At 47.3% G+C, this 142,857-nt stretch overlaps 1 protein-coding gene and 2 long non-coding RNA genes across 8 annotated transcripts; 2 read left to right on the forward strand and 1 right to left on the reverse strand.

The window, feature by feature from the left end:
- The first annotated feature begins 1,124 nt into the window (after positions 1–1,124).
- On the forward strand, positions 1,125–86,766 carry HORMAD2 (HORMA domain containing 2). 6 transcript variants are annotated; one of them, XM_051826687.2, is made up of 11 exons: positions 1,126–1,431; positions 11,465–11,550; positions 15,946–16,087; positions 18,774–18,837; positions 20,343–20,379; positions 24,359–24,379; positions 27,065–27,091; positions 34,558–34,625; positions 37,029–37,177; positions 37,348–37,601; positions 85,801–86,766. In XM_051826687.2, the coding sequence occupies exons 2-11, from the start codon at positions 11,500–11,502 to the stop codon at positions 85,903–85,905; spliced, it is 918 nt and encodes a 305-aa protein (XP_051682647.1). In that variant the 5' UTR covers positions 1,126–1,431; positions 11,465–11,499; the 3' UTR covers positions 85,906–86,766. The 6 variants fall into 6 exon arrangements, with proteins under 6 accessions (XP_051682648.1, XP_051682647.1, XP_008272925.1 ...); XM_002721183.4 differs by having other exon boundaries at positions 1,128–1,431; positions 37,026–37,177; XM_070065812.1 differs by lacking the exon at positions 1,126–1,431 and adding an exon at positions 5,660–6,949 and having other exon boundaries at positions 37,026–37,177.
- A 25,726-nt stretch (positions 86,767–112,492) lies between these two features.
- LOC138847369 (uncharacterized) lies at positions 112,493–115,472 on the reverse strand. Its single transcript, XR_011385121.1, has 2 exons — positions 115,118–115,472; positions 112,493–113,251 (listed from the first exon to the last, which is right to left on the reverse strand). It is a non-coding gene; the product is annotated as an uncharacterized lncRNA (long non-coding RNA).
- A 16,643-nt stretch (positions 115,473–132,115) lies between these two features.
- On the forward strand, positions 132,116–135,580 carry LOC127484731 (uncharacterized). Its single transcript, XR_007911932.2, has 4 exons — positions 132,116–132,300; positions 134,267–134,418; positions 134,684–134,781; positions 135,381–135,580. It is a non-coding gene; the product is annotated as an uncharacterized lncRNA (long non-coding RNA).
- Positions 135,581–142,857: the final 7,277 nt, after the last annotated feature.

Below are 142,857 nucleotides of genomic sequence, written 5' to 3' on the forward strand. Positions count from 1 at the left end.
TGGTGTAGCTCCGACCGTTGTGGCCTTTGGGGAGTGAACCAACAGAAGGAAGACCTTTCTCTCTGTCTCTCTCACTATCTGTCAAAAAAAAAAAAAAAGTAGTAGTTCTCAGCTGAGGATAATTTTGTTTCCCAAAGGGCATTTGGCAAAATCTGAAAACATTTTTGGTTGTCATGATTGGGGGTGTAGCATATAAGAGGGGGATATTTATTGCAGAAGCTGAAAAAAAAAAAAAGGACCTGCACTAAGGGAATATTTCAGTCCAAATTGTGCTTGTAGTCATTTTTAAGTCCTAAATCCATGTTCTCCCCAGCCTGAATCCTTTGTTTTTCCCCTTTTCTACAGAAAAAATAAAGATGAACAGGTGTCAAGTGGCTCAGTCATTGGTTAACTTTCTTAGGAAATTTCCGTTAGGGCCCAAGGAATCCTCTGAAAAGTTCCACAGGGTACTAAATACGAGAGTATTTTAAACAGTTCGTGGAAAAATAGTTTATTTTGGTTCAAAAATTTTTGAAATCCATGAATACGCAGAATCTTCAAAAAAACTCGTGGAAAATATGTACTACAAAAAAAAAAAAAAAAAAAAAACAAACTACGCGTGGATTCCAAGATTTATTGTACCAAAAAAATTTTTTTTTTCTATCCCAATTTCCAATTTCTTTTAGAAGCCCCTTGGCTGTTACTAAGCAGGTGGAAAAGACTCTGAAGAGGCAGGTCCCAACTACTCCCAGGAGTCACCCCTTGCGGAAACGCGGTGCCCAGAGTAGGGGCAGGTGTGTTCCATTTGTATAATTATTTGTATAGAAATTACAGCAAAAAAGACGGCCAAGTTGGGGCCAGGGAAGGGGTTGGCGACGCCCTCGCCCTGGGGACCTCTCTCTCTCACCCCTGATGTCGGGCTCCGGTCCCTCCAGGGTTGGGGCTCCCCTCCCCCTGGATCCCAGCGCCGACCTGAGGTTTCTCTGGGACCCCCGCCCTGGCCCACATTAGCTCCCAGGCCCCTCCGGCCCTACCCTTAAGCCAGGCCCTGCGCCTCACCTCGCAGGCCGTTTTCGGGTTCCCAGGGAGTCACGAGGTCACTCGCGTCCCTCAGGACTGGGAGCCGAGCGGTACCGGCCAGCAAAGAGCGCGAAGCGCGGCGAGAGACCGGGAGGCTGAAGCCGCCTGCGGGCCGGAGTCGAAACCTCCGGGAGCCCGCGCGTCCACGGGGCTGGGCCGGCTGGGGACACGCCCCGTCTTTTGCATATTCATGAAGCTGGCCGAGGCCTGTCGCTGGGACCAGCCGGGGAGAGATAATGAATTATTCATGAAGGCGTGCCTAGTCCCGCCCAGGATGGCACCGTTAATTATTCATGAGTGCAAAGAGCCGGTCTGGGCTGGAAATAGGCGGTTGAGTCCGGATCAGGGCGAGGTTGGCGTCGTCCAGCGAAGGTGAGCGTTTTGCGCCTTTGCGACGTCTCCCGAGGAATTGGGCGCTTGGGTGCTGTTAATTATGGCATTACGTAAAAATTTTTTTGTTGTTTTTGAAATTTTTTTTTTTAGTTACTTGAGGTTATCTGTATTGATTACTTAGAGGCTCTGATAGAGTATTTCGCTGGAGCTGAGAAGAAAGACGAAAGGGAGGCTCTCGATAGCATTTTACCCGCTACGGTGGCTTTTGGGGGGAAATGATTCGATTTGGAAATGAAGCGGCCGCCGCCGTCAGCCGCTCGGCAGTGGTCGCGGAGATGGCGTCTGCAGCCGGGGGAGTCCTGGGACAGCTTTGGGGCTTTCTGTGCCCTGGGTCGGGTCTTCTCCCTCCTTTGAGGCGTTTGGTCATCATGGATGCGTGGTTGAGACCAGGGGGCGAGGGATGAGCCCGCCCGCACCCCCCCACCCCCCGGGATTGACCTCAGTTTCTCTTTGGCTTTGTTTTTAAAGATTTATTTATGTGAAAACGTTGCAGAGACAGAGGGGAGAGAGAGAGAGAGATCTCCCGTCCGCTTGGTCGCTCCCCAGATGGCTGTAACATGGGCCAGGCCTGAGCCGGGGGCTTCATCCGGGTCTCCCAAGTCGGGGGTAGGGGCCAGGGGCAACCATTTCGGTCATCTGGGCCATTAGCAGGGAGCCGGGTCGGAGGTGGAGCCGCCGGCGGGCCGGGAACCGGTGTCCATATAGGATTGCTGGCATTGCAGGCCGCAAGGGCCGACCCCTCTGGGGCTTGGTTTTGCCATTTGACCTCTGTGGGCTTTAGGTCCCCGATCGGCTTAGGAGAGACAGCATCGTCCAAGGTTAGCGATCATCGCGATGCCTGCCGTACTCGGCTAGCAGAGAGGAAGTTCAAGTTTACCCCTTGGCCCTGAATGGGGTTTTTAACATTGCATGAGGGTTATAATCTAATTTCTTCCCCGCTGGACCAGAACTCTCTTGGGATGGGAAAAGTATTTTCCATTTTTGAGATCCTGCACCATGCCTGGCACGTTGTGGTTGTGGAGTCCCTGTTGAATGAATGAATTATTGAAGTAGCATGAGCAAGATATTATAAAATCAAAAGAGCATGCACAAATACCCAATTAATACAGTGGAGGTCATTTACTCCGGTTGAGCACTGAGCAGGGGAATTAGCAAGGCCAAGTGGAATTTGTGAAAATGGTGAATAATGATGTGTTGAAGGAAGCTCTGTTCTGAGTGAGCCTGTGAGCTTGGGCAAACCAGGCTCCCTGGCTGAGCGGCACTTAGTCTTGTGTCTTACTTTACATCTCTGATCCTTTTGAATTAATAGCTGTATATGATATGAGATTTAGATTGAGACTTTTTATTATCTTTTCCCCTCCTTCCTACCCTCTCTCCTCCCCCCTCCCTCCTTCCCTTCCCTGTCTGTAAGATGTCCTTTTGTTCCAGCACCACTGGTTGAAAACCCTATGCTTCCTCCACGGAACTGAATTTCCTCTTCTGTAACAGGAAGAGGTTGGATTAGCAGTACAGGCTGTCTCTGCCCATTCTAGCTTTATTGACTTATTTATGTTGACATGCACTCCTCTGACTGAGACCATCTTTCATAGCATGCATGTGTAAGGAAGATCGTCTAGTTGTATTTCAGAATCCAGCTACTGGATGTTGTGTTAGAAGTGGTATTTTCTTGTAAAAAAAAAGAAGGGGGGGGGGGGTTGAAAGATTGAGAAAGGTGGATAGAGAGCTTTAGTGAATCAGCTGTGGTTATCTTTGGACAAATATAATAAACTTTGGTTTTTGCTTCACTTGGAATGACAAAAAAGAACGTATAAAGTGTGGTTTAGGCCTTAAACACACAGCTGGTAATCTTTATCTGAACCCACACATAAAAGAAGTAAGATGGTAAATCATCGAGCTCTGTTTAAAATAGGGCAGTTGAAATGTGGGCCAAGAGGAAGTATAGTGTGATTATCAGAAAGAAAACAGAAGTCTCCGGTCTTTCTCCAGAAGATCATAATCCTTGTCACAGAGTGGACATACTGAATAATAAAGCAGTAGGGCCGGGGTGTTGGTGCAACCAGTTAAGCCACTGCTTGCAACTCCCACATCTCATGTGGGCGTGCCAGTTCATGTCCTGGCTATTCTGTTTCCAATCCAACTCCCAGCTAATGCACCTGGGAAGGCAACAGATGATGGCCCAGTGCTTGGACCACCCAAGTAGGAGACCAGGATGGAGGTCCTGACCTCAGGCTTCAGCGTGGGGCAGACCTGGCTGTTATGGCCATTTGGGGAATGAATGAGTAGGTGGAAGATCTCTCTCTCTCTCTCTCTCTCTCTCTCTCCCCCTCCCCCCCCCGTCTCTGTCACTCTTTCAAATAAATTAATTAATTACATCTTTTTTTAAAATATAGATTTTTTATAAAGTGGTTTTGGTGCTGTGTGGAGTTTCAGATGTTTGTGGATCCAATATGCAAGCAAATATATAAGCAAAAGACATTTGAAAGAGTTCTGTTAAGACGATTTTTTGAGACTTACTTATTTATTTTGAAAGGTAGAGTGACAGAGAAGGAGGGAAGGAGATTTTATGCGACTGTTTAACCTGCTGAGCCACAATGAGTTTTGTTCCTAAAATCTGTAGTTTATGGGACAGCGCTGTGGTGTAGAAGGCTAAGCCTCTGCCTGCAGTGCCAATTCTAGTCCCAGCTGCTCCACTTCCAGTCCGGCTCCCTGCTAATGTGCCTGGGAAAACAACTCAATGGCCCAAGTGCCTGAGCCCCTGCACCCACGTGGGAGACCCGGAAGAAGATCCTGGCTTCGGCCTGGCTCAGCCCTGGCCGTTGTGGCCATTTGGGGAGTGAACCAGTGGATGGAAGATCTCTCTCTGTTTCGCCTTCTATCTCTGCCTTTGAAATAAATAATTAAAAAAATTTTTTTAAAGATTTTATTTATTTATTCGAGAGATAGAGTTACAGACAGTGAGAAGGAGAGACAGAGAGAGAGGTCTTCCATCCATTGGTTCACTCTCCAAATGGCCACCATGGCTGGAGCCGTACCAATCCGAAGCCAGGAGCCGGGAGCTTCTTTTGGTCTCCCACACGGGTGCAGGGACCCAAGGACTTGTCCCATCCTCTGCTGTTCTCCCAGGCCACAGCAGAGAGCTAGATCAGAAGAGGAGCAGCCAGGACTAGAACTGGCAGCCATATGAGATGCTGGCGCCACAGGTGGAGGACTAACCTGCACCACTGCGCTGGTCCCATTTTTTTTTTTTTAAAGATTTATTTTATTGATTTGAGAGACGGAGTTACAGAGAGAGGTAGAGAGAGAGAGAGAGTGGTCTTCCATCCGCTGGTTCACTCCCCAGATGGCCGCGCCGGCCAGTGCTGCGCAGATCTGAAGGCAGGAGCCAGGAGCTTCTTCCAGGTCTCCCACATGGGTGCAGGGGCCCAAGGACTTGGGCCATCTTCTACTGCTTTCCCAGACCATAGCAGAGAGTTGGATCGGAAGAGGAGCAGCTGGGACTAGAACCGGCGCCCATTTGGGATGCCGGCATTTCAGACCAGGGCTTTAACCCTCTGCACCACAGTGCTGAGCCCCTCAATTTTTTTTTAAATTACAAGATCTCTCCTAGGTTTTTAGATAATGAGTCAGAACAAGGTGACTTAAAAAAGCCATTCTCTGAGAGTCCATGGTCTCTATAGTTACTTCTCCTGGATCTTCAGCTTGTGAGCTTTCAAAATTAAGCAGATTCTGTACTTGAATAGAACACCACCACAAAATACCTGTTCAGAGAAAAACAATAATAGCAACAGAATAGTAAGAGGTTGAAAGGAGTCTGGCCATTTTGAAAAATGATTTGGATGTTTTTACCTTCCTGAAGCAAACTCATTTTAGAATACTAGAAGGAGACTCTATCATGTTGAGAAATGAGCAAGCAAGCTCAACAGTTAGGGAGGCCCTAACAGTGCAGCATGTTAGATGGAATGAAAGAAAAGTGTTGGGCCAGTGCTGTGGCGCAGAGGGTTAAAACCTTGGCCTGAAGCCGGGCACCCCATACGGGTGCCGGTTCTAGTCCTGGCTGCTCCTCTTCCGATCCAGCTCTCTGCTGTGGCCTGGGAAAGTAGTGGAAGATGAGCCAAGTCCTTGGGCTCCTGCACCCGCGTGGGAAACCTGGAAGAAGCTCCTGGCTTGAGATAGGATTGGCTCTACTCAGCTCTGGCTGTCGTAGCCATTTGGGGAGTGAACCAGCGGGTGGAAGATCTCTCCCTCTTCCTCTCTCTCTGCCTCTCTCTATGCTTTTCAAATAAATAAATGAAAGAAAGAAAAGAGGGATTACATTTTTGAGAGTCATTCTATAAAAAAATCGCAAATTGTGAGTTAAACATGTTTTTGTTCCAGTTCTGCTACTACAAGGCTGTCTGACCCACGGTAATTCTGTTACTTCTCTGGCTCTTTCCTCATATAGAACATTGGATATTTGGACAGATGACATTTAAGTTGCTCCTACCTCTAAAATTTTGTGATTCTTTTTTTAGACTCTTAATTCTTTCTTATTCATATAGTGTAGAATTATCCATTGACTCAACAGATATTTATACAGCACCCACGTTGTTCAAATTCAGTACTGTGATGGTGCTGAAGATTTAAGAATGAGTTATACAAAATAGAGAAGGTCATGTTGTATGATTCCATTGATATGAAATGTCCATAACAAGCACAACCATAGAGATGAGAAGTAGATTAGCGGTTGCCAGGGAGGAAGAAAATGGGAGTGACTGCTAGTGAGCATGGGGTACCTTTCAGGGATTATGACAATGTTTTGGCATTTGATAGTGGTGATGGTTGTACAACTTTTTGTATATGCAAAAGAACACTAAATTGTACCTTTAAAAAAATAAAGAATGAACTAGATCAATACAGCTTTGTCCTCATGTTAGCTGACAGTAGGTGGTGGAATACAAAGAGGGAACTATGATATAGTATTTGTTACAATGAGTACATAACTTGGGTTTGGGAGTTGTGGAAGTAGGCATCAGGAAATCATTCCTGAAGAAAGTTATACTGAGCCATGTCTAAGAGATTCGTAGCTATTGGACATGGAAGATGTTTCAAACAGGTAATATTTCTAAAGTCTGAAAGCCATAGCGAATATAGGCCTTTTGGCTAATTGAAGTAGACAGAATGGCCGGTGCCTAAAGGGGTCAGGGGAAATGGTTAGAGTGAGGCTAGGGAGGTTTAAGCCACGGTAAGAAGTTTGGATTTTATCCAGAGGGTAATGTGAGACCACGGAAGTGTTTCAGTCTGGGAAATTACACATCAGGTTTGTAATTAAAAAGAAAACTCTCACAGCAATATAAAAAACAGACCAGAGCAGGGCAAGATCACTGACAGGCGGAGTGGTCGCGGCAATGCAGGCAGAAGACGAGGCTGCTTTGATGTGAAGTAGAGCTGACAGAACGTGGGTAAAGTGAGGAGTGGACATGTTTAAGATGACTGGACGTGGGAATGAGGAAGGAGCAGGGTGAGTCACGGGCTTCAGGCTGAGCAATTGAGTCTGATGATTCACTGAGCTAAGGAACAGAAGTAGGGTTGGGGGAAATAATTCACATATGGATGTGTTGAGGACATCAAAATGGAACTGTGTTTAGAGGTACAAATCAGCAACTCTGAATAGAAACCTATTCTAGACACGTACATATAGGAAACACTAGAAATAATAGTGGAGGGGACTGGGCCTTGTGGCACAGGGAGCTAAGCTGCTGCCCGTAATTCTGTATCAGGGCACCGATTTGAATCCAGGCTGTTCACTTGCGTTCCCGCTCCCTGCTAGGCACCTGGGCAAGCAGCAGACAATGACAAGTACTTGGGCCCCTGTTATTTAAGAACTGACTGTTATTTAAGACCTGGTTGGAGTTGTAGACTCCTGTCTTCAGTCTGGACCAGGCCCAGTCGGTTACAGCCACTTGAGGAATGAAGCAGTCGATAGAAAATCAATGCCTCCTCTCTCCTTCTCTCTTTCTCTCCCTCTCTCCCCCTTCCCCCTCCCTCCCTTATCCCTCCCCCTCCTGTCTCTCTCTCTCTCTATTCCCCTGCCTTTCAAATAAATAAATATTTTTTAAAAAAGAAATAATAGTTGAAACAATGGAAGTGTGCTCATTTATCCAGGGAGTGTGTTTGGAAGGAAAAATGAAGAGCTCCCAGGACAGAATCCCAAAGGACACCAAAATTGCAGGGAACGAAGGGGCAGAGAAGCAGTCTGAAGAGGACTGGGAGGAATGACTGGGAGCCTGGAGGAAAACCAGGAAACTGAGCACTAATATCAGATTTTTAAAAGACAAGCATGCTTTGTGACATAGAATGTGTGTCGGGAAGTACTCTAAGTGCTTTACAAATATTGACTAATGTAATCCTCAAAACAACTCCATATGAAGTATTATGTCTGTTTCACAGATGGGAAAACAGAGGCACACAGCTTCTCCAAGGTCACATGGCAAATGAGTTGCAGACTGAGATTAGATCCTTGGCAGTTTGGCTGCAGACAGTCTATGTGCTTAAACACTGTTCTGTGCTGCTGCTCCAGATAAAGACCAGCACTGACAGAGAGAGCCCTGAGAAGTTCATTTATTTGTTTTCCCAAAAGGAAACTAAAGCCCAGAGAGATGAAATAACTTCACCAGAGTCAGGTAGTTGCTAGGTATTAGTCAGAACTGGAATGCACTTTCCTTAACTCCAAAGCCTCTGTTAGAGTATACTGCTGGTTATTTTTCTTTGTAGACATACATATGTGTGTATAACATTTAACTTATTTTGCAAATGTTAATTCCTAGAGGATTTACCAAATGCTAACTAGTAACTAGTTTGAATTCTGTCTCAAAAGCAAGTGCCCTGGGTATCTCAGAGTTGTCAGTGATAATATCAATTTAATCCAGGCTATCCATACATTCCAAAAAATATATATAAAATATGTTATATGTTTTATATAGAATATACATGTGTGTTGTAATTAGCTAATGCTATTTTCAGGGATTGGTTGTCTGGAATGCTGTCAACAATGTCTGTGATCATAAAGACATAAAAAACTCCACCAATATGTACTGTGATTTTAAAAATCATTATTCTTCTTATTTATTGTCTCTAAAGTGAATACCCCAGTATGGGATATTTACGATAGCTTAATGGGTGAGAGCTAGAGCTTAAACTCATCCTACCAGTTCCATTTTATTCTTTGAAATTTAAAGGAGGCAATAGATACGTTGAGTCAGATGAAGGTTATATCCTGAAGTCCATAAAAGGTACCTTGGAATCTGTTAAGACCCAAAGGACTGTTAGGTGATATTCAGTCTCATATATAAAATACTGTGAAAGAGTGTCCCCTAGTGCTACTCTGAGAAAGTAATTCAAATATTACCGGTTTATAATCTCTGTCACCACCTTGTGGCAGAGTCCTCAAATAGTTCTGTACTCTTTTATTGGCAAAAATCTTCCAGAATCGCGCATTAATCAGTATACAAAAACAGTTCATGGGCTATCCTGAGTGATCCAGAAGGGAATCTCTTTAGATGGATTATTTTACAATTATTTTGGTTAGAACTCTATAAAACCTGGAAAAGAAGCCTCAGTTGAAATTAAGATCTTATTAGAAAAGAAAAGGGAAGGTGTACTCTTTTCTTTGTTGTTGTTAGTGAAACAACAGAAGTAAAAACTAGATGTGGTAAACATTAATTTTTTATTGTGGTAAACTATACGTAAAATTCTCTATCCCTGCCATTCTCAAGTATGCAATTCAGTGGCGCTAAACACTTCCCAGTGTTGTGCAGCTATCACCAGAAACCATTTCCAAAACATAAAAACTAAAACATTCTGAATAAAAATGCTGTCCCCATTAAACTTTCCATTTCTTCTATACCCTAGTCCCTGATAACCTCTCTTCTACTTTCTATCTATGAATTTGTCTACTGTTGATGCCTCATATGTGGAATCATACAGTGTTTGTTCTTTTGTGTCTCTTTTTACTTGGCATAATATTTTCAGGGTTCATTCTTTAGCAGGTATCAGAATTTATTTTCTTTTTTTTTTTTTTTTTTTTTTGACAGGCAGAGTGGACAGTGTGAGAGAGAGACAGAGAGAAAGGTCTTCTTTTGCCGTTGGTTCACCCTCCAATGGCCGCCGCGGCCAGCGCGATGTGGCCGGCGCACCGCGCTGATCCGATGGCAGGAGCCAGGAGCCAGGTGCTTTTCCTGGTCTCCCATGGGGTGCAGGGCCCAAGCACCTGGGCCATCCTCCACTGCACTCCCGGGCCACAGCAGAGGGCTGGCCTGGAAGAGGGGCAACCGGGACAGAATCCGGTGCCCCGACCGGGACTAGAACCCGGTGTGCCAGCGCCGCTAGGCGGAGGATTAGCCTAGTGAGCCGCGGCGCCGGCCAGAATTTATTTTCTATGATTGAATAATGTTCCGTTATATATACTACAGTGTGTTTATTAATTTTCTGTTGATAGACATTTGGATTGTTTCTATCTTTGGCTATCGTAAATAAGGCTGATGTGAACATTAACTACTTAGTAATTAACTACTTAGTCTGTGCTCTAAATTCTTTTGGGTATTTACCTAGAAATGGAATTGCTAGATAAAATGATGATTCTGTTTAACTTTTTGAAAAACTGCCATACTGTGTTTTTATTTTTATTTTATTTTTTAAAAGCAGTCTTTTTGTTAAGATTTATTTATTTTATTTGAAAGGCAGAGATGGGGGGGGGGAGGTCTTCCACCCACTGGTTCACTCTGCAAATGGCCACAATGGCCGGAGCTGAGCCAATCTGAAGCCAGAAACCAGGAGCCTCCTCCAGGTCTCCCATGCGAGTGCAGGGCTCAGGGACCTGGTTCATCCTCTACTACCCTCCAGGCCACAGCAGAGAGTTGGAACAGAAGTGGAACGGCCAGGACTCGAACCAGTGCCCATATGGGATGGCAGCATCACAGGCGGTGGCCTTACCTATACTGTGTTTTTAAAAAGATTAATTTATTTACTTGAAGACAGAGTGAAAGAGAGAGAGACAGAGAAAGGTCGATCTTCCATACACTGGTTTACTCCCCAAATGGCCACAACAGCTGGGGTGAGGCCAGGCTGAAGCCAGGAGCCAGGAATTCCATTCAGATCTCTTACATGGGTGGCAGCCGTTCAAGTACATGCACCATCAACCACTGCTTCCCAGACTTCCTTGCTTAAAGGGGAGCTGGAAGTAGAGTAGCTGGGAATCGATCTGCCATTCCCATACAGGGTGCCTATATCCCAAGTGACAGTTTAACCTGCTACACCACATTGCCTGTTCTGCCACACTGTTTTTCACAAAAGCCAGACCATTTTACATTCTGCAAGCAGGGCACAAGGATTTTAATTTCTTCGCATCCTCACCAAAACATCTTACTTTCCATTTTTTGAATAGTTGTCTTAATGAATATGAAGTATAAACATTTTTTGCATTGAATTTGCAAATAAGTTACACATGAAGTTCAATCAATAAACATATAGTCTCTGCTGTATATAATGCACTGTTACACTCTGAATGACATAGATGAGCAAGATACATTGTTGAGTCTTTAGATGATTTACAGTTTAATTTTTTCTTCTAAATGTGTTTGTGAATAAGCATAAGTTTCATTGAATGGTTGGAAATATTAATCCTTGTGCCAAATTTATAGAAAACTGGTAGTGGAGATCAAAATGTTTATTAAACTTATTTCCCCAAGAATATGATCAACTTATATAGTTCTCTGGAAAATTCACAATAAGGAATTTTATAACTGATATTCATTTTATGATTTAGAAGAGGCCTAATAAAACTATCAGTCGTTATTCCTTTGTGTTTTCAAAATTGAGCTTGATAAGTTTCTCTATGAACCGAGCATTCTGGGATATGATTTAAAGGAATTGTCTTTGGTTCTTGTTTGCTTTTAGAATGTTTCAGTTTCATCTTTGGGTACAGTAAGATAGGAAATAATATGTTAGGTAAGGTCTCTAATGATTTCTTTTTGAACAGGTCAGAGTCGTTGAGAATCCTGATACATTCCCACAATGGCTACTGCTCAGCTGCTTCACTCCAGCAGAGTTTGTAAAACATCTAAGGTATTTGTTAAGAATTAAAACAAAATCAATGACCATTTAGTGAGTTGTTGAGAATCATGACTTTAATCTTTTTTTTTTTTTTCTTTAAGCAGCAGGCTTATCGGTTAATTGGCACGTAATATTCTGGGAGAAAATGTGTCTACATTTTAACTGTCTAGTGGACTAAGGATATTCAGAAAATTAGACCCCTAGTAAGGAACTTAACTGGGTGCTTGTGTTATATCTATGGATTTAGATTTTCTAGAATAAAAGAAATCAGAAACAAAAAGACATTTAAAGAGAGTGGTTCTTTGTTAGACATTCACTTCCTGAAGAAATTAGGAAACTGTGTTGCACATGATGATAGAAGAACTGAAGTGGGCCGGCGCCGCGGCTCAAAAGGCTAATCCTCCGCCTAGAGGCGCCGGCACACCGGGTTCTAGTCCCGGTCGGGGTGCCAGATTCTGTCCCGGTTGCCCCTCTTCCAGCCCAGCTCTCTGCTGTGGCCCGGGAGTGCAGTGGAGGATGGCCCTAGTGCTTGGGCCCTGCACCCCATGGGAGACCAGGAGAAGCACCTGGCTCCTGCCTTTGGATCAGCGCGGTGTGCCGGCCCCAGCGTGCTGGCCGCGGCAGCCATTGGAGGGTGAACCAACGGCAAAGGAAGACCTTTCTCTCTGTCTCTCTCTCACTGTCCACTCTGCCTGTAAAAAAAAAAAAAAAAAGAACTGAAGGGGACAGGACTGAGAAACTTGGTTGCTGGGAGCCTGCGGGAGAATACCAGGGCCAGGCAATCCTGCTAGATTCCCCTGGGCGAGTTTAACTTGTCCCATGACTTTCATTTATGTATCATTCATTTATTTATTGCAATTCAGCATTATATAAAATGTAGGTAGTACTGTGTTCTCTGAAATAATTTTTTAAAAATCACCTTCTAGAGATTTATAACCCAGTTAGGGAAATTCATGGATTTACGGGACTAAATATGCAAGGCAGTAAATGATTTACATATATGTGAAGAAGAGTAAGGCAATTCAGATGCTAGGAGGTTAGAGATTTAGTGTGAACTGAAATGGTTTATATAATCCTCACGAAGGAGGTGGGACTTAAGGTGGACCTTGAATTATGAAAAGAATTTGAAAAGAGGAGAGAAAATTCTGTGAGGGGAAACTCAGCATATGCCTTAGCTCAGAATAAGAAATAAACATGGCATGTTTCAGAGAATAATAAAAACCTACCCTTACTGGAGTAGAGGGCTCATCATGTTGGACAGAAGGAGGAAACAAAATTGGAAAGGAGCTTGGGGACAAATTAATATGACCTTAAAAGCCAGCCCAAGGAATTTATGCTTTACTCTGTAGTCAATGAAGAAGTTAATGCATTTCATCAGAATAGTAAATAAAACAATTGTTTTAGGAATAGTAAGCTGTAGAAGGAGTAGAAAAGGTTAAAGGTGAAGGAGAATTAGAGCAGAGAAAGCTGACATCTTTCTGCTTGAAATCAGTGTGCTCATTTGATTTCTTAAGTGCACTTCCTTCCTGGAAAGAAAATGCTGAGCTGGGGATATGAATTACAGTCAGCTTGGTAGCTGTTTTTCTCAATGTAAATTTACAAATTGACCTTTTGATAACAAACAAATCTTTGTCATTTGAACTGCATAAACTACTTCTCCCTGTAAATTTTGAGTGTGTGATTTTTCTATTTAATACTAAAACAAAAGAAAATAATGACAGAGGCTAGCATTTATTCAGCACTTACCATGTTCTAGGCACTCTATCAAGGGCTTATTTATGTGATTATTTCAATAAGGAGGAGACCAAAACTCTAGAAATAAAGTAACCTGCCCAAGATCATGTGAAACATCTCTTATGGCATTAGAACACTAGCTATTAAATAATTTATAATGATATTTTGTTATCAAACCATAGCATTTTCATGTGTTAGACATGTATAAAAACATCAACAGGGACTAGCGTTGTAGCACAGTAGGTTAATCCTCTGCCTGCGATGCCAGCATCCCATATGGGCTCTGGTTCTAGTCCCGGCTGCTCCTCTTCTAGTCCAGCTCTCTGCTATGGCCTGGGAAAGCAGTAGAAGATGCCCAAGCACCTGGGCCCCTGCACTCGTGTGGGAGACCTGGAAGACGCTCCTGGCTCCTGGCTTCGGATAGACACAGCTCTGGCCGTTGTGGCCATTTGGGGAGGGAACCAGCAGATGGAAGATCTTTCTCTCTGTCCTTCTCACTGTCTATAACACTACTCAAATAAATAAAATCTTAAAAAAAAAAACAAAAAAACAAAAAAACAATAACCCTTAAAGTATTAGACCAACTGAACTAGGGAAAAATCTCTGGAGTACAGAGAAGTAAATAAGATTATAGAGGCCTTTTCCAACCATTGATTTTCATTACTACAAATTTTTTTTATATTCAAAATTTAAAATAAATGTCTTTGTACTTTCAAGTTGTTTAGTTTTACAAATGGGTTATTCAAGTATTGCCTCTAAGTTTTGGAATGTTTTCAATAAGTTACTATATGCATGCCATGCCTACCATAACCTAATTTACCCAAAAGAGCTGTCATTTCTCAGGATCTATGGTTATATAATACGGCTCTCTGAAGAATTTATATATACCCACACACACAAATACTCAAATGTATAATAATATGTGCAATAATTTTTTTTGTTTTTTGAGTTTTTTTTAAGATTTTATTTATTCATTTGAGAGGTAAAATTACAGAGAGGCAGAGGCAGAGAGAAAGAGGTCTTCCATCTGCTGGTTCACTCCCCAGAGAGCCTCAACAGCCAGAGCTGAGCTGATGTGAAGCCAGGAACCAGGAGCTTCTTCAGCGTCTCCTGGGGGGTGCAGGGGCCCAAACATTTGGGCCATCTTCTACTGCTTTCCCAGGCCACTGCAGAGAGCTAGACTGGAAGAGGAGCAGCCAGGATACGAACCAGTGCTCATGTGGGATTCTGGTGCCGCAGGCAGAGGCTTAGCCCACTACACCACAGCACTGGCCCCAATATTAATATTTTATTTTAAATTTTTTTGACAGGCAGAGTTAGACAGTGAAAGAAAGAGACAGAGAGAGAGTTATAGACAGTGAGAGAGAAACAGAGAGAAAGGTCTTCCTTCTGTTGGTTCACTCCCCTAATGGATGCCATGGCCAGCTCTGCGCCGATCCGAAGTCAGGAGCCAGGTGCTTCCTCCCGGTCTCCCATGTGGGTGCAGGGGCCCAAGCACCTGGGCCATCCTCCGCTGTCCTCCTGGGCCAGAGCAGAGAGCTGGACTGGAAGAGGAGCAACCGGGACTAGTACCTGGCGTGCCAGCCGGGACTAGAACCCAGGGTGTCGGCGCTGCAGGCGGAGGATTAGCCAAGTGAGCCATGGCACCGGCCAGTATTAATATTTTTAATATGCCTTTTAAACAATTGAATGGAGGCAGGCGTTGTGGTGCAATGGCTGGATCACATTCCATGTTGGAATGCTCAAGATTGAGTCTTGGCTGCTCCTCTTTCCATTCACCTTCCTGCCTATGAATCCTGGGAGGCAACATATGATGGCACAAGTGCTTGAGTCCCTGACTCCCATGTGGGAATCTCAGATGGAGTTCCTGCCTCCTGGTTTTGGCTTGGCCCAGCTCTGGCTTTTGCAGCCATTGTGGAGTGAACCAGTGGATGCAAGATCTTTCTGTGTCTTCCTCTCTCTGTGTGACTCTGCCTTTCAAATAAATAAATAAAACTTAAAAAAATAGAAATATAGAAATAGAACTCAGAAACAGGAGCTTGAAGGCTGTAACTGATTCTGTGAGACTATCCGAAAAGAGAGAGATGAAGAGAAAAAAGGACCAGTAACAGAATAGTGGGGGAGAAACAATATTTGAAGGGCAAAACAACTGGAAAAAATAAGAGTGTGATATCTATGTAGGGACAGGTAAAATAATGGAACTAGTGAAAGGGTAGTTTGAGGGAGAAGAGAGTGTGTATGCAGCAGTGTCATGCTGCAAAGAATTTATACATCATGAGGAATGAAAAGAGCTCAGTGAGAAAGTGTTCTTGGTGATTTGGGCAAGAACAGTGTAGAATGGAGAGAGACAAAAGCCAGATTACAGTGCGGGGCTCAGGAGTGTATGGGAGGGAAGGAGATTAGATAATCATAGTAAAACTTCAATTTTGCCTCAAATCCATAGATCACTGTGAAATAAATTGTTTTTGTCTGAATTACATAGATAATTGTTCCCCCTTCTGCTGTGCCTTGTCAGTGAAGATGAAATTTTATGCAATATTCAAAGTCCTGTTTCCATTTGATGACCTGTAAATATATCAGATTTGAAGTCTTTCCCATGATATCTGTGGTGATGATAGGATGGACTGAATTTATTAAAGAATTTAATCTTTTTCACCCTTTTTTTTTCCCCAGGAAACTATTTTCCCATCCCAGGTCACTAATGAGAATGAATCATTGATAATGGTGAAGAAACTGTTTGCAGCCTGTGTCTCATGTATAACCTATCTAAGGGGCCTGTTTCCTGAGAGCTCTTATGGAGAGCGCCATTTGGATGGTAAAATTTAACTACATGATTGCTTTGTCTGTTGTAGCCCTTTTCTCTGCTTAGCAGGAGTAAATCTTTGATTTTTCAGAGTGTGGTAAATCCAGCTTATAGGTCTGTTCTTCAAGACCAGGTTGCTAATCCATTTTCCATTTTAATTTCACTATGGTTAGTGGTACTTACATGAACCATTGTCTCCTGGCTAGATACCAAATGACAAACTGAAGAAAAAAGAAATCTGTACGGACAAGCCTAGTAATTCCAAACTAGACCTGTAAAAGCAATAGCTACATCAAAATCTTGATGAATGCTAGAGGATTTGCACTGTTGTGTGCCTCAGTGAGATTTGTTCTTTGGCATTGAGGAAGTTCAAAGGAAACAGGTGAAAACTCTCATTTCTGTTAACATATATAAATACGAGAGGTCTTCGAAAAGTTCCTGGAAATGTGTATTATGAAAAGACTATTCATGTATTTCAATTTTTCCCCCTCAAAATAAACTTATCTTTTAATTCTAGACTTTTTGAAATGCTTTCCTCTGCTGTGGGGAAAATGCCGAGCCCGTCTGTTGACTAGCAGGGAGGTTTAGACAACCAATATTCTGTTTAGCTTCATTCCTCTCTCAATCGCCAGGTCTTCTACGTTGATTCCTTGTGTTGCTTGTGCCCTTACATTTGTCGTCTCACTGCGACATATTACAGGCTGCTTTGGCTCCTTTCCTTTTTATGTCTTAAAAAAAATGTGCTCAGGCCGGCGCCGCGGCTCACTAGGCTAATCCTCCGCCTAGCGGCGCCGGCACACCGGGTTCTAGTCCCGGTCGGGGCGCCGGATTCTGTCCCGGTTGCCCCTCTTCCAGGCCAGCCCTCTGCTGTGGCCAGGGAGTGCAGTGGAGGATGGCCCAGGTGCTTGGGCCCTGCACCCCATGGGAGACCAGGAAAAGCACCTGGCTCCTGGCTCCTGCCATCGGATCAGCGCGGTGCGCCGGCCGCAGCGCGCCGGCCGCGGCGGCCATAGGAAGACCTTTCTCTCTGTCTCTCTCTCTCACTGTCCACTCTGCCTGTCCAAAAAAAAAAAAAAAAAAAAAAAAAAAAAAAAAAAATGTGCTCAAGGCTCCTCAATTTTTAAAAATTGTATAACTTGTTTAAAAAAGATCAAATGTGAACCTTGTTGATTGTCACTGAAATATCATTTTGAAAATATGTATCATTTGGAAAATTAATAGAGCCATGGGTTTCCTTGTAAGATTCTATTTTTCAAAATCTAATTTTAAATTTCTCATATCTGTATTGAATGATATACCTTGGCCTCATTCCAATTTAATTTTAAGCAATATTTGATTCTCTATATGCGTACCAGTGAAATGCATATGTGCTATAAATATATAAGCATGACAACCTCATTTGTATTATATGACCTCTTTTAGTCTGTGAGCTATAAGTCTGTAATAGTGAATATGTTTATATGTAGTATACAGTTGCAGTTTCCCCTCTTGTTAGGAACATAGAATTGAAAAAGACAGCTGTTGGTTAATAAAGCATTTATTGTATACCAGTCACTACCCTAAGCATAGGGAATCATATAATTCCCGATAGCTTTATTTTTTGTGATAGTTACAGTGGAAGATATATGTCTCCCTCTCAATATTTATAGTTAAAGTAACATACATTAAAAATTACCAATTTTTAGGCCGGCGCCGTGACTCACTAGGCTAATCTTCCGCCTAGCGGCGCCGGCACACCGGGTTCTAGTCCTGGTCGGGGCGCCGGGTTCTGTCCCGGTTGCCCCTCTTCCAGGCCAGCCCTCTGCTGTGGCCAGGGAGTGCAGTGGAGGATGGCCCAGGTGCTTGGGCCCTGCACCCCATGGGAGACCAGGAGAAGCACCTGGCTCCTGGCTCCTGCCATCGGATCAGCGCGGTGCGCCGGCCGCAGCGCGCCGGCCGCGGCGGCCATTGGAGGGTGAACCAACGGCAAAAGGAAGACCTTTCTCTCTGTCTCTCTCTCTCACTGTCCACTCTGCCTGTCAAAAAATAAAAAAAATGCCAATTTTTCTGGTAATCTCTAAATGTTACGCCAACATGGAACAATTTTCATATCCTTTAATAGAGGTAGTAGTTATAAGTAACACAAACTGATTTTTTTAAATTAATTTATTTGTTTGAGAAGTAGAGTTAGAGGAAGAGACAGAGAGAATGGTCTTCCATCTGCTGGTTCACTCCCAAAATGCCTACAACAGCTGGAACTGAGCCAATATGAAGCCAGGAGCCAGGAACTTCTTCTGGGTCTCCATACAGGTGCAGGGGTCCAAGGACTTGGGCCATCTTCTACTGCTTTCTCAGGCCATAGCAGAGAGCTGGATCAGAAGAGGAGCAACCAGGAATTAGAACTGGTGCCCATATGGGATGCTGGCACTGCAGGCAGAAGATTAACCTACTGTGCCACAGCGCCGGCCCCAACACAAACTGATTTTTGCAACCAACTAAATCATGCTACATTGTAGGAGATTGTAATCAAAATTGAAACTAAGCTAATTATCAATGTAGGATTATCTTTAAAGTAGATATTTAAAGTGTTTTTATGAACTATAAAACTAAATCAGTTTTGTAAATTAAAAAGTTACAGGAAATACCCTACTTAGCATGGACAGTTTCAGCATAACAGTGGTTTAATAGATGAAAATAGATTGTATTTCTGTTTTTGTAGATTTCATTTTAAAAATCCTCCGAGAAGACAAAAGATGTCCTGGGTCACTGCATATTATCAGATGGTAAGCAATTGAAATTCCATCAAAGTTTAAACAAAGAAAATTTTATCTTAGTTGAAACTACCTATAAGACTTTGCTACGATCATTCCTTAAAAGTATTTCTTTCCTACCCTCTTTCTTTTTTCTTATGATTTCCTTGAAATTTTTAAATTATTGAATATTAAGATTGATTTAGTTTTTTTTTTTTTTTTGGAAAGATTTACTTATTTATTTGAAAGGCAGAGTTACAGAGAGGCAGAGGCAGACAGAATCTTCCATCTGCTAATTCACTCCCCAAATGGCTGCAACAGCCAGAGCTGGGCCGATCTGCAGCTAGGAGCCAGGAACTTCTTCGAGGTCTCCCACGCTGGTGCAGGGACCCAAGCACTTGGGTCATCTTCTACTACTTTCCCAGGCCATAGCTGAGAGGTGGATCACAAGTGGAGCAGCCAGGTCATGAACCACCATCTATATGGGATGCCAGCACTGTATGTGGCAACTTTACCTCCTACGCCACAGCATTGACCCCAAATTAGTTTTGGTTTTGAAAGAAAATGGACTGTGTAAAGAAGAAAATCAGTTAAAACTTATGTCAGTGTACTAAAAATTATAGGAGCCCCCCTCAAAAAAATAGGATATGGCTCCCTACCTCAAATTGCTTACCTATTATTTATTTATTTATTTATTTGACAAGCAGAGTGGACAGTGAGAGAGAGAGACAGAAAGAAAGGTCTTCCTTTGCCCTTGGTTCACCCTCCAATGGCCGCTGTGGCTGGTGCACCATGCTGATCTGAAGGCAGGAGCCAGGTGCTTCTCCTGGTCTCCCATGTAGGTGCAGGGCCCAAGCACTTGGGCCATCCTCCACTGCACTCCCTGGCCACAGCAGAGAGCTGGCCTGGAAGAGGGGCAACCGGGACAGAATCCGGCGCCCCGACCGGGACTAGAACCCGGTGTGCCGGCGCCGCAAGGTGGAGGATTAGCCTATTGAGCCGCGGCGCCGGCCGCTTACCTATTATTTATAAAGTTCTATTAACATATTAAAAGATCCTGGTAATTTTTTAAAATACTTATTTTGTTTATTTGAAAGACAGTTATAGAGAGAGTTATAGACAGAGAGGTCTTCTATCCACTGGTTCACTCCCCAAATGGCTGCAACCGCTAGAGCTGAGCTGATCTGAAGCCAGGAGCTTCTTCCTGGCCTCTCACAAGGGTTCAGGGCCTGAAGGACTTTGGCCATCCTCCACTGCTTTCCCAGGCGCATTAGCTGGGAGCTGGATCAGAAGGGGAGCAGCCAGGACTTGAACTGGCACTCATATGGGATGCTGCTGTTGCAGACCAGGGCTTTAACCTGCTGTGCGACAGCTGGCCCCCAGATGCTGGTAATTTTTAAAAGTGACTAAATGGGAGAGATAAAATGCTTATTAATTTAATGTACTTAAGGCAAAAAAGGTAAATGAATTCTGTACTTGAATTTTCTTTTGGTTTTATGTGTGGTCCAAGTTGACATCAAACATTTATTTCTTGACAGGATTCAAGGTTGTTTTGATGCTTTGGAAAAGAGATACGTAAGAATGTTTTAAAATTTACACCAAGATTAAAGACTCATCTTTTGTCCCTTAAAGAAAGTTTAGAATTTTATTTTGTTGTGTTTAACAGTGTGCTAGTACTTAACAGTTGCATTCATGAACCAGTCTCCTTTCATTTTATATCTTTATTGTTTCATTGATATCTCCTTTACATCAGTTTGAAATGAACCTTTTGTTTTTCTGCTTTATGTACTCACATCTTTCTGACCACAGAATGTCCTCTGCAGTCACTGGAAGAGATCCACAGGATGTGGGACAGAGGAGACGAGAATCTGGCCTTTAGCACATTGAATGTGTATGAAACAGTGGCAGTTCAGTTTGCAGATAGGAGAGGAAAAGATTGACTTGAATACTTAGTTTTTATTCCATCTTAGTTATTTTGGTAACTGTGTTTATGTTTTGGTTTGTGTTTATAAGCTGTTCCCTCAAAATAGATAGAATTGTACCTTGAATGTTTCAGAAATAGAGCTTCAGTTTCAAGCATATCTGTTCTTTCTTGCTGCCTTAGACAGCTGTGAAGAGTGTCGAAAATGGAGACCTGGTTCTAGGTGAAGAAATAGGATGTATATAAATGAAATTTCTACTCCCGTTTCCCCCTACCCCTACCTTGCCTGTCTGCTTTTTACTGCTTCATGGTTCCTATTCTTTTAAGAAGTTTTAGGTGAGTAAGCCTTGCATTGGAATATTCAGTGCATTCATACATTTCTGTTTCCACTGAAGATTCACTACTTAGGATTTATTCACACTTACCTGGGAGACTGAGGGATACACAGATAAAAGAGATGTGGGAAAGGGCCTCTAGACCTTAGCAGAAGGTTGGAGATACTCATATGCAGGCCTGATGATATGATACTGGCCCAGCTGTATCTGTTAAAATATTCAAACAAGTAATCAAAAACAAAACCAATAACTGCTTTTCTGAGTTTCCATGTGTGTGTCCCCAGTATCCTCCCCTTAACCTTTAACCCCTAACCTCTCCTTCACCTGAAGAATTGTTAAAACACAGATTTCCAAGCCCCACTTCAAAATTTATGATGTGAGAATTTGTATTTCAGATAAATTCTGGGTGATTTTCTGACCATTGGTCTGAGGACCTTACTTAAAGAACCACATTTGGATCGAAAATGTTTAGAATGCCTGACACATAATAAAAACTGTAAATGTTGACTGTGCTTTCATTTATTTATACACTGGCTGTTTAATTTGTGCCACACATCGTGCCTAGGCACTAGATGAGGTAAAAATGAAAGTAAGAAGTGATTTTTCTTCCCAGGGAATAGTTGCAGTCTAATATAGTCAGTTCTGAAATAACTGCAGTATTACATGTGCTAAAATATCAGTGTAATGTACAAAGAATATTAACTTGCATGATTAATTTATTTTGCTGGATAAATATAAAACAAAAATTCAATTAACTTTTTGGGCATATCAAAAAACAGAACCTTATCGATGACTTAGGCTTCAAAGTAAATAGTATTTTTATTGTTTTCAGTTAGTATCTTATGACTTTTCTCGGTTGATCTCATTGCTAATAGGAAAAATGCTTTAAAATTAATTTCAGTAACTTCAAGTTTTAATATAGAGTGATCATAAAAATGTTTTTCTGGCGCTGGCGCTGTGGCTCACTTGGTTAATCCTCTGCCTGCGGCGCCGGCATCCTATATGGGTGCCAGGTTCTGGTTCCACAACTCTCTGCTGTGGCCCGGGAGGTGCTTCCTCCTGGTTTCCCATGCGGGTGCAGGGCCCAAGCACTTGGCCATCCTCCACTGTCTTCCTGGGCCACAGCAGAGAGCTGGATTGGAAGAGGAGCAACCGGGACTACTACCCGGCGCCCCAACTAGGACTAGAACCTGGGGTGCCGGCGCTGCAGGCGGAGGATTAGCCAAGTGAGCCACGGCGCTGGCCTAGGGTCCTTCTCATTATCTGCAAGACACCCTGTCTCCCTTCCACGGTCATGCTCATTCCCATGTTCAAGCTACATGAGGATTCTAGAACCATGCTACTTTTACTTTTATATATATTTTTCCTTTTGCCTGGAAGGTTCTCTCCCCTACCACATTCACTTATCCTGGCTAAATCCAAGTTATCTTTCAGGTCTCAGCTTACATATTTACTTCTCCATGAAAGCTTTTTCTGACACTCCCCCTTTCCCAGCCTAGATTGTCCTGTGCTTAGTGTGTTCTTGTTAGCACCCCATAGTGCTTCTTCATGACCACTAACACAATTGTGATGTAGAGATGTAGATATTGCTGCTGTGTTTTTGCTTACTGTTCAGCTAGTCTGCATGTCCACTTATATCAAGGGCCATGTCTGTTGTGTGTGTGTGTGTGTGTGTGTGTGTTAAAGTCAGAAAGGGGAGAGAGAGGTCTTCCACTGCTAATTCAGTACTCAGATGGCCACAATAGCTGGGGCTAGGTCAGGTTGAAGCCAGGAGACAGGAGTTTCTCCTACATGGCTGTAGGGACTCAAGCACTGGGGCATGTTCCATTGCTTTTCTCAGTCCATTAGCAGGGAGCTGGATCGGATGTGGTGTAGCCAGGACATGAACCGTGCCAATGCGGGATGCTGGTGTCGAAGGTGACAGCTTTATCTCCTCCACCACAACACCAACCTGGCCATGTCTATTTCTGAATAAATGAATGAACTGTTAGCTAAATAACTTACTATCTTAAAATCAGTTATATGCAGTAACCAAAATAACCACATGATGGCACTGAGGTTTTAGTCCTTCGATAGGAAATCAGTCCAGAATTTTCTGATTTATCTTCTAGTTTAAAAAAAAAATTATCATAGCCTTGAATAGATATCTGTATATTCTATTACTCTTTCAAAAAGAGAGAACCTTTTCACAGTACTTTTTATATGGAGGACAAGACTTTTATAGACATTAGACTTTCAGATTTTTACTATAGTAGATTAATTTCCAGAGTTGCTTCTTGGGGCTGGCGCTGTGGTGCAGTAGGCTAAGCCTCCGCCTGTGGCATTGGCATCCCATATGGCTATCAGTTCGAGTTCTGGCTGCTCCTGTTCCTATCCAGCTCTCTGCTTATGGCCTGGAAAAAACAGAAGATGGCCCAAGTGCTTGGGACTTGGCACACACATGGGAGACCCAGAAGAAGCTCCTGGCTCCTGGCTTTGGATCGTTGCAGCTCCAGCTGTTGCGGCCAATTGGAGAATGAACCAGCAGATGGAAGACCTCTCTCTCTGCCTCTCCTTCTCTGTGTGTAACTCTGACTTTCAAATAAATAAATAAATAAATCTTTAAAAAAAAAAAAGGAATTGCTTCTTTCAGATACTTGTGGCATATTTAATTTCTAGTAGCAATGAATTATTTTGTGAGTTTTTTGCTTTCTAAAATAAAAATATAATTTTTAAAAATATTTATTTATGTATTTGAAAGTCAGATTTATACAGAGAGAGAAGGAGAGACAGAGAAAGAGGTTTTCCATCTGCTGGTTCACTCCCCAATTGGCTGCAACAGCTGGAGTTGCGCTGATCTAAAGCCAGGAGCCAGGAGCTTCTTCCAGGTCTCCCACACTGATACAGGGGTTCAAGAACTTGGGCCATTTTCTGCCGCTTTCCCAAGCCATAGCAGAGTGCTGGATCAGAAGTGGAGCAGCCAGGTCTCAAACCGGTGCCCATATGGGATACCAACACTGCAGGTGGCAGCTTTACCTGCTTCGCAACAATGCTTGCCCCGTAAAAATATAATTTTTGAAAGTAGGGGTTGTTGTCTTCTTTTCTTGTATCCCTCTCCCTTCCAATAGAGCCCTATATTTGTAATAGGCATGCATTTGCATGAATAATAGTTAGTAATAAGTTTTCTGACCTTCTAAATAATATTATTTTCTACCCAAATCTTTGGAGCCTCTGTGAAATTATATTTTAACTAGCCTCTATTGAACATAATAATTATAGGTACAAGTATATAATAACAATAGTTTTTTTTCTCTTGTAGCTACAGATGGCAATACTTACGGTAAGTACACATTGAAGACCAAAGCTTTCTCTACTTTATTGTCTTTTGACAAATGAAACATTAAGACATTTTTATCTCCTTTCTCCCTGGCTCTCTTTAATCTGTCTTATGACATTTTATAATTTGAAAAAATAGTAACTATCAAGAACTTTTATAATAGATTACAAACAGTTTATATATCTTTGGCATGCAAAAGGACCTCAAAAGTTCATGGAAGTGTATATTATGAAACTATGCATAATTTCAGAAATATTTTATACCAAGACAAGTTTCTCTTAATTCTATATTCCACAAACTTTTTTTAAACAAGATTTATTTGAAAGGCAGAGTTACAGAGAGGCAGAGAGAGAGAGAGAGGTTTTTTTTGTTTTTGTTTTTGTTTTTTGACAGGCAGAGTGGACAGTGAGAGAGAGAGACAGAGAGAAAGGTCTTCCTTTACCGTTGGTTCACCCTCCAATGGCCACCGTGGCTGGCGCACCACGCTGATCCGAAGGCAGGAGCCAGGTGCTTCCTCCTGGTCTCCCATGTGGGTGCAGGGCTCAAGGACCTGGGCCATCCTCCACTGCACTCCCTGGCCAGATCAGAGAACTGGACAGGAAGAGGAGCAACCGGGACAGAATCCGGCACCCCGACCGGGACTAGAACGGAGGATTAGCCTAGTGAACCGCGGCACTGGGAGAGAGGTCTTTCATCTTCTGGTTCACTCCCCAAATGGCTGCAATGGCCAGAGTGGGGCCAATCCGAAGCCAGGAGCCAGGAGCTTCTTCTGGGTCTCCACACAGGTGCAGGGCCCCAAGGACCTGGTCCATCTTTTGCTGCTTTCCCAGGACATAGCAGAGAGCTGGATGGAAGTGGAGTAGCCAGGACTCGAGCTGGTGACCATATTGGATGCTAGCACTGCAGGCAGCAGCTTTACCTGCTGTGCATAACACCATCCCCTCCACGAACTTTTTGAAGAATCCTTGTATTACAGTACATGGAAAAACGTAGGATATTCTATCTCCTTCATCTGTTGGTTCCTAGAATTTCATTTTGATGTTACTTTACAGATACAAAGGTTTCTGAAGCTTGAAGACATTGTTAAAGTTTTGTATGCCTGAGTATGACATGGTAGACATAGTTAAAAATAGAGCATACCATTGAGACTCTTAGATATATGATTTGTTTATTTATTTATTTATTTATTTATTTTTTTTATTATTTTTTTTTTTGACAGGCAGAGTGGACAGTGAGAGAGAGAGACAGAGAGAGAAAGGTCTTCCTTTGCCGTTGGTTCACCCTCCAATGGCCGCCGCTGCAGCCGGCGCACCGCGCTGATCCGATGGCAGGAGCCAGGATCCAGGTGCTTTTTCCTGGTCTCCCATGGGGTGCAGGGCCCAAGCACCTGGGCCATCCTCCACTGCACTCCCTGGCCATAGCAGAGAGCTGGCCTGGAAGAGGGGCAACCGGGACAGAATCCGGCGCCCCAACCGGGACTAGAACCCGGTGTGCCGGCGCCGCAAGGTGGAGGATTAGCCTATTGAGCCACGGCGCCGGCCCTGTTTATTTATTTTTTGACAGAGTTAGACAGTAAGAGAGAGAGACAGAGAGAGAATTATAGACAATGCGAGAGAGAGAGAGAAAAAGGTCTTCCTTCTGTTGGTTCACTCCCCTAATGGCCACCACAGCTGGCATTGTGCCGAACCGAAGCCAGGAGCCGGGTGCTTCTTCCCGGTCTCCCATGTGGGTACAGGGGCCCAAGCACCTGGGCCATCCTCCACTGCCCTCCTGGGCCACAGCAGAGAGCTGGATTGGAAGAGGAGCAACTGGGACTAGTACCTGATGCCCCAACCAGGACTAGAACCTGGGGTGCCGGCACCACAGGCGGAGGATTAGCCTAATGAGCCACAGCACTGGCCTAGATATATGATTTATTAAAAAATTTAAATCCTTTATGGAACTACAGATCCTTATGCTAAATAAGCCAAACCCAGAAAGAAATATATGACATTTTCTCTTATTTGTGGAAGTTGCTATATATGGTATAAAAATCGAGTGGATGTTGTATCATTGGGTGTTTAGTTATAGATACTGCTTCCCTGAATCACGCCATGTAAGTGACGACGCACTCTTTTGACTGCATCATGATCATCATTGTGAATCCCTCTGTGATACCAATATCTCTGTTTCCAACAAAAAATTTAAACCATAGAAAATTACTTAGAATTGATTTATAACTCAGTCACAGGAATTATAAATACCTTATATAGAATGTCCTTATATTTATTGTTCATAGAATATTCTTCTTAAAAATTTATTTGAAAGGCAAAGAGACAGACAGTGCTGGCTCACTTCCCAAATACCCACAGTAGTGAATGCTAGGCAAGGCCTGAAGCTGTGAGTGAGGAACCCAGTGCACTGATAGGAGGCTACACTTGGGAGCTGGAGCTGGGAGTTGAACTCAGGGACTCCAATATGGGGCATGCATCTCTCAACCGGTCTCTTAACTGCTAAGCCAAATGCCTGTCCCCACAGAATCCTGAAGATTCCTCCATGCTTGTGAAATATGAGCTTATCTCCAATTTAAATATATGTCAATACTCAACCGATGGAGCATAAATTCAGTTCTTTATATAGAAAATGTATTCCATGAAAAGTAATCAGTAAGTTTCAGAAATTAAATGCTGTCTGTTTTCTGCTAAACAGCTTTACACAAATCCCAGGGAACCTGAGGTAAGAAAATACACACATAGTTGAATTGTGTATGTATATTATATTTAAATACGTTTAACTGTGGTGAGGCTATAGCTAATGTACTAGACTACCACAAATAGAATTAACTCATCATGAATTCTTTGAGAATTTTGCTATAAATGTCATCAATTCTTTGTCATCAGATTTTCAATATTTATCTAGAAGTATTAGAAGAAAAAAAAGGTACTGATTAGAACTGAACTTATTCCCTAACATGTTTATATGAAGAGATCCTTTATGTATAAATATATAGAAAACACATTTTATTTATTTTAATTGATTTTGAATTGTTTCTGTTTGTTGTCTTCCAGAAACTAAATAAGATATGTCTTAATTTTTTTTCCCCTTAAAGATTTATTTGAAAGGCTGAGTTAGAGAGAGGAGAGACAGAGAGAGAGCTCTCTCATCTGCTGGTTCAATCCCCAGATAGCTACAATGGCCTGGGTTGGACCAGGCCTGGGCCAGGAACCAGGAGCTTCTTCCAGGTCTCCCATGTGGATGCAGGGGCCCAAGCACTTGGGCCATCTTCTACTGCTTTCCCAGGTCATGAGCAGGGAGCTGGATTTGAAGTAGAGCAACTGGGACTGCAACCACGCAGCAGGCTGTGGCTTTAACCTGCTGTGCCACACATCGGCCTGAGATGTGACCTAATTCTAAACACTTTTTAAAAGATGTATGTATTTATTTATTTGAAAGGCAGAGACAGAGGCAAAAAGAAAGAGAGGGAGGTATTTTCCATCTGTTGGTTCACTATCCAAGTGGGCCACAACTGCAGGGACTGGGCTAGGCTGAAATCAGGATCTTGGAACTCCACCTGCATGTCCCACATGGGTGCAGGGGCCCAAGTACTTGGGCCATTGTCTGCTGCTTTCCTAGGTGTATCAGCAGAGAGCTGAATTGGAAACCGAACAGTTGGGACTAGAATCTGGTATCACAAATGGTAGCTTAACCTGCTGTGCCACAATGCTGGCCCCTTAAACATTTTTTTTGCCAGTTCTTTGCTCTTTGACGTTTTTGTAGATTTTTAGAGCTTTATTTCCTTGCTTCTCTTTGGATTTCTTTCCTCTGCTTAGGGAATCCTATGATTCCTCAAGACCAGCTGTTGTTCAATTCTTTAACAAAAGCCTCTCTGGCTACTCTGCCTGCACAGACTTCTTCCTTCTCTAAATTTGTTTTCTAGTGGAACCCCATAGTTTAACATTCTCAGTTGGTTCATGCAAAATAAATGCTTTATCTCTCCAACCAGACTGTGAATTCTAAAGGACAAAAGTCTTGTCATGTTTTCTGTGTCCTAGAGTGAATATCAGTCCTGGACACAGGACAGTTACTTGTGCCACTTTGTGTGGCTTCTGTGGCTATGCACAGGAATGGAGAGGGAAGCCTCTATTCTTCCTGTTTTCTTTGCCTTCCAGTTTTCTTCCTTTTTCAGTTTTTCTTTTTCAAGTCTGTGGATTTAACCTACCTGGTGCAAGGTTAAATTGCGGTTTTAGCCCTTAATATCCTTTCTTTGTATGATTACAAATACCCACTTAAGCAAGGGAGAGAAAACTATTGCGTTTAGATGGGTAACAATTCCTTAGTGCCTGAACTCTTATCTGCCTCTTTTTATTTTGTCTCTTGATTAGTTTCAAAGTGCTTTTTTTTTCTCCCTATAGGTTTTTGGGGAATTTTTCCAACTATAACTTCTTGACAAATTGTTAATAAATTAGTCATTTTCTTAGTGCAGTGTTTCATGTTTTCTTGCACCTGCAAGAACCAGTGGTTTTTAGGATAGTGAAATGCAGAGAAAATTGGACTTAACTACAGAAAAATCTTAGAATGGAAAGAACACTGTTAACTAATTTTGATACAGGTGTATGTAATAATTAAGTTGGGAAATGATACCGTGTATAACTCCTGAGCTATCATTTATGACCAAGAACAGATTTTTCCCTGTAAGTAGTTCCTTTAACTCTGTGATCATGGCGCACATTTGATTACTAAAAATTTGATGGCATGTTTGATTATATTAAAAGACTCAAAATAATAGCAAACAATAATTATAGTATAACTACTACTATGGTATAGCAATGTTCAGAGATCCTTAAAGCATGAAAGTTATAGTGTTTTATGGTTCCTGCTTAGATCAAGTCACGGGTACAACTGTTTACCTCCCTGATCTCATTCTCTTGTGTACTCACAAAACAACATTCTCACATAAACATAGTCCTTGGCATTTATCTGACATTGTGCCAAACACTTGAGTCATATCCCTAGAAGTATATCCTTCCCTAAACAAAGTTGCAAAACAATAACAATGTTAATATTTACCTGAAGCAAAAATACACTTTACATATGGCTTAAAATTTGCAGCCCTCTTGTGAAGAGCATGTCATGGCACAAAAGTTGAGAACCCCTGCCTTAAATCAGACAAGTTCATTCTCTAGCACAGAAGGCCAGCAGTTTTAGGCATTGCACCACGTGTGCAGCTTCGGCACTTAGAATTTTGTTCTGGTTGCTCCGTTTCTTGAAAAAGACGAACTGACAAAATAGTTCTTTTTCAAAGTAGAACTTCTCAAGTAGTGAAGAGCAATAATGCAGCTTTCCTACAGGTACACACTGAGTAATGTGCAGCGGCCATTAAGAAGATGTGGAAGCTGGCCAGCGCTGTGGCGCAGGAAGTTAAGCCTCTGCCTACGGCGCTGGCATCACAAATGGGTGCCAGTTCAAGTCCCAGCTGCTCTACTTCTGATCCCGCTCCCTGCTGATAGCCTGGGAAAGCAGTAGAGGATGGCCCAAGTCCTTGGGCTCCTGCACCCTGCCCCTGGCTGCTAGCAGGTCTCCCACATGGTGCAGGGACCCAAGGACATGGATCATCTGCTCCTGCTTTCCCAGACACATTGGCAGAGAGCTGGATCAGAAGCGGAGCAGCCGGGACTCAAACTGGTGCCCACATGGATGCCGGCACTACTGGCGGCGGCTTTACTCACTACGCCACAGTACTGGCTCCTTTTAGAGGCTTTTTTTTTTTTTTTTTTTGACAGGCAGAGTGGACAGTGAGAGAGAGAGACACAGAGAAAGGTCTTTTCCGTTGGTTCACCCCTCAATGGCCGCTGGGGCCGGCACACTGTGCTGATTCGAAGCCAGGAGCCAGATGCTTCTCCTGGTCTCCCATGTGGGTGCAGGGCCCAAGGACTTGGGCCATCCTCCACTGCCTTCCCCAGCCACAGCAGAGAGGTGGACTGGAAGAGGAGCAACTGGGACAGAATCTGGCACCCTGGCCGGGACTAGAACCCGGGGTGCCGGTGCCACAGGCAGAGGATTAGCCTAGTGAGCCGCGGCTCCAGCCCCACTTTTAGAGGCTTTAAAAAAAAATCCCTGTAGGGTGAAATCCTGATTAAGGTGAATTCTATCCTGGCTGAGTATTATATCAATTGGATTTCTTTATTGTGCTTAGCGCTGTACAAGGTATAAAAACACAGAGTGAATGGAATAGACAAGGTCCTTGCTTTCTAGAAGCATATATTCTTATTGGGATAGACAATAAATAAACAAAAATTGGCAAAAAAATGTTTCAGATAGTCATAATTTGTGAAGGAAATAAAAAGACAGTATGCTAGAGACTGGGATAGGAATGGAGAAGGAGGAATTGGATGGCTGTATTACATTGGGCAGTTCACAGAAGCCTCCCAGTGGGGCCACTATTTGAACTAAGACCCAATAACCGGAAGGAGTCATGCTGTGCAGGGCTGTGAAAAGCAGTGGTAGGTGATAGGTAGAATGACACAGTAGTTAACGCTATAGGCACTGCAGGGGAATCCTGGCTCTACCACTTTCTCACTTCCTCAATAATAATAATACCTACTTCAGAATGTTGGGTACAGAGGAGTGATGTAAAGCATTAGGCGTGCTCAAATATTACCATCAACTGGAAACAGCATGTCCCAGCGTATAGCTGCAGAAGAGCCCTAAGGCAGTAAGGAACTTTGCGTGTTGTGGACAGAGAAGGTGCCATGAGTCTGGCACTTAGTGAGTGGGAGGGAAAGTGGCAGGAGCTAGGTAAGAGAGGTAGATAGGAGTCAGATACATAGGGCTTTGGGGCCAAGATAACTTTTAGATTTTATTTTAAGGGCTGTGTAAAGTCATTTGGGGTAGAGGAAGGATTTAAGCAAAGGTTTAAGCAAAAGAGTGACATGGTCTAATTTGCGTTTTCAAAACATTTTTTAACTGTATCATAGAAAATGACTATCAGATGGATTTGCAGTTTGCCAGTGGATTGGAGAAAGAAGGGAAGGCTGCCTATTTAGCTGTAGCGTTGTCTGTGTGAATAAATTCACTGTGATGAACAGAAACCACTGGTGAGCAGCTTAAAGGCTCATCTTTGTTGGGTAACACAGTAGTCTGAAGCAGGAGAACATCCTATGAGGCCTAAGGAAGGGACCGTGCCTGCTGTAATATACCTTCAGATTGAAGTTGTTAAGGATTACCATCTTCTATAAAACAATTACAGACTTAACTTTTATTAGTTGCTTCAGGGAGCAGCTAATAAAATGTAAGTACAATTTCCAACTACTACAGGATATGCTCTTGATACAACTTAAAACATAAAAAAAAAAAAAAAAAAAAAAAAAAAAAAAAAACCAGTTAGCATTGACTGAGAAACATAGGCAGACAGGAAGAATAAGCATTGTTTGCTTGACAGGGCGATGATGCCCAGAATTGGGCAAGAGAGTGAGCCTGTGACTATTAAGGACCAGTAGACCCCTCTCACCTCACCCATCTCTCCTACTGTATTCACAAAACAACCTTCTGAACTTTTATTTCTCAAATAGGCTTCTTGCTATAAAAATACTTTTTTAAAAAGATTTATTTATTTACTTAAAAGAGTTACTCAGAACAGGAGAGGCAGAGAGAGAGAGAGAGGTCTTCCATCTGCTGGTTCATTCCCCAGATGGCCACAATGGCCAAAGCTGGGCCAATCTGAAGCCAGGAGCCAGGAGCTTCTTCTGGGTCTCCCACTTGGGTGCAGGGGCCCAAGGACTTGGGCCATCTTCTACTGCTTTTCCAGGCCACAGCAGAGAGCGGGATCAGAAGTGGAGCAGCTGGGACTCGAAGTGGTACCCATAGGGGATGCCGGCACTGCAGGCGGCGGCTTTACCCGTTATGCCACAGCGCTGGCCCCAAAAATACTTATCTTTTTGAGTTAACTCTAATACAAATTACTCCCCTTAGCATTTAAGTTGAATGAGACCATTTTCCCAGGACCTGATCACTTGTGATAGAGATGTAAGTTAAGGTTTAAGATTAGCAGAGGAATGGGCATTTGGTGCAGCAGTTAAAGTGCTCTTTTGGGACACCTGCGTCATCTGTTGGGGTGCCTGGCTTTGAGCCCTAGTCCCACTTCTGGGTCCAGATTGCTGTTATTGCACACACTGGGAGGCAGCAGATGATGGCTCGAGTACTTACATCCCTCTCGCCCATGTGTGAGAATCAAGTTGAATTTCTGGCTTCAAGCTCCAGCCTGGCCTAGCCCTGGCTGTTGCAGGCATTTGGGGGAGTGAAATGGAATATACAAGATCTCTCTCATTCTCTCTCTCCCTCTTACTCTGTCTGCCTTTCAAATGAAGATAAATCAATAAATAAAATGTACTAATTCTTATCTTTAAAAAAAAAATTAGCAGAGTTGGGAGACCAAATCTTTGAGTAAAGTAACAGGAACACACATTGTTAAGGATCCAAGGACTGAAGCAGATGAATAAGAAGCATTTTGTGTGTGTGTTTTCTGACTCATACCCTTGACCCATCTTCAGCACCTTCTCCTGCGCCGTGGACAAACTGAGAACATATCTAGGCCAAACGTTTCCTTCAGCCACTAAATGATGGTATTATTTTAAATGGAGGAAATCTTTCATGAGGAAATTTGTTTCTCTTCCTTTCTAGCTTTCTTAATAGTGAGGAGAGCAGATAGCAGTTGTTTCTAGTTTTTAGTGCAGAATTGAAAACATATGACTTAATGTCATAAATCCTGCTTCCTTTTCTAATTTTCCTGTTTCTATTCTCATCTTCTGCGAATCAGTGCACAGTATCATTTTTTTTTCTCATGGATCCCACTTCTTTCTCTCTTAAATTTTTGTTTCTTTGAGAAACAAAGAAGTGAGAGTGAATTCCTGTCTGCTGATTTACTCCCCCAAATGCCTGCAACAGCCAGAGCCAGTGCCAGGAATTGGGAATCAGTCCAGGTCTCCCATATGAGTTACAGGGACCCAGTTCCTTGAGGTAGCATCCCAAATGGATGCCGGTTCCAGTTCTGGCTGCACCACTTCCCATCTAGCACTTTCCTATGGCCTGGGAAAGCAGTAGAGGATGGCCCAAGTCCTTGGGCCCCTGCACCCTGCTCCTGGCTCCTAGCAGGTCTCCCACGTGGTGCAGGGGCCCAAGGACATAGGTCATCTGCTCCTAATACCCAGGCACATTAGCAGGGAAGCAGGAACCAGAGCCAGGGATTGAAGTCAGGTACTCTGATGTGGGGTGAGGCATCTTAACCTATAGCTTAATCCCTACACCAAATGCCCATGTCCCTCTCTGTGCTTTTAAACTAGCTATGGTGATCTTAAAAATATATATATAACTCAGTCCCCTACTTAAAACCCTTCAGATAGCCTTGATGTAGAAAATCCAAATCCCTTACCAAATCCCTTGTTTGCCTTACCATGGCAAGACAAGGCCCTACAACCCCCTCTATAATCTCATCTACATTCTCCCCTTGCTCTCTCATCTCCAGACACTTGATCTCCTCTGTGATCCTGAAAGAAGCATCCCTTCCCACTTTAGACCCTTTGTGTTTCTGTTCCCTTTGCCTGGGGTACCCTACCCCAAAGTTTGCACATGACTGGTCCCGCTTGAGGCTCAATTCAAGCATTATCTCTTTGGAGAGGCCTCTCTGGGCCCATCCATGTCAGAAAAGCACTTCTCCCCTTCATGTGCTCTCTGTTGCAACATCTGCTTCTTAATGTTCACAGAACCACCTGAAATTATTTTATTTGCTTACTTATTAACTGTTTCCTGGCCAAACTATATATTCCAGAAAACAATCTTTTCTGTCTCATCTATCATGGTGATTTCAGGGCCTGGTACAAAGTAGACATTCAGTGAAATATTTGTAACATGAACAAGTGGGTTTGCAGCTGTTTCCATTGTCATTTAGCTACTTGACTGTGAGCCTTAGTTTTTATATCTTTAAGATGGTACTGTAATATTTGCCATCTCATGCATTTTTAGCAAGGAGGAGAAAAATAAAGTTATCTTTGTATCTGGAAATATTATTTGTGAATAATGCAATGATGTCAAGCAAGTATATAGGAAATAGAGTAGGTATACAACAAAAATGCTTCTTATTTATTATCAGATAAGATTCTAGATTTCTTTTTGAAATTAATTTGTTTCTCTGTGTCCTTTGGTTTTTCTAGAAGGTGATTGAGATATACCAGTTCAAATTCAAATACACGAAAAAAGGAGTTACTATGGATTTTGACAGGTAAAATCTAATTGTTTAATGAACATGAGAAATATACAGGATTGAAGTAAACATAAAATTCTGAAGCCAGAGAAAAGGCCATAAACATCTTTGGTAATTTCCCTCAAAACTATACAAAAAAAACTACTGTTACAAAAAGAGGCTATGACTGTTTAGATTACCGAAATTCATGGATTAAACTTGTGAGAATAGAAGCAGTGGTAGGTAGTACAGTAGTAGAAATTGTAACCCAATGTTAATTGTAGCCATTAATCCAGAATTTCTTGATTGATATGCCTAGATACTAATTGATCCTCTCTACCCGAAATATAATTAGGATAGGCCTAGGGTAGATAAAACCCTGGACTGTTTGCCTGCATTTACAAATGTTCTCATCTGATTCTCCCACAGTTTCATATACTTATCAATTTCTATTGTGTCCCTATATGGAAAAGACTGGAAACCACTGTGTTTTTCACTAAAATTCTAGGTTTTAGTTATCCTAATGGATTAAATACCAAAAGCAAGGACATTTGCTTAAGTAGGTTCCCTGTTACAGATACAGCTATTTTGTTGAGGAGCAGAATTTATTCTACTTCCAGTAGCTTTTGCATTCAGATTAGTCAGGAGGCATACAGAGCTGGGTATTGTTGATGAGATGGAATAGAAGTGGAAAGTACGGATGATAGTGAAAAGCCCTGGGTAGAGGAGGGCTCTAGGTAAGGGAGATGGAATGACTCTGGAGAGAAATGTGGCTTACTTCTCATTCTTTCCTACTATTAGTTGGTTTGTCATTAACCCTGAGTTTGAACATTGCCCTCCAAGATTCACTTCCTTAATTATCTTCTCATTTGTAAAACTTACAGATAGCACTGGTATGTGAGGAGAAATCAATTACAGAAATAAGAATTAAAATATTAACTATCATGAGCTAACATTTTTATAGTGCTTTACGGATTATACAGCTCTTTCCATGCATATTTGTTACATAAATCAGTTAACATTTTACTTTTCAAAACTCAACTAAAATTACTACTGGCAGCCAGATTATTTTTTGTTTTGAAGGCACATGTCCCAGGAGGTAAGCCATAAAACAGAAATACCCAAATCTTTGATACAGAGGAAGCAGGAAGGTAATGCCTATTACTGATTTCCTAGGAACCAGAGGCCTTTGACTAAGTGAGGATCCTGAGTGTGTGTACCGATGTATCCTAGAGTCCCAGAAGCTACAAGGCTCTAGACTCTCTCTGTTTACCTGTGTTCAAATTGGTTAAATCATGGTAGACAAAACCTTAAGTGGTTTAAGATTGTAAAAGGAGGTACTTAACTCACTCACTTTATGAATTCATATTTCCTCCCATGATATGTTAGATAAAAACCCAAAAGCGCAATTACTTGGGATTTTTCAGTATTGAACACTCACTCTGTGGAAAGCACTATGCAAACATATGGCAGTCATAGTGTTTCCTGGAAACTGCTCAAATGTGAAACTGGGCAAGAAAACTTTGGAGATTAATTAAAAAAAAGTCATTTGGTACAGTTTGCTCATTTATTCATTAATTCCATAAAATATTTATTGAGTAGCTGTACACCAAAGTCAATACTGTGGATATGAAATAGAAATCTACTCACAGGCTCAAGGGGGACAGACAGTTATCCTGATGGGGTAAAGTATGGGGATTATCAGGGAAGACTTCCTGGAAGAAGTGGCACTTGAACTAGGTATTAAAGGATGATTTGGGAGAGTCATAAAGAGAAGAATAAAAGCACAAAATAAGCAAGGTGGAGAGCATATGCAGATAGACATGGGTAAGAGGTGACTGGGTAGTAGCTGCAGATGAGGGTGGACTGATGATCTGGCCGGTTAGGAAAGGTATTGGACACATATCACTCTTCTGTTTGACTGGAAAGTGATGAATGTAATAGAGGAATTTTAAGCAAGACGGTGACATGAGCAGATTTTCCTGTTAGGAATATGATTTGGCAGAGGTATGTAGAATGTTCTGCAGTGTGAACAAGAACAGTTAGGTAGCCACAGTGATAATGCGTGCAAGGGTGAGGAGAGAATGCTTTTGAGGTAGTCGATAAGCCCAGAGTTGGCGACTGATTCTGTACTTGGAAAGCTGTGGGAGTGTCCGTGAGATTATCTCACCAAGAGCTAACTGACTGGAGTGTGTCTGAATGGCTTGACGGAGGTCATTCACTGGTTAGCAGCAGAGCCCCTACTGAAAGCCAGGTCGCCGAATGCCAAGTCTGTTGTTCTCACTGTTAAGATGTGATTATTTGTAAATATAGTTCCAAAAATACGCTGCTGTTTAGTGTCTATTTAGTTGATCTTATGGCCATTTTATTCTTTTTTGGAATAGATTGTCAATAGATTGTATGTGATTGAAAAGTGTATTTTTTTTCCTGTGGTTATAGCAGTAATTCAAGCTTTGAAAGTAAGACAAAGAATGAAAATGCGAAGAAAGTCAGCATTCTCCTGCTCCGTAAGTTGTACATGCTGATGCAGGACCTGGGGCCCCTTCCTAACAACGTGATACTTTCTATGAGACTCCACTACTATAACGCAGGTGGGTGAGCTCTCTAGCCAGCTCCTTCCTAAGTGCTGAACTGACTTTTTCTATATCAACAGAGCATTTGTATAAGCAACTAGACAATGTCTGTTGCTATACATGAAGGATTAATCCGACTAATTTTATTGAAAATCCTTTTCATGGTTTTTCCCCTTTTTATTTTGCAGTGACCCCACATGATTACCAACCCCCGGGTTTTAAAGAAGGAGTGAACTCACACTATTTGCTGTTTGAGGGGGAACCTGCCAGCGTTCAGGTGGGGTTGGCCTCCACCGGCTTTCACAGTATGAAAGTAAAAGTGACAACTGAAGCCACCAGAGTGTCTGCGTTGGATAACAATCTCTTCTACAAGAACAACACGACTGAGATTGTCCATCAGGGTCTGGACTGCGATGAGGAAGAAGAGGCATGCAGCAGTCAAGTAAGGGGAGGCTTTAAATTCAATTGAATTAAATGCAATTGACATTTTTCGCTTCCTACAAGAGTCATGTCACAGTAACAGTGTGCATGGGAGCGTGTCAGGTACACAAACTGAAATAAAACTAGCCCCTGTGTCAAGGAGTTTTTAGTCCATACAGTACAGTCTACAAGAAGGGAATGTGTGTTGCTAGATGAAATTGTGCATGACTAGGAGAAAAAAGGGATCTTCCAACATATTTATATTAAAGGTTCCTATAAATTTAGAAAAATTGTGCTTTTCTACCTTACATTTATTAGTAGCATTTTTAGGACTGAAAAATCATTCTAAAACATTCTGCGTGTTTGTTCATACTTCCTGGAAACTTAAACCAGCCCTTGATTGCTAGAGTAACTGTGTGGAAGGATCAGGAGAAGAAGTTTGTGGATTATCTCAAGTCACGGTCAAACAAAATGATAGTCAGCCCTTGACTCTGTAGAGAGAGAAGCCCTGGGGCTAGATCCTGGGGAAGCCAAAGGAGTGGGTAAGATCGAAGCCGGGGCCAGATGTGCAGGACTCCGACTACCTTGCCTTCCTATTCCAGATGGACTTGGAGACGTGGTAGGCGCCTATTGTGCTCTAGGTAAAATCTGCACCATCTACTGGCCATGGTCTTGATAGTAGTGTTTTCTGTGTGCCAACATTGTATTAGAAATGTTCTGAGACAAAAGCTTTCTGACTCTTTAGTGAGGAGTGATGCTGTAAAATCTTTTCAGGAATATTTTTAGACTAGATGGGGCAGTGCTGTGGCATAAGCCTCCGCCTGCAATGTCAGCATCCCATATGGGCCCCGTTAAAGTCCTGGTTGCTTCAGTGGACACTCCTAGGCTAGTTAGCAGGGAGCTGAATTGGAAGTGGAACAGCTGGGACTCAAACCAGCGTCCATTGCTTCTTTAAAGTTAATTAAATTTCTCAAAAAAAAGTGAAAGTAACTTTGAGATGCAGTGACTTTGAACAGCCCTTGTCTCGATTGTTGAGGAACAGTTTTGTGGGGTTTTGTGTGTGTGTGTGTGTGTGTGCAAATTATTGAACTCTTTACTTAATATAGAGTTGGTCTTCTGTGTATGAAGTTAATTGAAAATGGATCTTAGTGGAGAATGAGACTAGGAATGGGAGAGGGAGGAGAAGGAAGGGTGGGAGGGTGGGTATGGTGGGAAGAATCACTGTATTCCTAAAGTTGTACTTAAGAAATGTATGAAGTCTGTATTCCTTAAATAAAAGGTTTCTTTGGGGGGAAAAAAACAGCGCCCATGTGGGATGCCAGCATCTCAGGCGGCAGCTTTACCTGCTATACCATAATAGCGGCCCTGACATTTTTTTCCTTTTAATCATTTTAAACTTTAATGTATATACCTCCTGGTATACATGTAAAAGAGTGTCCCTAGGAAATATACCAAAGAGTTTTAAGATAATAAAATACCATTTTCCAAAAAGGTTGCACCAATTTATACATTACCAGCAATAATGTTTGTTGCCTTATAGTTTTGCTGGCATTTAATATTGTCAGAGTTCATGTTCTCTGCTAGTCTGCTCTGTATGAAGTGGTAACACCTCATTATTTTAATTTGAATTTCTCTGTTAGTGACTTTGAGCATATTTTCTTTAGTGATTTTGAACATTGTTTCATTGGCTGTACCAGCAATAATGTTTGTTGCCTTATAGTTTTGCTGGCATTTAATATTGTCAGAGTTCATGTTCTCTGCTAGTCTGCTCTGTATGAAGTGGTAACACCTCATTATTTTAATTTGAATTTCTCTGTTAGTGACTTTGAGCATATTTTCTTTAGTGATTTTGAACATTGTTTCATTGGCTGTTTGGATTTTCTTATTTATAAAGAAGCTTTTTAAGTCTTTCATCTAGTTTTCAAAACATTCTGGAAGCAGGCATTGGGATGCAACATGTTAAGCTTCCACTGGGGATGCCTGCATGCTGGGAGTGCCTGGTTCAAGTCCTGGGTACTCCATGTTTCTGATCCATCTTCCTGCTTATACACCTGAGAGGTAGTGAATGATGGCCCCAGTGCTTGGGTTCCTGCCACCCGTGTAGGAGACCTGGTTGGAGATCTGGGCTCCTCACTTCAGCCTGGCCCAGCTCTGGCTGTTATGGATATTTGGAGATGTAAGATCTCCACCCCCCCCCCCACTCTGCCTTTCAAATAAATAAATCTTTTTAAAAAGTTCTTAATAATCATTCTTTTTCATATATTTTTCTTTCAGATTTTTAGCTTATCTTTTCACTTTCTTTAAGATATCTTTAATGAGAATTTCTTCATTTTAATGTAGATTGATTAATTCTTTTAAGATATGCTTTAGGTTTAGGGTATCCTTAAGTCCTTTTTCACTTGACTCATTGGTAATATTCTCCTATGGTTTTTTTTTTTTTTTTACAGGCAGAGTGGACAGTGAGAGAGAGAGACAGAGAGAAAGGTCTTCCTTTGCTGTTGGTTCACCCTCCAATGGCTGCCACGGCCGGTGCACCGCGCTGATCTGATGGCAGGAGCCAGGTGCTTCTCCTGGTCTCCCATGGGGTGCAGGGCCCAAGCACTTGGGCCATCCTCCACTGCACTCCCGGGCCACAGCAGAGAGCTGGCCTGGAAGAGGGGCAACCGGGACAGAATCCGGCGCCCCGACCGGGACTAGAACCCGGTGTGCCGGCGCCGAAAGGCGGAGGATTAGCCTGTTCAGCCACGGCGCCGGCCTCCTATGTTTTAAAATATAAAATTTTTAGAGTTTTTCTTTTCACATTTGGGTATTTTACACTTTATTTTCATCTGTGGTGTGATCTGGACCTGACCCCTTCAACATTTTTTGATTCAAATATAATGTACATACAAAAAATGTGTATCATAGTGATATAGCTTAATAAATATTCACAAGGTGAACACTGTGTCCAAGATGAAGATAAGGCAAGTATGGTATCCAGGGAGCACATTGAAGGAGGCTCACAGGTTCCAAGAATAAGAGCATCCTTCACTTCTGCTCCCTGGGTACCTTTCTTGCGTCACTCTGTTCCTTGCCTACTGTATATGTATATGTATAATATATAATGTATAATGTATAATGTATAATGTATAATGTATAATGTATATGTATATGTATATGTGAAGTCAGCACTCAGGTCAAGAACAGAATACTACCAGTCCCCCGGTGGGAATCCAGTCTTACTTTGCTCTCACTATTCTCAACAAGAATGTTGCTATCCTGACTTCTATTCACATGGATTAATTTCTTCTGTTTGTTTTATAGACATGGAATCATACAGTATAAACTGTTTATTCAGTTAACATTGTGGTCCGAGATTTATCCATATTTTTACATGTTGTTATAGGCCAGTCTCAGAATTTGTTTATTCATTCTACTGTTGATGTACATTTGGACAGTTTCCAGCTTCAACTATTATTTTTAATAGTACTACTCTAAACATTCTGGAGCTTTAAAAAATTATTTTTACTTTATTTGAATGGCAGAGAGAGTGATCTTCTCTCCACTATTTCACTCCCCAAATGCCCACAAGAGCTGGGGCTGCTGGGCCAGCTTGAAGCCAGGAACCCAGAATTCAATCAGGATCTCACTTAGGTGACAGGGCCCCAAGTATTTGAGCCAGCACCCTGCCTCCCAGGGTATTATTAGCAGAAAGCTGGATCAGTAGCTAAGGCAGGACCAGAACCCAGATACACTGATGTAGGATGTGCATGTCTCAAGTGGTATCTTAACTGCTGTGCCAAATGCCTGCCCCTGGAAAATGTTTTTTTAGTAAAATACGTATACATTTCTGATGGGAATAGAATTGCTGGGTCAAAGGGTGTGTACACATTTAGCTTTAATAAATGCTGCAAAACAGTTTCCAGAAAGGTTGTGGCAATTTATACTTCTATCAACAACATTTAAGAGTTGTGGTTGTTCCACATCCTTTCAAACTTTTGGCATTTTTCATGTTTTAAATTTTGGCTATTATGGTGGGTGTGCAATGGTATGTCATTGTGGTTTTTTTTTTTTTTTTTTTTTTTTTTTTTTTTTTTTTTTTGACAGGCAGAGTGGACAGTGAGAGAGAGAGACAGAGAGAAAGGTCTTCCTTTGCCGTTGGTTCACCCTCCAATGGCCGCCGCGGCCGGCGCGCTGCAGCCGGCGCACCGCGTTGATCCGATGGCAGGAGCCAGGAGCCAGGTGCTTTTCCTGGTCTCCCATGGGGTGCAGGGCCCAAGCACCTAGGCCATCCTCCACTGCACTCCCTGGCCACAGCAGAGGGCTGGCCTGGAAGAGGGGCAACCGGGACAGAATCCGGCGCCCCGACCGGGACTAGAACCCGGTGTGCCGGCGCCGCTAGGCGGAGGATTAGCCTATTGAGCCGCGGCGCCGGCCCTGTCATTGTGGTTTTAATTTTAGTTTCCTTTATGACTAATGAAGGTGTTTTTATATTCTATTGGCCATGTTGGATATCTTCTTTCGTGAAGTTTCTGTTCAAATTGTTTGCCATGCTTTCTACTGCATTCTTTCATTCTTACTGATTTATACAGAGTTCTGCATGTGTATCCTGCATACGTGTCCTTTGTCAGATACATATATTGAGAATATCTTCTTAAATTTTATGAGTTGGCCTTTTACTCTCTTAATGAGATATTTTATGAACAGAAGTTCTTAATTAAAATTTTATTTTATTTGAGAAGGTGAGAGTGAGAGTGAAAGAAAGGTTGGGGATTTGTGGGGAAAGAAACCCACAAGTTCACTCCCCAGATGCTCCCTGGGAGCCAAGAGTTCAATCCAGGTCTCCCACATGGGTGGCAGTGATGAGCCCTACTTGAGCCATCACTGCTGCCTCCTAGGGTGCACTTTAGCAAGAAGCTGGAATTGGCAGCTGAGATGAGACTTGAACCCAGGTACTCAATAATAGGATGCAGGTGGCCTAAGCAGTGGCTTAACTTGTGCACCAAATGCCTGCCTCCAGAAGTTCTTAATTTAATATGGTCCATTTTATCAATCTTTTCAGCTGTGTTCAACAGTTCTGATACTGCTTAAGAAATTTTTGTTTATTACAAAGTTTCAGAGAGATACTCTCTATAGAGTTTTTAATTAAAAGAGGGGAATAAAGGGGCCGGTGCTGTGACGTAGTAAGTTGAGCTCTGCCTGTCATGCTGGCAGCCCATATGGGAGCCAGTTCAAGTCCCAGCCTGGAAAAGCAATGGAGGATGGCCAAAGTGCTTGGGCCCCTGCACCCAAGTGGGAGACCCGGAAGAAGCTCCTGGCTCCTGGCTTCCCAGTGGCCCAGCTCCAGCCATTGTGGCCATTTTGAGAGTGAAATAGCAGATGGAAGATCTCTCTGTCTCTCCCTCTCTGCCTGTAACTCTGCCTCTCAAGTCAATGAATATATCTTTTTAAAACCAAAATGGGGGAGGGGGATAAATACGAAAACAGAAGAGATATTTTACATTATAAAAACTTCCAAAGAATATGAATGCTTTCCTTTCTGTCCCCCATCTTCAGGTATTCATAGGCACATTTAGGTATTCCTAGATTTTGGTATGAAGTTATTCATGGAGATCCCCTATGATTTTAAAAATTTCTTCTGTTTCTACATTTATTTTCCTCTTCATATATGGTACTATTTATTTGTATCCTATTTGTTTTCCTTGATTATATTTACTAAAAATTAGTGTTTTATTATCTCTTAAAAAAGTCATCTTTTGATTGTACTGATCACTTTTGTTGTTTGCTTTTTCATTCACATTTCTGTTTTTAAAATCTTCCGCCTTGCGGCACTGGCACACTGGGTTCTAGTCCCGGTCGGGGCACCGGATTCTGTCCCGGTTGCCCCTCTTCCAGGCCAGCTCTCTGCTGTGGCCCGGGAGTGCAGTGGAGGATGGCCCAAGTGCTTGGGCCCTGCACCCCATGGGAGACCAGGAGAAGTACCTGGCTCCTGCCATCGGATCAGCGCGGTGCGCCGGCCGCAGCGCGCTGGCTGCGGCGGCCATTGGAGGGTGAACCAACAGCAAAAGGAAGACCTTTCTCTCTGTCTCTCTCTCTCACTGTCCACTCTGCCTTTCAAAAAAAAAATTTTTTTGTTAATATAAAGAGAATAGATTTCATAGAGACAATTCTAGGAAGATAACTATACTTCCCTCCCTTCCCCTCTCCCTCCCTCAAGCCCCCTCCTTCCTTTTTTCTTTAATGTTTACAAAAATATAATTTAAATTTGCTTTATAATCACAGGCTTAGTGCACTGCTAGCTATAATATTCAACAAGTAAAAAGTAGAAAGATCACTGTTCCATAGGCATATAGGCACGAGCTAAAAAGAATAATCAAATTATAACATGTCCATTTCATTCTTATACGTTTTAAAAATGTATTATTTTGAATATATATTCATGTTGATTTTTTGCTTAATTATTCTGTCTATTGATGAAAGTGGGATTTTTTTTTTTTTTTGACAGGCAGAGTGGACAGTGAGAGAGAGAGACAGACAGAAAGGTCTTCCTTTGCCATTGGTTCACCCTCCAATGGCCGCTGCGGCCGGCGCACCGCGCTGATCCGATGGCAGGAGCCAGGAGCCAGGTGCTTTTCCTGGTCTCCCATGGGGTGCAGGGCCCAAGCACCTGGGCCATCCTCCACTGCACTCCCTGGCCACAGCAGAGAGCTGGCCTGGAAGAGGGGCAACCGGGACAGAATCCGGCGCCCCAACCGGGACTAGAACCCAGTGTGCCGGCGCCGCTAGGCGGAGGATTAGCCTAGTGAGCCGCGGCGCCAGCCCGAAAGTGGGATTTTTTTAAAGACTATTTATTTGAAAGGCAGAATTATATATTAACCTCCACATAGGAGAGAAAACATAATGATATTTGTCTTTTTGGGACTGGCTTATTTCACTAAGCGTTATGGTTTCCAGAGGCATTCATTTTGTTGAAAAAGACAGGATTTCATTCTTTTTTATGGCTGAATAGTAGTCCGTGGGGTATATATACCACATTTTCTTTTTTTTTTTAAAAAAAATTGACAGAGTTAGCAGTGAGAGAGAGAGACAGAGAGAATGGTCTTCCTTCCGTTGGTTCACCCTCCAAAATGGCCACTATGGCCGGCCGGAGCTACAGCTGATCAGAAGCCAGGAGCCAGGTGCTTCCTCCCGGTCTCCCACGTGGGTGCCGGGGCCTAAGCACTTGAACCTGTCGCTCCCCCTCTTCGTGGAGGAACGACACAGGACCCTGCGCTGTTCTTTCGTCTGCTCGGCCCTCCCCGGGTTTGTTGCTGGTTCTTCCCGGGTTGGCTACTATCCCTTCCACCTCCGTGGAAGGGCAGTTCCCCCTGGCCGCATTCCCCACTTCCGCAGGGGAGCGGCACACCGCCGGCCGGCTCTTCTCGGGGGCTGCACAGGTGTTCCTTCAGCTAGATGTTCCCCTTAGATGTTCCCCATAGATGTTCCCGGTGCATGCCGTCTCTCTCCTCCTTTATAGTCCTCCTCCGCCAATCCCAACTCGGCTGCCCACACGCCGAGTATGCTGCTCTCCTCCAATCAGGAGCAAGTCCTACAGTTTATTAGCTGAACTGGAGGCAGCTGTGCGGAAGCTGTTTACTTCTCTCCCAGCGCCATATTGTGGGAGAGCAGATGCATAGAATAAGTCTTAATTCCAGTAACTCAGTCCAGTCCGGGCTGCTCCCCACAGAACCATCCTCCACTGCCTTCCTGGGGCCACAGCAGAGAGCTGGACTGGAAGAGGAGCAACCAGGACTAGAACCCAGCGCCCATATGGGATGCCGGCGCCACAAGCAGAGGATTAGCCAAGTGAGCCACGGCGCTGGCCCCACCACATTTTCTTTATCTAGTCATCAGTTGATGGATATCTGGGTTGATTTGATATTTCAAATGTTGTAAATTCAGCTGCAGTAAACATGGAGGTAGAAATAACTCTTTCATATGTTGATTTCATTTTGTTTGGATAAATTCCCAGGAGTGGGATAGCTGAATTATGTGGTAGATTTCTGAGGAATCCCCATACTGTTCCATAAGATTGTACTGATTTACATTCATACGAATATATTAGGGTACCTTTATCTCCCTATCTTTGCCAGCATTTTTATTTTTGATTTTTTTGGATGATAGCCATTCTAATAGGAGTAAGGTAAAACATTGTGTTTTGTACTTGTATTTCCCTGATGACTAGTGATCTTGAGCATTTTTCTTTATTATTATTTTTAAAAGATTTATTTTATTATTTGAAAGGAAGAGTTAGAGAGAGAGAAATCAGGGAAGAGAGAGAGTGTGTGATCTTCCATCCTCTAGTTCACTCCCCAAATGGCCGCAACAGTTGGGGTTAGGCCAGACCAAAGCCAGGAGCCAGGAGCTTCTTCCAGGTCTCCCACATGGATGCAGGGGCCCAAGCACTTGGGCCATCCTTTGCTGCTTTCCTAGGCATATTAGCAAGGGACTGGGTTGGAAGAAGAGCAGCCAGGACTCAAAATGGTGCTTAAACAGGATGCTGGCACTGCAGGCTGCAGCACAACACCACAACACCAGCCCCTAGTTTCTATTTTGATTTCTTCCATGACCCAATGTTCATTCAGGACCATATAGTTCAGTCGCCAGGTATTGTATATTTTCTAGAGTTTCTTATGTTATTAATTTCCAACTTTATTTCATTGTGGTCAGAAAAGATATATGGTTGGCTGACGCCACTGCTCACTAGGCTAATCCTCTGCCTGTGGTGCCAGCACCCTGGGTTCTAGTCCCGGTCAGGGCGCCGTTTCTGTCCCGGTGGCTCCTCTTCCAGTCCAGCTCTCTGCTGTGGCTCAGGAGGGCAGTGGAGTCCTTGGGCCCTGCACCCACATGGGAGACCAAGAGGAGCACCTGGCTCCTGGCTTTGGATCAGCACAGTGCACCGGCCATGGTGGCCATCTGGGGAGTGAACCAATGGAAGGAAGACTTTTCTCTCTGTCTCTCTCTCTCACTGTCTAACTCTGCCTGTCAAAAAAAAAAAAAAAGAAAAAAAGAAAAAAAGAAAAAGAAAAGATACATGGTATGAGTTCAATGTTTTTAATTTGTTGAGACTTGTTTTATGACCTAGCATATGGTCTTTACTAGAGATTGTTCCATGTACTGATGAAAAAAAAATGTGTATCCTGTGCCTTTGGGATGAAATGTTCTGTAGATATCAGTTAGATCCACTGTGTTGAAATGTAGATTGGCTTTTTTGTTTCTTTGTTGATTTTTTGCTTAGTTGATCTGTCCATTGATGAAAGTGGGATTTTTTTAAAGACTTATTTATTTGAAAGGCAGAGTTATTCAGAGAGAGCTTCCATCTGCTGATTCACTGTCCAAATGGCTGCAACAGCTGGAGCTGGGCCAAATCTGAGCCAGGAGCTAGGAGCTTCATCCAGGTCTCTCAAGTGGGTTCAGAGGTGTAAGTACTTGGGCCAGGACTTGAACCAGTGCCCATATGGGATGCTGGTGCCACAGGTGGCACCCCAGAAAGTAGGGTGTTGAAGTCTCCCTTTATGATAGTATTGGAGCATATGTCTCCCTTTAGATCCATTAGCATTTCTTTTAAATAACTGGGTGTATATACATTTGCTGTAGTCACATCTTCCTGTTGAGTTGATCTCTTAATCACTATAGAATGACCTTCTTTGTGCCTTTTAACAGTTTTTGCCTTGAAGTCTATTTTATCTAATATTAAGATAGCCACTCCTGCTTGTTTTTAATTTTCATTTGCATATCTTTTTTCTTTAAAGATTTGTTTATTTATTTGAAAGTCAGAGTTACACAGAGAGAGGAGAGGCAGAGAGAGAGAGGTCTTCCATCTGCTGATTCACTCCTCAGTTTTCCACAACGGCCTGAGCCAGGAGCTAGGAGTTTCCTCTGGGTCTCTCACATCATCTTCTACTGCTTTCCCAGGCCATAGCAGAGAGCTGGATTGGAAGTGGAGCAGCCAGGACCTGAACTGGGGCCCTTGTGGGATGCTGGCACTGCAGGTGGCAGCTTTACCCACTACACCACAGCGCCGCCCCCTGAATGTCTTTTTTCTACCTTCTGCTTTCAGTCTGTGTATATCTTTGTTAGTGAGATGTTTCTTATAGGCAGCATATTGGTTGGTCTGTCTTTATAATCCATTCAGCCAGTCTGTGTCTTTTTAATTGGAGAGTTTAATCCATTTACATTTAAGGTTATTATTGATGTATGGTGGCTTGATCTTGGCATTTTTCCATAAAGATTCCTATTGTTTGTTTTGGATCTCTGTTGTACTATTAATAACTCTTTCATGATGTTGGTTATCTTCCTCTCTTTCTGTGTGTAGTACATCCTTAAGTATCATTTGTAAGGCTGAATGGGTGGTGACAAATTCTTTTAATTTCTGTTTGTTTTGGAAGGTCTTTATTTCACCTTTATTTATAAATGAGAGCTTCATTGGGCACGGTATTCTTGGCTAACAGTTTTTTCTATATTTCTCCATTCTTTACTTTTCTGATGAGAAATCTGCTGTTATTCTAATTGAAGATCCTTTAATGTAATCTGGCATTTCTCTCACGGATTTTAGGATATTTTCTTTGTGTTTTACTTTTGAAGTTTGAATGTAATCTATTATGGTGAAGATCTTCTCTGATTGTGTTTATTTGGTGTTCTGTGTGCTTCCTGTACTTGCATATCCATAACTTTGTCTAAATTAAGGAAATTTTCTGCTATTATTTCAATGAATAAGTTTTCTAAGTCATTCTGCTTTTCACTCTTTCAGGATTGCCTAAGACATGTATATTTTGTTGTTTGATGGTATGCCATAGGTCCTAAACACTTTTGTTCTCATTCTTTTTCTTTTTCTTTTTTGTTTTTTGTATGTGTGTGTGTGTCTGATTAAGATATTTCAAAAGCTTTGTCTTCCAGCTCAGATATCAGATACTCTTTTTTTTTTAAGATTTATTTAATTTATTTTAAAGTCATAGAGACAGAGAGAGAGGTCTACCATACCACTCCCAAGATGGCTGCAACGGCCAGAGCTGAGCCGATCTGAAGCCAAGAGCCAAGAGCTTCTTCCAGGTCTCCCACGTGGATGCAAGGGCTGAAGCTTCCTCCTGGTCTCCCCTGCGGGTGCAGGGGCCCAAGCACGTGGCCCATCCTCCGCTGCACTCCCGGGCCACAGCAGAGAGCTGGCCTGGAAGAGGGGCAACTGGGACAGAATCCAGCACCCCGACCGGGACTAGAACCCTATGTGCTGGCGCTGCATGCGGAGGATTAACCTAGTGAGCTGCGGCGCCGGCCCATAGTCAACTTTTTATAAAAATACCAAGGTAGAAGATAATCTTTTAAGGGCTGGTGCTATGGTGACAGGTAAAGCTGCCTCTGTGGCGCCAGCATTCCACATAGGCACTGTTTGAGTACTGACTGCTCCACTTCTGATCTAGCTCCCTGTTAATGGCCTGGGAAAGCAGCAGAAGATGGCCCAAGTCCTTGGGTCTCTGCATCCATGTGGGAGACCCAGAAGAAGCTCCTGGCTCCTGGCTTCAGATTGGCCCAGCTCTGGTCGTTGTGGCCATTTGAGGAATGAACCAGTGGATGGAAGATATTTCTCTCTCTCTCTCTCTCTCTCTCTGTAACTCTGGCTTTCAAATACATAAATACATTTTTTTAAAAAAGATAATCTTTTAAATAAAGTTTGTTGCAGAAACTGGACATCATATGGGAAAACAATGTTCTTGGGCCATTGTCCACTGCCTTCCCAGGCACATTAACAGGAAGCTGGGTCAGAGCAGAGCAGCTGAGACTTGATATGGAATACCAGTCTTAGCACTGCAAGTAGTGGTTTAACCTGCTGTGCCATAATACCTGCCCCAGATTTCTGCTTTTCAAATATCTTGAGGGTAGGCATTTGGCACAGCATGTAAGATGCTGCCCAGGATTCATGGCATTTGGGGAGTGAACAGATGGGAGCCCTCTCTCTCAATCAATCAAATAAACATTAAACACAAAAATAGTTTCCTTAAAAAAAAAAGGTTTAGGCCGGCGTCGTGGCTCAATAGGCTAATTCTCCGCCTGTGGCGCCGGCACATGGGGGTCTAGTCCCGGTCGGGGCGCCGGATTCTGTCCCAGTTGCCCCTCTTCCAGGCCAGCTCTCTGCTGTGGCCCGGGAGGGCAGTGGAGGATGGCCCAAGTGCTTGGGCCCTGCACCCCATGGGAGACCAGGAAAAGCACCTGGCTCCTGCCTTTGGATCAGCTGGTGCGCCGGCCGTGGCGGCCATTGGAGGGTGAACCAATGGCAAAGAAAGACCTTTCTCTCTGTCTCTCTCTCTCTCACTTTCCACTCTGCCTGTAAAAAAAAAAAAAAAAAAAAAAAAAAAAGAGAGACAGAAAGACAGAAAGACAGACAGAAAGAAAGAAAGAAATAAAAAGGTTTCTTTATTTATTTTGAAAGAGTTACAGAGAGAGAAATCATCTGGTTCACTCCACAGGCGGCCACAATAGCCAGTGCTGGGCCAGGCTGAAGCCAGGATCCAGGAGCTTCTTCCAAGTCTCCCATGTGGGTGGCAGGGGCCCAGGTAGTTGGGCAATTATCTGCTGCTTTCCCAGGCCGTTAGCAGGGAGCTGAGTCGGAAGTGGAACAGCCAAGACTTGAAGTGGTGCCCGCATGGATGCCAGCATCAGAGGCGGTGGCTTTACCCACTGTGCCACAACATCAGCCCTTCTTTATTTCTGTAATGTTGCTCTCACTTTCCTTTCATCTTGTAAGTCATCTGTTTTTCACCCTTTTTGCTCCTTCCTCCTACCTCTAGTGTGGGCCTCTCCCGACACCTGCAGAGTCTTTAACCATGTGCTCATCAGCTCTACATGCTTTTCTTTAGATGGTTCATTCATCCTCAGGGCTTCAAGCAAAACACATATGCTTTTGGCTGCCAGACATCTTTTTTATTTATTTGGAAGTCAGAATTACACACAGAGAGAAGGAGAGGCAGAGGCAGAGGCAGAGGCAGAGGCAGAGATAGAGAGAGAGAGAGAGAGAGAGAGAGAGAGAAGCGTCTTCCAACTACTAGATCACTCCCCAATTGGCCGCAACAACTGGAGCTGCTCCGATCCGAAGCCAGGAGCCAGGAGTTTTTTCTGGATCTCTCACATGGGTGCAGGGGCCCAAGCACTTGGACCATCTTCCACTGCTTTCCCAGGTTATAGCAGAGAGCTGGATTGTAAGTGGAGCAGCCGGGACACAAACCGGCACCCATATGGGATGCCGACACTGCAGGCGGTGGCTTTATCCACTATGCCACAGCACCAGCCCCCAGACATCTTATACTGAGTCCTGACCATGCCCAGGAATTTTAGTGCTGTGTGTTTAACCTCTGATTGGGCATTTTCACTTTGATGTCCCATTATCATGTCAAATGCAGCATGCATATTGTTTTTTCACTACTTTGCCTTCCACACTCAGAACAAGTTTTCCTAAATCTGAGTATCACCTTTATCTTTTGTCTTAAGTTCAAAATCTTGAAATCATTCCCCTGAATTTTCCTTATTTAATCAGGTATCAGAATTCCCAAAGCCTTCCCTTTTCACTTGTTCCTACAGCCAGAACTCGAGTCCAAACCTTCATCCTCACCCATTTGAATTGCTGCCACCGCCTGCAGGCTCTCCCACCACCTCCTGCTCTATCCCACATACCACTGCCGTCTAATCTGCTTTAAATATAACTTTCATCATATCACTTCCCTAATCAACAATATCTCATGACTCCTATTTCCTACTACATCAAGTCTAAACACCTCTGCTTGGCTTTCAAGGCTGCTGATAATCTGACTCCACCTTACTTGTCTTATTTCCCTCTATTACCCAACATGTTCCCCTTCTCATTGTCACCAGAACAAGCCAAGTTCATTTCTGCAATGTTAACAAATACACTCCCTTTCATGCAGAATGCCTTTTTCCTACTGACTCAAATCATGTTCACCTTGTGAGAGTTGTGTACGTTTCCTACGTCACTTCCCTACTTTCTATTCTGTGTTACTCATTTTAATCAGGCTCTCATCCCTGTAACTCCACTGTCCACTCCACAATTATTATTTTCCTGTCAGTAGTCACTTGTTCAGTCTTCCCCATGTTAGTAAATGGCACTACCATTTATTCAGTTGCTATAATCAAGACCTTAGGAGCCATCCTTGCATCTTCCCTCTCATAACCCACATCCCATCCAGCAGTGAAGTCCAGTAACTTCTGTTCAACATAGATTGGGAGTCTGACCACTCACATCTCACCTGCCACCACTCTAGTAAGGCAGCAGTGCCTCTGCAGTGCCCTTCTGCTTTCATTAGTTCGCTTGCTGGGTTAACCTGACACAGAGCATCCAGAGTCATCCTTCAGAGATGTGTTCTGTCCCTGTCACTCACTCACTGTGGCCTTTAAAGCTTCACCAGATCCGTTCTAGCCTCAGGCTGGAGCTTCCACTCTCTCCTCATTCCCTTATCTCTGGTTTCTCTGGCTTGCTGTCTGATTCTAGAGCAAACTAACCTTATTGACACCTCACCTACACACAGACATGTTTCAGAGTGGTCACTAAGTAAGCTAGAAAAGAACAACGATCCTCAACTTCATAACATTTTTCAGAAAATATGTGTTCTATCAACAGGAAAACAAAAGTCTTTTTCCTAAAACTTTCTAAAAATCAGTATTTTGTAAAAGTTTATTTTTTAAAAAAATTTATGTATTTATTTATTTATTTATTTGAGAGGTAGAGTTACAGACAGTGAGAGGGAGAAACAGAGAGAAGGGTCTTCCATCCACTGGTTCACTCCCCAAGTGGCCACCAACTGCCAGAGCTGCACCCATCTGAAGGCAGGAGCCAGGAGCTTCTTCTGGTCTCCCACGTGGGGTGTAGGGGCCCAAGCTCTCTGCTGTGGTTTGGACCATCCTCCACTGCCCTCCCCGGCCACAGCAGAGAGCTGGATCAGAAGGGGAGCAGCTGGGACTAGAACTAGCACCCATATGGGATGCCGGCACTGCAGGCAGAGGCCTAACTGGTTACACTGCACCACAGCACCAGCCCCCACCTTGGGACCGTAGGTTAATCCTCCTCCTGCGGTGCCAGCATCCCATATGGGTGCCGGGTTCTGGTCCCGGTTGCTCTTCTTCCAGTCCAGCTCTCTGCTGTGGCCCGGGAGGGCAGTGGAGGATGGCCCAAGTGCTTGGGCCCCTGCACCCACATGGGAGACCAGGAAGAGGCACCTGGCTCCTGGCTTCGGATCGGCACAGTTCCAGCCATAGTGGCCATTTGGGGGGTTAACCAATGTAAAGACCTTTCTCTCTGTCGCTCTCTCTCTCCCCCCCACTGTCTAGCTCTATAAAAAAATAAAAAAAAAAAAAAGAATAAAAGAAAAAACAAAGCACCAGCCCCTAAAAGTTTATTTTTTAAAAATAATCTCAAGCTTACAAGATGCCATTAAGTGCAGCACAAATCATTTCTGAACTATTTTTAAAATACATTAATACATTAGGAGTTTTTTAAATATCTTTTTTTCAAAGATGTATTTATTTATTTGAAAGTCAGAGTTACACAGAGAGAGGGGGGAAGCAGAGAGAGAGAGAGGTCTTCCATCCGCTGGTTCACTCCTCAGATGGCTGTAACGACCGGAGCTATGTTGATCTGAAGCCAGGAGCCAGGAGCTTTTCCCAGGTCTCCCTGGGTGCAGGCGCCAAGGACTTGGGCCATCTTCTACTGCTTTCTCAGGCCATAGCAGAGAGCTGGACCGGAAGTGGAGCAGTAAGGACTTGAACCAGCGCCCATATGGGTTGTGCACTGCAGGCAGCAGCTTTACCTGCTATGCCACAGCGCCAGCCCCTTAATATCTTTTTAAAAAGAGCTTTATTTATTTACTTGAGAGTCAGAGATACAGAGGTAGAGAGATGGCGAGAGGGAAAGACAGAGAGGTCTTCCATCTGTTAGTTCACTCCTCAAATGGCCGCAACAGCCAGAGCTGGGCCAATCTGAAGCCAGGAGCCAGGAGCTTCTTCTGGGTCTCCCACATTTGTGCAGGGACCCATGGACGTGGGCCCTCTTACACTGCTTTCCCAGGTCACTAGCAGGGAGCAGGATTGTAAGTGGAGCAGCCATGTGTAATGCCGACACTGCAAGCAGAAGCCTTACCTACCATTCCACAGCACCGGCCCCTTTTTCTGAACTCTTGCTTCACCACCCTTGGGTATGCAATTCCTAGAATCAAGAACATTTTCCTACTTAATCACAATACAAACATCAAAACTGGGCATTTGACTCTGATGCTTTACTGTAATTTAATCATGACTCTATTCAGGGTTTGCCAGTCGTTCCAATAATGTTCATTATAGCAGAAAGATCCAGGTCAGAATCATGTGTTGCTTTCAGTTCTTAAATTTCTTTAGCCTCCATTTTCTTGAAACAGATCCTCAGTCTTTCCTTGATTCATAACCTTGACATGTTTTAATAGAACAGGTCAGGTTGTTTTTTTTTTTTTTTTAAGCCTTTTTATTCTATTTATTTGAAAGGCAGAGTTAGAGAGAGGGAGAGGCGGAGAGAGAGGTCTTGCATCCACTGGTTCACTCCCTAAATGGCCTCCTAGGCCAGGCTGAAGTCAGGAACTTCTTTCAGGTATCCCACATGGGTACAGGGGCCCAAGCAGTTAGGCTGTCCTCTGCTGCCTTCCCAGGTGCATTAGCAGGGTGCTGGATTGGAAATGGAGCAGCCAGGACCTGAACCTGTGCCCATATGAGATGTTGGCATTGCAGGCGGTGGCTTACTCCGCTATGCCACAACACTGGACCCCCAGATCAGTTATTTAGTAGACTATCTTTCAGTTTGGGTTTGCCTGATGTTTTCTCCTGATTTGATTCAGGGTATACTTTTTTTTTTAAGATTTATTTTATTTATTTGAAAGAGTTATAGAGAGGCAGAGAGAGAGAGAGAGGTCTTCCATCCTCTCATTCACTCCCCAGATGGCTGTAACGGCCAGAACTGCACTGAGCTGCGCTGATCCGAAGGCAGGAGTCAGGAGCTTTTTCTGGGTCTCCCACATGGGTGCAGGGGCCCAAGGACTTGGGCCATCTTCTACTGCTTTCCCAGGCCATAGCAGAGAGCTGGAGCAGAAGAGGAATAGCTGGGACATGAACCAGTGCCCATATGGGGTGCTGGCGCATCAGGCCAGGGCTTTAACTCACTGTGCCACAGCACCAGCCCCCAGGGTATACATCTTTTTAATGATCACAGAAGTGGTGCTGAGTAATCGTTACTTCCCTCAAGTGGTACATGATTTTGAATTGTCGCATTACTGATGGTACTTGAGCAGCTGATTAAGGTGATGTCTGCCAGGCTTCTGTACGGTGAAGTTACTCTTTTTCCCTTTGTAATTAATAAGTAGGTTATAGGGAAGCTCTTGGAAACTATGTAAATTATCCTGATCCTCATCTAACTTCCCAGATATTTATTTATATCGGCATGGATCAGGAGTCTTATTTTGTCCATTAACGTCATTTATCTGATGCTCACTTTCCTTCAGGTTTTGCTAGTGGTAGCCCCTTCGAGTTGGCTCTGCTGTTCTTTGACCTGTCCTCCTAGCTCTTTGATCACCTCCTTATATTCTGGCATGACAGGATGTTCCAGACTTGTCTTTACTTCCCCCTTCCAATTCAGGAACCAGCTGTTTCTCCTAGGACCTCCTTGATTTTTAGTGGCTTCTTTGAGTAGTTAAGATGCAGGTTCTCTCAGTGGGAAGAACCAAATAATATATGTTTGTACATACATATAAACATTTATATTTCTCTGTATGGAAATCTGAGTTCTCACCTATAATTTGATTCCAACTCATTACTGTAGAGATCATTTTTACTTTTCTCTTTACATATTTACATATTGTAATTTGTACATTAGTGACAAATCTGGCTCCCATTGTCCCTCAAATATAACCAAATTCACATCCTCTCAGCCTTCAGTTTAGCTCCGCATCTCGCTGTCTAGGACTCTGGCATCCTCAGACTGCCTCCTGATCCTGCTTGAGCTTTCTTTTTTATGTATTTATTTATTTTGTTTAAGGAATACAACTGCATGCATTTAATATATACAGATTTGGGGACATGATGCCTCTCCCCCACCCACCCACCTATACTCCCGCCTTTCTTCCTCCTCCCTCTTTCTTTCCCATTTTTTTTACAGAGATCAATTTTCAGTGATTTTTTTTTTGACAGGCAGAGTTAGACAGTGAGAGAGAGAGACAGAGAGAAAGGTCTTCCTTTTTCTGTTGGTTCACCCCCCCAAATTGCCGCTACAGCCGGCGCTGCGATGATCTGAAACCAGGAGCCAGGTGCTTCCTCCTGGTCTCCCACCTAGGTGCAGGGCCCAAGCACCTGGGCCATCCTCCACTGCCTTCCCGGGCCACAGCAGAGAGCTGGACTGGAAGAGGAGCAACCGGAACAGAATCCGGCACCCCGACTGGGACTAGAACCCGGTGTGCCGGCACTTCAGGTGGAGGATTAGCCTAGTGAGCCGCAGCGCTGGCCAGTGAATTTTTATACTCATAAGATTAACCCTTCACTAAGTAAAGAGTTCACAGATTTGTGTGAAGAAGAAAAAAAAGAACAAAAACAAACAAATTAATTGAAAATGGATCTTAGTGGAGAATGGAACTGGAAATGGGAGAGGGAGGAAGAGGAGGAGGAGGGGTGGGAAGAATCACTATATTCCTAAAGTTGTACTTATGAAATGCATGGAGTTCCCCGACAGTCAAGCCAAGGGCTGTTCAAAATCATGACATCTCAAAAGTGTCAGCCTTGCTCCTGTATTTTACATTTTATTTATTTATTTGAGAGGTAGAGTTGCAGACAGTGAGAGGGAGAGACAGAGAAAGGTCTTCCATCTGTTAGTTCACTCCCTAAATGGCCGCAACGGCCAGAGCTGTGCCGATCCAAAGCCAGGAGCTAGGAGCTTCTTCCGGGTCTCCCATGTGGGTGCAGGGGCCCAAGGACTTGGGTCATCTTCTGCTTTCCCAGGCCACAGCAGAGAGCTGGATTGAAAGAGGAGCAGCCGGGATTAGAACTGGCGCCTATATGGGATGCCGGCGCCGCAGGCGGAGGATTAACCTACTTCGCCACAGCGCCAGTCCCATATTTTACATTTTAAGTACTCTGTTAGTTACCACAGATCAGAGAGACCCTATGGTGTTTGTCTTTTTGTGACTGGCTTATTTCATTAAGTATAATGGTTTCTAGTTGCATCCATTTTGTTGCAAATGACAGGATTTTTTTTAACCGCTGTGTAGTATTTCATAGTGTATATATACACCATAATTTCTTTATCCAGTCTGCAACTGATGGACTTCTTGAGCTTTGATATTCTACGGGAGGCTTTTTCCCCTCCGTGCTCAGGCTCTGGGACACCCAGTATGGGTCGCCCACACTGACAGTACCCTCCTTGCTCGGGGTGCTGACTCCTCACACCACAGCCGGCCTCCACAAAGGTGCATTCCTCACTCTACCATTTCTAACAGTGGGTTTAGGACTGCACTGGTCATGAAGGGTTGGGAAGAGGAAGAAAAATTAAGACCAATATTTCATTTAGAAAATGTTTTCTACATAGTGCTGACTGCGTGGAGAAGGCTATAATATTTTTGTTCTCATTCCCCTAAAAAGCATTTATTTTCAACATCAGTCTAACATACCATAGCAATGAATGGACAAGGCATCAAATAATTTCTAAAAGAACACCCAATCTAAATCAATGTCAAAATAAAACAACCAGATTAAAAAAGAAAGATTCTGGGCCAGGCATTTGGCCTGGTGGCTAGGACTCCACTTGGGATGCCAGCAGTATCAGAGTTTGAGTCCCAGCTCTGCTTTTAATTTCAGCTTCCTGCTGATTATGCACCGCGGGAGGCAGAAAGCAGCTCAGGGCTGAAATATTTACGTGCATATCATCCACAAGGGAGACCAGGATTGAGTTCCTGGCTTCTGCCTTTGGCCTGGCCCAGCCCCTGTTCTTGCAGGCAGCTGGAGGGTGGACCAGTAGATGGAAGATACCTCTTTGTCTCTCTCCCTCCCCACCCTCTCCGTCTCTAATAAATGAAAACAAATAAATTTTTTAAAAAAGAAAGATTCCTTCATATATTTTTATATATATGTTTAATATATATAAAATTTGTATAATAATGGTAACTTCATGAACCTGTAAGGTGCGTTCTGATGCTTTAGGCCCTTGGATCAAAATTAATTTTATCTTTTAAAGCTTTGAAATGCAAATATTTAGTCACAATAACATTACTGTCATTCAGTTATATCACAAGAGTTTGTAAGTCAGTGGCTACATTGAATTGATTGTCCCTTGAGGTTTCAGAACTAGAACGTCTGCAAGTTCACTCTCAGAACGTTTTCGTAGAGATGAAGAGCTGAAGAGGATCAGGACATTGGCATCAAAGAAATTAAATGCCTGGAGGCCATGACTTTCCCAGGACAAAAATACCATGCCCAAATTTACCTCCAGATCTGTTCAAGGCATAAAGTAACCATTCCAAGAAGTAGCTTTCTCATTCCTACTCTTCATACTTTCCTTGTCTGAGTGGCAAATTTAGCCTGTCTTCAAAATCAAGATATGATATGACTGGACTTTTGTTTAATTCTAAGCCAAAACATCCCAAACTCCCACTGCATTCTTTGGAAGTCCTAAATGCTGTTCAAGTGCTTTCTTGGCTGTGCCTCCCTCCTTTAGGGAGTCGGCACTTTCCGTCTGTACCCTCTTGGAGGTTGAAAAGGGAAAAGAGCCTCTGTGACTTCTCTAGCCAGGTGGGTCAGATTAGCTGTACAGTCCACTTAGAAGGAGGCTAACAAGGCTTCTCTGTGGGTGTTTGAGCACATTCTACAAAACGATGACCTCATGAGCCAGAGAAATCAGGTCTCACATTATGGACTAAGCCTAAATATTAATACTACTTTATATTTATGTAAGTGTCTTTTTTCCAAGGAACTCCAGCATCTTTACAGACATTATGTCATTAATCCTCAAAGCATCCCTGTTTGGTACATGGCAAAAATGATCCCCCTCCTTTTTTTTTTCACTGTGATGGAAACTTGCAAGTCAGTGATGGAACCCAGTCCCCTGCTTCTTAGTACATGTACTGTACCATGAAAAAGGCCAGACGAATACTTCTCAAGGTTATTAACTGCTTCTTGGGTGGGATTTGAGAGGATTCCTCAGTTTAATTGCATTTCAGTTTTTAATATCTCTAGCCCCTGTTCTCCTTTCTTCCTTCCTGTGTAAGTTAAGTATATTCAAGCATAGGTAGTTTATCTTCCACTGTTGCATCTGTGAGAACGCTAGAGGTTTGCAGCTGACATTGGAAATGGAAGGCTACTTGTATGTAATTTCACTTACCCCCCCCCCCCCCCAGAGATCTTTTATACCTTTCATACTCCCAAATAAGTTAGGTTCATCTGGTTTCGTTTTTTTCCCCAGAAACTTTTTATTTAAGGAAGACAAACTTCATGCATTTCATAAATCCAACTTTAGGAACATAGTGATTCTTCTCACCATACCCGCCTTCTCACCCACACTCCCACTCTCTTCCTCTTCCCACTCCTATTCCCATTCTTTTTTTTTTTTTTGTTAAGATCTATTTTCAATTAACTTCATAACACATGCAGTTAACTGTATACTAAGTAAGGAGTTCAACAAATTGGTTTGGTTTTTAAATCACCTTGCCAGTTCAGGACACATTTCATTAATAACCACATGTTCACCAAAATCAGATAATGTTCCACTAGATACAGCCAATTTGAATTGAATGATTAACATGCATCAGATTTTGTGCCAAACATATTCAAATACATGGTTTTACATTACAAATATAGTATTCCTTGAGAACCTGTTTGATTTAAGTCCTATGTGTATGGAAACATTTTTTTCTTTTTTTTTTAAAATGTCTATATTTTTCTCCGAGATTTTATTTATTTATTTGAAAGGCAGAGTTACAGAGAAAGAGAAGCAAAGAGAGAGAGATCTTCCATCTGCTGATTCACTCCCCAAATGGCAACAAAGGCCAGGGCTGGGCCAGACTAAAGCTAGGATCCAGGAGCTTCCTCCAAATTTCCCATGTGGGTACAAAGGTCCAAGCACTTGGGTCACCTTCCACTGCTTTCCCAGGCCCATTAGCAGGGAACTGGTTTAGAAGTGGAACAGCCGGGACTTGGTGCCTATATGGGATGCTGACGCTACAGGTGGAGGCTTACCAAGCTGTGCCACAGCACTGGCCCCAGGAGAAGGAACACTTCTATAGAGTAGGGCAGGAAAAAAAAGAGGCACTAATAACAATACGGATTCAGCTCCTATATCCCCAAAAAGACTCCCCTAAGTAGTTATCATTCTTTCATGGATTCCCCAGTGTATTTTCTTTTTTATTTTATTTATTTATTTATTTTTATTTTTTTTGACAGGCAGAGTGGATAGTGAGAGAGAGACAGAGAGAAAGGTCTTCCTTTGCCGTTGGTTCACTCTCCAATGGCCGCTGTGGCCAGCGCGCTGCGGCCGCGCTGATCCGATGGCAGGAGCCAGGAGCCAGGTGCTTTTCCTGGTCTCCCATGGGGTGCAGGGCCCAAGTACTTGGGCCATCCTCCACTGCACTCCCGGGCCACAGCAGAGAGCTGGCCTGGAAGAGGGGCAACCCGGACAGAATCCGGCACCCCGACCGGGACTAGAACCCGGTGTGCCGGCGCCGCAAGGCGGAGGATTAGCCTACTGAGCCGCGGCGCCGGCTCTCCTCAGTGTATTTTCACAAAAAAAGAAAATGGCTAAATACTCACAAAATTTAAAACAAAACAAAACAAAAAAACCCTACAAGATTCCTGCACATTCAACAATGTAAAGCACAGAAAAGAAAACAAAACACAACCATATGTAAGAACAGCATCTTTTTCTTGATTTCACTTGGTTAGACACTTCCTAGTTAGGATTAAGAATTATAGCAGCAAGGCCAGTGCTGTGGATAGTAGGTTAAGCCTCTGCCTGCAGTGCTGGCGTCCCATATGGGCACCAGTTTATGTCCTAGCTCCTCCACTTCTGATCCAGCTCTCTGCTATGGCCTGGGAAAGCAGTAGAAGATGGCCCAAGTCCTTGGGCCCCTGCACCCATGTGGGAGACCCAGAAGAAGCTCCTGGCTCCTGGCTGTGGATTGGCCCAGCTCTGGCCATTGTAGCCATTTGGGGAGTGATCCAGCAGATAGAAGACTTCTCTCTCTCTCTCTTTGTCTCTCCCTCTACCTCTCAAAAAAATAAAAAGATCTCAAAAAAAAAAAAAAAAAGAATTATAGTGGCATAACTTTAAATACTAACAAAAATAAACTTCACATCTCATTTTTAAACTTTTATATAATCTACCATGTTGTTTTCCAAGTTGGTGGATTGTGTCTGTACCTTGTTGAATTAGATAATGGTGTTGAAATGAGAGATACTGGGGGAGAAATCAGAAAAGCTCTTCTAAAACAAGGCAGTAACTTTGAACTTTCAGTCATTAAATTCTTAAAACCTCAGGGTGAAACTGTGCCTTATGGCCCACAACAATACTATTCTACTCTGCTCTCTAGCCCAGCTAGATTTGAAATTGCCCTACATTTTAAAATAAATAGTGTTTTATTTGAAACTGAGCAGCCCTACCACATCATGGAAAATCTTTATAGGTTGGAAAATATGTATAGTTTGTCATACTTTAGATACATAATCTAGCTATACTCTGCAGCATAGCTACACTGTAGTTTATTCTTAAAAACCTTAGGTTTTAAAGAAAACATATTCATAACATTCCAAACATTTGTTTTTCCTTGTCATAAGAAATCTTAGCCAAAATGAATACCCTATATCCCAAGTAAAATTTAGTGATGGCAAGAAATTTATGAAGTGTCAGTCAAAAAACTGATGTTTACCCTAGCAGGGTTACCTGACTGTGCTGATTATGCACTACACAAGTCTTTTTTTTTTTTTTTTTAAGCTTATTTATTTGAAAGGCAGAGTTACAGAGAGCCAGAGGCAGAGACAGACAGAAAATCTTCCTTCCACTGGTGCACTCCCCAGATGGCCGCAACAGTGGAGCTGGGCAGATCCAAAGCCAGGAGCCAGGAGCTTCTTCCAGGTCTCCCACATGGGTGCAGGGGCCCAAGGACTTGGGCCATCTTCCACTGCTTTCCCAGGCGCATTAGCAGGGAGCTGGATCAGAAGTGGAGCAGCTGGGACTCAAACCGGCACCCATGTGGGATGCTGACAATACAGGTAGTGGCTTTACCCACTATGCCACAGCACTAGCCCCACTGCACAATTCTAAAGATGGCTAAAATGTAGAAATGGAATGACACCTTTTGGAGCACTGTTCTGACAGCATTGGTTGGTTGGTTTTTTTTTTTTTTTCTTCATTTTCATTTTATTTGAAAGAGGGACAGATGGAGAGATCTTTCATCTGCTCATTCACTCCCCAAATGCCCATAACAGCCAGGGCTGGGACAGGCTGAAGTCAGGATCCTGGAACTCTATGTTGGTCTCCCACATGGGTGGCAGAGATCCAAGTACTTAAAAGAAAGAGTTGCCCAGGAAGAGGCAGGGGAGAGCAGAGAGCAAGAACATACTAATGTCTGCTGGTTCACTCCCCAGATGACTGCAACAGCCCAGGCTGTGCTAAACCAAAGCCAGGAGCACCTTCCAGGTCTCCCATGTGGGTGCAGAGGCTCAAACACTTGGGCCATCTTCCACTGCTTTCTCATGTGCATTAGCAGGGGGCTGGATCAGGAGTGAAGCAGCCACGTCTCAAACCGGTGCCTGTATGGGATGCTGGAGTCATAGGTGGCAGCTTAACCTATTACCCCACAATACTGGACCCAAGATCCAAGTACTTGAACTATCACACTTCTAGTGTGTGTATTAGCAGGAAGGTGGATCGGAAGCTGAGCATTTGGAATTCGAACCAATTACTCTTATGGGATGTGGACATCTCAAACAGCAACTTAATCTCTGTGCTGTATATCCACCACTTACAGCCCTGACTTTAATTTAACTTTTTTAAAAAAGATTTATTTATTTATTTTATAGGTAGAGTTACAGAAAGACAGAGGCAGAGAGAGAGGTCTTCCATCCACTGGTTCACTCCCCAAATGGCACAATGGCTGGAGCTGGGTCCATTGAAAACCAGGAGCCAGGTCTCCTATGTGGGTGCAGGGGCCCAAGGACTTGGGCCATCTTCTACTGCTTTCCCGGGCCACAGTAGAGAGCTGGATCAGGAGTGGATCAGCCAGGACTTGAATTGGTGCCTATATGGGATGCTGGCACTGCGGGCAGCGCCACAGCACTGGGTCCTTAACTTTTTTTTTTTTTTTTAAGATTTATTTATTTATTTATTTGAAAGGCAGAGTTACAGAGAGGCAGAGGCAGAGAAAAAGAGAGAGAGAGAGAGAGGTTGGTTCTCCATTGGTAGCTGTGATAGCCAGAGCTGGGCCAATCCGAAGCCAGGAGCCAGGAGCATCTTCCAGGTCTCCCATGTAAGTGCAGGGGCCCAAGCACTTGGATCATCCTCCACTGCCCTTCTAGGCCATAGCAGAGAATTGGATCGGAAGAGAAGCAGCACCACAGCGCCGTCCCCTTAACAACTTTTGAAAATGCTCCTCTGTTCTCTGATTCACAGCTGAGCTGAAGACCAGTTGCAAGCTGCCATGGGGTTTTTGTTATTTCTAATTTTTTGGGTATATGCAATATTCTTAGTTTTTCCTCTCTGTGTTGATTCCAAAAGGCTTCCTTACTTACTCTTGCTATGGCCAAGTCTGGCCAGCTTTAATAAAACGATTTGAAGAGTGTGACATCAGGAATTTTACAGCAGTTCTTATTTTTAATGGGGCTGTTAATTTTAGAGAAAAGACAAGACAGGTGGTTTTTGCAAGGATGTACAGGAAACTAGACAATAGTGATTGTCTACAGGAGGGGAATTGGGTGGCTTTGTAAAGGCAAGAAGTCTCACTGTATAGCTTTGTGTTACTGTTTGAGTTGTATACTGTGTGAATTAGCTGTCAAAATAGATCAATAAAACAAAAAATGGAAGCAGGCAATTACATAATTAAATTCAAACTAAATTGATGCCATGGAAATTTCTGTTAATTATTAGAAATGGTTTGAATGTTTCAAAAAAACAAGTAGATCAGGAAAAGAGGTATGATGGTTTTCACTTAATGTGAGAAAACACTGAAATATTACATTGCTTGCTGGAGGAATTATTAAAGATTGAGTTCAGGTGTGCCGCCCCCACCCCCACCCCATGTAATACATGGCCTTACGCTAAATACTCAACTACTTCTCTTCAGGTGTTTTTCCTCAAGTGAATGTGGGGTCAACTTAAAGTGAAAACATGACTTCTTAGTGAGCATATATTTTAACTCTTCCTCTGCCTTGTGTGGAAAAACTTTTTATTGGATGCCAGAGTTCCATCTACTTTGATTACTAAGAGTAGTTGTCATCTACTTTGCTCTCTCCTTCCTGCTGTGAGAGTAGGCAATTATGACTCAAGGGTATCTATCACACCAATAAGGTTCTTTCATTTCAGACAATCTTCCTAGCAAAGTGGTCTTTTTCTGTATATTTTATAGGACCTGTCACTGTAGTCATTTCTGTACTTACAGTTATACTCTGTTCCTTTCAACACCTGCTAAAGCAGTTTATAGACTCAGATACAAATGACCTACATAGCAAGTCTGTGAGAAGCAAGGTATCAGATTTCCAAATCTGAATCTATTATCTGTTCATCTCTTTTTTGAAGAATCAGCAAACTTAAGTCAAGTTTAGTACATCTAATAACACCGTCATGTCATTGCCTGTTGATTCCCTCATTCACACCACAAACCAAGAGATACCTTTTCACTTGTGTAATTACTTCAAGTATATGCTTGAGTATGTTTATATGCTTTGTGTGTCCATCTTTAGCTACCACAGAATTCATAGTTAATTACTCAGGCATTTCAAAGTAGGGAAGTAAGTAACATTTTTCTGTTTAAAGGTATCTATTGGTATTTTAGAATTTTAGAATAATTTTAAGAAGCTAAAGAAACTCAAGGTTTTTTAAAAATGTGAATTACCTTTCTAATTAGCAAGTAAAAAGTTGAAATGAATGAAAACAGAGATGAAAGTAATAAACTTGTTGATTATGAACATAACAAGTAATAAAAAGCATTTTAACAGAATTTATAAAGCAATATGAACTTACATATTTTTAAAGATTTATTTTATTGATTTGAAAGGCAGAGTGACAGAGAAAAAAAGACAGTGAGATGTGTCTGCTGGTTCCCTCCCCAGTTGGCCACACAGCCAGGACTGGGCCAGGCTAAAGCCAGGAACCAGGAACTTCATTGCAGTCTCCCACATGAGTGGCAAGAACTCAAGTACTTGGGCCATCCTCCACTGCTTCACAGGTGCACTAGCAGGGCACTGAATGGGAAGTGGAGCATCAGGATTTGAAGAGACACTGTGGCATGGGACACAGGCGTCCTAAGTGGTGGCTCAGCTTGCTGTACTACGACTCCTACCCTGAACTTCATATTTTTTTTTATTTTTATTTAACTTTAGTGATACAAGTTATACATGAATATATTTTCATAGATAATTTATAAACTACTAGTAAAGACCTACCATAGTTTTTACTTTGCAGTTAAACCACACACATACACACAATACATATATATGTAAAAGAATATACATTTTACATATATATAGTGTACACACACATGCACTGTCCCATATGGGCAGCCACTAGCTACCTATTGCAGTTATGCACTTTAAATTTGACTAGTTCAAATTGAGATGTGTTGTAAGTATAAAATATTCACTGAATTTTAAAGGTGTGCTACAGGGGCTGGCACTGTGGCATAGTAGGCAAAGCCTCCACCTGCAGTGCCAGCATCCAATGTGAGTGCCAGGTGGTATCCTGGCTGCTCCTCTTCTGATCCAGCTCTCTGCTGATGGCCTGGGAAAGCAGTGGAAGATGATTCAAGTGCTTGGGCCTCTGTATCCAAGTGAGAGACTTAAAAGAAGTTCCTGGCTTTGGATCATCTCAGCTCTGGCCGTTGCGGCCTTTTGGGGAGTGAACCAGTTGATGGAAGCCCTCTCTGTTAGCCTCTCTCTCTCTGTAACTCTACTTCTCAAATAAACACATCTTTAAAAAATAAAATAAAATGTACTACAAAAATTATGTGAAATATCTCAATAGTTTTTCTGTTGCTCACATGTTGAAACAATTGTTTTTGATTTGTGGCCAGCGCCGTGGTTCACTAGGCTAATCCTCTGCCTGCGACACCAGCAACCTGGTTCTAGTCCCGGTTGGGGCGCTGGGTACTAGTCCAGGTTACTCCTCTTTCAGTCCAGCTCTCTGCTATGGCCTGGGAGGGCAGCAGAGGATGGCCCAAGTGCTTGGGTCCCTGCACCCACATGGGAGACCGGGAGGAAACACCTTGCTTCTGGCTTCAGATCGGCGCAGCGACGGCCGTAGTGGCCATTAGGGGAGTGAACCAGTGGAAGGAAGACCTTTCTCTCTGTCTCTCTCACTGTCTATAACTCTACCTGTCTAATAAAAAAATTATTTTTGATTTGTGTTAAAATATTAAAATTGTATTTGTTTTTACTTATAAAATGCATGAAATTTAAAATTATATATGCGCTTATAATTATATCTTACATTATATTTCTATTGGGCTGAGATTTATTTATGCATATATTTGATTTGTGGACGTCTTAAAAACATAAATGGGATAATACTGTCTTTTTCTGAAACTTGATTTCTTCACTTAATGTATGTCCTTTTTTTTAAGATTTATTGTATTTATTTGAAAGAGTTACAGAGAGAGGTAGAGAGAGAGATATATAGGTCTTCCATCTGCTAGTTCACCCCCCAGATGGCCAAAATAGCCAGAGCTGTGCCGATCCAAAGCCAGGAACCAGGAGCCACTTCCAGGTCTCCCACATGGGTGCAGGGGCCCAAGGACTTGGGCCATCTTCTACAGCTTTCCCAGACCATAGCAGAGAGCTGGATCAGAAGAGGAGCAGCCAGGACTAGAACTGGCACCCACATGGGATGCTGGCGCTTCAGGCCAGGGCCTTAACCCGCTGCACCACATCGCTGACCCCTAATATATGTCTTTCATCAGTACTTTTAGATAAACTTCATTCATTTTAACTGTGGCATAGCATTCCTTAGTATTAAATACCCAATATGTTTCAAGTTAAATGATGGAACATTTGTTTTTGCTTTTCTGTAGGAACATTGCTTCAGGGAATATCTTTGAACATGAGTCTTTGTGCACATATGGGAGCATTTTTCTAGGATAGATGCCTACGAGTCAGAAGATACGATCATTTGAAGTTTTTAATAGATTATCCAGATTGTCCTGTTCAGAAACTACTACCACAGGAGATACATTTTCCTTCATGGTTTCATCCTTTTTAAAAAAAATTTTTTTCTTTATGTATTTGAAAAAGTAGAGAGAGAAAGAGAGAGAGAGAGAGAAAGCTTCCATCCATTGGTTCACTCCCCATCCGGTTACAACAGGCCAGGAGCCAGGAACTCCATTCAGGTCTCCCACGTGGGTGGCAGGGGTCCAAACACTTGAATTCTTCTGCTACTTTCCCAGGCACATAAGCAGGGAGCAGGATTGGAAGTGGAACAGCTGGGACTCGAACTGGTGCTCATATGGGATGCCAACGATGCATGTGTTGGCTTAACCCACTTCACCAGCCCTAGTTTCATCCATTTTTAAATAGTCAAGTGCTTGGGCTAGCATTGTGGTGTAGTGGGTTAAGCCATTGCCTGTCACTCTGATGTTGGAGTGCTGGTTCATGTCCCGACTGTTCTGCTTCTGCTAATGCACCCGGGAAGGCAGAGGAGGATGGCCCAGGTGCCTGGGCCCCTGCCACTCACATGGGAGACTTGGATGGGATTTCTGACTCCTGACTTCAGCCTGGCCCAGCCCTGGCTGTTGTGAGCATTTGAGGAGTGAACCAGCAGATGAAGAGTTTGCTTCTCTATCTTTCCCTCTCCATTACTCTATCTGACTTTCAAATAAATAAAATAAACCTTTTTTATAGATTTATTTTATTTATTTGAAAGATAGAGTTACAGAGAGAGGCAAAGAGAGAGGTCTTCCATCTTCTGGTTCACTCCCCAGATGGCCACAATGGCCAGAGCTGAGCCAATCCAAAGCCAGGATCCAGGAGCCTCCTCCAGGTCTTCCCACTTCCTACACGGGTGCAGAGGCCCAAGGCCTTGGGCCATCTTCTACTGCTTTCCCAGGCCACAACAGAGAGCTGGATTGGAAGAGGAGAGCTGGGACTAGAACTGGCACCCATATGGGATGCTGGTGCTTCAGGCCAGGGCTTTAACCCGCTGTACCACAGCGTTGGCCCCATAAACCTGTTTTGTTTTTGTTTTGTTAAAAAAAGAATGTCATGTGCTGCTTTTGTTTTTTGTTTTATTTTTATTATAATAAAATCTAAACGATGTAGAACTTACCATCTTAACCATTTTTAAGTGTCTGGTTCAGTGGCATTAAGTATATTCACATTGGCAACCATTGCTGCCACTCATCTCCAGAACTTTGTTGATCTTCCCAAATTGGAACTTGCCATTAACCAGTTACTCTCCATTTCCCAACCCCTTCAGCCCCTGGCAGCTATCATTCTACTTTCTCTGTGAAATTTACTGTTATTTTTATTATTTTATTTGAAAGGTAGAGAAAGAGACAGTGATCTCCCATCTGCTGGTTCACTGCCCAAATGCTCACAACAGCTGAGACTGGGCCAGACCAAAGCCAAGAGCCAGGAACTCAGTCTGAGTCCCCCACTTGGGTAGCAGGGACCCAACTACTGGAGCCATTATTTGCTGCCTCCTGGTGTCTGCATTAGCAGGAACCTGGAATTCGGAGCAGAAATGGGACAAAGCCAGATGTTTCAGGTGGCATTTTAATGGCTGTGCCGCACACCTGTCCTGTCTATGAATTTGATAACTCTAAATACCTTATGCAAGTGTCATCGTTCAATATTTGTACTTTTGTGATGGGCTTGTTTCACTAAGTATAATGTCCCAAGACTCATCCATGTTGTCACATTTGTCAGAATTTCCTGAATAATATTCCATATATAATACTTTGTTTATCCATTTATCCATCAAAGGATATCAGGGTTTACACCTTTTACCTATTATGAATAATTCTGCTATGACCATGATTGTATAAATATTTGTTGGGAGTTCCTGCTTTCACTCCTTTTGGGTATTAAAAAGAAGTAGAATTGCTGAATCATATGGTATTCTACTTCTAATTTTTTGAGGAACTCCCTTTTTGTTTTCCACAGAAACTGTACCATTTTATATGCTTACCAGCAATGTACCAAGTGTTCCAATTTCTTCGTCGTCTCTGACACTTATTATTTTCTGGCTTGTTGCTTTGTTTTGCTTTTACTTATGTACTTATCTATTTTTTTATAGTTTTTAGCAGATTCAGTATAGTTCATGGATACAATCTAATATAATGATCCTCCCATTCTCCCTCCCTCCCTCCCCTTCTCTCTTGCTTTTAAATAATAGCCCCATCCTAATGGGTATAAAGTGGCTCATTGTGGTTTTGCATTTCTCTAATGACTAATGATGTTGAACATCTTTTCATGTACTTATTGGCCTTTTGTACATCTTTGGTTTTTTTTTTTAAGATTTATTTATTTATTTGAAAGGCAAAGTGACAGAGAAGGGGAGAGAGATCTTCCATCAACTGATTCACTCCCCAAGTGACCACACAGCCAGAGCTGTGCCAGGCCAAAGTCAGGATCCCAGGACTCCCATCTAGGTCTCCCACGTGGGTAGCAGGATCCCAAGTACTTGAGCCATTGTCCACTGCCTTCCCAGGTGCATTAGCAGAGAGCTGAATCAGAGAACCCAGGAGCCAGGACTCAGACTGCACTCCAGTATGGGAGGTGCCCATCCCAAACAGTGGCTTCATTGCTCCACATTGCCCACCTCTGGGTGTCTTCTGTGGCGAAATGTCTCTTAAGTTCTTTGCCCATTTTCTTTTGTTTTATTTTTAAAGACTTATTTATTCTATTTGAAAGGCAGCATTACAGAGAAGGGGCAGGGGTGGGGATAGGGTAGGGATTTTATATCCACTGGTTCACATCCCAAATGACTGCAATGGCTAGGGCTGGGCCAGGCTGAAGCCAGGAGTCAGAAACTCCATCCTGGTCTCCCATGTGAGTGGCAGGGGCCCAAGCACTTGGATCATCCTCTGCTGCTTCCCCAAATCCAGAAGCTGGATCTGAAGTAAGGCAACCAGGACAAACTGGCAGTTTAACCCGCTGCACCACAACACCACTGGCCCCCAAACGTTTTTTAAATCAGGTCAAGTTTGTTGTTGTTATTGGTAAGTTATAGGAGTTCTTTACTGTGGATATTAATCCCTTATCCGATGTAGGATTTTAAGATATTTTCAACCATTCTATGGTTGTCTTTTGATTGATATTGACCTTTGCTGAACAGTTTTAAATTTTGATGAAGTCCATTTTACCTGTTTTTTTTTTTTTCTTTTATTGCCTGGTATCACATCTAAGAAATCTTTTTTGGTATCATAGCCAAGAAATCCTTTTCAAATCCTGTGTTTTTTAAAAGTTGTACAGTTTGGCTCTTCTTTTGATCTTTGTTCCATTCTGAGTTATTTTTTACATATGATTTAAGAAAAAGGTCCAGGGGCTGGTGCTGTGTCATAGTGGGCAAAGCATATGAGGATTCAGTTTTCTTAACACTTCGCATTTAACCCTATGGAGTATTCTTAGCAGCCTTGTCGAAAATAATTTGAGCATATACATGAGGGCTTATTTCTGGACTGTATTCCATTGGTCTGTATATCTGTCTTTATGTTGGTACCACATGGTTTTGGTTACTGTAACTTTGTAGTAATTTTTAAAAAATGTTTATATATTTACATATTTATTTGAAAGGCAGAGTTAGAGGAAGAGACAGAGAAACGAAAGAGTTCTTCTATCTGCTGGTTCACACCCAAACGGCCACCAAAGCCGAGGCTGGGTCAGGCTAAAGTCAGGAGCCTAGAACTTCAGGTCTTCCACGTGGGTGCGGGGGCCCAAGCACGTGGGCCATCTTCCTCTGCTTTCCCAAGCACTTTCACAGAGTTGGATTGGAATGGAGCAGTTGGGACTCAAACGGGCACCCATATAGGATGCCAGTTGCAAGCAGTGGTTTAACTTTCTGCACCACAACACCGGCCCCTGAAGTAGGTTTTGAAAGCGGAAAGTGTAAGACTTTCAACTTTGTTCTCATTTAGATTGTTTTTGCTATTTAGAATCCCTTCGGATTCCATATGAAGTTTCAAATGGGTTTTTCTATTTCTGCAAAAAATGTTATTGGAATTTGACAGGGATTGCTTTTAATCTGGAGGTTGCTGAAGGTAGTATTGCTATTTTAACAGTAGTAAGTCTTACAGTCTATGAATGAAGCACATCTCTTCATGGTTTCATCATTTTATATGTTGTTTAGGAAGGTCTTCCAAATACTAAAGTTATTTAATATTTTTTCTACATTTTCTTCTAATAAGTTTATATTTCCTCTCTCTCTCTCTCTCTCTCTCTCTCTCTGTGTGTGTGTGTGTGTGTGTGTGTTTGGTATGAGAACTTCCCACTGGATTGGTACCACATGAATATGCGATTTCCATTTCCCTGATCATTGAAATGCCACATTTACCATAAATCAAATTCCCCTATATATAAATTTGTTATTAGGCTTCCTCTTCTAGTTCACTGACCCATATACCCACTCATATGCTACTACTATCATATTTTAATTACTCCAACTTTATAGTGTATTTGATATCTGAAAAGGCAACTCTCATTACTCTTCTTCTTCAGTGTTTTTAAGGTTTTCTCTGTTAATTTTCTCATCTAGATAACTATTAGAATCAGCTTAACAAATTCTAACGTATCATTGAATTTTGCTTGGGATTGCATTGATTTACTAAGTTAAATTTGGGAAAATTGACATTTTTAAAAGACTGCATTTTGAAAAACATTATTTCTTTCTTTTTTTTTTAACATTTATTTTATTTATTTGAAAGAGTTACAGAGAGAGGTAGAGACAGAGAGAGAAATCTTCCATCCGCTGGTTCACTCCTCAAATGGCTGCAATGGCCAGAGCTGAGCCGATCCGAAGCCAGGAGTCAGGAGCTTCTTCCGGGTCTCCCACGTGGATGCAGGGGCCCAAGCACTTGGGTCATCTTCTGCTGCTTTCCCAGGCCATTAACAGGGAGCTAGAGCAGAAGTGGAGCAGCCAGAACTCAAACAATGCCTATGTGGAATGCTGGCACCACAGGGTCGGCTTTTCCTGTCACCATAGCACCAGCCCTTAAAAGATTATCTTCTACCTTGGTATTTTTATAAAAAGTTGACTATGTCTGCGTGGGTGTAATTCTGAACTCTTCATTCTGTTCCACTGATTTATCCACCTGTCTTTACCACAGTGTCACCTTATCTTGTTTGGTGTGCCTTTATGGTCTTGAATTTGATAAAGTTCCAGCAGAGAGCTGGATCAGAAGAGAAGCAGCTGGGACTAGAACCGGCGCCCATATGGGATGCCGGCACCTCAGGCCAGGACTTTAACCCGCTGCACCACAGCACCAGCCCCAAACATTATTTCTAATAACTATGCTCCTGTAGTCCCTAGGACATTTTCTCCTTACTTGTATTATACTTTGATTGCCTCTGTAGGGCAGCTCTGTTCAATAGAGCTTTCTGTGATAATTAAAATGTTCTGTATCTGTGATGTCGAAACGGAGGCACTCACCACATGTGGCTATTGGACACCTGAAATCCAATTAATTAACAGAATTTTACATTTTGCTTAGTTTTGATTAAATTATGTTTTAGTAGCCACATGTGGCAAATGGCTGTCATATTAGAAAGTGCAGCTTTTGACTATATGAATAACTGTGTAACTGGACACTTATAAATAGAGGTAGAGTAGTAAATAATTATTGGTATCTAGTGTGTGAAAGACACTGCATAAGGCATTGTAGGAAAGCTAAATATAATAAAATCAACTTAAATGAATTCCTTTTGTTTTTGAAAGGCAGAGTGACAGAGGAGGAGAAGATCTTCCATTGCTAGTTTATTCCCCAAATGGCAACAATGGCTGGGACTGGGCCAGGTCAAAGCCTGGAGCCAGAACTCCATCCAAGTATCCCAAATGAGTGACAGAGGCCCAAGTATTTGGACCATCTTCCACTGCTTTTCCAGGTGCATTAGCAAAAAGCTGAATTGGAAGTAGAGCAGCTAAAACTGGAACCAGTGGTCTAGTTTGGGAAACTGTCTTCATAGGCAGCGGTTTAACACACTGTACTGCAATACCAGCCCACAGATGAATTCCTAAATAATTTATAAAGTCTAGCACTAGATATAGGATGGATTATTTACAAATATCTACATTAGAAAAATTCAATGACAAAAATGTGCTGCGGGTGGCTGGCATTGTGGCATAGCAGATTAAACTGTCACCTGCAGCGCCAGCATTCTGTACTGGAGTGCCCGTTTGAGGCCCGGCTGCTGCACCTCTCATCTAGCTTCCTGCTAATGCGCCTGGGAAAGCAGCAGCAGCAGCAGATGGCCCAAGCACTTGGGCCCCTGCTGCTCACGTGGGAAACCTGGATGGACTTCCTGCCTCCTGACTTCACCTCGACCCAGACCTTGCTGGGTCTGAATCAGGGACTGAATCTGTGGATGGAAGATCTCTCTCTCTCTCTTTCTGTGTGTGTGTGTGTGTGTGTGTGTGTGTGTGTGTGTCTGTGTCACTCTGACTTTCAAATAAAGAAGTAAAATCTTTAAAAATGTGGTAGGCACTCTTTAGGAAGAAAGCTCATATCAGAATAAAGGATCAAGAAAGGTTTTGTGGATGAAATGCAGTTAGAAAGTGGCCTTGAAGGAACTGTACAAAATTACAAGAAGGAAATGATGAAGATTTTCTGTTTTGTGAAATGTGGAGGAAATAGGAAAAAGGATGAAGTATCTTTTGGGAATTGTGACTGCATTAATCTCCTGTGGCTGCTGTGACAGATTCCTGTAAATTGGTTGCTTAACACAACAGAAATGTCTTCTCTCACAACTTGAGAGGCCGGAAGCCTAAAATAAGCATCACTAGGATTAAATCAAGGCCTCACACTCCCTCTGGGGGCCGGAAGGGAGGTTCTGTCCTTTACTTGTTCTGTCTCCTAATAGCTGCTGGCATTCCTTGGCTTGTGGCTACATAGTTCCAGTCTGTGTTGTCACATTGCATTTTCCTCTTTGTGTTCGAATCTCCTTTGTCTCTTTCTTACTAGGATATGGATGGCTCCATTTAGGGCCCACTCTTTATCTCAGGGTCCTTCACCACGTCTGCAAAGCTCCCCGTTCCCCTTCTGCTTACTAAGGTAGCACACACAAGCTCCAGAGATTGAGATGTGAACGTCTTATAGGGGCCCATTTTCCGGTCCATCATGAAGATCCAGTTTGACTGAAGCAGGGGTTCCAGTGGCAGCAGGAACGATAACAAGTGTCAGTCACTGAATGACTTGCACACGTGAGTGCTTGCCTAGGGTGTTTTATCTGTGCTATTGCATTTACTCATTACCAGAATGCTGTGTAGGCATCAGGAGGCGACGTAGGTATCTCAGGTGACCATGTTTTCCACCTCTGGTGGCTGGGAAATGATGATTAACAGAAATTGAAAAGTCATGAGGAAAAATTAGTTACAAAGGAAAAACAATAAATTTGGCTTGGTTGCACTTAGTTTAAGGGTTCTGTAGGCTATGTCAAAATGAGAATCGCAAATGCCAGTGCACAAGCCCTACAAAGATTTCTGGTGGCCCCTCCTACCTTTAGGTCAAAAAGCAAATTATGGGACTGTCGCTGTGGCGCAGCAGGTTAAAGCCCCGGCCTGCAGCGCCGGCATCCCATGTGGGCTGCGGTTCAAGTCCCAGCTGCTCCACTTCCGACCCAGCTCTCTGCTATGGCCTGGGAAAGCAGTGGAAGATGGCCCAAGTCCTTGAGCCTCTGCAGTTGCATAGGAGACCTGGAAGAAGCTCCTGGCTCCTGACTTTGGATCAGCTCAGCTCTGGCCATTGTGGTCATTTGGGGAGTAAACCTGTGGATGGAAGACCTCTCTCTCTGGCTCTACCTCTCTGTGTAACTCGTTCAAATAAATAAAAAATAAATTTAAAAAGCGAATTATAAGGAGCACTAAATTTGAAATCAAGAGACCTAGGTTCAAGACTTCTGCTTATTAAATGTGTGAAGTGGATAAATCATTTCACTTCTCTGAACTTCAGTTTCCACATCTATAAAATGGACTAAAACCCCTTCCCTAATCTCACACAGTTATTGTGAGGAATAAATGATGTATATGATGTTCTTTATATATGGTCTGTTGAAAGCATTCAAATGTTTGTTAAAATAAGAGCAAAAATTTTAGTAAGTCAGCCTTACGTCTTTTAGTGTGAAGGTAGTATATCTTAAAGCTATCTGGAGTAACAGTATTACTTTTTATTAATGTTTACTTTTAAATTTATCTTCATCTGCTCAAAAGGCAGAGAAAAAGAGTCAGAAACAGAGAGGTCTTCCCACCCTCTGGGTCAGTGCCTCCAGATGCCTGCAATAGCCAGGGCTGAACCGAGCTGAAGCTCCACCTGTATCCCCTGTGTGGGTGGTAAGGGCCCAGCCATTTGAGCCATTATGTGCTCCCAGGATGCATCAGCAGGAAGCCGGATCGAAAGTGGATAGCCAGGACCTCTGATATGGGATTCAGATGTTGGAAGTGGCAGCTTGCAGGTGCCACAACTCACCCCTAACATTGCTTACGCAAGTCCATCTTCATCTCCCTTTCCCATTGTCCAAATGGCCATTCCATACTTTCACCATTCAAGTGTCTTAAGTGCCACCTAAGACCAGTTCCTTTCCTTTTAGCAGATGGTCTAAACTCTGCTTCATAGAAATAATTAAGAACATCAAGCATGAATTATTTACCTTTTTGTCCCCTTAAAGATTTACCTAGATAATCTCCAACTTATAATGGTTTGACTTAGGTTTTTTAAACCATAGTGTAAAAGTGATATGGACAATGTTTTTAACCATGCGCGAAAGTGATATACATTCAAATTTTGCGTTTAGATCTTTTACTGGGCCAGTGTTATATAGTATTGTCCCCTCTCATGCTGGGCAGTGGCAGGACCAGGAGCTGCAACTCCCAGTCCATCCCTGTGATCATGAGGGAAGAGAATCAGTACTCTGCAGTGGATTGAATTCCCAAGCTGTGCTGTTTAGTAGATTAGTTGGATATGATTTTTTACAGACTGATGTTATTTATTTGAGAGGCAGACACACAAAGAGAAGGAGAGAGAGAGAGAAAGAGAGAGAGAGATCTTCATCTGCTGGTTCATTCCTCAACAGGCAGGACTGGAGCAGGCCAAAGCTGGGAGCCAGGAACTCTATCCCAGTGTCCCACATGGGTGGCAGGACCCAAATACACTTGGGTCATCTTCTGCTACTTTCCCAGGCGTGTTAGCAGGAAACTGGATCTGAAGTGGAGCAGCCAGGACTCATATGGGATTGTGGTATCATAGGCAGTGGCATATTCCGCTGCTCCACAATGCTGGCCCATGATATTTTCATATTTTTCCCCAAAGAAACCTTTTTATTTAAGGAGTACAGATTTCATGCATTTCATCTCTAGGAACACAGTGATTCTTCTCCCATACCTGCCCTCCTACCCCTTTTCCAATATTTTCAACTTAATGATGGGTTTATCAAGACATAACCCCAGCATAAGTCAAAGAGCATCTGTATATTTACTTTCTATCTTTCCTTTCAAACCTCAGAAGTGTACAGGTACTTCAAAAGTTAATGGAGGCCGGCGCCACGGCTCGCTAGGCTAATCCTCCACCTGTGGCGCCAGCACACCGGGTTCTAGTCCCGGTCGGGGCGTCGGATTCTGTCCCGGTTGCCCCTCTTCCAGGCCAGCTCTCTGCTGTGGCCAGGGAGTGCAGTGGAGGATGGCCCAAGTGCTTGGGCCCTGCACCCCATGGGAGACCAGGAGAAGCACCTGGCTCCTGCCATCGGATCAGCGTGGTACACCGGCCGCGGCGCCATTGGAGGGTGAAACAGCAGCAAAAAGGAAGACCTTTCTCTCTGTCTCTCTCTCTCACTGTCTACTCTGCCTGTCAAAAAAAAATTAATTAATTTTTAAAAAAGTTAATGGAAAATGGAATTAAAACATGTTTATTTTGGTGCAATACACGCATTCAGGGGAGCTTCAAAAAGATTATGGAAAAAGTTACATGGATTTCAAATTTTTTTGCACTAAAATAAACTTAGATTTTAAAAAATCTTGTTTCTTTTCCATTTTATTTGAAATAGAAAGAAAGAGATGGAGAAAAATCTTCCATCCATTGTCTTACTCCCAAATGCCCGCAGTAGTTAGGGCGAGGCCAGGCCAAAGCCAGGAGTCCAGAGTTCTATCCGGGTCTCCCACACGGGTGGCAGGGACCAAAGTATTTGAGCCATCATCTGCTGCCTTCCAGGGCGCTCTGTAGGAGGTTGGATTGGAAGTGCAGTAGCTGAGACTAACCTCGTGCTCTAAAATGGGATGCAGGCATATGAAGCAGTGACTTAACTAATTACTGTGCCAAATGCCCACCTCCAAAATAAACTTATCTTTTAATCTCATTTTTCAAAAAAATGTATGAAGTGCCCTCCTTATACCAGTTCTTTTGTCCAAAGTGAATACTTCTTTTTCTATGTGCTCTTTTTTTGCTTTAAAGATTTATTTTATTTATTTGACAGAGTTACAGAGAGAGGTAGACACACATACACGCACACACACACACACAGAGAAGTCCTCCATCCTCTGGTTCACTCCCCAAATGACTGCAATGTCCGGAATTGAGCCAAACTAAAGCCAGGAGCCAGGAGCTTCTTCCAGGTCTCCCATGCCAGTGCAGGGGCCCAAGGACTTGGGCTTTCCCAGGCCACAGCAGAGAGCTGGATAGGAAGTGGAGCAGCCAGGACTTGAACCAGCACCCAAATGGGATGCCAGCACTGCAGGCCGGGGCTTTAACCCACTGCACCACAGCGCTGGTCTATGTGCTCTTAATGCAGTTTCCTCCCTCCTTAGCTCTCAGTCACTTAGTCAGCCCTTCAGTGAACATCAGCATTTGGATATCTTCTCTCCAGTTCAGAATCTGGGAAGCAGAGCCAATTGTTTTTTCACCCACCCTCTCCACAGGGTTTCCATTCTTTACTCTATTTTCTGACTTGGTCAGAGGCATTACAAGAATCTTGAATGATTTTTGTCATTTTTTACTTTCTTTTCTATCCGTGTTCCCATTCCAGTTAGTGACCAAGTCGTGGTAGGGCGAAGGTTCAGGGCTTTACTTTCTCTCTCCTTGGCTCTCTGTTCTCTTAGTGCTTTCCCTCTAACCTCGCTTCTGCTGCTGCTGCTCTTGTTCTCATCTGCAATAGCTTCATTACTTCTCGTCTCACTCCTGTCTAATCACCCTTCACACTGCTGCCATCGGGATCTTTCTAAAGCAGATTTGCTCCTGGAATCCTTCACTGACACTCCATTCTAGGGTAAATCCAAAGGTTAGAAAAATTGCATTGTCTGACCCAGCCCATCACCCCTTCCTGTTAGTCCCACTGAGCTGTTCCCTAGTTCCCCAGAGGTGTTCTGCTGTATATCCCTGTACCTGTGGTCCTTCTGTCTAGAACGTTTTCTCAGCAACCTCTACTGCCATTTCGCTGGTGAGTGTCTGCTCTTATGCACTGCTTACTTCAAGCTTGACATTGCTCTAAAGGCTTGCCAGGCCCCCCCAGGAAGAGCCGATAAGATCTTTTTGGAACCCTTGCTGTACCCTATCCATGACTCTGTCATTTCATCTGTTACTTGTTTGTTTTCCCCTGCCAGGCCCTCTCTAAGGATGTAAAGTCTGTCTTGATTGGATTTGTGTCTTTAAAAAAAAAGCATTTAAAATGTAAGAGGCAGATAGAGAGAGCTCTCATCCTCGGGTTCACTACTCAAATACCTGCAACAGCTGGGGATGTTCCAGACTGGAGCCAGGAGCCGGGAACTCCACTCAGTGGCCCAGCTGCTTGAGCCATCACCACTGTCTCTGAGGCCTTGCATTGGCAGAAGGCTGTCTTCACTGGCATCTGAACCACGCACCCAAATGCCCATGCCCAGTTGTTAGCAGGCGTCTGTTGGATATACAACAGCTAACCCCAAGAGCTAATCTAATAAAGGGACATTTCTCACTGTCCCTTACACCTTCCGTGTCTCCTCATGATCCAATATCTCTAAATACGCTGAACTTCTGCCTGGAATGACCTCCCCTGCTCCCACAGCACATCCAGTCTGGCAGACTGCTCAAGACCCAGCTCAGTGTCGCTCTTCTAAGGAGTCTGCCCGCACTCTCCAGGCCAAGTGGATCACTCCCTTTGGACTCTATGAAACGCCCTGTACTTGTCTTGATCTCTTGTGTCTGTTACACACTGTTTGACTTCTAAGTGACCTCTGCCCTTGCCAGTCCAGTGCAGCTGTGGGCTCCGTCTGGCTAAGTCAAGTGGGCCTACCTCAGGCCTCATCTTCCTTGGCTTCTCAGAGACGCTTGTGCCACTGCCCACCGCTGTTGAATTTCTTCACCCCAGCCCTTGATCTTGACAGAACAATCTGCTAGTCTTTTTTCTCTCTCCCTCTCCTTCGAAGTCTCCTTTGTTGACACATTCTCCACCTAATCTCTAAATGTTGGAGTTCCTTAAGGCTATGGCCTGGCCCCTTTCCCTTCTCACGCTCTGATCTCTCAGTAAGCAAACACTTCCACACCCATCGCGTTAATTATCCTCCATATGCTGATGACTCTCACATTTACATCTCTAACCCAGACTGCTCTCCTGAGCTTCAGACTTCAACACGTCCACATGTGCTTGGTTTTACAAGAACGCCAGACTCAGCAGGCTCCAAACTCCCATTGTTTTCTACCTGAGAATACAGCACCTCATTCTATGTAGTTAGCCAAACTAGAAACAAGAGAGTTATCTCCCTTACCAGCATATACAATGGGCCATCCTTCTAACCACTTTCTAAATATTTCTCCTTTTTTAAAAAAAGATTTTATTTTATTTATTTGAGAGGTAGAGTTACAGACAGTGAGAGGGAGAGACAGAGACAAAGGTCTCCCTTCCATTGGTTCACTCTCCAAATGGCCACAACAGCCGGAGCTACACCGATCTGAAGCCAGGAGCCAGGTGCCTCTTCCTGGTCTCCCATGCGGGTGCAGGGGCCCAAGGACTTGGGCCATCTTCTACTGCTTTCCCAGGCCATAGCAGAGAGCTGGATGGGAAGAGGAGCAGCCGAGACTAGAAAAGGCACCCATATATGATGCCGGTGCCGCAGGTGGAGGATTAACCTACTGCACCATGGCGCCGGCCCCTAAATATGTCTCTCAATGTTGACTTCCCTCCATCTCTGCTCCCACCCAAGTTACTGCCTGAACACTATGATAGCAGATTCTTCTCCTTGAATCTGCTTGCCTCCATTATATTTCTACATTGCAGGCATAGTGCTCTTGAAATGTCACTCACTGAAAGATGTTTCACGAGCCCCTGCTATGTGCAAGGCACTTGCTAGGTTTTGGTGATAGAAATGTGACCAAGATGGGTGCGTTCCTGATCTCCTGGAACTCTGATAGAGTTTATACTAGGGACCTAACTTTATTGGGATGAAAGTAGGGAAAGCTTCTTTGAGGAAATACGCTTTCATCTGATCTGAAGAATGAGGTGAAATTAACTAGCCAAGAGAACTGAGGGCAGGAAAAGGGCATTTTAGGCAGAAGGAACATTACGTACAAAGGTCCAGAATCGGGAAGAAGCAAGGCGTGAGGCTGGGCCATCCGGGCCTCGAGAGCAGAGTGAGAGGCACAGTGCAAGCTGCGAGGCTGGGCCTCCCCGTAGGAGGCCCTCCAGGGCGTAGCAGCTCCCTCCAGTGAGTTGCCATGGGAGAGGACTGAGAGCAGAAGGTGAACATTCCTCTGCGGAGGGTGTGCAGTTTTCATCAAGGTCTCACAGCCAGTCTGTGACATCTTTCCTTTCCCTGAAAATAAAGAGCCATTTCTGGGATATGAAAGGCCAAGGCAGGGAATTTGGACTCTGTCCTAAAAGCAATATTGTCACTGGAAATTATTAAACCGAAAAGTAACATGGCCAGATTGTAAATCCATAGGGCAGGGATTTTTATCTCTTTTGCTCACTGATATATCCCAAGCACTTAGAACAGGGCTGTGCACATAGCTGGCACCTAATCCATTGCTGAATGTATGAATGTGTATTATGGCATTATATTGTATTATGTTGTATATTATGTACATATATAATGCCTGTCTTTATATAATGTGTGCGTGTGTGTGTGTGTGTGTATCCTGTCCTTTACAAAATTCAGTCTTGGAAAATCAACCATGTCTCACTCAGTGTTATAGCACTGGAGATATGATACTAATGCCTAACACAGTGCCTGACTCAAAATCAGTTTCATTCATTCATTCATTCATTCAGCAGTACTTAAAGAGGATCTACTATATGCCAGGAGCTGAGAATATAAAGACTATTAAAATCTGAGTATATGGGCTGGCATGGAGCAGTGGGTTAAGCCACCGCCTGCAGCGATGGCATCCCACATGGGCATTGGTTCAAGTCCTAGCTGCACCACTCTGATCCAGTTCCCTGCTAGTGTACCTGGGAAGATGGCCCAAGTGCTTGGGACCCTGCCTTCTATGTGAGGGACCCAGAGGGAGTTCCAGGCTCCTGGCTTCAGCCTGGCCCAGTGCCAACCATTGTAGGTATTTGGGGAATGAACCCGTAGATGAAATCTCTCTCTCTCTCTCTCTCTCTCTCTCTCTGTCTCTCCCTCTATCGTTGTAACTCTCCCTTTCAAATAAATCATTTAAAATAAATAAGTAAGTAAAATCTGAGTATTCTCACTAACCTCAAGGAGTTTACAACCTAGATCAGGAAGTGGGCCTGATGGTACTGTGTAGAAAATGTTACAAAACAGGCAAAAACAGCACAGCTCTAGCAGAAGGCCAGCAGGCTACCGGTGTGCCAGATGAAGAGGTGGGGAGCAGAGCATGTGAGTGAGAATTAAATGCAAAATCCAGTGGGGAACAAGCAGGGCCCATTTAGAGAACCACAAGTGATTAAGTAAATATGGGGTAGGATGAAACTGCAGAGATGGACCAGGGCCATAAGGCATGTGGGCTTTATCCTGAAGACAATGGGAAGTCATTAATGGATGAATGACAAAGCAGAAGAATATTGTGGTCAGATTTGCACAGAAGACTACTCAGAGTGGAGAATGATTGGAGAAGCAGTAATAGCAGGAGCAGGTGGGGGCCCAGTAATTGGGAGAAATGACGTTGATCTGCATTAAAATAGAGGTAGTGAAAATAGAGAAAAATAGATGGATCTGGGAGATATTAAGGAGGTAAGCTCAAGAGGAATTAGTGAATAATTAGAATATTAGGTGACAATAAGTGGAATATCATGGGTAACTTTGGATTTAACTTGGACAGCTTGGGTGAGAGACAGTAAAGACTGGGAGCTGGCATAAAAAGTCAGGATGGAGTTCCCATGGGACACGCTGCATTGGCATTCCCTTCCCAGCACTGATGTGGAGACTGGAGACAACTGGATACATAACACGGATCTGGAGATCGGAAGGAGGATCCAGGTTGAACACATAAATATGAAGGTCTTTGCTTGTGAATGGTAATTGAGTCCAGGGAGTGAATGAGATCACTCAGAGGGAGTGTGGAGAATGAGGAGAAAAGACAACAAAGACAGAACTCTGGGAGAACATTCAAGTACCGAGCATTGTTTTGGGAATGCATAAAGGAAAAAGTGATAACTAGAGTCTTGGAAGAAGGGCTGTCTCTCAGGGCTATCAAAATACTGCTAGCGAATCTGCTGGCTATCTTATCCGCTTAACACTGAGCCTGCTCCCTGGGTTCTCAAACCAAAAAAGTTACTAAGCCAAAACTGCAAAGCAGGTGAATGGCAGAGCAGAAAGCATCCTTCAGGGCTTTTCTTCAGACGTAGATGTAGACATTGTACTCTTGAGCCTTTATTGGCAAACGGATTGCAGTAGCCTCTGCATTCAGGGAAAGCTTTAACGTACGTATGTGTGTATGTGTGCAGCTCTGTGAAATGTTCATGGAATATGAAATGCATTCGAAACCATTTGGTGATCATCTGATGGTGCTCAGAACATCCACATAATCAGTGTAGCATGCCTGATTGCTGGCCTGGTTGCTGGGCTGCTTGGCTTTGGTGTCACATATGCAAACCCAGCCGGTTGGAATACACCTGAAAAAATGTTTCTCAAATATTCATTAGTGTGGATAAATTTGCTAGTTTAGATAGGCCATGTAGATTATTCATCGGTGTTAGGAAGTGTCCCCTGACTGATAACATACTTGCTTTTGAATTCATTTGTTTTCTATTAACCCTTGAAAGTTCCCAGACCTCACTGATTGCCTGGAATACATTATTGAAGATGTATTGACTCCTGCACTACAATAAAACTGCAGTTCTGCAACTTGTCATAGAAGTCTGATTTACTTGAGCAATAAAAGGGGACAAGAGTAAAACTGTTAAGCCATCAGGCCAGTTGTCCTTTGAGAAGTTATACGCTCCTCTTCTTTCAAGTGTGTGCAGACTTGAAAGAACTGAGAATAGTTTGGTTTGAGTGGAAAGTGCGACCCAACAATCTTTCTAAACAAACTGAGTTTTACCGAGTACTATTTCTTACAACCAACCTTTAACAAATGGATGTCCCAGGTGTTTTGGGCTTTGGGTTTTTATGTTGCTGTTTGCTTTGGGACAGTCCATTTCAAACTTTCATATGTGTAAGCAAACCAGTCATTTGATGAGCAGCTCTATTTACTTCCTCAGAGTTGGCTGTTTTATATAGTCAATATGCTGGTTTAAGCCAAAGGGAATCTGTGGTTTCTGAGATCAGGAATTTAACTGCTTTCTAAAACTGAAGGCTAAATTGATGCTTAAATTGCCATTTTTAGCCCCAATCTTTATTTCTAAGTAGCATTTAAATGCTTTATTGACATTCTCACTATTTAAAAGTATTAATCTATCAATAATAATAACATGCATCTACTATAAAAGAAAAAGGAGGAAGGGTAGGTTTTAAGTGCAGTGGTTAAGATGCTTCTTGGGAGGCCTGCATTGTGGCGTAACAGGTCAAGCCTCCTCTCGCAATACCAGCATTCCATATGGGTGCCAGTTTGAGTCCTGGCTGCTCCATTTCCAATCCAGCTCCCTTTCATGCATCTGGGAAAGCAGTGGAATATGGCCCAAGTACTTGGGCTCCTGAACCCGTGTGGGAGACCCAGAAGTTCCTGACTCCTGGCTTTGGTTTGGTAAGCCCCAGTCGTTGCAGCCATTTGGGGAGTGACCCAACAAATGGAAGATCATCTCTCTCTCTCACTCTCTCTCTCTCTCTCCCCTCTCTTCTCCTTCTTCCTCTATCCCCTCCCTCCCTCTCTTTTCTATAACTCTGCCTCTCAAATGAATAAATAAATCTTTTTTTAAAATGATTCTGTGTGGGACACAGGTAATCTTGTATTGGAGTGCTTGGGTTCCACTCCCAATTCCAGCTTCTTGCAAATGTGCACCCTAGGAGGCAGCAGGTGATGGCTCAAGTAGTTGGGTTCCTGCCACCCATATCGGAGATCTGGATTGAGTTCCTGACTCCTGGTTTTGACCTGGCTAGCCCTGGCTGTTGCAGGCATTTGAGAAGTAAGCTAGCTAATGGGAGCCCTCTGTCTACATCTCTCTCTCTCTCTCATTCCCTCTCTCTGCCTTTCAAATAAATAAATGAAATAAATTTTAAAATTTTAAAACAAAAGAATAAAAAAATAGTGTTGAAACTGCTACTAGATATTCTGAAAACTCTTGCTTTAAAATATAAGTATGCATGGATTTCAAAAATTTTTGCACCAAAAAATACATTTATCTTTTAATTTTATTTTCCTTGAACTTTCTGAAGTGCTCTCATACCTTATTCCATTTTCCCTCCAAAGAAAGGACAGAGGACAGGGAAAACCTTTCCTTCCATCTAGTAGCTGGACAATATATAAATGCCCTCTTTGTTTCTTGGAAGTAGGGATTATTTGATGGATTATTCACTCAGTTAAATGAAAATAAGTTCTAAAATATTTACCTAAACTAAACCCAGTGGAAAAATACAAGGGTATGTCAGTATGTTCATGGAAAATGAAACTAAAAGATAAGTTTACTTTAGTTAAAAAAACAACATGCTTTTTTAAAAGAAAAATTTAAAAGACTTATTAATTTGAAAGGCAGAGTGAGAGAGAAAAAGACACACAGAGAGAAAGAGATCTTCCATCAGCTGGCTCACTCCCCAAATGGCCACAACAGCCAGGGCTGGACCATGTCAAAGCCAGGAGCAGAGCTCTGTCCAGGTCTCCCAGGTGGGTGACGGGTACCAGCACTCATCCCTCTCCCGTTGCTTTCTCAGGCACGTCCAGGGAGCTGGATCAAAAATTGAGCAAGCGGGGCTCAAACAAGAGCCCATATGGGATGCTGGCGCCATAGCCAGTGGCTTTCCCATTACGCCACAGCTCCAGCCCTGTGGGCATGGGGCTTCTAAACTCATTAGTCTGAAGGCTAGAAAAGGCAAGTGCTGGAGAAGTGCTGGAAAAGGCAAGGCTGTCTGTGTGCAGTAGCTGACATGGGACTTAGGTTACACTTGCCGCTGAAGCAGCCAGCGCCCTAGATCTCTGCTGCCCTTCATTGCTCCCTGTCGGCCCTGCCTTCAGTGACCCTTCCCTCAAGAGCTGGCTGTACTGAACGCACTGGAGAGAGCAAAGAACCTGGCCCAGGAACTAGCTGTCTCCAGGGGACCTCAGCTCCTGAAACCTGGAGTACCAGACTCTGATACTGGCAGCAGGGCCAACCCAGCCTGCAGGAGAGCAGGTTTGGATCCGTTCTGCAGCTTGCGGGATTAATGCTTGGTCTACCTGTCTTTTATATGTCTTGTGCAGATGTCAAAATCTCTGCTGAATTGTGCCTCTCTCTGGTAATTCTTACAGATTCAGAGAGTGAATTTTGAGTACAGTCAGCAAAGTTCCGAGAGCTCCAGGAAGAAGAAGAAGATCAGCGAACCAGTGAAAGTCTTCAGTCCTCACAGCAAATGAAACTTAGATGCGTTAGTCACATTTACTTTAAGAAAATTTTATTTTACAAAAACATGCATGAAGTGTCTTGGCAGGAAAGGAAGTTCCTATTACCAAAACCTTTTTCTAAGTTTGGTGCTCAACTCTTTTTTAAATTTGTTAAGTGTTAAATTACTGAGTATGACATGCATTCACTTTGCCACAAGGAGACAAGGTCACCAGGGCTGCCTTGGCATGGTATCACTTTACACCTGAGTTAGAGCTGCAACAACCTTTGAAAGTGTAGCCACGGCAGCTGTTTGAAAAGAGAGGAGCTGTTTTCAAAGGAAAGAAGGGTTTTCCTTGCATGATTAAACTCTCCAGGTATTTAGACTACTGTGAAATGTTTTAACTTGTTGTAACCTGTGTCCTGGAATCCCTCTAATAGCTTTATTAAAATTCCCATAGAATTGCAGAGGGTGTGATATCTAGGTTTGATTTATGTGTTAACTTCTGTCACAGGTTGATCACCTAAGTGTGCAACCAAAATGTGCTCTCCTTAGAAAGCTTCCCAGGCCCTGTTCTGTTGTCCAGTCCAAGGCAGAGCACCTGCTACACAGCAGAGCTGCACTGCAGGAGGCTGGCTCCCTTTGCACGGCCAGTGTGGAACATTCCCAACGAGTTCTTCACTTCCCGGTCTCTAACCCACAGATGATGCTCTTAGCCCCCTCCTTGTTCTGGACGAATGTTGGTGGACTTACTGATGAGTATGCAATGAAGAATAAATGACTTAAAGTGTTATTATTTAGCAACATGGGATTTAATGATTTAAATGAGTAAGACCAGTAAGTCAAATGTTAAGTGTATGTGCATTATGGTTAAATAAAAACAAAATGCAAGGTATTTTTTCTTCTCCTTTTTCATATCAGGAAAAGCTTCTTCACCTAGATCAGTGTTTCTTCAACTCAATGGATGGTGAGGACCTCAGAGCCTGGAGTACTTGTTAAAGTATGGACTACTGTACCTGGCTCATTTTTACTAAATCAAAGTCTCAGGGGGTGGGCCCTGTGGAAAGCTCTCTGGACTCTAATGCACACGAAAACCTGAGAACGTGGGACTCCTATCCAGACCAAGGAGAATCCCTGGACCCAGTATTCACGTCAGCCAGCAATGGGCTATGTGCGATGGCAATGGGAAAATGAAAGGAAGCCTGCCGGTCCAGCATTGCCCCTGCCACACTCTTCCGCGTTTCTGACTGTTCAGGGCAGTCTGTCTCCTGGAGCCTCAAATGGGGCTAGCACAGGGCCTGCCTCTCAGCATGTTTGGTGGGCTCTGCCACTGAAGGGAGAAGGGGTGGGAGGTGTTGCTTTGATTCTGTTCTTGCTAGCACTGGAGCCTGAGTCACCGGAACTGCTTCGAAGGGAGCCACATGGAGATTAGCTGTCTAGTAGGGGGATTAGGTTTATGTTGTGTCTCTCCAGAGGGCAGATCTAAGACCAAATTGGTAAAAGCTTCAGGAGGTCAATTTGGCTCAGCTATGTAAGGAGGAGCTTTTCAACTCCATAGGTTGTCAGAGCTTTGAAATGGGCTTCCTTGTGAGGTCTTGAACGTACCTTCTCTGCAGGTGTTTGAATATAAAGGAGCTTTACAAAAACTTTAGGAGTCTTTGACTCAAAGTAGATTAGTTTTACAGAGTAATTAGTCAGTCTGGGTTTTGGAAGGAATCTTTTGTTTAAAAGGGGAATTTAGGGGCCAGTGTTGTGGCACAGCGTGTTAAGCTGCTGCCTGCAACAGCAGCATCCCATATGTGAGCGCTGGTTCATGTCCCAACCACTGCACTTCCCATCCAGCTCCCTGTTAGTGCACCTGGGAAAACTGGAAGCTAGCCCAAGTGCTTGGGACCCTGCCACCCACCTGGGACACCCAGAGGGAGTTTCAGGTTCCTGACTTCAGCCTGGCCCAGCCCTGGCCAGTGTAGCCTTTTGGGAAGTGAACCAAAAGATGAAAGAACTCTCTTTCTCTCTCTTTTAAAAATGTATTTATTTTATTTGAAAGTCAGAGAGAGAGAGAGAGAGAGAGGTCTTCCTTCCGTTGGGTCACTCCCCAGTTGGCTGCAACAGCCAGAGCTGCGCCGATTTGAAGCCAGGAGCCAGGAGCCAGGAGCTTCCTCCGGGTCTCCCACATGGGTGCAGGGGCTCAAGGACTTGGGCCATCTTATACTGCTTTCCCAGGCCATAGCAGAGAGCTGGATGGGAAGTGGAGCAGCCAGGTCTTGAACCGGCGCCCATATGGGATGCCGGTGCTTCAGGCCACTGCGCCACAGCTCCGGCCCCTCTCTTTCTGTCTCTGTATCTCCTTCTCTTTCTGTAATGCTGCTTCCCAAATAAATAAATCTTTCAAAACATTTTAAAAATAAAAGAATTTAGCTCTCAATTTATATTTACAGTTGCTATAAACTTAGCCTAAAACTGACAGATCCTCGCAGTTGTGCGGATTGACAGAAGTGATTGAAGCAAATGGCCCAGCAGCACATAGGCAGTGCTCAGCAGATGTTCATCAGTACTGCTGTTTCAGGACTTTAACATGGTCTTGGTCTCCAGCAGCTTAGTATTGTAGAGCTGCTTTTTGCCTCCCCAGAGCTCCTGCATCAAATTCCTGTCCATTCCGAGGGCCAGTACTTGAACTTCACCCTCAGTTGCCTCTGTCCTCAGCTCCCTCCCCACTCCTTTCCCCAAATTCAGACTCCCTTTCCTTCAAGACAGTTGAGTGGCAGGGAAACAGCAGACTGCACAGAATGCACCGGCTCCCACACTTGCATTTTAAAGCAGAAACCTGTCAATGAGGAAAATGACTCTTACCTAGGGACTGCAGTATGAGAGCAGGTTGAATAAACAGGGGAAAAGAACGTTTAAGGAGAACTTTGTCGCTGTCTTCACTCGCATGATGGGCTAGCATAAAATGCAGGGAGCCACTAATTCTGTGTTGCTCCAAAGAACAGAGGACAGAGGCAGCGGGAGGAAGTCTCAGGGAGGCAGATTTGGCTGCAACACGTTAAAGCGTTTCTCCTCCATGCAGTAGCAGAGCGCCTGGAACGCGAGGGGCCATCAGTAAGTTGCGGTTTTTGTTAGCAGTTTGAGCTGCCAGCTGGTGAGTGCTTCTGCCTCCCCGAGCTCCCCGTCACTGGAGCACTGGAGATGCTCAGGCCTCGTGCAGGATGGCCCTTGGATAAACATTGAACCAACTGAGTACTGAAGTCTCTTCTAGCTGTAAAAATCCTGTGACATTTTGATTAATGGTAGAATTTCCACAGAGGTATTTTGGAGAAAGTGAATATTTCATAATCCCTTTTCCAAAAAGCACTAAAGTGTTTAAGACTGAGAGTTCTGGAGCTGGACATCACCTTAGTTGGAGCCCTGGTTCTCCTGTCTTACTAGTTGTGTGGCTGGCAAGTTATGTGTTCCCTCTGCTTCAGTCTCCTCGTCTATAAAATGGGGCAATAATAGTGTCTCACAGTTATTGCAGGAGCCAAATGAGTTACTGTAATACATGCAAAATGCTTAGAAGAATGTCTGGCACAGAGGGAGTTCATGGCCAGTAATGCTAGTTATGAAATATTGTCTGATATCCTTGCCACTTCTAAGCTTTTTATGTCTTCTCAAGTATGTGGTTGGGCATCTTTTGTAGCATAATTAATCCTAACCTTGCTTTTTCCCAAATCATATGCCAGCCTTGACCAGTGTGATTAACCAGTGTACTTTTCTAAAAATTTTTATTATTGATTTCAAAGGCAGAGAGACAGAGATGTTAAGGCCAAAGCTAGGAGTGTGGAACATAATTCATGTCTCACACATGGGTGGCACAGACCCGTAAATACACGTGCTGCCTCCCATGGTGCATATTAGCAGGAAGCTGAAATGGGGAGCAGAGCTGGGGGTTGAATCCAGGTGCTTGGATATGGGGCACAGGCATCGTAGCTGCTGGGCCAGACGCCAGCTGCAGATGGCTCACTTTCAATCACAGGAAGCAGCCCGGAAAGCCCAAAAGCAGGCAGGGCCTGTGCGCTTGCTGGTTGTGAAGCTCCTAGCAGTGGGACACAGTCGTGGCTGTGGACACCCTAGCTCTGCTATGTGTCTGGCAAGTGCTAGATATCCAGTACATATTTGTTTAATGAATAGATGAACTTGGCAGCATTCTCACAAGTATTATTTCCTACATTTTATGTATTTATTTTTGATTAGGTAATAACATTCACATGATTTAAAATTGAAAAGGAACAAAAGGGTATGAAGACAAAAACACCCCTCCCTCCCTGTCTCCTAGCTCCCTTCCCCATAGGTAGCTAACATAACCACTTTCTCATATATCTTTCCAGAGCTATTTTAGGCATAAACAAGCAAACATTCTTGCACTTGCTTACGCACATTCATTTCTCTCCCTCCTGTTTAAACAAATGGCATCATACACTGTTCTAGGCACGATTATTGAAGTGGCCCCAGGAGGGGTGGGTGTGAGCCTGGGTACACTAAGAGGGAAGAATGAGAGAAGGAGTTCAGGGACAGAAGATTCGATCAGGAGACTGGTGTATGAATATAGAGGTGAAGTGATTATGAGCTGCACTAGTAGATTAAGGTGGTTAACCAGGAAAAGAATTGAATTTTTGTAGCTTACGCCAGAGTAAACACCACTATGATCAAGATGTGGAGCATTTTTGTCACCCCCAAGAGCTCCCTTGTGTCCCTGCACAGCGGCACCCCACACCCAGCTTTGCTTTGGCAGAGTGTTTCAGCTTTTGTGTTCCAAGCCTGTCTGGCCGTGGTGGGACCTCCACTCAGCAGGGCGAGTCACGGTGCTATTCAGCATCAAAGGCACTCACTGTAGGCCAGGCGCTTGGCTGCGGCCATACCCGTGCTCTTCTCATCCTCACCACACCAGCTCAGGTGAGATGGCTAACAGAGAAGTTAAAACACTTGCCTGGCTGTTGTGGTGGAACAGGTTCAGCCACTGCCTACAATGCCAGCATACCATATGGGTACTGGTTTGGGTCCTGGCTGCTACACTTCCGACCCAGCTCCCTGCTTATGGGCCTGGGAAAGCAGCAGAAGATGGCCCGAGTCCTTGGGCCCCTGTACCCACATGGGAGGCCGAGAAGAAGCTCCTGGCTCCTGGCTTTGGATTGGCTCAGCTCTGGCCATTGTGTCCATTCAAGGAGTGAACCAGTGGATGGAAGATTTATCTATTTCTCCCTCTCTTTCTGTCTCACTCTAACTCTGTCTTTCAAATAAACAAATAAATCTTAAAAAAAAAAAAAAAGCACTTGCACAGGCTCATACAACTAGTAGACTGCAGAGCCAGAATGTTGAACCCAAAGCCATCTATTTCCAGGGGCCACCTGTGAAGATCATGAAGAGCATAGTGAAACCCCAGTGGAAAGACTTCACTCCTATTCAGCAACATCAAGAACAGAAAACAATCCTTAGTGGGTTAATATAGAAAGAATTTGTGCAGCAGCCTTCAAGTGTGCCTTAAACAGCTGTAGCCTTTCTCCAAAACTGTTAGTCAGTGAGCAGAACTGCACCTCATCCCCGCCCTTTGTGCACACCTGCCGGGCTGCTGGTTTCTGAGAAGTTATAACATTTACAACTATCTATGTTAAAGAACTGGTGTGGTCAGGGCATTACTGAGAACAACTATCTGCCTATCTGTGCTCCCAGAATCACATGTCATTCTGAAACTGCAAGGAATGTGGTTAAGGCCCCTGGTCACAGCTCTCCACAAAGATTGATCTGTTTCACTGTTGCCTCCGAAGAGCTTTTCTCCTGGACTAAGATGTTAGCTCATAGTGATGTCCACTAATGGGACTTCCCTAAAAAGGAACCTATTAAAGGAATTAATTACATTGCATATCCAGAAACATCCCAGCATAATAAATGGCTCCCCAGCTAGAACAGTGTGAGCAGGAAACCATTGAAGTAAATCTTTTTTTTAAGATTTATTTATTTATTTGAAAGTCAGAGTTACACAGAGAGAGGAGAGGCTGAGACAGATAGAGGTCTCCTCTCTGCTGGTTCACTCCCCAATTGGCCACAACGGTTGAAGCTGCAGCAGTTTAAAGCCAGGAGCCAGGAGCTTCCTCTGGATCTCCCACACAGGTGCAGGGGCCCAAAGACTTGGCCCATCTTCTTTCTACGGCTTTCTCAGGCCATAGCAGAGAGCTGAATCGGAAGTGAAGCAACTGGGACTTGAACTGGTGCCCTTATGGGACGCCCGCACTGCAGGCGGCGGCTTTACCTGCTGCACTACAGTGCCGGCCCCATGAACTAAATCATAATGGAGACAAATTCCCATAGAGTGAAATAAAAGGTTGCTAAGATAGCAGACCCTAAAAGAGTGAAAATGTTAATAATGAAACTAAATTTCACTTAAGATAGGATTTTATTGTAGATCCTATTTTTCCAATATTTCTTTTTTTTTATTTTTTAATTTTTTTTGACAGGCAGAGTGGACAGTGAGAGAGAGAGACAGAGAGAAAGGTCTTCCTTTGCCGTTGGTTCACCCTCCAATGGCCGCCGCGGCCGGCGCACCGCGCTGATCCAATGGCAGGAGCCAGGTACTTCTCCTGGTCTCCCATGGGGTGCAGGGCCCAAGCACTTGGGCCATCCTCCACTGCACTCCCGGGCCACAGCAGAGAGCTGGCCTGGAAGAGGGGCAACCGGGACAGAATCCGGCGCCCCGACCGGGACTAGAACCCAGTGTGCCGGTGCCGCAAGGCGGAGGATTAGCCTAGTGAGCCGCGGCGCCGGCCCCCAATATTTCAATATTTCAATATTTTTATGTGAGACCTATGTTTTCTACTTATTAATTTTGCCAATTAACTTTGAAGTGCAATTTTAGTGTTTTGATGTTTTTAAAATAAGCCAGTAGTTATCTGCAGCAACATAGAATAGAAGAAAATGGATTTGAGATGCATTTGGTGGCATTCAAATTCAAGAGAAGGTGCTAGAATTATTTTTTCTCAAAGTCGAGGTTGGTTTTGGCATAGGGCTGCCTGCAACCTGAGGATTAGATTAGATGACTTTCTGATCACATATTCCTCTGGTTGATCCCTTTTTCACACTGCGTGAATCTCCAGAAATGACAGTAGCAGGAGGAAAAGATAACAGCAGGAGATTAAGTGTAGGGCTGAGCATTGTGCTAGGAACTGGCAAACCACCAGTCCATGGTTTCTAGGTGCGCTGGGGAAGGTGGTGCAGCACCGTGTGCTGTGGAAAATTCGTTAGAGATTTGTTGGTCAAAGTCTAGATTTGAATCTTAATCTTGATTCACCTTTTTTTCCGGACAGGTCCTTTAGCTCTCTTTAGCTGCAAAATGCGGGTGGTGAACCTGCCTCCCGGCTAGGGTTTTTCACAAGCAAGATGGTGACCATCTACTGTACATCCGGAGTGGTACCTGGGATCCCTCTGCCTGGGCTCTGGGATACCTTTGTGGGGTGGGGGTGCGGGTGGGGGGCGCGATGTGGGGGCAGTGCCTTCCTCAGTTATTCCAGAGACAGCTTTATACCCAGGAAGCAGGGGAGACCAGACCGGGTCTCTGGACCTTTCTCTAAACATTGGGGTACGTTAAGTAAAAGCAAGGTTCACCCGAACCTTGTCCGTAGCTCCCTGAACTGGGCCTCAGACAGCAGTAACTGAGCCTTAAGGATGAGAGGCCCAGGGGGATGTCGCTTTTGTTAACGAAACTCCTAATTCCAGCATTGAAACATTGCTTGCAACAAGACATTACGGTGATGATGTGCTGTGTAAAGTGACAGAAAAGGTAGAGGTTACGAGATGATAAGATACTTTTCAGTATCTTGCTGTTGCTTAGATTGTAAGTACTTCTGAGAATGGAAAGCTAAATAAAATGTAACACATTTCTAGCTAAAAGACTTTACTCTAACAGTTCTGGTGGAAACTGTTAAACCAGCTTAAAACTGCCAAGTATCGGTATTATTGTAATATTCCCTTTATCAAAAACCTATAACTGAAGCTTATAGGTAAGAATTTACAGTAAGCAGCAAGTACTTGGAAACTTGTCAGTTAAGGTTTCCCATTAGAGAGCTGATGCAAGCTGTAAGGTTTTTAACCCTCTGAAATCAGGAGGAAAAACTCACAATGAGTTTCTAAGGAAATCATGTAAGGGTCGTGATACTAAGAGAAAGCTTTTGATGATCTTTTCCAAGAGGATAAAAACCTCCTAAGGAAAAATAAGCTGGCTTCTTTGGGGGTGGGACATATACAAATCATATTCAGTTGATTCTAACTAGAGAAGAGAAGTCATTCAGTCACTTTACAGTGACCTCACTTCCTGCTGTGGCCCCAGCCTCTTCCAATTTGAAATACAACAAATATTTGCATAGGTTTATTATTCACATTTAATCATGAATAATTCACTTTGTACAGACAGCTGGGTAAACAAGAGACTTGGAGTTTCCTTTTTCTAAACTATTTTTGATTGCTTGGAAGGAAGCAGCAACAGGGATGGTTTTACACGGTTTTCGGTGCTATCTTGCTCCCCCTCCCTTGGGCAGGAGACCCCCTTTTGTGGTGGTGTTGTTTAAATTTACTTAATTCTCTCAGATCTGGGTCTATACCTCACCAACACAAACATTTTTTATTATTACAAAAGAAAATTGGCTCAATCGGTCAGTTCTTTAGTCCACAAGACAAAATAAAGTACATGTTTCTCATTTTCCACATTAGGATTTTTTTTTCAAGCTATGGATTTGTTTTCTGTGGAAACTCTCCTGATGATGGGGAAAGATCCTCCTGGAGTCATTCTGCCCCGTCATTGCATCCTCCATCTTTTCCTATCAGTCATTAACAGTTTCACAATTACTTGACTATCTGCCACCGAGCCGGCTCATTCCCCGCTGCTCCCGCCAGGCCTACGTGAGAGCGGTCACTGAAGACAGGTTTACCCAAGGCATTTCAGCTCCGGGACAGAGGACAGACTTCACCAAAGGGCAAGGGTGCTTCCAGTTCTGTGGACGTCATTAATCGAATTCTAATGATATAACCTGTGGTGTAGGAGAGAATTAGGCTTGCCCCAGTTCATCTATGACCAAACCCGGTGTGGGGGGGTCACAGTATATCCTTGAGAAACGTCTGCTCTTTGTCATGGCCTGGCAAGTAACTAAAAATTTTAGCCACCCACCAAATGTCATGCACCCACCCTGACTGTATTAATTGAAGACAAACATAGGCATAGAGAGATCCATGTCCTCTCTCCAGCAACACATACTTGCGTTGTAAAATATGAACGTCATAGAAACATGATAAGTAGCATTCCAGAGAAGCTTAACCACAATCTGACTAAATTAAAATAGACGCTTTCTTTAATAAGCAGTGTCTATTATGTCCTGTATGTGTTTCAAACACTTTATATATTTTTAAGATAAATTATTTGTTTTAGTTTTTATTTATTTAGTTGCATTTTATTTGGAAGTCAGAGAGCGAAGGAGAAACAGGTGACAGAGATCTTCCATCTGATGTTTTTTTGTTTTGTTTTGTTTTTGTTTTTGACAGGCAGAGTGGACAGTGAGAGAGATAAACAGAGAGAAAGGTCTTCCTTTTTGCCGTTGGTTCACCCTCCAATGGCCGCCGCGGCTGGCGCGCTGCAGCCAGCACACCGCGCTGATCCGATGGCAGGAGCCAGGTGCTTCTCCTGGTCCCCATGGGGTGCAGGGCCCAAGCACTTGGGCCATCCTCCACTGCCTTCCCAGGCCACAGCAGAGAGCTGGCCTGGAAGAGGGGCAACCGGGACAGAATCCGGCACCCCAACCGGGACTAGAACCCGGTGTGCCGGTGCCGCAAGGCGGAGGATTAGCCTAGTGAGCCACGGCGCCGGCCCCATCTGATGTTTCACTCCCCAAATGCCTGTAACAGCCAGGATTGGGCCAGGCTGAAGCCAAAAGGGCAGGATTTAATCTAGGTCTCCTACGTGGGTGGCAGAGATTCAAGCATCGTCATCACCAGCTGCTTCCCCAAGTACTTGTTAGTAAGAAACAGAGCTGGGAGCTGGTGCAGGCAGCTGGTTTACCCGCTTCGCCAGTATTCCATACAGGCGCCAGTTTGAGTCCCTGCTGCTCCACTTCTGATCCAGCTACCTGCTAATGTGCCTGGGAAAGCAGTGAAACATGGCCCAAGTGTTTGGGCCCCTGCACCATGGGAGATGTGGAGGAAGCTTCTGTCTTTGGCCTGGCCCAGCCCTAGCTGTTGTAGCCATTTAGGAAGTAAACCAGTAGATAGAAGATTTCTCTCTCTCTCTCTCTAACTCTGCCTTTTGAATAAATAAAAAACCTTAAAAAAAAGAAAAAAAAAAAAAAAAGAAAGAAACAGATCCAGGACTTGAACCAGGCATTCTGATATGGGATGCAGGTGTCCCAAGCAACATCTTTTTTTTTTTTTTTTTTTTTGGACAGGCAGAGTGGACAGTAAGAGAGAGAGACAGAGAGAAAGGTCTTCCTTTGCTGTTGGTTCACCCTCTAATGGCCCCGCGGCCGGCGCACCGCCCTGATCCGATGGCAGGAGCCAGGTACTTATCCTGGTCTCCCATGGGGTGCAGGGCCCAAGTACTTGGGCCATCCTCCACTGCACTCCCTGGCCACAGCAGAGAGCTGGCCTGGAAGAGGGGCAACCGGGACAGAATCCGGCGCCCCGACTGGGACTAGAACCCGGTGTGCTGGCGCCGCAAGGCGGAGGATTAGCCTAGTGAGCCACTGCGCCGGCCCCATTTGATGTTTCACTCCCAAATGCCTGTAACAGCCAGGATTGGGCCAGGCTGAAGCCAAAAGGGCAGGATTTAATCTAGGTCTCCTACGTGGGTGGCAGAGATTCAAGCATCGTCATCACCAGCTGCTTCCCCAAGTACTTGTTAGTAAGAAACAGAGCTGGGAGCTGGTGCAGGCAGCTGGTTTACCCGCTTCGCCAGTATTCCATACAGGCGCCAGTTTGAGTCCCTGCTGCTCCACTTCTGATCCAGCTACCTGCTAATGTGCCTGGGAAAGCAGTGAAACATGGCCCAAGTGTTTGGGCCCCTGCACCATGGGAGATGTGGAGGAAGCTTCTGTCTTTGGCCTGGCCCAGCCCTAGCTGTTGTAGCCATTTAGGAAGTAAACCAGTAGATAGAAGATTTCTCTCTCTCTCTCTCTAACTCTGCCTTTTGAATAAATAAAAAACCTTAAAAAAAAGAAAAAAAAAAAAAAAGAAAGAAACAGATCCAGGACTTGAACCAGGCATTCTGATATGGGATGCAGGTGTCCCAAGCAACATCTTTTTTTTTTTCTTTTTTTTTTTTTTTTTGGACAGGCAGAGTGGACAGTAAGAGAGAGAGACAGAGAGAAAGGTCTTCCTTTGCTGTTGGTTCACCCTCTAATGGCCCCGCGGCCGGCGCACCGCCCTGATCCGATGGCAGGAGCCAGGTACTTATCCTGGTCTCCCATGGGGTGCAGGGCCCAAGTACTTGGGCCATCCTCCACTGCACTCCCTGGCCACAGCAGAGAGCTGGCCTGGAAGAGGGGCAACCGGGACAGAATCCGGCGCCCCGACCGGGACTAGAACCCGGTGTGCTGGTGCCACAAGGCGGAGGATTAGCCTAGTGAGCCGCAGTGCCGGCCCCAAGCAACATCTTAACCACTGCCCCAAAGGCCCACTCCCTTGATTTAAAAAAATGTCCTGGCAGTGTGGTGCAGTGTTGGTGGAATGAGAAGGCCATGCCAAGGTGGCCACTGGCAAGCGAGCGTCAGTTACTCAGGAATGGCTTTGAAACCCACCTGGCAACGGAGCCTGCCTGGCAACAGGCTGTGATTGGATGGATTTGAAACTGCCTGGCAACAGGCTGTGATTGGATGGATTTGAAACTGCCTGGCAACAGGCTGTGATTGTTGGGGCATAGACTGCCCCTTGACCAAATTGGCTGGACTTGGCTATATAAGATGTGGTACCAACTGAAATAAACGAGTCTGCGGGCTGCTGGCCTCAAGCCTGCTCTCACCCGACTCCCGGGGTCTGTGTGGTGACTCTGTGCCTCTTGCCCCCACCACACTGCTCCTCTCAGAAACGAATCCACTGCAACATTGTTGAGAAATCAACGGCAACAGTGCAGAGGGTTAAACTGCCATCTGGTACACTGGCGTATGAGCACAGGTTAGGGTCCTGGCTGCTGCTCTCCCATCCAGATCCCTGCTAATGCGCCGGGGAAGGCAGTGGAAGATGGCCCAAGCCCTTGGGCCCCTCCCACTCAGACAGAGTTCCAGGCTCTTGGTTTTGGCCTTTCCAACCCTGGGTGTTGTGGCCATTTGGGAAGTGAACCATTGGATGAAAGGTCTGTCTCTCTCTGCCTCTACTTCTCTCTGTGTAACTATGCCTTTCAAATAAGTAAAACTAACCTTACAATTTTAAATTTATCTTATCCATATTAACCTTTTTTAATTGTCATGATAATCCTTTGGTGCAACATTTATTTCTACTATTCCACATGAGAAAACTAAGGCAAAGAGAAGTAATTTGCTCACTGTCGTAGGAAACGGTGGAGCCAGGATTTCAACCAAGGAGTCTGGCTCCAAAGTCTTTGTAATCACCATGCTCTGCTATGAGTATAATAACTGCTTACAGTAGAAAGTTTGGGAAAATAAAAGCATAAGGAAGTAAAAAAATTACTCATAATCCCACCACTCATTTTAATATATGAGAGTACATCAATAACTTCATGGAATTTTGAAATCCGTGTATATGAGGGGCCTTCAAAAAGTTCACTCAAAATATAAATATGGGAAAATTGTGCATGGATTTCAGAATGCATCAGAACAAACCCACCTTTTAATTCCATTTTCCACGAACTTTCAGAACGACCTCATATCGTGTATGTGTGTGTGTGTGTGTGTGTGTGTATTAAAGCATTTCATTTAGTGGACTGTATCTGTATTTCCCTATGTATCAGTTTCCTGATTTTTTCAATTAATTACACCTTGTGAACCTTCTCCCATAGAAAGCTGTGCACTTGATGGACCACTCAGTTTCTTAGTCTACTTCCTGAATGCCAGCCCCGCTAAGTTCAGAAGCACCTGGGGTCTGTGGGAGGGTGAGGGGCTCCTGATTTCACAGGTGCCTTACTTCCCCACACTCAAGAGCTGCTCTAAAAGTGGGCTAAACACAGTTTCTTCGAGGCAGCCTGAAAACATTGTCGCAGCCCAGAAACGTGGTGTGCCGTTTTCCTTCAAAGCATTTCACGTTAGGTCCACTTGGTATTGTTCCGTTTTCTGGAGGGCGGGGTGAGGGAGTGAGTCCCAGTGCAGAGAATGTAGGCTAGTCAACAGGAAACCCCAAGTCCTGATACAGCACCGGGCCCCTACGTGTGCCTTGGCCTGGCTGCTTTCTCTTTCTTTGATAGGGCTTATGATCATAATAATAATGACAATATGTTTGATAAAATTTTTATTCAGTAAACAAAACTGCCTGACAACTGTGCCAGTGTCTAAAGAGCAGCCTTTGAATCCAAGATAGTAGTGGTCATTACCACGGCCATTATCCCGGCCAAGTCACATGCCACCCTGTCTACAGCCAGAGAGGTAAGCAACACAGACGTGTGCTGACCTGACCTCCAAAGCCCTCAGGAGCACAAGGAAGCTGGCTCGAAAAGACTTTCTCTTTTTTCCTCCTTGTTAATTGAATTTCTGGCTCGAATTAAGGAGGCAGAAGCAGAAAATATTTGAAAGGGGAAATCAAAGAGTGACCCCCATCTCAAAAAAAGAAAAAGGAATCATCCAGTATCAGAACAGGACTGCTTTGATCCCGCCTCAGTCCCTGAGATTTTATTTTATTTTTAAGATTTATGGGCGCGCTCAGCCCTCTGCCTCTCTGCTGAGCCGCCCACCTGGTCTGGCCAGGTGTAATCTCTCCTCAACCATGTAACCTCCACCACCACCACCACCACCACCCCCCCCCCAGTCTCTCAGGCTCCGTCTGGAGAGGTGCCCATCCATCCTTACGGATGTCCCTGCCCTATTAAACCTTGCTATTTTACCTCCCAAAAAAAAAAAAAAAAAAAAAAGATTTATGTATCTCTGGGGCCAGCATCGTGGCACAGAGGGTTGAGTTGCTGCCTGCAGCAGCAGCGTCCCGTATGAGTGAGCACTGGTTTGAGTCCTGGCTGCTCCACTTCTGATCCAGCTCCCTTCTAAGGTGCCTGGGAAAACAGTGGAAAATGGCACAAATACTTGGGCCCCTACCACCACATGGGAGACCCAGATGGCGTTCCAGACTCCTGGTTTCAGCCTGACCCAGCCCCAGCCATTGTGGCTGTTTGGGAGGTGAACCAGTGGAAGGAAGACCTCCCTCTTTCTCTCATTCTTCCTCTGCCTGTAACTCTGCCTTTCAAATAAACTAAATCTTAAAAAGAAGATTTATGTACATGTTTATTTGAAAGGCAGAGAGTTATAGAGAGAAAGAGGAACAGACACAGAGAGAGAGAGACAGATCTGGTTCACTCCCCAGATGGTCACAACGGCCAGGCAGGCCAAAGCCATCTGAGTCCCCTATGGGCCCCTGAGCTTTTCTACCTATTTTTAGGTAAGTAAAGAGAAGGGCCACAGGCCAGACTTCGCAAAGGGCCCTGTCTGGGAATTACTTCCCGTATGCAAATAAATTTCCGCACTAAGCGCCTGCTGGGATTTGCGCGCAGCTTGTGAGCTCTTTCAGGCTTCCTGGCCGATGTTCTAACTTGAGTTGTGCTCCCAGAAAGTCAGGTGAACCTCAGCTGTAAGTCAAACTTAGCTTTTCCAGGAAACCAAAACTGACGAACTTGAGCCCCTTAGTCCTCTCTCCCCCTTCATCTCCCCATTTTAAATACCGTTTCCCCCACTGCACAGTCCCCGATCCCAGGTCCCTCGGAGCCACTGGAAGGCAGGCGCTCTTTGAGATTGAAGGCGCGGTACCAGGCAGCCAGCTGGGTCAAATGATGTCTCAGGTGTTTGGGAAACTAGTTCTAATTCTTTCTTTCTTTCTAAGCCTTTGCGTCTGGTCTTGGGAGGATGACAAGGCTCTGGGACAGGGAGCTGATCAGCTCTTCCAACCACCAGCAGCTTAGCTGTTGAAAAGTCACCCCTTCATTCGGAATCCACTGACTCCTGCAAGGGAAGAGCTGGGGACTCGGGGAGCAGAGAGTGCCAACAAGCAGACTGACAGACAATCCGTCTCCTGCAAAGGCTTCAGTAGATAATAATTACAACTCGGGAGACTGCACAACTCACCTTACAAAGGATTTACCAAATGTTTCTGTGCATGTCACTTCAACGAAGCTTCACAAGTATTTCGCCAACTGGATAGTAGCCATTGTCTACAGCCTGGAGAGGCGGCGGCTGCCCCAGATCGCAGCGCGTGGAGGGTCTGCACAGCCTCGTGTCCTGAGGCCTGACACCCCCCCGCCCCCCATCCCCAGTCTCCTCCACTCCTTGTCTAGCTATACTGTGCTGCCTTCTATTTCAGTAAAGAGCTGTTTCTCTCCAAACACGCTGATCAGTAAATGAAACTTGGAAATAGTTGACATTTAGACTTGGTGTCACTCTACCCTGTCCCGGGGAGTTGGGGGGTCCTCTCCTGACAGCCTTGCTGCCTGCTATCCCCGCCCTCTTAGGCCATACCCCACAGTTGTCCCAGGTCTCTCTGAGGCAACGCCCCACCCAGGCCTGCGCTCCTGGAAAATCTTCCAAGACCTGAACCCAGATTCCGTCTCCCACAATGAAACTCACTTGACCTGTGTCTCATCTCTCTAAATCCTGCTGGGGGGCCAGTTTGTGCTAAGGGACAACAGCTGGCAGTGGCATAGTCGTCTCAGACCCCAGACGCCTCAGCATCACTTTGCTAACTGTGTGAATTTGGATGAGCACTTCAGCCCCGCCGAGATTCACCTGTAAAATGGGACAGGTAGGCTGGTGCCGTGGCTCAATAGGTTAATCTTCCGCCTGCAGCACCGGCACACCGGATTCTAGTCCCGGTCGGGGCGCTGGATTCTGTCCTGGTTGCCCCTCTTCCAGGCCAGCTCTCTGCTATGGCCCGGGAGTGCAGTGGAGGATGGCCCAAGTGCTTGGGTCCTGCACCCCATGGGAGACCAGGAGAAGCACCTGGCTCCTGGCTTCTGATCAGGGCGGTGCGCTGGCCGCAGCACGCTGGCCGCAGCGGCCATTGGAGGGTGAACCAACGGTAAAGGAAGACCTTTCTCTCTGTGTCTCTCACTGTCCACTCTGCCTGTCAAAAAAAAAAGGGGGGGGGGACAGGTAACATGTGAGGACTGTGTGAGATCCGTGCAATGCTCTATGCACCAGCTCAATTCCTTCTCTCCCCCAGACCTCTCCTACAGCAAGTTTCATGGCTGTGTCCTCTCCTGCCACACAGCCCCTGACCAGTCTCTGCCTCTAGACCGAACCCGCTTTCTGGAGTGTTAGCATGCCCAGTTTATCCCCTGCCTAAAACCTCCAGCGCTCCTAGGGCCCAAGTCCAGAAGCCTCGATGTGAGCAACCCAGGAGCCTCACCAGCGCCCCCTGGGCCGGGCTCGTGACAAGTCACGCCATCTACCTCTGGGACTTCGAGCAGGCCGTTCCCTGCTTCCAACAGTCTTCTCTCCCAGTGGCCTGACTTCTGTCCATTCTCTCCATCTCCCCTTAAGCAAGAACTCTTTGTGAGTCAGGGCAGATGTCTTCCCCTACACCTGTCTCCAGTCCTCATCCCAGCACCTAGGACACACAGTGACTGCAGGACTGCCCCTTCCTCCCACAGTAGAGGCCCCTGGTCCCCGTGCTGACTCAGGGCAAGCAAGGAGGGAGTGAAGGGAGGAATATTCCTGGCACCTCTCCTGGAACACGGAAAGCCTCAGCTGTTCTTCATGTGTGTTACTCTTGGAAATATTTGCATTTCAAAATCCCCACCCTCGTGTGCATTTCTAAAGCCCTCTGGTCTTTGATGCCTGCTTCCAAATAAGAGTACCTTTGGAGCAATCAGCCTGGCCAGTGAGCCTGATATTTAGTCCAAAGGGGGAGAGGGAAACAATAATACCATAGGATAACTTAGCATCCGTACTTCTCTTACAGTACTCTGCACACTGGACTGGACTCCTCTTTTACACAGAGTATTAGTTAGACGTGTCCAATCGCAAGTGACAGAAACCATCTCGAGTTAGTATATGCAAATAATACTAAGGAAGGAGAGGTGAATCTGTTGTAACTGCAGGGTTGCCTCATGCAACCCAAGCACGTGGTTGGTCTTTGGAAAGGGACTGGAGCTAGAAATTGCAAAGCCTTCAAAATTCCAAGGTTTCTGGTTTTGTTCCTGCTTCTGACTACATATACATGGATTCCTCTCTCTCTCTCTCTTCATAATGGTCTTCTGATTTCTAGTCCACTGGCCAAAGACAGCAGCCCCCAGTCGCAGATCTGGCCACGTGCAGAGGCTGGCAGGTAGCCCCTCAGACCCAGACCCTCGGGAAGTGATCTGCTGGTCCCGGGGTCAGGCGGGGGCGTGTCCCCAGTGATCCGGGTGGGGTGGGAGTTGCTCTGCACAGGGGTCCATTGTCATCCTGGCCTGGAGATGAGGAGGGGGGCTGGGAGAGGAAGGACGTTTCCAAGGGCCCCCCATGAAGAGTTAATGGACTTGTCTGACAGCTCCACAGATGGAGCCAAAGCGAGAGCTTCGGAGGGAGACACCAGCCTAGCCCGCAGGTCTGAAGATCAGTCTTAAAAATCACAAGTCAGAACTGTTGAGAAGGCAGCATTTGGGTGGTGATTAGGATGTTGTCTGGGCTGCTCGCATCCCGTATCTGAGTGGCTGGGTTTGGCTCCCAGCCCTGTTCCGATTCCAGCTTCCTGAAGGCAGCCGGTGGTGACTCAGGTAGCTGAGTTCCTGCCACCCATGTGGGGGACCTGGGTGGGGCCCCCAGCTTGAGTCTGGCTACTGCAGGCGTCTGGGGAGAGATACAGCACCGGAGACCCGTGTATATGTCTGCCTTTCAAATGATATACGGCTTTTTTTTTTTAGATAAATATTGAGATTAGGCATAGTTTTGATATATGGGCCAATGCGTGCATTCTATAGTGCACATCTGCTGGGTATACTAAATTCCCTTTTATAGAAACGGCCTGTTGACAGCTTGGCAGGAAGGATATGTAAAGCTCTATGAAACCTTTTGCCAGAGCTTAAAATTAAATGAGAAATGTTAAACCCAAAACAAGAGAGTTAAAAGCCAATTAAGCTTATAAAATAATCATATTTGAAAATCAATGATAATTTCAAAAGCTTGTTTAGCAATTTAAAAATTTATTTCATTTCATATGAAATTTACAATTCATTTTTTGGCCCATTGGTTCTAAGTTTACTTTTTTTTTTTTTTTTTGACAGGCAGAGTGGACAGTGAGAGAGAGAGAGACAGAGAGAAAGGTCTTCCTTTTCTGTTGGTTCACCCTCCAATGGCCACTGGTGCCAGCGTGCTGTGGCCGGCGTACTGCGCTGATCCGAAGCCAGGAGCCAGGTGCCTCTCCTGATCTCCCATGCGGGTGCAGGACCCAAGCACTTGGGCCATCCTCCACTGCACTCCCTGGCCACAGCAGAGAGCTGGCCTGGAAGAGGGGCAACCGGGACAGAATCCGGTGCCCCGACTGGGACTAGAACCCGGTGTGCCGACGCTGCAGGTGGAGGATTAGCCTAGTGAGCCGCAGTGCCGGCCCTAAGTTTACTTTTAAGCATTCTGTGAAATCTTCAATGCAAAGAGAGAATGCGTAGCTGGTCTGGTTGAAGTGCATGTGGGGGGGGGTTGGGGGGTACCCGAGCCCTGCCACTGGATTTCCCCTTTGCTCTGGGCCTGGCCCCCATCCCCCAAGGAGTCCCTGTTCTCTCTCTCTCTCTGAAACCCCAGTGTTCTGCTGAGGAAGACTGCAGCCCCATTTTTAAAAATATCGGAGTGGGGGATGGCAGACGTTTGGCCTAGCTATGATGACACTGGCATCTGATATCAGAGGGCCTGTGTTTGAACCCAGCTCTGGCTCCTGACTCCAGCTTCCTGCTGATTGCAGACCACAGGAGGCAGTGAGGATGGCTCAAGTGACTGGGTTCCTGCCACTGCCTGGGAGAGCTGGATTAACCTCCTGGCTCTCGGCTTCAACCAAGGGTCCTTGAGGGCGACTGGGGAGTGAACCAGCTGATGGGAGGTTTCTGTGTCTCTGCCTCTCAAATCATAAAAGTTAGAGAGAGAGAATGACACAGATATAATTTTCTTTAATCTCTGGTCTAGTCCAGGTGGGGAGAATGAGGCTCAGAGCCGTTCTGAAACTAAGTGTGCCAAGACTCCTTCTAGACACGCAGAGTCTCAGGCCTTAATGCAGGGACCAACTCGAGGAATCTGCGTTCCTCCCAGGAGTTCAGCTGGCTCTTTTTGTTTTAAGTTATTTATTTATTTTTAATAATTAGAAAGACAGAGAAACACACATCACGTAGAGACACGTAGAGAGAGGTCTTCCATCCACTGCTGCAGTCCCCAAATGTCCACAACAGCCAGGGCTAGATCAGGCTGAAGCCAGGAGCCGGGAACTCCATCCGGGTCTTCCGTGCGAGTGATAGGAAACCAACCACCGAACCATCACCACTGCCATCCAAGGTGCACATTAGCAGGAAGCTGGACTCGGAAGCGGAGCTGGGACTCAAACCAGACAGTCCAGTGTGGGAGGCCGGAGTCCCAAAGCAGCGTCAGCCTCTGCCGAAAGCCCACCTGCCGGCCGGCTCTGATGTAGGAACTCCTCCAGCTCACTCTGATGGGAGCCATCTGCCATGGGCCAAAGGCAGAACAGGAACTAAAATCCAGCTCCCTGGTGTCCTGTTTAGTGCTCATCCCACCATACGCCACCGACTCTTCCAGGCCTCCTCCATTGTTAAAATACAGGCTTCGCTCTTTAAAATCTCAGAATCTCGCGACAGTGACTGGATAAGCAAAATATGGTGGGTATGTACAATGAATTTCATCCACCTTTAAAATGGAAGGGAATCCCGACACCTGCTACACTGGTGAAACTTGAGGCCCTTATGGTACGTGAAATAAGCCAGTTAGAACAAGGACAAGTTCTGCATGGTTTTGCTTGTGCGAAGTGCCCAGAATAGGCAAATGGAGAGACAGGAAGTGGAATGGTGGTTGCAGGGGCTGCAGGGAGGGGGGAGAGGGAGTTAGTGATTAATGTATACAGAGGTCCAGCTTTAAGGGTGAAAAACGGATGGGGTGATGGTTGCCTGACAGGTGCATGTATTCAATACAAGTAAAAATAGTTAAAATGGTGAATTCCGTGTTACACGTATTTTAGCACAACTGGAAAAAGAAAAAGCAGAATCAGAATTCTCTCTGCACTTGAAGCAGGTTTCCCGTATCGCTTGGCAGCGGGAAAGGTGCACTTACGAATGGCCCGGCTTTGGAACGAGACTGCTGGACGCAGCTCCGAGTCACTGGACGGCCTTCACCGTGGGACTTCAGCCACCCCGGCGTGGTTATCTGTTGAGTTACTGCCAACTGCTGCCCTGTGACGTCACTGTGAAGTCCTCCTGGGCGTCTGCTCGTGCCTCAGCCTAACACCTGCTGGGTGTGTGTGTGTGTGTGTGTGTGTGTGTGTGTGATGGGCAGCTGTGTTGTAGTCAGATCGAGGCACTGGTCCATGGGGCTCACCCAGGAGGGAAGCCAGAGCAGGAGGAAATGAGCGAAGGGAAGGTGGCGGCTGGAAAGACATTTGGGAAACTCTGAAAGTGGCCGTGAGCTCACACGAAGTGCAGGCCAGCAAAAACGTTGTGGCTGGAAACCGAATGTGGCTGCCGCACTGCGGGTTCCTAGAAATCTGGATGTCTTGGAGGACAGCGAGGCGCGGAATGGAAGGGCCCGGAAGAGAAGCTTTTTGCTAAGTCACTGAGCGGCCTCTCGCAGAGGGGCGCTAAGGAAGAGTAGGCTGAAAACTCACAGGTCAGTGTGAGCTGACACCTGGGAGCCCAAATCCCATCCTCGGCCAGAAAACGGAACCCCCAGGATTCTGTTATAAGCCGAAGAAAAGAGCAAGACAGAAACCATGGTGGAGAGGTTGGCGCGGCTTTCAATGGGTTCTCGTTCCTGCTCTGGGAAGTGCATCTGGTGGTCCCTAAGTTGCTGGCATCGGGCGGTGTTCCAGACCTTCGGAGATGTTACTCAGGAAGAAACCGCCAGCTCCAGTCAGCCCATCGGGAAACGCGGAGTCGGTACCTGGGTGGCTTTCCTACTAATCCAGGATGTCTTAGAGCTCAGAAAGCAAGCAGCAAATAGGGTTTCTATAATGAGGGTTTTGCAAGTAGAGTCATTAGCATTTGATAGGAAGGAAGGCTTGTCTCCCGGAGCTTTCCGAAGGCTGGGAAGGGGAGGGGGCTCCCCCTGTGAGCGCCGTGGCACATCTGGGGGACCCCGGCAGTGGGAGATTCATTCCTCTCCCCTCTAAGGTACAAGCTCTTCTTGTACCATTGGGAGGAATTGGGCTCGATGATCCAATAGAGCTAACTTGTTCCTCTCAGATACGCCATTTCTGCCAGATACGGAAGCGTTAGCAGGGAGTGAAATGCAGAGGGATGTCACTTAGCCTTCTGAACGTTCATGCAAATGAAAGTGTTTTAATTCTATGAGGGGTCTTCAGAAAGTTCATGGAAAATGCGTATTGTGAAAATAGGCACGGGGCCCTGCGCTGTGGCACACCAGGTTAATGCCCTGGCCTGAAGCGCTGGCATCCCATATGGCCGCCAGTTCTAGTCCCAGCTGCTCCTCTTCCAATGCAGCTCTCTGCTGTGGCCTGGGAAAGCAGTGGAAGATGGCCCAAGTCCTTGGCCCCTGCACCCATGTGGGAGACCCGAAAGAAGCTCCTGGCTCCTGGCTTCAGATCAGCGCAATTCCAGCCATTGTGGCCAACTGGGGAGTGAACCAGCGGATGGAGACCTCTCTCTCTCTCTCTCTCTCTTACTCTCTCTCTCCCCCTCCCTCCCTTCCTCTCCTCTCTCTCTGTGTGTAACACTGACTTGCAAATAAATGTTTAAAAAAAAGAAAATCGGCATGGATTTCAAAATTTCTGCCTCAAAATAAACCACCTTGTAATTCTATTTTCCACAAATGTCGCTCCCCGTCTTCGTGGAGGAATGACACAGGACCCTGCGCTGTTCTTTTGTCTGCTCGGCCCTCCCCGGGTTTGCTGCTGGTTCTTCCCGGGTTGGCTACCATCCCTCCACCTCTGTGGAGGGGCGGGCCCCCTGCCACTTTCCCCACTTCCGCAGGGGAGCGGCACACCGCCAGCCGGCTCTCTCGGGGGCTGCACAGGTGTTCCCTCAGATGTTCCCCTTAGACGTTCCTGGTGCATGTTGTCTCTCCCTCCTTTATAGTCCTCTTCCACCAATCCCAACTCGGCTGCCCACACGCTGAGTACGCTGCTCTCCTCCAATCAGGAGCAGGTCCTGCTGTTTATTGGTTGAACTGGAGGCAGCTGTGTGGAAGCTGTTTCCTCCTCTCCCAGCGCCATATTGTGGGAGAGCAGATGCATAGAATAAGTCTTAATTCGAGTAACAGTCTAGTCCCAGTTGCTCCCCACACACAAACTTTTTTTTTTTTTTTTTGGACAGGCAGAGCAGACAGTGAGAGAGAGAGAGAGACAGAGAGACAGAGAGAAAGGTCTTCCTTTTCTGTTGGTTCACTCTCCAATGGCCGCCACGGCCAGTGCGCTGCAGCTGGCACACTGTGCTGATCGGATGGCAGGAGCCAGGTACTTCTCCTGGTCTCCCATGGGGTACAGGGCCCAAGCACTTGGGCCATCCTCCACTGCACTCCCGGGCCACAGCAGAGAGCTGGCCTGGAAGAGGGGCAACCGGGACAGAATCCGGTGCCCCGACCGGGACTAGAACCCGGTGTGCCGGCACTGCAAGGCGGAGGATTAGCCTAGTGAGCCGCAGTGCCGGCCCACACACTTTTTTAAAAAAAAATGTTTTATTTATCTGAAAGGCAAGAGTGACTAAGAGAGAGGGAGACACACACAGACACACATGTGCACGCAGATCCTCCATGCACTGGTTCACTTCTCAGATGCCTGCAACAGCCAAGGCTGGACCAGGCCAAGCCAGGAGCTGGACCCCATGCAGATGCCCCATGTGGGAGGCAGGGGCCCAAGTCCAGGGCTCTCAGCCTCGTCACCAGCCCAGCGACGCTTCCATGAGCCGTCTGATGAGTCCTCCTACAAAGGTGACCATGTCGTCTGCAGATCTCAACGCGCTTCTGCAAAGTGACACGTGTGAAAGCACCTGGCTCGTGCTGCCGTGTGGTGTTCAAAGGTTGCAGACGTGTTCCGACGTGAGAACGTCATAGGCTGTGCTTACACGGGTTAGACGGGGTCTGCTGCTGACCAAAACGTTCCCTGTGGTTAGGCTGTGCTTACACGGGTTAGACGGGGTCTGCTGCTGACCAAAACGTTACCTGTGGAGCGTGACTATAGCTATGAATTTTGCATTGTCTCCTTTGCCACGCGAGCCTTCAAGATGTACAAATGCTGTCGTTTAGATTGGTTCTCATCTGTCCCTAACCCCCTTATATCCCAGAGTCTTACATCAAATTGGTTGCTAGGAGTGTAAAAAAAAAAAAAAATCCAGTGATATGTAGTTTCCTTGGGACGTCTTCATTCTTTTTTGAAAAATGTTTATTTATCTATTCACTTACTTACTTGAAGGGCTGAGCGACAGGGAGACAGACAGACAGACAGAGATCTCCCCTCGGCTGGTCCACTCTCCAAAATAACTCACAACAGCCCAGGCTGGGCCCCGGCAGACTGAAGCCAGGAGCTCAGTGCAGGTCTCTCGCATTTGGGACACAGCTTTAGTTGAGAAGCGCATGAGGGGCTAGTCCCCGAACAGATGTCAATGCTGATGTTCAGTTGTCTTAGCAACGCCAAACCCTCATGGGACGCGGTCTGTGCAAGGCACTGCCTGAGGCCCAGGAGAGGCAGGCCTGAGCTGTGCCTCTGGTCCAGCCTAGGAGGCAGCAACAAGCCCTGAGGAGGGGCAGGGGGAACGGATCGCACCGGGACTCGGAGCGTGGTGATGGGAGCTCCAGCCAGGGGGACTCTAGAATCGGACACCCAGGCAGGCAGGCAGGAAACGCAGAAGTGTGAGAATGGAACAGGATTCGTGACAGAAAATGGACCCAGGCGGCAGCGTGTTCGGAAGGGAGACCCGGAGCAGGCGTTTGGCCTGTGAGGAGTCCTGCGTGCCCTCCCCTGTTGGAGTGCCTGCGTCTGAGTCCTGGCTGGGCTCCTGTTTCCAGCTCCCTGCTAGTGTCAGAAAGCTGCAACCGACGGCCCAAGCAGCTGGATCTCCGCCACACACCTGGGAGGCCTGGGTTGAGTTCCCAGCTTCGGCCTAGCACAGCCCCAGCGCGTGCAGGCGTTTAGGGAGTGAGCCGGAAGGAGATGGCGTCGATCTCTCTTTCTTGCTATCAAATAAATAAATATTAAAAAAAAAAAAGAAGAAGAAGAAGAAGAAGAGAGAGAGAGAGAAGAAAGGAGACCCTGGAAAAGTTTCAGAACAAATTACAAATTAGGAGTTTGTAAACACTTACGAGAGAGCAATAATTTTTGAAAGTCAAGTATGGGTTCACTAAGAACTAGTCATTTCCTGTTTTTTATAAGGTTACTAGACTGGTAAACTGGACAGTGTTGTCAGGGGATCCTGGTGATTAGCTGAAATGTGGTGTTTTCTCACGATCCTGTGAGGGAGGAGAATGAAAACCTTCAATTTTATTAGGCCTCTCGTTCCAGCAGAGCCTCTGGCACGGGCTCTGTGAAGTTCTTGGTAAGAGTGTGGTCTGCACAAGCTAACGTTCAGCAAACATTCGCCCCTGCAGAGAGCCGGTGACGGGTCCGTGGCAGGGTAGCCGCGAGCCGCGTCCTGAAACAGGGCTCTGTGTGTGCCCCGCGTCTTTCTTCCATCTTCATTCCTGTTTGCCAAGAACATAAAGGAGCTCTGGCTACATCTGTCGGAGCTTCAGATACTACAGAACTGAATGTGATACAGACGTCTGTTTGTTGACCTATCAGAAAATAAACGATTCTTGGGGTTCGAGTGAGAGACACCTGAAATACAACAGATATGCATGTCAAATATCATAGGTAGGATTTAAAAAATCGGTTTCTCAAAAGCAGATGGAGAAATGTGTTTTCACAGTGGTTGATGTGTGAAGAGACGTGGGGCTTTTGGTTGACCACAGCGTGACCCAGCGGTGTGAAAGGCTTGGCAAACAAGATTGCAGTTAGTGAACATATAGTGCCTGCGTCTCCTGGGATCCAGTAAATGCTTGCTCAGCCCTCCAGGGGGTCAGGCACTGGCTTCGGCAGCGAATACACCCTGGAGAACAAGATGGACAGGGTCCCTGCCTTCACGTAACCTGCAGCGTAGCAGGAGATAGAAACACACACACACACACACACACACACACACGAGAAACGGTGACCATGTAAAATAATGAATTCTGTGTTGGGGCCTGGAGGGACAGAAGTGAAGGTAGGAGAGAGTGATGAGGGGCCCCATGGGGTGGGCAGGGGGGCCTCCCTGAGGAAGCTGCATTGAAGCCAAGGCCATGGGCAAAGGCAGGAGAGAGAGTCAGGGAGGGGAGTTCCCAGCAGGACAGTGAGTGCGTCGACCTTGAATCCAAAAGAAGCTCGATGCATTCTCACAGCTGAGAGCCCATGAGACTGGCCCCTGTCGTGGCTGCCGACGTCCATCCTGCTGTGTTTCTGCCGTGATGGGAGCGCCAGCGCGGGGCTGCCTGGCTGTGCCATTTCCCGCCTCCCTCGCTCATGGGTATGGCCGTGGACTGAGTTTTCCTTAGTGGAAGGCTATTGAGTCATCCATGTTGGGAGCGGGGCCCTCAGGAGGTAGGCACAACCCCTCTCCTCACACTCTCCCTTTTTCTATTTTTTTTTAAAGATTTATTTATAAGAGTTACAGAGAGAGAGAGAGAGAGAGAAAGAGAGAGAGAGAGAGGTCTTCCATCTGCTGGTTCATTCCCCAGTTGGCCGCAATGGTTGGAACTGCACTGATCCGAAGCCAGGAGCCAGGAGCTTCTTCCTGGGCTCCCACGTTGGTGCAGGGGCCCAAGCCTTGGGCCATCTTCTACTGCTTTCCCAGACCACAGCAGAGAGCTAGATCGGAAGTGGAGCAGCCAGGACTTGAACTGGCGCCCATATGGGATGCCGGCACTGCAGGCGGCAGCTTTACTGGCTATGCCACACTCTCCTTTACTTGACTACCATATCTGGATCTTGGCAGCAGCCCAGTGTGGACAGGAATACCCCATGGACGAGCAGAGCCCCAGCTGGAAGGGGCCTGGGTTGCTGAATGACTGCAGAGAACAGAACCACCTGCTAGCCTGGCTCATTGACCTTGGACAGTTACTTGAGGGGGGAAAAAATTCTACATTCTTTAAGCCACTGAACTATTGCTATGTTGCTTACCTAACCTAACTGTTATAGACACGACAGATACTAGTGCGACCAGTCTATATCTGGGACATTACATTTAGCTACTTTTAATATTTTATTTTTAAAAATTTAATTTATTTGAAAGGCAGAGAAAAAGACAAAGGGAGAGACAGGCAGGGATCTCCCATCCGGTGTTTCATTCCCCAGATGCCCAAAATGCAAAGCCAGGAGCCAGAAACTCAATCCAGTCTCCCCTGTGGATGGCAGGGATCCAGCTGTGTGAGCTCTCACCTGCTGTCTCTGAGCATGCGCGTCGGTAGGAAGCTGGAGTCAGGAGGGAAGCCGGGGCCTGTGCCCAGGTGCTCTGATACGGGCTGTGGGCAGGCATCCCCAGTGGCAGTGCCCACCCCCGGGTCACTCTTACATTCACCATTTGGAGCACCAAAAGGGCAAGGTAGCCACAGTGGCGTTCAGGTGTCTGAAAACTACGTTGAGGGAAATCTGTGGCAGCTGTCACTACTGGTCAGTCTGCAAGAGGGCTGTCTCAGGGTTGCCACGACGCCTGTCCATCAACACCCAGCAGGAGGAATGAAGCTGGCTTGGGTGGCTCCAGTGGGACCGACGGGTGGTTGGGGTTTAGGCTGAAGCGGATGCTGGTTCAGTACAGGGAAGAAGTTTCTAGCAATGAGAGGTGACTGGAAAGAGGCCGATGGCCTTGGGGATCAGGGGCTTCTCCCTGCCGCCATGTCCGGGGCTTGGCCACTGCCTCAGGAGGAGACACCGCAGGGCTGACGCAGGCATCGTGGTGGAGATTCCAGTGAGTTCTAGGAGCTTAGGTAGGAGAGGTGGTTGAAGCCAGGTCCTAATGAGAACTAAATGGCAGTTTGGATTGAGTCTCAGAAGTTTGTGAAGTGACATGCTTAAAGCCGGGTGCCCCCTCTCCCCCACCCCCACCCCCTGGGTAGGGGAGATGTCCTGGCATTTGCTGTTTCTATTCCCAGAACCAGTAGCAATTTAAGGAAAGCCAAGAGTGAAGAATATTGACTTTCTTTTTTATTTTTGAGATAATCTCCAAAATATTTATGGGCTAGCATTTCAAAAAAAGAAAAAAAAAAACTTATCTTGCAAGATGAATGACTCTCATTGCAAGGAACTCAAAGTACTTTACACCCTGGTGTCATCCGGGCTGTCACATGTCTGAATTACTGTAGCAGGGGTGAGATAGTCAAACCCCATCTCTTAGATAAGGAGCAGGGCCCGCAAGGAGGGGAAGTGGGCTGCTCAAGGTTGCCGTGAGTTAGTGGCAGGGAGGGCTCCTGGCCTGAGGTCTCCCAACCTTCAGGGCTGCACATGGCCCTGAGCCCAGGCTAAGGGTGCCGTCGTCGCCTGCCCTGTCTCCCATGCGCCAGCAAAAGTCAACCTGCGTGAGCATTCTTGGGAAACTCAAGACATTGAAGGGTCGACCAATTTCACATTGCAGATAAGGGAGAGGAAGCTTAGAGAAGGCCCAAGGGGACAAGCTTATCTTCCTAGGACCCGCTCTGCCTTGCCCTAAATCTCACTGTCCTGCCTACCGGTGGAATGGGAGGCCCCGGCACACCCCACGGGACCCCCTGGAATGCACTCGGCCCTGACCATCAGCTCCGCTGTCTGGACACGCAAGGCCTCGCACTGTATTGGCTTTGGCCACCAAAGAGGGAACATCCTGCACCCCTGGAAGACGCGCCGCCCCGGGGGGTGGGGAGAACGGGCTGAGCCTTGTCCTTCGCAGAGTCAAAAGGGAAAACATGTGTTTCACATTTGTCTCGGGATGGGAAAGAAAAACTTTTCCTTTCACTTAATCTTGGTTTAAACAAACAGAGAGACTGCCCTTTTTGTAAACTCATCGGATGTCAAATATTGTTCAGCAGCCTGGCATTGGCTTACTAAGCCGCTCCAGAGCCACTGTCCGCACGTAATCCCCTCAGCGAGAGGGCACTTCAGCTTAGAGAGGGGGCCGCTCAGCCAATACACGCGGCCTCTGGTGCCCTGGACAGGGAGTCAGCCAATGGAGTCAGGTTTCCGAATCTATAACCTCTGGGTGTAGTCATGACTCAGGATTTTGTGAGTGAAAACAAGCACGTCAAGTGATGTAAGAAAATTTCCCCATTTCCCCCATCCCACCAGCACCCTCCTCCCTGGAGCCTCCGGCGTGCGTGTGTGTGTGTGTGTGTGTGTGTGAGTGTGTGAGTGTGTGATGTCACCGCTCGCTGATTTGCCTGGAGCACCTAGCCGTGGCCAGCGTCAGCGCTTGACAAAGCGACTTTCCTGCCGTCTCAGGGAACGGCTTTGCAATGTGTGTGAGAACCTCCTGGAGGAAACCAAGCAAGAGAGAGGGGGCCGGGTCTGGGCTGGAGGGATGTGTCAAGTGGGGGAGGCCTGTGATGCAAGCCTACCTTTGAAGTCACTTTGTTTGTGAAAAGTCTGCCCTGCTCTCTTAAGGAAACGCCACTGGAATGAGCTTTCTGTGCCTGTGGGGGTTTAGGGCTATTGTTCTTGGCTCGGGTTTTCACCTCAAGCCCTCGCTAGGACATGTATAAATCCCCTAACAACAGCCTGACATGAAATTGCTCACCGTCTCATTGCATCAGGGGACTTTTACCCAGGCGGATTTTGAATGCCTCATTGTTTAATAGGACAGGAAGTTTACTCTCAATGTAAATGAGGAATCTTGATTTTTTTTTTTTTCCGCTGCTTACCTCCTTGGAAGATTTTTCTCGCGGCCGGCCTTGTTGTTGCTGGTCTAGCTCCTTGGTCTGGCTCCTTCCAGGACAGCAGCTGCAGCCCGGCCCCAGCTGCCTCATTTCTTTCTCAGAGCAGCGATTTTCTTAGGACTTAAGTGTTAGGCAGCTTTTCTCCTGGAGGCGACACTGGGGGATGAGTTAAGTTACGGCCGCCCAAGGGACAGGGTTGGGTCTTCCAAAACAGGTTTGGTTGTCTGTTTGCAGTTTCTTCATCCCAATCTGGACCTCATTTGCTTATGATCCACGCAGAGGGAAGCCTGACCCCCAAAGTCATGATCCTGCTTCCCTTGGGCTGGGTCACATGGTAACTGGCTTCTATTTGTAGCATCAGGCTAGGATCCTGAAGTCCAGATGTGTCAGGCTAAGTGGCCTCAGCAAGATGGTGCCTAACACAGAAACGTAACTCTGAGAAGAACAGAATAGATTAAACAAGGCAGCACGGGCCTGGCGTGGTGGCACAGCCGGTCAAGCCGCCACCTGTTAACACTGGCGTCCAGGCTGCTCCACTTCCTATCCAGCTTCCTGCTACCTGGGAAAACAGCAGAAGATGGCCCAAGTGCTTGGGCCCCTGCTACCCACGTGGGAGACCCAGATGGGGTTCCCGGACACTGGCTTTGGCTTGGCCCAGCCCCAGCTATGGTGGCCATGTAGAGAGTGAACCAGTAAATGGAAGATCTGTGTGTGTGTGTGTGTGTGTGTGTTTTGCATACATAAATAAAATTGCAGGCGTGACCAGTTTTCTGCACGTATGTATGCATAGGCACATACATACGTGTGTGTGTGTGTGTGTGTGTGTGTTGCACCAGGTCAGGTGCAATCAAGCAAGAAGTAGACAAGCTCTGTTCTCAGACCTGCCCCATGTCAGCATCACCTACAGGGCTCTGTCCACCACGCATGGCTGTCTCCATGTTCCCCTCCCACCCCAGCTGAGTCTGCCTATCGGCTTCGCGAGGGGTCAGTGCAATTCCATCCCAGGCAAGGCACAAAGAACTGCGTGTTGGGAACCTTCGGGAAGCTTTGGAGCCTGGCACGGAGCTTGGCGTGTCGGTGCTCTGATGAAACCGAGAATATTAAATCTGCAAATTCAGGGTGCTTTCCCAACCTCATTTGATTCCAGAAATTCGAACAACTGCACTGAGCAGGAGTGGCTGGAGAAGGCAGCTAGGGCTCAGCAGATGGGCACAGGCATGCCGCCCTCCCTGCCTGTCCCTCCCCGGCTCCTCCCAGGGAGCAGCATGTCCTGTCATTGCTGAGACGGGGCTCCGAGGCTGCCTTCCTCCGAGAAAGCAATCGAGTTACAGAGCAGGCGGGGACGGCCCACTCCAGATTGTGGATACAGACAGCGGGCAGGAGGGGCCAGCATTGTGGTGCAGCGGGTTAAGCCGTCACCTGCGACCCCAGCATCCCATGTCGGAGTGCCAGTTCAAGTCCCAGCTGCTCCACTTCCTAGCCAGCTCCCTGCTAAGGTGCCTGGGAAGGCAGCAGGGGATGGTCCAAGTACGTGGGCCCCTGCCACCTGCATGGGAGGCCTACCTCGAGTTCCCTTTCTCTTTCTGTCATCCTGCATTTCAAATAAATAATTAAAAAGGGGGAAAAAAGATTTACAGTCTGTCAGCACCCAGGTGCCCCAAATCCTCCCTATTACTGTTTTGTCTTCTTGGGCCCTGTCTTCCCCATCTCGTCTCACTCTGAGCTGGATTCTGGAAGGAAGCACTGAAGATTGAGCCAACACCTGTTGGTTTATGGCACTGTTTTATGTCATATGCCTGAGTGTTTTGAGTTGACACCTTCTAATATCTGGTAGGACAAGCCTCTCCCAAACCCATCCCACTCCTCTTTTCCAGAATTGTCTTTGTTGTTTTCTCTTCCTCATTAAATGTTGACTTCTGAAACACTTCGATGGATCTCACTGTGGCTTTAATTGGAATCATAATTAGCAAGGTAATTCGAGGCTAGAGGAGGTTTCCTAGATTTAATTTTCCCTCTTAACAACACCTGTTTTATTCCGCGCTCTCTCAGACTTTCCCAGTTTAAAAACTATGTGGTGTTCTTTATCAAAATCCACATAGGTTTATTGCTAAGTGATTTATGGCTTCAAGTGCTACTGTGAATAGGCTAGATTACAATTGCAGCTCTCCGCAGCTTCTGAATGCCCTGACCTTGGCGGGTTTATCTGGGCTAGTCCTTTCCCTCTATCCTTCTAATAATTCCAGTAGTTTTGAAGCTGGTTTCTTTACATTTCTGAAGGATGCAACCACACGCTTGCAAAGAACGATGTTTTACCCTGATGTACAGAGCAAGCAAAGGGTCAGAGTCCAACATGTCAGTGTCTTAGGGCCGCCATAACAAAGTGTCCCCAGCTGGGTGACTTGAAACCAGAGAAGCGTCTTCTCTCACAGCTCTGGAGGCCTGGCGTCCAGAGTGTCGGCAAGGTTGGTTCTTTGTGGAGGCTCCCAGGGAGCGCTGGCTCCATGCATCTCTCTTAGCTTCCTGCGGCTGCTGGCCATCCTTGGTCACCCTTGGCTTCTTATCCATCAGGCCAATCTCTACCTCTCTCTCTCCATATGGCTTTATGCCGGGTGGGTCTATGTGCGTTGAAGTCTTGCTCCTAATATCAGTCATCAGATTGAGGGCCAGCACGATTCAACCCAGTACGATCTTGATTTGATTACCTCTACAAAGACGCTACCTCCATAAAAAGTCTCATTCGCAAGGATTAGGGGTTAGGACCCAATCATCCCACAACATCCATGCACTTGCCTGGCTGAACGGGCTACACCTAGAATGCTGGGTCCAGCTTACGGAGGACACTTCAAGTTTGAAAACCTTGGCCAGCACCGTGGCTCACTAGGCTAATCCTCTGCCTTGCAGCGCTGGCACACCGGGTTCTAGTCCTGGTCGGGGCGTCGGATTCTGTCCCGGTTGCCCCTCTTCCAGGCCAGCTCTCTGCTGTGGCCAGGGAGTGCAGTGGAGGATGGCCCAAGTGCTTGGGCCCTGCACCCCATGGGAGACCAGGAGAAGCACCTGGCTCCTGCCTTTGGATCAGCGCGGTGCGCCGGCCACGGCGGCCATTGGAGGGTGAACCAACGGCAAAGGAAGACCTTTCTCTCTGTCTCTCTCTCACACTGTCCACTCTGCCTGTCAAAAAAAAAAAAAAAAAAAAAAAAAAGAAGAAGAAGAAGAAAACCTTGCTGTGTCCTGTCGAAGGCGTCCACCTAGAAAGCAAGCTGAGGCACAGTGAATACGAGAGGAAAGGAGTTTATTTGACCACCTGGCCATAGAGTCTAGTGACCTGAGCAAGATGGCGTCTGAGCAGTGTGAATGGGTAGGGGGAGACCACAGATTGCTTGTTGCGATCACGTTTGCTTGCTGATTGCCCATTTGCTTACTGCATGGCTACTCCTGGAGGAACACGGTAAGCGGGAACATGCCCTTTGCTTGAAGGGTTTGGGGCACATCCACTGTGCTTAGGCAATTTACTGTGGACATGGCTTCAGCTACTGAGCAAGGATTAGCCACTGCTTCAGGGGCTCACACGACCAGGGTCTCCTACTCGCCTGTGTCCTGGGGCCAGTGCCTTTTTAGCGAGCCTCAATCTTATCTGGTTTTAAATTCCTTTCTCAGGGGTGGCCATGTAGGGAAAGATCCTGCAGAATGGTTATGGGAACTGTATTCACGTTGGAACCAGGCCTTGGGAGGAGTCCACCTGCACGTAGCTCCAGGGATTTCATGGTGCACCTAATTGTATTTTCCAGGGAGAAGGGGATTTTGGCTCAATGTAACTTTGGCCCAAAGATCTAAAGAATCTTTGGATTAAGGCTGCCTACAAAGGCCCGTATACCTGCAGCAGTAGCAAGTTACGCCTCACCCTTCATTCATCCAACAAATATGTCGGAGCCCCCTTCTGCCTCAGAGTGCAGGCGCTGGGCCAGACACGGGAGCAACAGCGGGCTTAAAAGAAACTCAGGTCTTGCCCTCAGGAAGCTTGTAGTCTATTGGGCCCTAGAATGGTCCAAGCAAGCTGAGTGGGCGCACTGGTCAAGATGTTTAAGAGCTAGGGGCTGGGGGCCGGTGCTGTGGCGTAGCGGGTAAAGCTGCTGCCTGCAGTGCTGGCATCCCATATGGGCGCAGGTTTGAGTCCCGGATGCTCCTCTTCCAGTCCAGCTCTCTGCTGTGGCCTGGGAAGGCAGTGGGAGATGGCTCAAGTGCTTGGGCCCCTGCACCTGTGTGGGAGACCCAGAAGAAGCCCCTGGCTCCTGGCTTTGGATTGGTGCAGCTGTGGCCATTGTGGCTACTTGGAGAGTGAACCAGAGGATGGAAGACCTCTCTCTCTGCCTCTGCCTCTCTGTAACTCTGCATTTCAAATAAAATAAATAAATAAAAGCTAGGGGCTGGTGTTGTGGCTCAGGGGAGTAAGTAGCTGCCTATGATGCCACCAGCATCCCATATGAGCATTGGTTTGAGTCTTGGCTGCTCCACTTCTGATCCAGCTCTCTGCTAGCGCACCTGGGAAAGCAGTGGAAGATGGCCCAAGTGCTTGGGCCTCTGCCACCCACGTGGGAGACCCGAATGGAGCTCTAGGCTCCTGACTTCAGCCTGGCCCAGCCACAGTCATCGTGACCATTTTGGAAGTGAACCAGCAGATAGAAAAATCTCTCTGTGTGTCCTTCTCTCTGTGAGTCTGCTTTTCAAATAAATAAATCTTTTTTTTTTAAAGGTTTAAGAACTAAGGCACCACAGTGTTTATGCTCACTGAGAGGCAGCATGGAAATGAAAGGCCGGTTTGGGGTAGAATGAATGAAAACCAGATTGAAATGAACACAGAGGCGCTTTCCCTGGCGGGACACAGACGAACAAGCAGGCTCCTCGCACACCATCAGGCACGGCCGACCCTCAGAGAAGAATTTTATCTGCACAAGTGTCGGATTCCTCCCTTCTGCTTCCCATTACGGAGTTCTCAGCCATACCCCACCCACTCTGAGCAACAAACGCTCAACAAACAAACAGCCCAGGCCCACAATGGCTGCTGGGACCCCCCCCCCCACCCCGCCCCGCCAGCCGCCACCTCAGCAGGGAAACAAATCCCAGCAGACAAAATAGCCCCAGCCCTAGGTGATTCCCCGACTGCCCGGCACAGTCAGCCAGGGAAAGCAGTGGATGGAGAAACTCTGCATCAGGGTGTTTTCAGCAGAGCCAGGCCTCCGGGGTTGAAGGGAGAGGCCTGGGCCTGGGCTCTCGGCGGGTCCCTCCCCCTTAATGAGCCAAAACAAAGCCAGTGCCAGGGAAGCTAATCTGCCCGAGATAGAGGCAGAGAGGCGAGCCGAGCCGCTCCCTGAGCTGAGGCAGCTCCGAGCCCGGCGCTGTCTGGCCCAGAAGTTGGGCTGGCGGAGGAGGTGCACGTGGCCAAGGTAAACCTCCATCCTCGGGGCCCAGGTGAGCGCAGGTCAGTCATCCAGGAAAAGGAAGCCCTCTGTTTGCCCGAACGCTGCCCTTTGCCCATAGGGGAAGACAAATACATTTTTTAACAGATCAGTCGCTGGTGCTGGGAACACCTGGTACTCAACACCACGGAGGCCTTGGAAAGCAAAGCCATTCACCTGGTGTGGTCACAGCGCCCCCGCTCCCATCGTCCGGCCTCCTCCCGTCTTCTGTAAGCATGTGCACACGTCCTCCCCAAGCATGCCCGCAGGCCTGGGCACACGCATGGGTACACAGCCCTGCGCACACATGCACCCTGTCCACATCATTACACACACGTACATGCAGGACATTTGTGTCTGTGTGCACATATACACTTAGGCGCGTGCACACCCTTTGGCATGCTTGTACGTGGGTGCACACACCCACACGCATCCACCCTCACACACAGACTCACACATGCGCCTTCACTTGCTCATCCTCACACGTGCATGAATGTACACGCACACTCGCATCCTCACACAGACAGCATACACTCCCTCATCCTTATGCCTGCACACACATGCATTACTGTGCACACGCCCTCACACACAACCTCACACGTGCACCTTCCCATGTAAACACGTGTGCACATGTTCTCACACTCACACGGGTGTGCACACACCTGTCCTTATGCAAATGCACACCCTCACACCGATGCATGCCTGTGCACGCACACGCGTGCACGTGTACACTCCTTTTCCTGATCCTTTTGGGTCTGATTCTCTCCTCCATGACCAGGCAAGGCCAATGACTTCTGGTTGGGCCGGGTTTCAGGGCTCCCGTTTGAAGCTCACGGCCTGGCACTAGGATGGCAGACAGAGTAGCCAAGGCCCGGAGCCACGCTCGCACCATCCACCCATCACGGAAAGAGCTGGGCTTTGGACCTGGACCCTCTGGTCCTCCAGCAGCTTGGTCACCACTGACAAGTAACAGAACCTCTCCGAGGCTCAGCCTCTCATCCAAAAAGCGGAGCTCATAACACCTACTCCCTAGGTGTTGGGAAGCCTGAGACAGCTTGCGGCTGGCACTGCGGAGAGAGCGCCTTCCATTTCGCTCGTTCTACTGGCTCTCCCCAGGCTAGCATTTTCCAGGCACACTGGGGACAGGAACTAATGAACCCCAAGTGCAAAACTGCTAGAGGCGGTTCGTGCTATTGCTGGTCCAAGGCGCATCTTGTGAGGCATCCTGCCGTCCCAGCCCTCCCTCCGTGAAGTCGAGCCGGCCAAGACATTCGCAGGGACCTGCCGGGAGACAGTGTCTGGGTGATTTCAAAGGTGACGGGAAAAAGATGCGGTTCTCCATGTGTAAAGCTATGAGGAAACACAAAGTGCAGGGAGAGCGAGCCAAAGAAACTGACCGCTGCGCGCAGGGCTGCTGCCTAGAACATCTGGAACTATGCGAGCAGGCATGAAGGGAAACGAGTAGCGGCCAAGCCAGCTCTTGGCACGAGCTCTGAGAGCCGCCCGAGGCCGCGAGCGCAGACACTCTGGGACTTTTCCCCTGACTTATTGCAGCTTCCTTCTTGGAGCTGGCCTGGCGTGGCGGCCTCAACATGGAAACATGTTCTGAATTCGCTTCCCACCAGCCTCCGCCAGAGCCTCACCCTTCCCCTCTGTAAGGTGGGCAGTGCAGCGAAGCTCGGCGATCCCCTGCCTTTGGAGACAAAAATAAAAAACGGAACCACCATCGCGTGCCGGGCACCGTGCTCAGTTCTGCACAGGGTCCTTTATTCCTGACCCTTGTAACAGCCCCCGGAGTGGCAACAATCATACCCATTTTTACAGCTAGACCGGCTCAGAGAGGGCGAGAGCCAACACAGGGATGTGAGGAGCGTTTGAACCCAGAGCTCTCCTGCCCAGGCGGGACGGTGCTCATCTGGCCCGCGCTCCCCCGCCCCGGGACAGCTAGAACTCAGCTGCCGGAAACTGCCGCCTGCATGACCTCAGCCGGCCTCCTCGTTGCACAGGGATCCGAGGAAGAGTGGGATCGGAGGAAGAGCAGCGACCAGGACCAGCCCAAGGTCACGTTGCGACCCGGAGCCGCTCCTCATTCCCGGACTTCACGCTCGCCGCCGGCCCCAAGACAGAGCTGGGGAAAAACCTTTAGAAAGTTCCCCTTGGGAAGACAGCTGGGAGGTGGGCTGAGCCAGCGAGTGGGGGTGGGGGTCTGGTGACCCAGTATGAGGCGGTGACGGAAGGACTGTATTTCCCCCATTTGAGAAACGCTTCGGCATCAGCCAAGTTCAGGGCGGGCCGGTGGCGGGGAGGCAGGGCGGGTGAGAGGGACTTGGCAGGAATCTGGTTAGAAGCCATCTGGAGGCCGGCGTGAGGACCAGAAAAGCCACTGCCCTTTTCAGTTTGGTCTCACTGCCCGAGTGTGGTCACCGCCCTCCGTGCACGCGAGGCTCAGCCGCTGCCCAACTCCGGCCTGGCGGTGAAATTCAGAGAGAAATCCTACCCCGGATCCCCAGACGGGGCAGGGCCGTTCCCACCATGCAGTTCTGCAGCCTTCATCCTTGGGCCGGAGGGAGGGAGGGAGGAGGGAGGGTCACACAGTCGCCTGCCCGCCAGCCGGGAAGTGAGTCTCACGTCATTGCATCAAAAGGAGTCACCAGGGCTGAGCAATTCCCGCATGCCAGGGAGCCCTGCTTAGAATTTGCATTTTTCTTGCTTCATCCTCTGCTGAGCTGTGAAGCAACCACTGGCCACCCTCATTTACCCACGATCACTGGAGCCACAGACCATGAGGTCACAGAGTTGTTCCCAATGGAGCCGGAACTCAAATCCAGAGAGCGGAGATCTGAGCCGGCCGGCAACACAGGCGCTGCACCTGCCGCCACTTCCTCACACCTCCAGGGACACCTGACGGCCCCGGGAGCAGAAATGGCCCAAATCCCGACCCTCGCTCCTGCGTCTGGGAGACCCAGAGGGGACAGAGCCCCGGAAGGCTCCACCTGTCCCCTCGTGTCGGCTTCCTTCACCCACGGATGAGTCAGTTGGAATTTTTGGACACGGTGCGCTCGCTCGGCGGCCTCCGTGGTACCAGGAGCTGTCAGGAGGCAGGAATGCGTGGAATGCGCGCTCCTCAGCCGCCCTCCCCCTGCCCCACTGGCCTCCACCGCCCCAGGCCGAATGCACAGAGAGCCTTGGAAGGTGAATGACACAATGTTTGTCAAGGGTTTGGGACGACAGGTGCATGTGAAGATGGGGACAAAGACTGATTCTTCTCCTCGGGGCTGCCGGCGCAGTTTCGCAGCCCCGCCCCGCCCACGCATGTCCGCGTTCCAGGCCTCCGGATGCTCCGTGCCCCAACGCTCCAGGGAAGGGCGAGAAACCACTGATTAGGAAGCAAAAAAGAAAAAGTCCCAGTCTCTCTTTTGACCTCTTTGCCCAACTATGAGTCAGCCTCGCAGCGCTGCCAGCCTCCAACGCGACCAGGATCCTGCGGGCGCTGCTCACGCGGCCTCGTGCGCCCCACATGCAGCTTGCCTTCCTAGGGAAGTCTTGGGTCAGTAAGCCAGTGAGCCCGTCGACACCAACCGCGGCCCGCGGGGCAAAGGGAACAGACCGGGTCTGCGATGGAAGCTGGGGCAGACGGGGTCCCTCGAAGATGCCATTGAACCCTCAGAGCTGTGTGCTGCCAGAATCTGTCCCGCTGAACCCAGCACGCGCCCCTGCCCTGCGACCTTAGGTCCCTCGCTACGTTCCCCAATGCGGGTTCCCTTGTCCGCCCACCTTTCTGGGAATTCCTCCTTGTCCGCTCGCCTTGCCCTGTGGGTGTGGCCCTGCCAGGATCGGGAACCCCTCCAGGGCGGGAAGTGTGCACCAACGCCACCACGTGGCCATTCCCAAGGGCCCCTGAAAGGTTTATTTTGGTGCCCATAGCTGACAGCGGAAGGCTGTGAAGACGGCGGCCACGGGTAGCAAAGAAGCCATGTTTAGTAATTGCCCAGCATCCGGCGCCAGCCAGGACCCCGTGGGTTCAGGAGGTCCCCGGCCACACGCGTGTCCCTCGGCAAGGACGAAGGGCTGGGGGCTTAGAAGCTGCTGGCTAGCCTGTCTCCTGGAAGCTGGGGTCCACAGATGTTGCCTTGATTGCCTATCAAAATGAGCCCAAGCCAGCACTGCGCCAAGGCCCTGCTGACGCAGGGCACTGGCAAGAGAGAAACCACTGTGCTGATTATCTTGGCCTTAAGCACCACATCTGTTTTAGCTCAGTATCTCTGCTTTTCATCTTGAACGAAATGGCTGCAGAGCCGGCTCGCCCCTCCCTTGGTAGATAGGGGACACGCCACGTAGGAACTGGGACTCAGCCACGGCCACACGGCTGGTGGGAGACCCAGCTGGGACCAGACCCTGGCTCTTCCCTCCCTCCCAGGCCGGAGCTGTACCCAGTTTTCCAAGCTGCCGCTCAGAACACACCAGGTCACTTCCAGACTGGTCTCTGTTAGTCCTTGTTAGGAAGAGGAGCCGGCCATGGCCCTCTCGCAATGGGTCAGATCTCAGCTGGGAACTTACAGTCACACACACCCTCCTTTAGCCCAGGCCTCCCCTCAGGGCGTCTCGACCCCATTTCCTGAACCCCTGTGCCGGGACCCTCATCTTCCACCCAGGCCCAGTGGACAGGTTCCTGGAAGGGTGGCATCATGACCCCCACTCCTTAAAAAAAAATAGATAATAGGGGCCGGCACCGTGGCTCACTTGATTGATTCTCCGCCTGTGGCGCCGGCATCCCATATGGGTGCCGGGTTCTAGTCCCAGTTGCTCCTCCTCCAGTCTAGCTCCCTGCTGTGACCCGGGAAGGAGTGGAGGATGGCCCAAGTGCTTGGGCCCCTGCACCCATATAGGAGACCAGGAGGAAGCACCTGGCTCCTGGCTTCAGATTGGTGTAGCTCTAGCTGTGGCGGCCATTTGGGGGGGTGAACCAATGGAAGGAAGACCTTTCTCTCTGTCTCTCTCTCTCACTGTCTAACTCTATCTGTCAAATAAAAAAAATGGATAATAGTTGTGGAGATTGAGGCCTGGAGAGGTCCCATTTCCTGCCCATGGTCACCCAGTAGTGGCCAAGTAAGGACTTGAACCTGAGTCTGACTGTGGAGCCCATCTCTCTCCATGAGGTCTCGCCAGAGGACCTGGAGGCATCTCGAGATGTCCCTGGCCACGTGCTCGGTGCTCCCACCGGCCTGCCCAGGTGCCAGAAATGTCCTCAGTGTAGCCCTGTCTCGGGTGACACCAACCCTCCCTAAGCAGAAGGGTTGGGGAGGAATAAGTAAGTGGACATTGGAATTAAAAGACAAGTTCATTTGGGTGAAAAAAAAAAAAAAAAGAAGGCAGAAATCCACACGCAATTCTTCGTGCTTCTCATTTTCCACGAACTTCCGAAGATGCCCTTGTACAAGAAACCTCTTGGCAAAGTTCTGACGGTTGCTGGCCAGGGCCAGAGGGCTGGGGGTGACGGGAAGAGAGAGTGCGCCACTGTAGGGCCCAGGGCTTGGCGGGGCAGGACTTAGGGTAGCACCAGGGTGCAAAGCGGGGAGCCAAGGACAGCAGCGCCTCCCTCCAGACCCCGAGGGGCCAGCTCCAGGGCAAGGGCTGGTCGGAGGCTGGAAGGTGCAGGGCCCAGTGTGACCGCCAGGCATTAGTCAGCGGTGGAGGCTGATGAAAGGAGCGATTGTCCGGCGCCTCTGTTCTCACCGGGCCAATTGGGTCATCCCCCAAGCCCGGGGAGCAGGGCTGGTATCAGAAGGGGACCGGGAACTCCATGTTGCTCACTGCCCAGGTCGGACGGCGGGGGCCACGGGGGCTGAGCGTGGGGGCTCGACGTGGCCTCAGCGGTCGGTGAGTCACAGCCCTCAGCTGAGCTTCTTCATTGTCCACTGTCCCCAGGGAGCGGGGGGGGGGGGCCAGCGTCCCCTGACAACCCCCTCTGGTGATAAAGGAGGCCCAGGGCTGATTCACAGGTGCCTAACCCCGTTCTCACGCTGCCACTGACTGCTCCCCCAACTCCTGGCAGCCACGCCTGGGAGACCGACCCCAGGCACTCCTCCGCCCCTGCCTTCTTTGGTTACTCATACAATTATCCTTTCTGTGGTTGGTTTTTTCCCCCAATATTCATTTCCAATTTCAATCTATTCGATATCTTTTCAGCCTTCAAAAGGAATAAAATTCTGACATATGCTGCAACATGAAAAAAAATCTCAGGACATTGAGTCAGACACAAAAGGACAAATACTGTGTGATTCCACTTATAAGAGGCACCTAGAAAGGAAACTTCAAGGTTGGCTTTGTGGCGCAACCCATGGCACGGCATCCCATATGTGCACCGGTTTGAGTCCCGGCTGCTCCACTTCCCATCCAGCTCTCTGCTGTGGCCTGGGAAAGCAGTAGAAGATGGCCCAAGTGCTTGGGTCCCTGTCAACTCATGTGAGAGACCTGGATGAAGCTCCTGGCTCCTGGCTTCAGCTCGGCCCAGCCCTGGCCATTGTGGCCATTTGGGGAGTGAACCAGCAGGTGGAAGATTTTTCTTCGTCTCTCTCTCTCTCTCTCTCTCTCTCTCTCTCTCTATATATATATATATATAGCTCTACCTTTCAAGTAAATAAATAAATAAACCTAGAAAGAAAGATCATAGAGACAGGAAGTAGGACCAAGTGGTGGTGTCTGGGATCGAGGGCTAGGAAGTCGGTGTTAGATGGGCCCAGAGAGGTAGTGATGGGTCTGCAGCCCTGTGGCTCTACTTAATGCCGCTGAACCGACAAATTGTTATAGAGGAAAGCTTTATGGTAGGCGTATTTTGCCCCAACAAAGGAAAGCAAGATGTAATCTGTTGTCTAAACAATACATGAAAGATAAAGTGTAAAATTAGATGTCCTCAAAAATGCTACCCCGGGCCCGACTTGGGCTGTCTTCTTGCGTCGCCAGCATCCCATGTTGGAGTACTGGTTCCGTTGCTCCGCTTCCGATCCAGCTTCCTGCTGATGTGCCTGGGGACACAGTGGATGATGGCTCAAGGTCACCCATGTGGGAGACTCAGATGGGCTTCCGAGTTTCTGGCTTTGACCTGGCCCAGTACCAACTGCCTCGGCCATTTGGGGAGTGAAACAGCAAGTGGAAGATCTCTCTGTCTCTGTCTGCCTCCGCCCCACCCCCACCCCCACTGCTTTGCCTTTCTCTTCCACATTAACGCCCCTCCCATCCCTTATTAACAGTTTGGAATACATCCGTTCTAAATCTTTTAATGTTCCTGTATGATCGTGGGCAGAATACAGACCCTGAGGTGGGCAGTGGACGTGGTCCCCAGATCGCAGCCACTCTCCCCGTCTCTTAGAAGGACAGTGTCACATCTGCATCCTCAGGTGCCAGGTGGCAAGGCCATGGCATTGACCAAAACCGCCACCTGGTGATGGCATAGCTGCGGCTGGCTCCGGGCTGAGCCCTCTGTACACATGAACTTAATCCTCACTCCGGCACCGTGAGGAAGCGCTGTTTTATTTTTCTAACGTGAATTTCCAAGTCTGTTTCATAAAGGAAGACTGGGCGGCTTTGGGAGGTGCCCAGCTGACATGGCTGGCAAGAGGCAGAGGCGGGAGCGAGGCCAGACCGTTAGGTTGCACCGCTGGCCCCGCAGAGCAGCCTCAGCCACCCCACACTGCCCCTTCTGCTGCAGAGCCGAGCTTTCTGGGGCGCGGAGGCACTTCCCCCCCTAATCCCTGCCCTGTCGCCGCGCCTGGAGAGAGGGCTTGTGCCGGCTTGTTCCGGCTGGGTCCTCCCCCAAGCCCCAGAACACAGTAGGTGTTCAGCAAATATTTGTGCAGAGAATAATCTCATTCATTTCTCTGTTTAATCTTCCCCCACACCCCTGGGAGGCAGCAAATTAGGAAATGTGATTGCTGCCGGGTTAGTCATCTGGGTAGCGGGCGGGCGGGCGGAGGGGAGTGACTTCCTCTGGGTCACAGGGCCGGGGCATGCTGAACTAGTCTCCTGGCTGCCCTCCCAGGCCGTCCCCATCCTGTCATCAAGACCTTGGCTCCTGCGGAGAAAGGACAAAGATATTAATTGGGAGGAGGAACCCTTTGAGTGATTACCAACAATCATAACAATAATTACAATCATACTCGTTGTCATTTTTAACTCACGTAATCCCCACATCCATTACACCAGTGTGTGGGGGGGTAGAATTAGTATCTCTTTTTCTTTTTTTCAAAAACAAGTATTTTATTTATTTGAAAGGCAGAATTACAGAGAGAGAGAGAGAGAGAGTGAGAGAGGTCTTCCATCCACTGGTTTCACTCCCCAAATGGCTGCAACACCTAGGACTGGGCCAGGCCAAAGGCAGGAAGGAGTCAGGAGCTTCTTCCAGGTCCTGCACGTGGGTGCAGGGGCCCAAGGACTTGGGCCATCTTCTACTGCTTTCCCAGGCCACAGCAGAGAGCTGGACTGGAAGTGGAGCAGCCATATGGGATGCCAGTGTCACGAGCAGTGGCTTTACCCACTACGCCACAACCCCGACCCCTGTTAATATTTCTTAATAGAGTCATACAGATGGACAGAGAGGTTGAGTAACTTTCTTAACATTGCACAGCTGAGAAGTAGCAGAGCTAGGATTCAGACTCCCTCTGGTTCCTGCTGCAAAAGTTTCAGGTCCAAGCGACATCCTCCGCTGGACCGTACCCGTGGGCTGGACAGTGCCCATGGGCTAGACCGTGCCGGTGGGCTGGACCGTGCCCATGGGCTAGACCGTGATGGTGGGCTGGACTGTGCCCATGGGCTGGACCGTGCCGGTGGGCTGGACCGTGCCTGTGGGCTGGACTGTGCCGGTGGGCTAGACTGTGCCGGTGGGCTGGACCGTGCTGGTGGGCTGGACTGTGCCCATGGGCTAGACCGTGCCGGTGGGCTGGACCGTGCCGGTGGGCTAGACCGTGCCGGTGGGCTGGACCGTGCCCATGGGCTAGACCGTGCCGGTGGGCTGGACCGTGCCTGTGGGCTGGACCGTGCCGGTGGGCTGAGTGAGGGAGGGGCCAAAGGACGCATCTGTCCTTCCTTCATTCAGTCTTTCTGTCCGTGAGACCCACGGGGATGCTTGGCTTGGTGGCTCTAGGACAGAGCCAGGACAGAGCAGGCAGGGCCCTCCCTGCCCCCGGGGAGCCTTTGGCGACAGGAGAGGCAGATGGTAACAACGTAATGATGGAGTTGTTTTCATTAGACCATAGTGGAGTGCCTCCAGGAAGGTTAAGGCTCTGTCTGCCTCTAACCAGCACCGACCAGTACAGCTGGGACAGGAGGATTGTCCTGGGCAATCGGACCCGAGGGCAGGTAGGAGGCAGGAAGCCCCAGAACATTCCGAGTAAGGGTACAGCCAGGCAGGCGGGGAAAGACAGCTCGCGAGGCTGCAGCTGGCCAGGGAGGAGGCCAGTGTCGCAGGTGGGGCGGGCCAGCGCCAGCCTGCCCAGTGCCGCCGAGTCCTCCCTCCACAACGGGAGCTCCCCTTCCTCTTCGCCGTCACTACCCTCAGAGAGCACGTGGCCCAGGGACCAGAGAAGGCTCGCCTCCCTCCCCAGGCTGCTGGACGCCAATGTCCAGGCACGGACCGTCCTGTTCACCTTTGCCACCACCAGGAAGGAAGGAAGGAAGGAAGGAAGGATGGAAGGAGAGCAGGTGTCAGGTCCCAGGACAGAGAAGGAAACTGAGACAGGAAAAGGCGGCGGTGGCTAAGGCCCAGGCCTTTCTCCCTTTCTCCCGTGAGATGCACTGACACTGACCAGCACCGGGGTCTCTAGGCTGCTGGGGACAGAATCCAATGAAAGAGCAGGTAAAGACTCAAGGCCAAACGGTGGCTACCGTCATTATCATTCCAGCCCTAATCTGGACTCGGGAGAGTCCCACGCTCGGCTTCCCCGAGCACCTGCTCAGCTGTGCGCCAGGCGTCGTGCCAGGGGCTGGGAGACGGGGTGGGGGTGGGGGAGAAGGATGCATTTCCTGCTCTTGAGAAACCTCGGCGTCCAGCTGGGGAGGCAGGTGACTCTCAACCCAAGTGAAGCGCCACACGAGGACCAGGGCCCTGCAGCATCTCGGGGGCAGGTGCGGCAGGGGAAGTCTGCCGTCCATGGCATTGGAGCTGCACTTGCAAAGACACTTGGACTTGTGAACTGGGAAAGTCAAGGAGGACCCTGGGCCTGGCACAGACAGCAGGAGGCACCCGGAGGACCGGGGATCACAGCTTCCTGTGCGAGGCCCAGGCGCTTGCCCCCGGGGATCATGCCACCTGCAAGCCCACGGTCAGCTTTACCACAGTCAGGAGGGCGCAGCTGCGTCTTCCCACGAAGCGCTCGGCCGCAGAAGCTGATCCTCCTTGAAGATAGCATTTGTTTGGGATTCTGTTCTAATTATAGAAATAAATTATGCACAACCCGGAAAAAATGGGACACGGAGCGCCCCCTCGCCCCGCCCCGGCTCCGTCGCCACCGCAAACACACACACACAATGGGGGAAAACCCCAAGGTCATTCAGCGCTCCCCACAATGGCGGCCCTGGCTCACCTGTCGGGACACCACCTCCCAGGGTGCTGGTTGTTCCCTAAAGGGGCTGATTCCAGGTCAGGGAGGTTCCTGGGACGGGGGAGGCCTGGGTTGGCTTTGAAGGATCCAGACCTGGGTTTAAACGGGGCGCAGGCTTTGGAAAGACCACAGCGGAAGAGGAGGAATTCCAGACGAGGCGGAAGGCCTGAAGCAGTGCATGAGTGGCCGACGCCCCTGTAGGGAGCACCTGTCGCGGGCCCGGGCCCCCTCATTTGGTCTACCCCACAACGCAGGGCGTAGGGGCAAGAGTTGCCTCCTTTTCAGGCAAGGAAGCTAGGGCCCCATCCCTGGTGGCTGTGGTTGGCCCTCAGGGCTGCTCCTTCCCAAGCCTGGAATATGGACTTGCTAGCGGAAGATGGGCCTGCAGGAGGGGAGGGGAGGGCGCCGCGCACCGGCTCCGCCATCCCGTGCCACTTTATCAGGTGCTGGCAACCATCTCTGCCCATCTGAAGCCCAGCTTCTAAGAACATGGCCGCCGCCCCCCCCCTCCCCCGCCCCAGGCCAGAGATAAGGCAGCCCGGGTCATGGGACTGGAACTGTTGGTGACCAAGCAGAAGCCACAGGAAGGCCGGCGACCAGGGGGAAGGAAGGGCTCCCCCCCCCCCGTTCTTCTGATCTGCTCCCTTGGGGGGCTCAGGCCAGGGAAGTGGGGCAGGGGGGCGGGGCAGAGTTGGGCAACTTCCCTCCCTGTTGGTGGTATGGGGAGGAAAGGGGTGGTGATGGGCACGGGGCCTGCCCGGAGTGCCGTCCTCAGGCCGTCTGCCACCTGCTGGCTGTGTGACTGTAGGCTGGGCCTCAGTTTCCCCATTTGTAACAAGACAACCACAGCACAGCCTGTGCTTGTCCAAGCTCAGCGTCTGGCTGTCCTGGCCCGCCCTCCCCCTCCCCCGGGGGTGGGGTGGGGTGGGTTGGGGGCCTCCCCGTTTCAGCAAAAGGGCACCACCTCCGGGCTGCACCAGACGCCCGGGCCCTCGCCAGGCCGAGAGTTGAGTCAGCCCTCGGTCCCCCGGCCACACTGTTGGGGTGGATGAGCCCAGACAGCCGGAGGATTCTTGTCCCGGCTCCCATCAAGCAGCCGCTGTTTGCCAGGCCCAGGGGAGGCTGAGTGAGAGGGGAGGGAGGAGGGAGGAGGGAGGAGGGAGGAGGGAGGAGGGAGGGGGAGCCCCAATGGGAAGGCTCCGATTCTGCCAACAAAGGCTTTTGTGCTCCAGAATGCCAGGCCGGGGCCGTGGGCTCTGCCAGCGCGGGGCTCTCCAGCAATAATGTTTCTGCCTGGGTTTTTGAGGAGGCGCCAACTGCTTTCTAATTCAAACCATCAGGAGGAGCTCACATGTGCCGAGTCGCCGAGCACCACAGAAAGAAAACCGCCCTCCAAACCAGACGAGAGCCAGCAGGGCCGGCCCGGGGCTCCGGCGCAAGGGGGCGGTGGGGGGGTCACCCCACAGGCCCCTTCATGCCCAGCCAGCAGCTGGTGGCCACGCGGGGCCCCACTAGGTGTCAGAAGCAGCGTGAGGCTTGTGGAGAGCTCGGTGGCTGCTGCTGTAGTGCTCATTCACCCAGCACCCCCCGTGCTAGGTACTTGGCGCTGGCACCCAAGCCCCTGCTGTCAGCTCCATTTCACAGAGGAGAAGGGCAAGGCTCAGCCAGATGGAAGGGTCTTGCCCAGAGTTCCCCACGATCTGCCTCCAGGGCTCCAGGCCTCCAGGGCTCCAGGGCTCCAGGGCTCCAGGGCCAGGCCTTGCTGCCTGTGAAAGAGACGGTTGAAGTCTCACCAGCTCACACCGACCAGGGTGGCTGGACTCAAACAGCCAATGACAGGGGGGCAGTGTTGGGCACAGCGGCTGAGATGCCCACACCCCAGGTCAGCGTGCCTGCTGGTTTCCAGTCCCAGCTCCAGTCCCAATTCCTAAGTGTGGGGAGCAATCCGGACTAGACTGAGTTACTGGAATTAAGACTTATTCTATGCATCTGCTCTCCCACAATATGGCGCTGAGAAGGGAAACAGCTTCTACACAGCTGCCTCCAGTTCAGCCAATAAACTGTAGGACCTGCTCCTGATTGGAGGAGAGCAGCATACTCGGCGTGTGGGCAGCCGAGTTGGGATTGGTGGAAGAGGACTATAAAGGAGGAGAGAGACGGCATGCACCAGGAACATCAATGGGGAACATCTAAGGGGAACATCTAGCTGAAGGAACACCCGTGCAGCCCCCGAGAAAGCCGGCCGGCGGTGTGCCGCTCCCCTGCGGAAGTGGGGAATGTGGCCAGGGGGAACTGCCCTTCCACGGAGGTGGAAGGGATAGTAGCCAACCCGGGAAGAACCAGCAGCAAACCCGGGGAGGGCCGAGCAGACGAAAGAACAGCGCAGGGTCCTGTGTCGTTCCTCCACGAAGAGGGGGAGCGACACCTAAGTCCTGCTCATGCAGCCCTGGGAGGCAACAGGCGATGATGACCCAAGCACTTGGGTCCCTGCCACCCACGTGGGAGACCTGGATTGAGTTTGATGCTCCTAAAGGACCAAAAAAATGGTTGGAGCGCTGGTCTCCCATGTGGGTGGCAGAGACTCGAGTACTTGGGCCACCGTTCTCTGCCTTCGCAGACAGGAATCTAGGTTGTAAGTGGAGCAGCCCGGGCTGGAGCCAGCACTCCTACAGGGGACGCAGGATCCCGAGTGGCAGAACTCTACCTGCTGCACCACCATGCCCAGCCCGGGCTTCCTTTTTGAGGCGATGAAAATGTTCTCACATTGACCATGGTGATAATTACACTCAAAACTACCGAATCATACACTTTCAAAGGATGAATTCTGTTGTATGAAAATCCTATCTCGATAGAGTGAGGGAGGGGAGAGAAGCAAATAATTCCAGTCCACACCGGCAAGCACAGGCCTGGGTGAAAGGGGAGGCAATCCAGGAAGCCTTCCTGGAGCAAGTGGTGTTGGGCTGGGTCCTGAAGAAAAGAAAAAAAGGAGCAGGGGGCCAGCGCCGTGGCATAGTGGGTAAGGGCACCACCTGTGGTGCCAGCATCCCATATGGGCGCCGGTTCAAGTCCCATCTGCTCCACTTCCAATCCAGCTCCCTGCTGATGCATCTGGGAAAGTAGTGGAAGATGGCCCAAGTCCTTGGGCCAATGTACCCATGCGGGAGACCCAGAAGAAGCTCCTGGCTCCTGGCTATGGCCTGGCCCAGCCCCAGCCATTGCTGCCATTTGAGGAGTGAACCAGCAGGTGCAAGATCTGTGTGTGTGTGTGTGTGTGTCTCCATCTCTCTGTAACTCTGACTTTCAAATAAATAAATAAAATCCTTTAGGGGTGGGGGCAGTGTGACAGGAGGGAGGCCATTGTCCGTGTCAGGGCCTCTCATCACCAGCTGCCCCCACCTGGGGGACCCGCTGTGCCCCGGCCACATCCGCTGCACCCTCCAGGCCTCCCGAGAAACACAGGGGCCTAGGGAGAAATCGAAACAGAAACACCGGTGTCTCTCCCGGGGCAGGTTCCAAGAAAGGAGAAAAAGTGGCTTCTCCAGGAGAGAGGTGGCGAGCTTTGAAGGGGGGAGGAAACCCAAGCCGCAAGAGGAAGTGGAAGACCAGGGTAAGTATGAGAGAGAAGCAGGTGTCCCGGGCGCACGCGCGTGCGCGCGCACACACACACACAGCCCTGAACACCTGCCACGTGGGTTCAGGGAAACCCGACTCTGGGCAGCTTCCAAGGGGCAAAGGAAGTTGGGGGGGGGGGCGGATGTTGTGGTTCAGGGGGTTAGGCCGCCGCTTGGGGCGCCCGTGTCCTATAGCTCAGTGCCTGGGATCCAATCCCACCACTGCTTCTGATCCGGCTTCCTGCTAGTGCACCTGAGAGGTCCCAGGTGATGGCTCAGCTACCTGGGTCCCTGCCACCCATGTGGGAGACCTGGAGGGAGCTCCTGCCTCCTGGCTTTGGCCTGGCCCAGCCCTGCCTGGTTTTGGGCACTTGGGGACTGAACCAGTAGATGGGAGATCTCTCTCTCTCTCTCTCTCTCTCTCTCTCTCTCTCATCCTACCTTTCAACTAACTAAATAAATAATTATTTTAAAAAGTGTGTGTGTGTGGAGGGGTGGCCAGCGCTGTGGCACAGCGGGTTAACGCCTTGGCCTGAAGCGCCAGCATCCCATATGGACACCGGTTCAAGTCCCAGATGCTCCTCTTCCAATCCAGCTCTCTGCTGTGGCCTGGGAAAGCAGTAGAAGATGGCCCAAGTCCTTGGGCCCCTGCACCCGTGTGGGAGATCCGGAAGAAGCTCCTGACCCCTGGCTTCGGATCAGCACAGCTCCGGCCGTTGCGGCCAAATGGGGAGTGAACCAAAGGATGGAAGACCTCTCTCTGTCTCTACCTCTCTCTGAAACTCTGCCTTTCAAATAAATAAATAATAAAAAATGTGTGTGGAGAAGGCGCAGGCGGAGGTGACAGCAGGTGCCTCCCAGCCACCGCCCCGTCAGCCTCCCATCCTTCGTGGTCTCTTCTGCAGGCTCTGTGGTCTCCCAGAGTGGCCACAGTCCTTGCATTTCTGGACCGGAGTCTGGATTTGGCTTTTGTCCCTGCCAGGTCTCAGCTGTGGTCTCTGACCCTCAGTCTGCCCATCTGTAAGATGGCAATCACGTAGCCACTCCGTCTCTGCTGCCCGAGAATCCAGGGGATGGGTCAGCCGCCAGCTCCAAGGGAAGAGAAAATCGTGGGCACAGCACCGGCCACTGCTCTGTGCACGTTTCCACCTCGGTGGATCATTTTCCCGCCTGTTGCGTCCTCCGAGCTTCACGGCTCTGAGTGGAGAGCACCAGACGGGAGTCTTTATACCCATTTCACAGGAGGTAGAACTGAGACTCATGGCTGGAAGGGGTGCAGGGTGGATGTTGGGCTCCTTGGGGCATGGGCATCACCACCAGCAGGTTCTCCATTCTTCTGGCCCTGTTGGCCCGTGAACGAGAGTACAGAGGGTCCTTGTGCTTATCACGATTGCAGCTTCCTGGGTGCCGTGGTGGGTGCTCGGGGTGCTTGGTCTGGGACAGGGAAGCTTTCACAAACGTGCCCTCGAATAGCTGGAAGGCGAGTTCGGGAGTCGCGGGCAGGGAACGAGGGCAGAGTGCAGACAGAGGCCCTGGGAGGCCACCAGGACACGGAAGAGGGAGCTCAGCTCAGCGTGGAAGGCAAGCTTCTGAACTCCGACGGACCAGGCTGCGGTGCGTAGTGAGCTGCCTGTCACCACCGGGTGCCCACGGGCAGCTTGACAACCACTTGGCAAAGGCGGCTCCGAGGGGAGCGAATTCCAAGAGGGAGGTCAGCCTAGAGCCAGGCTCCTCCCACATGACTGGCACCCCGAGCTGGGGGCTGTCCACTGCCTTGCTGAAATCTTCCGTCCACTGAGCCACTCCCCAAATGCCCGCATCGGCCAGGGCTGCGCCAGGACAGCCAGGAGCCGGGAGCTCCATCCGGGTCTCCCACGAAGACAGCAGGAACCCAAGGACTTGGGCCATCCTCTCTGCCTCCGAGGCGCATTAGCAGGAATGTGGACGGGAATCGGAGCAGCCGGGGCTAGAACCATCTCTCCCAATATGGGGTGCAGTTGTCCCAAGCTGTGGCCCAACCCACTGCGCCGCCAAGCCGGGCCCCTGAGTACTTCTTCTTAAACTGTTCTCCTCCCTTGACCTGGCTTGCTTGGACCTCTCCTGTGCCCCAGATTCAGTGTCCCTCCAGCGGCAGCCCCTCCTTGCCCTGTTCTTGCTCGGCTCTGGGTTCCTGTCTAGTGAGGACCACACACGCATCAGCCAAGGGACCGAGGCAGAGACGGGAAACTGCCCCTGCCCCCCCCAGCCTGTCTCCCGCAGCCCGAACCTGACCACAGCCCAGCGCTGCCTGCTCGCCCCCTGGATGCCCCCTCAGAAAGCGGCTGGGCTCCCTGGTTCCCCTGTGCCCAGGTCTCTGACCCAGACGCTGGCTGGCAGTCGCTGCACAGGCAGGAGCAGGGGCGGCGCGTGTGGGTAGAACCGTCCTCTGGAGGAGGAAATGACCTGGAAAGCCAAGACCACAGCCTTGTTCACAAAACCCCAGACACCCGAGCTGTGTCCTCAGAGCGGGAAGGAGGACGCTCGGGGACAGAGGGAAGCCCAGCCTTGTGCCCAGCCGCGCAACGGTCAGGCACAAGATGCTCCTAGCAGAATGTGTGGCTAAGCGGGCGCCGTGGCCCACGATGGTGGCGATCTTCCCAAGTTTCTTCTGTCCCTTACGGCAGATTCGAGCCGCAGGGGTGGTTTCAGAACTGTTGTGGGTGTTTGTATTTTGTTTTCAGCAAAAGGGTATCCTGCTTCTTAAGGAAAATCTCACGTGATGTCCCAGTGCATAAAATGCCACCCCCAAAGTCGCCCCGCGTCACCTCCCATCCCCATGGGGCTCCTGAAAGCCCACTTTGAAACTCACGGGTTTTTTTCTTAAGGCCTTTGCGGCCGTGGTGGTCTACGATCCTGTGTCTGAGCCCACCTCCCCCTGGCAGGCACCCCGACACAAAGGCCTCCCTCGCAAGGCCTGGGGTGATGGCTGTGACCCGCGTTAGCTTTGAACATGCTGAGATGGAAAATTCTGGTCATCCGAGTATTCTGTTTATTTCTGTGGGTCCCTGGGTAAACAGGAATTCTCAGTACCCAGCAAAGATAAACTTATGGGACTCATTACCCCAGAAAGGGTTACAGGCCAAGGACACGAGCACACCCGGGCAGACTCTGCTCTGTTTGGATGACAGAGCCCAGAGCAGACACCTAGGTCTGTCCCAGCCCTAAGACAGCAGCTGTCCCGAGGCCACAGCCTTAGGAGCCGCACAGGCCTTTTCTCATCCCTTTGAGGTTTGCCGCACTTTCTTGTCCCTTTTATACCAGTGGGGAAACTGAGGCTCAGAGATGAGGTCGGGTTGGCATCTCATAGGGGTGATGCTCCACATCCCTTCCAGTTCACTGCTAGTGCAGTGGGACATGACCCAAGTGCTTGGGCCCCTGCACCCGCGTGGGAGACCTGGAGGAAGCTCCTGGCTTCAGCCCAGCCATGGTGGTCATTTGGGGAGTGAATCAGCAGAGAGAAGCACACGCTCTCTCTCTCTCTTCCCTCCTCCATGTCCATGGAGGGACCACTTCAGATCTGGGCTCAGGCTCCTGACCTGCAAGTTGGTGGTGTTGGACTAGAGCCCAGCTTCCTGAGTGGCCCAAGCCATTGCTCCGGGCCCAGGATTGAGTCTGATGCTGATAACAGACAAATGAATCAAGACAGGGCCCCTGCAATGTAAGAGGGACAAAGGGCCGTGGGCGGGCCCTGCCAGGCAGCTGGTGGGCACGCATACGCAGGTTTTGGTGAGCTGGGCTGGAGGCTGAGGAGTGAGGTGACAGCTGGATGCAGCAGGAAACAGCATTTCCCCAGAGGGAACAGCCTGTGCTAAATGGCGGAGGCACGAGGCCCGACCTCAGAGACTTCTCTCGCCCTAACTGCCATAGGTACGTACGGGTGAGAAGAACAGTGGGTACCCGGGGTCAGCATCTTGGAGAATGACGGAAGGTGGGTTGTTCTTTCAAAGTCAAAGCCCCTGACTTCCAGAACCCTGGGGCTGGCCAGGGGGAACATTTCTGAGATTTGCTGAAGTCTCTGAACCAGTTCGTGTTGGAGCTGGGAGAGCCCTTTGGGGATGTATCAGTTTTCTGTGGCTGTGGCCCTAAGTGGCTTAATATAATAGCCACTGGTTGACTCAGAGAACTCAAGGCCTGGAGTGAGAAATCATGGGCCAGCAGGGCTGCACCTGTGTGTGGGGAAGACTCCTCCCTCGCTTCTTTCCAGGTGACTCCTAGCAGGTGGCTCCAGGCATCCCTGGGCTTGCACTTACATCACTCTGCCTCCTCTCTGCCGATCGCCCGTCGCCCGTCTCCCCCTGGGGTATAGCGTTAAGACAGTGCTCTCCGATAGCAGCCTCCTGGTAATGACGCTGGTCCTTGGGTTTAGGGCCCTGATAATCAGGATGTCCGCATCTAGACAAGGGCCCCTGTCGCCGCTAAGGTCACATTCACAGATTCCAGGATGCGGCCGTATCTTTCAGGGGCTGCTCATTCCTCCCTTCCGCAGCCTGGCTCTGGAGCAGCGGATTCTGGGGCTCAGTGGGAGAAGGCCCTTGCCCCAAGCAGCTGGTCCATGACACAGGGGTTCTGGGGTGCACCAGGAGGCTGGTATTGAAACCACCATTTTTAAAAAAAATTTTTATGGCCTGTGTTGTGGCACAGCAGGTTAAGCTGCCACTTGCAACGCTGGCATCCCGTATAGGTGCTGGTTTGAGTCCCGGCTGCTCCACTTCCCATCCGGCTCCCTGCTAATGCACCTGGGAAAGCAGCGGAAGATGGCCCAAGTGCTGCCACCCACTTGGGAGACCTGCATGGAGTTCTGGGCTCCTGGCTTCAGCCTGGTCCAGCATTGACTGTTGCAGGCATTTGGAGAGAGAACCAGCAGATGGGAGATATCTCTCTCTCTCTCTCTCTCTCTCTCTCTCTCTCCGGCCTTCAAACAAACCTTTGAAAGCATGATTTCCTCAGAGCACAGCACGCGCGTCACTCACTACCGTCCAGACCTCGGTCAAGGTTGTACATCAGTCAATTAGGAGCAATCCCATTCTGCAGAGGAGGAAGAGAGGCACAGAGAGAGAGGAACTTGCCCGAGGCCACACAGCCAGCCCACTGGCCTGCGCTCTGTGCTGGGAGGCCCACATGTCCTCCTGTGTCAGAACAGTCCTGATGCGTGTCAGTCGGCACAGCGCACGTCTGCGAGTGACACTCTGCACGGCTCGGGGGCCTGGGGGTGGGCGGTGGGGGCCTGTGGCCTAGCTATGGGGATAGCCTTGTACAAGATCATGTCCTAGATTGTAGAGGGGAGAGGCCTGCCTGGGGGTGCCAAGGGAATTCTTGCAGGCAAAGAGGCCTGAGCTGAACCTCCTAAAAGAAATGAACCTGACCCAGGGAAAAAGCCTACGGGGCAAGTTCAAGGCAAGGAGATGGGAATGCGGGAAGAGCCCAGTGTGGGGCACGAAGCAGGCCGTGGCGGGGGATGGGCACAGGCAGAGGCTTTGAACTTGATCCTGAGAGTCCTGGGGAGCCACTGCGGGTTTAAGCAGGAGCTACCGCAGTCCAGTTTGGTTCGTATTTTAAAAAGATGATTCTGGGGGTGGGGGTGGGGCTGGCACGTGGCATAATGGGCTAAGCCTCCACCTGCATTGCTGGCATCCCATATGGGCACCGGTTCGAGTCCCAGCTGCTCCTCTTCTGATCCAGCTCTCTGCTATGGCCTGGGAAAGCAGTGGAAGATGGCTCAAGTCCTTGGTCCCCTGCACCCGCGTGGGAGACCTGGAAGAAACTCCTGGCTTCGGATCTGCCCAGCTCCAGCTGTTGTGGCCATTTGGGGAGTGAACCAGTGAGTGGAAGACCTCTCTCACTCTTGATGTGTGTAACTCTGCCTCTCAAATAAATAAACAAATCTTTTAAAGAGATAGATAGAAAGAAAGATGACTCTGGGGGCCGGCGCTGTGGCACAGCGGGTTAACGCCCTGGCCTTAAGTGCCAGCATCCCATATGGGCACCGGTTCAAGACCCAGCTGCTCTACTTCCGATCCAGCTCTCTGCTATGGCCTGAGAAGCAGTACCAGATGGCCCAAGTGCTACAGAAAGAATTCAGCAGACAGCCGACTTCCATGTGGGCCAGGGAGCTTGTGGCCGGTGGGAAAGATGCTAACAGGACATCGAAGGTGGTGACCAGGTCAGCATTGCCCTGTCACTCTGGAAGACTGCACCCTGGATGGGCCACACACCCAGGGCTCTGAGAATTCCTGCAAAAAAAGACATCTTTTTAATGTTGTCTAATGCAGTATTTTCCAAATTATTTTTTAAAAAGATGTATTTATTTATTTGCAAGGCAGAGGGTGGGGGGAGAGGTCCTCCATCTGCTGGTTCACTCCCCAAATGGCTGCAACAAGCAGATCCAGAACAGACCAAAGCCAGGAGGCTGGAGCTCTATCCGGGTCTCCCACGTGGGTGCAGGGGCCCAAGCGCTGGGACCATCTTCCGCGGCTTTCCCAGGCACGTTAGCAGGGAGCTGGATCGGAAGCAGAGCGGCCGGGGCTCAGACTGGTGCTAGGATACAGAACAGTGGCACGGCAGGTGGCAGCTTCACCGGCTGCACCACAATGCCGGCTCCTAGCAAACTTTCCTTGACGCCACATCCTTTTGTTCTATGAGCACCGACGGAGTTTCTTGCGCATGGAGAGCCACACGCCCCACTTCGGGCGGGCGGCGCCAGTGCGGCACAGCAGTGAGAAGCCTGTGGCAGGCGGGGTCTTCGCCAGTGCCCTCCTCCTTCCTCCTGACCCCTCCTATTCCTCAGTTGTCCTGCCGGCCAGCCCTGTGTTTCCAGCCTGGGGGGGGGGGGGTGCTAGTACCTGGCACAAGGCCAGGCACTGGCTGGATCGTGAATGAGAGCCTCTCCAACAGAGTGGTTCTGGAGTGAGCTCAGCGAATGCTTGCGACATGACTTTAATGACAGTGAACCTGAAAGCCCCATTCACCTGCAAAGGATCCTTTTTTTTTTTTTTTTTTTAATTTTTAATGGCCATTTTATTTCAAGAGACCTTACCCCCGACTGACTTGCCCTGTGCCTAAATTGCACCATGAGTCACTGTTTCCTTGAACGCCCTGAAGCCCTCATTAAAATGCAACGTGTGACCAGGTGGGGGGCATTTCCCCCAGGCTGACAGCACCCCCCCCCCAGGCCTCACGTCATCATCATTTGACAGTTCCCTGGCCAGAGTCACCCAGCAGCGTGCTGGTGGCCCTGCAAAGACTTGGAACCAGAACTCCCCCGTGGGAGAGGGGATGTGGAGCCTTAAGCGATGTTGTTGGGCATTGGGGGCCCCGGGGGTCTGGCTGCACTCTGTCACACCACCACACTCCACAGGCAGGCTTCACCACTGAGCCTGCGGACGTGGACGAGGACAGCCAAGGCTGCCGCTTATGGCTGGGAGAGGGAGCCTCTGGCCCAGGGGTCTTTGCGGGAAGCCGGCCTGGCACAGCCCTCCCACCGGGGCCGGGCCAGCCCAGCCCGCTGTGGGCTGCGGACAGGATGCTTCCTCTGGGAAAACAGGAAAGGAGGCAGCTGCTGGCCATGGTCAGGACGGGGGCCTCCTCCCCTCCCCATGACCCCACCCTCTCTGGCCACCTGGGCAGACCAGGGGTTGAGCTGAAAGGTGCTTCTCTTGGGTGCTGGGGTGCAGCAGGCTAAGCTGTCATTTGCCATCCTGGCATCCATATTGGAGCACGGGTTTGAATTCCAGCTGTCCAGTTTCCAATCCAGCTTCCTGCTGATGTGTCGGTGGGGATGGGGGGGGGGTAGGAGATAGAGAGAGATCTTCCATTTGCTGGTTCACACCCCCCCCCCAATAACCACAACAACTGTAGGTAGACCAGGCAGAAGCCAGGAGCCTGGAACTCCCTCCGGGTCTCCCACATGGGTGTCAGGGGCCCACGCGCTGAAGTTGTCTTCCGCTGCTTTCCCAGGTGCGTTAGCAGGGAGCTGGGTCGGAAGCAGAGCGGCTGGGATGCTCAGTGGGCTCTGCAGTACGGGATGCAGACTAACC

This window comes from Oryctolagus cuniculus, chromosome 21 (assembly GCF_964237555.1).
Source record: "Oryctolagus cuniculus chromosome 21, mOryCun1.1, whole genome shotgun sequence".
NCBI lineage: Eukaryota > Metazoa > Chordata > Mammalia > Lagomorpha > Leporidae > Oryctolagus > Oryctolagus cuniculus.

Bases quoted from the DNA above. Each gene is read 5' to 3' on its own strand.
- HORMAD2 (XM_002721183.4), top strand. From the start codon at position 11,500: ATGGCTACTGCTCAGCTGCTTCACTCCAGCAGAGTTTGTAAAACATCT. The intron at 16,088-18,773 runs GTAAAATTTAAC...CTGTTTTTGTAG, and splicing joins TGGAGAGCGCCATTTGGATG to ATTTCATTTTAAAAATCCTC. The intron at 37,602-85,800 runs GTAAGGGGAGGC...TAATTCTTACAG, and splicing joins AAGAGGCATGCAGCAGTCAA to ATTCAGAGAGTGAATTTTGA.